The sequence below is a fragment of the Xenopus laevis genome, chromosome 2L (genome assembly GCF_017654675.1).
Source record: "Xenopus laevis strain J_2021 chromosome 2L, Xenopus_laevis_v10.1, whole genome shotgun sequence".
Lineage (NCBI taxonomy): Eukaryota > Metazoa > Chordata > Amphibia > Anura > Pipidae > Xenopus > Xenopus laevis.
Window position 1 is genome coordinate 97,529,199 of NC_054373.1, and position 114,456 is coordinate 97,643,654.

General features: G+C 38.1%; 4 protein-coding genes and 1 non-coding gene across 6 annotated transcripts; 2 read left to right on the plus strand and 3 right to left on the minus strand.

Moving 5' to 3' along the window:
• Nucleotides 1-7,103: 7,103 nt before the first annotated feature.
• On the minus strand, nucleotides 7,104-23,525 carry gas2l2.L (growth arrest specific 2 like 2 L homeolog). Its single transcript, XM_018246857.2, has 7 exons — nucleotides 23,305-23,525; nucleotides 20,389-20,878; nucleotides 16,614-16,852; nucleotides 14,095-14,202; nucleotides 12,913-13,009; nucleotides 10,397-10,670; nucleotides 7,104-9,476 (listed from the first exon to the last, which is right to left on the minus strand). Exons 2-7 carry the CDS (start codon nucleotides 20,792-20,794, stop codon nucleotides 7,658-7,660), a joined length of 2,943 nt encoding a protein of 980 aa, XP_018102346.1. The 5' UTR covers nucleotides 20,795-20,878; nucleotides 23,305-23,525; the 3' UTR covers nucleotides 7,104-7,657.
• A 6,492-nt stretch (nucleotides 23,526-30,017) lies between these two features.
• mmp28.L (matrix metallopeptidase 28 L homeolog) lies at nucleotides 30,018-67,193 on the minus strand. The gene is given in 8 exon segments (NM_001172229.2): nucleotides 30,018-30,489; nucleotides 32,281-32,448; nucleotides 33,163-33,300; nucleotides 35,315-35,557; nucleotides 36,023-36,244; nucleotides 45,788-45,951; nucleotides 52,071-52,147; nucleotides 66,718-67,193. Coding segments are annotated over 8 exon segments (1,491 nt in total). The 5' UTR covers nucleotides 66,817-67,193; the 3' UTR covers nucleotides 30,018-30,109.
• Nucleotides 67,194-70,333: 3,140 nt separating this feature from the next.
• On the minus strand, nucleotides 70,334-95,234 carry taf15.L (TATA-box binding protein associated factor 15 L homeolog; the record flags this gene model as incomplete). Its single annotated transcript, NM_001094207.1, is given in 16 exon segments — nucleotides 70,334-70,604; nucleotides 70,899-70,995; nucleotides 71,748-71,833; nucleotides 71,981-72,068; nucleotides 74,736-74,846; nucleotides 74,978-75,107; nucleotides 76,899-77,005; nucleotides 77,294-77,326; nucleotides 80,236-80,270; nucleotides 87,477-87,567; nucleotides 88,712-88,962; nucleotides 89,153-89,249; nucleotides 89,345-89,423; nucleotides 90,863-90,914; nucleotides 92,243-92,289; nucleotides 95,146-95,234. Coding segments are annotated over 16 exon segments (1,359 nt in total), but the record flags the coding sequence as incomplete, so codon positions are not given.
• Nucleotides 95,235-97,620: 2,386 nt separating this feature from the next.
• On the plus strand, nucleotides 97,621-106,313 carry rhbdd2.L (rhomboid domain containing 2 L homeolog). Of its 2 annotated transcripts, none has more exons than XM_018246862.2 (4): nucleotides 97,621-97,798; nucleotides 103,120-103,521; nucleotides 103,878-104,028; nucleotides 105,095-106,313. In XM_018246862.2, exons 1-4 carry the CDS (start codon nucleotides 97,636-97,638, stop codon nucleotides 105,381-105,383), a joined length of 1,005 nt encoding a protein of 334 aa, XP_018102351.1. In that variant the 5' UTR covers nucleotides 97,621-97,635; the 3' UTR covers nucleotides 105,384-106,313. The 2 variants fall into 2 exon arrangements, with proteins under 2 accessions (XP_018102351.1, XP_018102350.1); XM_018246861.2 differs by having other exon boundaries at nucleotides 97,704-98,187.
• On the plus strand, nucleotides 100,174-100,265 carry LOC121400244. Its single transcript, XR_005965652.1, has one exon. It is a non-coding gene; the product is annotated as a Z30 small nucleolar RNA (small nucleolar RNA).
• Nucleotides 106,314-114,456: the final 8,143 nt, after the last annotated feature.

Below are 114,456 nucleotides of genomic sequence, written 5' to 3' on the forward strand. Positions count from 1 at the left end.
GGAATGAAAAATCTACTTCTGCATATCGTGATCCCTGCACGGTTATACCATACTTATATCATACACCTTTATGTTTCATTTGATATTACTGAATTGATTACTTAAATTATTACAACAATATAACAGATTGCTTTTTTTTTTTTAAATATTTAACTGCAGTTTGCAGTTATGGTTTCATGTTGAATTGATGGCAAAATAAGAAGTGTAATCTGACTAAGGTTTATGCTGATATATAAGAGCTATTTTAAATGGAGATCTGTTGAACCAGAGAGCTGTCAGTTAGTTGCACGCTGTCCTGTCATAACATTATGCTTTCATTTTACTGAAGACAAACACACCAAGTACATGAAAATGTGGATTCTGTAAAGTCCTGGAAGCCAGCTGCTCTGCACATATTTCTGAACCCTAAATCATATTCAAACACCTCCCTCTAGCGATGCAATAAAATACTGCATTCATAGACCAACGGGGGAATGTAACGAAAGTCGGTAACCGTAAAAAAACTATTTGCAATGCGTAAAGTTATGTCTTTGCACAAAAAAAAATTACTTTGGCAAGTTAAATATAGCTTTTGCAAACCCGGAAATTGTTAAGCAACCACTTCCGACAGTGGAAGACCGTTTGCAAATTTTATAGTTTGCACCAATGCACAGTAAGGGGCAAATTCATCAAGGGTCGAATATCGAGGATTAATTGACCCTCGATATTCGACTGGGGAATGAAAGGATTTTGTGCAAATACTGCGATAAAACGATCAAAGGATTATCCTTCGACCAAAAAAAATTAGGCAAGCCATAGGCTAACATTGGGTTCGATAGCTTTTAGGTGGCGAACTAGGGGGTTGAAGTTTTTTCTTAAAGAGACAGTACTTCAACTATCGAATAGTTGAACGATTTTTAGTTCCTTCGATTCAAAGTCGAAGGTCGAAGTAGCCCATTCGATGGTCAAAGTAGTCAAAAAAACACTTCGATATTCGAAGTTTTTTTTCTTCTATTCCTTCACTCGAAGTTAATGGATTGGCCCCTAAATGTAATAAAACTTCTTACTGAAAAAGTTTTTATGTTTGCTCCAAAAGATTACGACACCTTTAAGCACTTAAAAATTTCAATGCGCAATTAAAATTCGCAATGCAATAACGGTTTAAGGAACAATATTACATTATGAGATGTGGATTTTTATTCTTATTAGTGCAAATTGTTTTGCTTTTTGCGACTTTTATTACATTCCCCCTCAAGACTCTGAAAGGGAAAAAACATACACTTGCGTATAAAACTCAGCATTGACTTTCAGTTACTGGACTGTATCAACGAACATACACAATGCTTTATACATTTTTTATTTTATTTTTGAAACTGAAAATTATATTGTTGCTGTTGCTAGAAATAGTTTGCATACTGCAGGGAATACTAACCTATTCTCCTTTAGTCTTTGTTGAATTACAACCATCCTTCCTGAAGACTGTACGGTATGCTGGGAGTTGTGAGTATGCGTGTAATACATCGCTTTGATAGTACCTTATAAGTACTCTGTTGCCTACAACATGTGCAGTCCCCTCTCACAGCACAGAAACCAGTGCAACTAGCATCAGAATTTAATAATCAGTCCTGTAGAATCATCTTATATTACAGACAAACTGTGGTGTTTATACAAATGGCCTGTAGATGTCACTGTGCGCATACTTCCTGACAGCTTAAAAGTGAAAGCTACTGTTGTGTAATGCCTGCAGGAGTCTCTGCTAATAAAGCACTGTTATACTCTACTAATCCTCGGCTACCCAAAACATAGCAAATTGACGACGAGATGGCTCTTCTACCTCTGCAGCAGCCTGCACCTTTTCTTCTAAACCCTGGTGAGCCTACCATACCTTTTACTGCTTGGATCCGTATGCTTGAAAATTACATTATTGCTGCTGACCAAGGGGAGATTTTAGCTGCTAGAAATCATGCTTTACTTATTCACTGCCTGGGAGCAGAGGGACAGCGTATATTCTATACATTACCATTAGCTGATGAGACTTATGAAACTGCTCTTACTGCTATAAAGAACTTTTTCATCCCAAGAGTAAATGTGGTTGCTGAAAGATATGAATGTCTGCCAAAGTGGACAATGTAATGGTGAATCCACAGAACAATTTGTAGCAGCTTTGAGAGAGCTGGTTGTTACCTGTGAGTTTGGGAATCTAACAGATGAAATGCTAAGAGACCAAATAGTGGAAAAAACAAACTCACCTCGCATTAGAGAGAAACTGCTCCTAGAGCAGGATTTAACCCTTGCAAAGGCTGTTACAGTTGCTAGCCAAATTGAAACAGCAGTGGCAGAGGCTAAAACTCTCAGTCAGGGAACTGCTGGGAATGTACAGATTGTGAATTCAGCACTGTGGCCTAATAATGCACAGTCACAGGCAAAATACAGGGCTAAGGAAAGGGATTCATCTACACTGCAAAACCGTGCAGCAAATACAAATAGAAAATACTTCTTTCGCTGTGGTACAACACAACACACTGCAAATCATGTTACATCTCCTGCAAAAGCTAAACCTTGCTGCAAATGCACAAAAGTAGGACATTTTGCTAAGATCTGCCGTACGTTTGCTACAGATGTTCATGAAGTCACTACTACAAATGTCACAGTATTAAGTGTGGATAAAGCTGGTACATTTAACACTAACCTCATATTCTTCTTGATAATTTGTGACAACACCTAAGCTTAGCTTCTCAACAGCTGCTCAGAGCCCACTAAGCATGTGAGTGTCAGAGACACTTTCCAAGATGGTGACCCCCTGTGACAAGTCCTGGATCTGCTATTGACAAGCTGAAACTTTAGGCTGGTGCAATAAGTTCAGTATATAAAATATGGCGTGTTTAATCATATTCATTTTTAGGGTTTAGTTCTCCTTTAAAGCTATTCTCTTTTCAAAACTTTTTGTGAATTAAAGGGCTATATTTAAAGTGGGAACAACAAAATGGCTTGCAAACAGATCCGAGGGGAAAGGGGCAGAGGGGTGACGAGTGGTCCCGGCCTAGAGGGCTGTAGGGGACACTACAAGAAGAGCTGGGTCTTTTTTCAGGCTGCTCTAATTCCAAAAATGCAGCGTGCGTGAGTGCCACTTGTGAGGTCATGTACAGATCTAGAAGAGGCAAAATAGTGCATTAGTCATTTTTATATTGCTATGGAGTTAGTGGGAGTGTGCAGTACGTTAGTTCAGGGCTGTCAAACTGGATGCCCATGGGTTACCTGTCCATGTTAAATATTGACTTCTTTGTATTATATAATATATGTATTATATAATAATTTTATTATACCCTGACTACAGAGTCGAACCAAGAGGTACTAGTGCCCAGGTACCCATGTCCACCTGTCTGCTCACCCCCAGACCACTGTAAGATTGCCACATCAGACCACCTTCAACTTCTGCCCCAGCCCACTGCTTGCTCACCTACAGCCAACCATTGCTCACTCTTTTAGTAATGAAAAGTAAACAGAGGCAGAGAATGGAGTGTAAAAGATAATGGCAAAACTCGCACACCCAGGCCTTAAAAGCTCCGCCAGGTGCTCAGTTGCTTGGAAGGATCGGCACCCTCCTCAATCAACAAAAGAAGAAAGCAATGGCACTCACAGCATATTCAAGCAGGATAAACCTTGCGTATGTTTATTTGCACACGATGCAACGTTTCGGGGTGGTCCCCTCAAGCCAGGCTTGACAAAGGGGACCACCCCGAAACGTTGCATCGTGTGCAAATAAACATACGCAAGGTTTATCCTGCTTGAATATGCTGTGAGTGCCATTGCTTTCTTCTTTTTTTAGAGAATGGAGTGTATCATGCAGTGAATTGTTTGTGGGGTGATTGCTCCCCCATACCTAGTTGGACTCTAGGAAGCTGCCTTTTTTGTGTACACCTAGTACCGTACCTGCCTCCCTAATATATTGCATGGTGAATAATTGTTCCACTGTATAAGAAATATGAAAATGTGCTGCTTTAGTGTAGTGTAAGGTACCTCAGAGTAGCTGACCAGCTCTAAGAGCAGAAATAATTTGCAGGATACTGGGAGAGCCAGCCAAAATGTTTTGTTTATACACCTTTTAGCACTAAACCACCATCATTATAACTTCTCAGTGTGTTTTAGATTTGATTAATGTATCTCAGAATTAGTTGTTGATAAATCCTTGGGGCTTACTTTATCATATGTGCCAAAAGGGTTGCAAAGCCATATGCCTCTCTTTGCCAGGCCACTGCAAATGATAATACACATTAGTCACAGGGTTCAGTTATTATGCTGACACTATGCAACTCCAACACTATGGCTGATATTGTGAATTCTATATCCTCTTATTTTACCATTTAGAATGAATTCTTTACTCCTTTCTTCCATGTTTAATGAATTAAAAGGAGAGTTATAAATCAGCCTCAAGAGATAAATTAGTAACAGCTGTGTACATTTCATTGATTAAACATTAACCTTTTATACTTCTTCCCTATGCCATTTTGACTGTAAATCTTCCTGGGAGAAAGCTTTAGTATCAGTCAACCGCAGAAATCCATTGCACATTTCAAAGGAACAATTATTTTTCCTTCTTTTATTATTTTTATATTATTTGAATCAATAAAATGTGAAAGACATGATAAATGTGACTATCCCTGTGTCTCTTTAGAAATCCCAAAATTGTCATGTGAATATACTTTATCATAGCATCTCTTTTTAAATAAAGAGCTCTTTATTGTATAATCTCTCGGTAACAGTATATTTTGTATAATGTCGATTTTATTTCTCAAAGTAAAAAAAAAATATTTACAAGACAAGCAAATCTGTTAGATGAGTGAAATACCAATTCATAAATATAGGTACAGTGTATGTACAATGCATAACTTGCACACAATTACACACAAATCACATTACTGTGTACAGTATATCATTGATGGCTTTGGCAGATCAACACATGCAACCACAACAATGTACACAATTTGTGAACCTTATTATTAGTGTATATTTAGATACATTAAAATGATAATAAAGACACACGTGTTGTTTGAATTCTAGACCCATAACAGAGTAGCCATAAGGAAATATATTATTTGCTTTTGTTAGAGTGGTTGCCAGAATCTCATAATCGGGATTGTTTGTTTCCTGTTATTTTCCTGGTTAAATGGTGGTATAGACTGGAAAGTTATAATATTAACAGAGCACACCACTGGATTGGCATGTGTCACTAAACTATGGTGTAACTGGGGAGCTGCTGAAGGGGAATTGCATAAGCCCCAAAATAATATATGCCCCCAATACATTATATAGTCTATATTTAGAGTCAGCCATCTGTGCTTGTTTGATATAAGCAAAGGCAGGGAATTGGTTTTGTATAAACAACATATTTCTAGTTTTATCTAGTGAGGAGAGAAGAACAGCAACTAGCAACCTCATATATACGCAAAACTGAAGGAATACTGGGAAAGAAGTCAATACAAAGGAGATGGATCAGTAATTATTATTGATATTTTCCAGATTCTCAACTGCTATGCTGATAAGTCCCTACATGAGTCTGTAGCTGTAGATAGGTCAGTACCTGCCTTCCTTGTGCTTTAAACGGTCCCCTTACATTTTAACAGAGAAAAATGACTTAGTGATTTGTCTATATTATTATATTTGATCACATGGTTTGTTTGCAAACAAACGTGTTCTTCCTGATCTCTTTGAAATCTCTTTATAAGGAGACTGAAAAGGTTGGTAACATAGGCAGCATACATGGCTGAGAAGAGGGAGTTTAAATGATATCTTAATAAATTTATGCTCTGGAACTTGCACATATCCATTAAATAGGTGGTTCACCTTTGAGTTAACTTTTAGTAGGATGTAGAGAGTGATATTCTGAGACATTTGCAGTCCATTTTTATTATGTGTAGTTTTTGAGTTATTTTGTTTTTTTTTCCAGCAGTTCTCTAGTTTGCAATTTCAGCAATCTGGTTGCTAGGTTCTAAATTACCATAGCAACCATGCACAGATTTTTAATAAGAGACTGGAAAATGAATGGGAGAGGGACTGAACAGAAAGATGAGTAATAAAAAGTAGCAATAACAATACATTTGTAGCCTTACAGAGCAATTGTTTTTAGATGGAGTCAGTGATTCCCATTTGAAAACTGGAAAGGGTCAGGAGAAGAAGGCAAATAATTAAAAAAATATAAAAAAAATAAATACCAATTGTAAAGTTGCTTAGAATTAGCCATTCTATAACATACCAAAAGTTAACTTCAAAGTGCACAACTCCTTTAAGCTATATCTTTTTTTTAAAATTAAAATAACCTGGAACCCATTTAGTCCTGTTTACTGGGCTCAAGCTAAACATACAGCAGCAAACTATAATACTTGCTCTTGGTTTTGTGACATCTAGCAATAGAAACCCATATTAATTTCATACAATGTTCCAGATGCTTTGCTTTCCCTAATGACCTTAAAAGAATGAGCAGGGAAGGTGGCCTAGTAGTAAAGATGTCCACAATGGAATACTTTAGGAATAGCATTAACAACACCCTAAGGTTGCTCAAAGCCGGTGCAGGGATGTCTTAGAAGTATAGATAATTTTGGCATAAAAATGCAAAGGTATGAACAACAGAGAAGGTATGCATCAAATAAACAAAAAAAGACCTTTTTTTAAATAATAGTCTTGTGTTATTTTTTGCCAAACATTACAACATTAAAACACTGCCCCCCCCCCGATATTTGCAAAAGTTAATATATGAAAACAAGGTGCTGTATTAGCCTTACAACAGGAAACAGGCAGCACTTTATTTTAAAAAGAGAACAAGAGTTTACAGAAACTCACTTCCAAAGTAATATTCCTTAACTGCAGGAAACAGCAAACACAATTTCAAGTTGGCCAAGATTTAAACACTTGTGATAGGCTATACTATATAATCCCTTCAACCTTATCGCGAGTTATATATAAATATCCACAGCCATCATTTTATATATGTATCCATATCATTAGATCATGTTTTAGGCTGAATACAGGTGAGAAAATTAATTTAAAAATATCAGCAATGAGAGTTCTAAAGCTTATCATGTGATCCAACACTCAAACATTATATATAATGGCAAATGTAAGAAAAAGTTCCACCTGGACTAGTAATTCAAAGCAACCAATCATGATGTTTGTTTTCAATGGTCAAATTTTTTAGCATATTTTTTAACTTACCCTCAAAGTGAAAATATCAAGGGCATACTTGCTGTTACCAGAAAACTGTGGGTGTTTTTTTACATTGCCCACTAACTGTTAGACTGGTAAATTTCAGTCTCTGTATGTAACATCCACTTTTTTTTAAGATCAATGTTAACAACATAACATCAAGTTGAAATATTATGTATGTTCTGTATTTCAACATAATAGAATCATAAGCACATTTAACTTATTTAATTTCAAGGAAAACACTTGATAGTTTCAAGGTTTCCCCAAGGACCTGGGAATGAAAGTGGCAAATTAGTATCATTATAGAAAAGAACTTTCTTCTCAACCATGAATATCTTCATCAGAACTGTTATTGCCAACTGTAACCCATGATAGAGGTAAAAGTAGAGTCCTATCTTGTGTCCCTGTAACTTTGTTTAAAAATAGCTGAAAGTAAATCCTTGACTGAGCCTAAATTCAGAGCTGAATGGATTACAGTAATCTAGACCCATGACTCTTCCTCCTCCTCAGTTTTACTTTGGTCATTTCCAATAGTGACTGGTGTTTCCACAGCCTGTGAAGGTGCAGAGTGCTCAAGGGTTTTATCATCAGAATCCAGGTCTTCTAAGATCACTGTTGAGCTCTGTGATTCATTCAATGTCTGTGGTGCTGATGTTTTATTCGCTTGATAGCTTTGTGTCCTCTTTACAGCTTTGCCATTGTTTCTACTTGGCATTTGTCTGTAGGAAACTGGTGTTGGAATCCTGGATGGCTTTTTTTCTGGCCTGTTGTCCCTACGTGGACGTATTTTTGGCCGAAGCTTGAGCTTATAAATGGAAGGCACCCTTTCGGGTTTCTTTAGGGTTCTTTTAGGCTTTAACCCTTGTGACAACTTAATTTTCTCCTGTACGGTTTCTCCACTGTCTCCACTGAATGTTGAAGCCTGGTTTTCAGATACATTGTCCACTGTTTTCTTTTTATTCTCCAGTGCCAGTTGCCTAGCTCTTTGAGAGGGCAACTGCTTTGGTTTGCTTCCTTTAATTTCAGTGGATGGTGTTTTTTTTCTAACAATTGTTCTTTGTGACACTGCACCTGTATGGCCATTTTCCCGTACCTGGTTTCTCTGAGATGTATGTGCTTCTTCTGCTTCTTTTACCATACCTTTTGAAGGTATTTTGGAAATCCAGTTTTCTACATCAACTCTGTTGAGCTTAACATGGCCTTTGGTGAGTTCTGTGATTACATCATCATAGCAAGCTCCTGACTGCCACGTTGTGTTTATGTAAACCCCACTTCTTGGTACACTTCCTTGTCCGCTAGGATTCTTTAAAGTGCTTGCATTCAAAGGTAGAGTTGATTTTTCAAGCATATTAAAGCCATGGGAATCATTCTCTGGGTGATTTTCCTCTGAGTCTCCCTCTAGGACCTTAATATTTGTTAAGATTTCATCCTCTAAGCTCCGGTATATCTGCTTCTCTTGTTCTGGATCAATAGGTAAAGGAGTGTACATACAATCTCGTTCTATGCTATGTGATAGCTCTAAAGCATCTGGTTTAGGTTGCATTCTCGGAGGTAAATTAGAAACCTCTCTGTATGTTATTCCATTTTTGTTAAGATGAATTGTTGGTGTTGATCTGCCTGTTCTAATGGTTCTTTCTTCACTAGAAACACTTGGTTTTGATTTGATATGATCTTGGGAAGGGATTATTTCAGTAGCTGCAGACTTGTCACCATCCTTGTATTGTGAACTAATTCTGCTTGGTGTAGCTGGTCTTTTGGTAAACTCTTGCTTATATGTTAGACTTGTCTGCTTTACTGGAGAAGGGGATCTTGTGCAACTATTAATCTGGGTCTTGGGGTTCTGTTCCACTCCTTTGTTTTGTTGATTGTGGAAAAAATGGATCTGCTTAGAGGGACTGGGTGGCCGGATAAAACGTGAGGGTGTCTTTGGTCTTGAATCCTGGGAATTGATAGATTGGTTGACAATTCTTGAACCTTGCTGTATATTGTTTTGCTCTGTTGCTGACATCACTTTTCTATGTGCACTTTGTGTGTGGCTAAGAAAAGCCTCCTTCATTGCCGGTTCTTTTAAACTCATAACAGTGGTCCTTCCCATTTGTCTCCTGCTTTGAGATTCAGAAAAAACTTCTGAAAGACAAGAGTTTTCTTCTTCACTTCCAGTTAACTGGGATGCCAAAGAAGATGTAGAATGGTGGTGTCTAAAATTGACAGACTGGGGGTTACCAAGCTGCTGGGGTTCTGGATTGTCTTCTGTGAATAGCTTCCTAGAGGGTGTTGCTGAACGTTCATGTGCCCTATAACTTAGAAAAGATAATGTCACAATGTTTTACTTGTTTGTAATGCTAGTTTTACAAATATCAAAATAATATACACACTTCAAGCACCTGCCTATATCAAAATAATTTACAACACTATAAGTACCTGCCTATATTATAGGCACTTGCTGTTAGAACTGCAAAGTTAGTGGAGTAAAATCAAGTTCTTTTTATAGGAGGCCACAATGAAGGTCAGCATTATTCAGTGTAAGGGCTATCTATCAGTGCTTCTACTGTCTTTTGAAATAACTGAAGAGGTTCTGCAGTTGCTGCTGCTGACATTCAGCTTTTGGTCATTAGCTTTAATATGGCAGCACCAAGACAGAATATGCATATGTACCACTTAAAACATGCTGGGCACTATAGTCTATAAACATCATAGCTGGAGTCTTAAGGAAACTGTAAACTTTTTCCTGTGTCTTCAGCGACTACCAGCTCAATAGTACCTATAGTACTAGCAACCCAATTAACAGGATTGCCCAGTAAGAAGGTTGTTGTACTTTATTTTATTGGAACTTCTGTGCATACCAATGATTATAGTACACTTACTACATCTGCCCATATGATATAGTCCTTGAAAAAATTATTATAATTGAAGCATCATTTTACTTCTGTAATAAAAGATATTTGGGGTTGATCTTAGCTTATGAAACAAACAATTTCTTCATTTTCTAGTTTTGCGTCCTTGACTTAATTAATCATAATGTAACAGTAAAGTACTGTCTATTTCTACTGCTATTTATTTAAAGTCTGCACTGTTGTAATTGAATGAAAATACTAGGTATCAGATAGTAACTACATTTTCATTTTCAGGCAAATATGAAGTTTCTTTTCTTCTGGATAAACAACCAAATGTGGACTTTCATCAAGAGTTAAACGCAAAAACAACTTATAATATATTCTACCTGGTTGACATGCTCCTCCTGTCACTAGGTGACATCTTAAAAGTTGGACTATTTTCATTATTATCCAGTGAGTTAGAAGATGACGTGGTCCTGGTTCTGCCAGATGAATATGATCTCCATTCCACTGGGGGTAGAGGACTCTGGGACCTGCTCACAATCAGGGTTGTTTCCACTTTGCTGGGGTTGTCTAACCTTGGTGTTAATCGAGTCTTGACCTCGTGCACAGCACTAACTTGCTTCTGTAGACTTCCCAGTTTTATAGCTGGCTTGTGGGCTGAAATTGAAATGAAAGTTGTATATACATGAATGCAGTATTACTCTATTAGCTACCCACAACTCCCAACATCCTTGTTAGCCCAGATATGAGACTGCTGTTATGAAGACAACAAGAAGTATGGATTTAAGCTTTGTACCAATTCTACATATTTCCTACGGTGACTTTTTAAACTCTATAATAAAACACCTTAGGGAACCTCATTTTTGCTAACTTATGAATGCAAAACAACGGGAAATAAAATGCAGCTTTATAGCCAACCATTTATTGAAATAATTCCATTTGCAAATAAATAGCCAGGAACATACTGTAATTCCTTGTATACGAGGAGCCAATTTCATTTTCAAAAATTATTATGAAGCACTATGAAAATGTGCAGTTCAGTTAAACTACTTTAACTACATTTACATTTTCCTGTAGAATCTTTTATGAGCGCTGAGCAAAAAAAAGCAAGTACCTGTAATTAAGCAAACTATGCACGTTTGTTAATTTATTATACATTTGTGATAGGGACAGATGATGTTACAGTTATCTGCAAATTCACCGCATTTAACAATGAACTCAATCATTTGAGTGCATGCCCTGCAGTCAGATAACTAACATTGTAGGAGTGTAGGCAGTGTGACCTTTAACAATGTTTTTGCATGTGACCCTGTACTTTTTATTCCTTCGTTTGTTAAGTGCTTGGCATATTAGCAGTAAGATAGACTGCACAAAAATAAAGATCTTGGGTGTAGAGGCAGTAAATGTCCCACAGCTCTTATGGAGACGTAAATAGAATGTTGCAGAAACCAGAGATATGTCTCAGGTAACTGGTACAAGGGATAAAACAATAAGGAGCTAATGGACCGTGCTGAGACAGATTGTTTCTCTTTCCTTACCCAGCATATTGGCATGGGCAGCTTGCTGGCTACGCTCCAGGTAAAGGCAAAGTTGCATATTGATGAAGCAGTGGAAATAAAAGAAAGCAATTTTAGCTGATCTGTTCCTAGTAGTTATTTTGGCTGCCTCCCTTCAAGACTGTATGGTAATTAAAGTTGACAAATTAAAAGATTAGGATTAGCTAAACGACAAGACCCTCTTACAAGAAAGTTCTGCCACTGTGCAACTTAGACAGTCAATGCCAAGGTAAGGAAAGTCTTGAGTTTGATGCTATGAGGATTCATCAGAAATAAATATTAACTTCTGATGAATATATTCTGTGAAGTGCGAGTGTAGCCTCGGATCTTTGCAACATTTACAAGTTTAAAGAGAGCAATGTTCAGATAAAAAGTCAAGATCAAATGACAAAAAGTCCCACTAGCTGCACCTCCCTAAATTCAGAAAAGGGCATCTTGTAGTTAGAAAATTCAATATACAGGAATGTATTAAGGAACTACAGGCCTACTATACCCATAGTAGACTGCTTTTTGCAGGTACAATGGTCCAGGTACTGGTATAGGTACTGGTATAGGGGCTAAGTTCCTCAGCACATTATACATATGAAAGTTGGTGCCGTAGAGTGCAGTAAAGGTCATTACTGACATTGTGCATGCACGGGCAGAATTGTTTGCCTCCTAAATCATTTTAATAAAGATTTTCACTTTTACTATATTACACTATACTATAAGATATCAATGCAAATGCACAACAGCATTTGCAATCACTATACCTTCCACTCATCACTATTATTCAGAAACCCATTATCTAGAAAACTCCGAATTATGGGAAGGCAGACTCCATTTTAATCAAATAATTCAAATACCTTGTACTTGATCCAAACTAAGATATAATTAATCCATATTAGAGGCAAAACAGTTCTATTGGGTTTACTTATTGTTTAAATTACTATTATGAGACTTATGGCCCCCATACATGGGCCGATAAAAGCTGCCAACAGACCGAGTCGGCAGCTTATTGGCCTGTGTGTGGGGCCATCCGACAGGCTTCCCAGATCGATATCTGGCCATCTCAATCAGGCAGGTTAAAAATCCTGTCGGATCGCGGCCGCATCTATGCGTGTATGCAGTCCCGCAATCTGACCGCCTGTATAGGATCAGCCCGATATCGCCCACTTCAATGCGGGATCTCTACGTCTATGGCCACCTTTAAAGTATGGAAAGCCAAATCATGGAAAGATCCCTTATTTGAAAAACCCCAGGTCCTGGCTATTCTGGATAACAAGTCCCATACCTGTACTGAGTATTGCCAATTCAATCTAATATAAAATTGCATGTGTCAGTGTGGCTTTTGTTTTACATACAAAGAGATGTGCAGCGACAAGGATCATGCTTGTCCAGATAATGTTCTAGTGTGTCCCATCCTCCACCGACTCTTACCATCACATGCTTACGGAGAATCTGTAGTATGAAATAAAATGTTCGCAAAAAAAAAGCACAGAAAAGTTACTCCAGCTGATATTGTCTAGTAAAATACTATAAAGATCTTAAAATCAATGAAGAAGGTTTGAGATCTGTTTTGAGTACATCCATGGATCTTGTGAAGGGTTAACAAGAAAATGGGGTGGTAACAGTATCCTATATGGCTTATATAGTAATATGTAACATAGTGACATGGTAACATAGTACGTTAGGTTGCAAAAAGACACACGTCCATCAAATTCAACCTTTTATATAATCTGTCTACCTGCTAGTTAGTAGGATGACCATTATGATACCCTGAGAAACCTACTGTTATTTAATTCAATAGCTAAGCCAGGCATAGATAACTTCAATATTTAAATAAAAATGCATTCTTCATTATATCAGTAAACATTGTAATAGAAATGAACCATTCACTGCAATAAGCAGTGGTACTAACAGAGGTAATAACATTTCTAGATTCTGAGAGATTTTTATGCAATAAACAGGTCAGGGTAGATTGACCCCAATTCTGACCAGAGCCCTGTGATGCTCAGGGCTACAACAGCAGTTACCTCTTCTCCATACATTGCCCTATGTTCAGCCATTATTTAAGTCCAGAGTACCAAATTTTGAGTGGGGGGATAGTGAGGGAGTGTGTAGAGTGCAGGCAGGGGGGCAAACAGGGACTTGTTTTGGGCACCCTCCACTGTAGCCAGCTCTGACTATAAATGTAATCATTTAATGCCCCATGCATAAACTCATGTATATCTGAATATTAAGAGGAATATTTATCAAGGTAAGAAATGCAACACAAAACATGATGCTTTTGTATTCCTTGTGGTAAAAAATACCTACTTACCATCCCGTGTAATGCAAGTATGTGTAATAAATATGAATCATTTAATGAAATGTTGGTGAAATTATTTTTATCTTATCATAAATTTACTTTCTCTGTAGAAATATCTGTAAAATGTCCTTCAAAAAAGTAACTCAATTTTTTTTAACAAAAAGTTAATTGAAACTGCATTTCACACCTTGATGAATAGACCCCCCCCCATATGATGAAACAATGGCATATTTACCCTAACAAATATGAGTGTGCTGGATTCTCCAACTTTGTACTTTCCTTCAGAGACTTTGATCATGGAAAACTGTACAGGACAAGTACATCTGCTCACCAAATGCTGAACCTGTGGGATAAATGAAAGTCTTTAGTACTAGTAACTTATGGTACAGGGAGAAAATGATGCCCATCTGTGATATTTTAGAGAAAAAATGGGTGTTAGCAATGACATTTGCTTTCCCTTGTGCCCCTTGTAGCAATGAAGGTCACATATTTGGTGATTTGCCCTTAAAGTGCTGCATCATATTTTTTCATTTCCAACTTTGGAAAGCGGCAGACATGGGCCATGTTTTTATTAATATGGTACCTGTGCTTGCCAGGGAATGGTGAAGTTTGTTAAGGAAGCCATGCATGGGCTGATCGGGTTTACTCTCCAGTCTATCGACCATGAGCATACAAGGGACCTTACATGCTATGGCTGCTTTTCCACTGTTACAATAGTTCAGACAAACAGTGAGATTGATCAGTACAGCAAGATGAAAACGTTAACTCTGTACATGTACAGTACATGGACATCAGCATTGGTGGGCTTCCATATATGCACAAAAAATGATTTATTATCACATATAAAAGCTGTGTAAAACAAGTTTTGCCAAAGAGGTGTAAAATAAGCCAGTTGCATAGTAGGATGCATTTGTACATGTGATAAAACATGCTTACATTTATATTTATAGATACATTCAACCAATGACTATGTTATCGTACATATTTTATAAAATTATACCACTTTCAAGAGACTGGAAAATGTCCTATTCTTAACAGTGGGTGTAGCCAAAACTGACTAGTGATCTGCCCATGAAACATTAGGTCAAAAGGGCAAAGCTACACATATGTACTAATTTCTCTTTCTATTTGATGATTGTTCTGAAATGCCTTAGTACATTGTCAGCGAAGTTCCTCATGTTACATCACTAAAGTAAACTATAAAGGATCTACTGAGAAAATACATGTAATCCATGAGTTGAGCAATATTCAAAAATACTTGTGTCCTAAACTAACACACCTTAGGCTTCTGTTACATTGTATATATGTTGCCAGGATGCACAAGATGGTGTAGGTTAGCTGTTGGTAACTCGTTATCCAGAAAGTTCCAAATGAATTATTTTAAGGAAATAATTTAAATTTAAAGAAAGTATTACCCTTTTCTCTGTAATAATAAAACACTACCTTGTACTTGATCCCAACTAAGATATAATTAATCCTTATTGGAAGCAAAACAATTGGGTTTATTTCATGTTTAAATTATTTTTTTTAGCAGACTGAAGGTAGGGAGATCAAAATTAAGAAAAGATCCCTTAACTTAAAAACCCCAGATACTTCACTGTTGTATTCAGCCTTAAATGACCTGTCAACCCCGAGGGATCACACTTACGTTAGGGCATGGGAAAAGGATGTCTCGTTTTCTTATGATATGGAACACTGGGGAAAGTGTTGGGAAATCACTAAATCCAGTTCTATGACTACTGTTTTGTTGGAGGCCTCCAACAAGGTATTATTTCGATGGTATTTGACTCCTGATAGGATAGCAAAAGGTATCACTGCGGCGGATCCCAATTGCTTTAGAGGCTGTCGACTAATTGGTTCCATGTACCATATATGGTGGACGTGCCCTAGGGTGGTTAGATTTTGGATCAGGATCCATACTATCACTACTCTGTTTTCAACATCAATGTGAGAAGAGACCCAACAATAGCACTTTTGAATGGTAAATGTGAAGGTTTCTCTAAGATACAAAACAAACTTTTAACGTGTATATTTCTAGCTGCAAAACAAACCATCGCTAAGGCGTGGAAAGCTGGATCTATTCCGATACTAGTCTTTAAACGTAAAATGGATTGGATTATGGTGAATGAAAAATTAGCTAGTTTTCTCAACAATACCCATGATAAATTTCTAAGGATTTGGCAGCCCTGGTTGGAATATAGACGCAGTGATCCCAATGTTTATCAGCTCCTTTCCATTTGACTTTCCTTCTATCACTCTATTTTACTTTTGAGGTATATTGATATTCCTGTGACTTATTCTGCAATTTATCAGTCTCTCTCATGCATTCTAATAAATAGGTGGCTCTTTGATTTGATTTCACTGTTTCATAGTTGTGTAAAGATTGAAGTTTGATAACCAATGCAACATAACAGACTCACATTGTCTCATGATAATTTGTAACAATTTTATTTTGTCTATTCAATGTTGACATCTTACGTTGTACCAATGTGCACTGATATTTTACTCATGTCCGCTTTCGAATGTCTGCACTGCTTATGATAACCTGTCACAATTTTGATACGTACATATTGCATTTGTTTGTGAAACAATAAAAATATTGTTGAAAAAAAACCCCCCAGATACTGAGTGTTCTGAATAACATGTCCCATACCTGTATATACTAACACCCGTGTCCAGGAATTTTGATCAATTGCCTTTGATCAGTAAAAACATGTTTAAAACCCATAGTTTTGATCTGTGAAAATAACTTACCATTTGGTCAAGGTTTTTGAAATCACAGAGTTTTCTTTGAGGCTTAGGAACTGGGATCTCCGGTGGGGGTAGGTCCATTTCTTCCCTGATCTCTTCCTCTATCTGCTCTTCCATTTGTATTAGCATGGGAGCACTCATGCCAAAACGAGAAGCCCTTCTAGCCAGCTCTAGCAGACACAGAACAAAGTTCTTCTCATTCTTCCGAAGTACCAGATCCTCTGTCTCAAACATTAAGACATCTATCAGAGAAATAAAGATTTTATATTTACATATGTTATAATGACAATGAAGTTGTTTCTTTTGCCTTGCTATTCACTCTGCTGAGATATGATCTTGGACCACTGTAGAATGAATGCTGTCTTATAAAGATATGTTACAGTATCTCCAGAATCTCAGGACAGAATTCATTTAGTTATTTCCCCCCCCCAAACTACTGTAGTTTGTTAAAAAATACCCACTTTATAAGGCTTGGTATCCACTAGTGTTTGCCATGGGGTGCATTATGGGGCAGATTTATCAAGGTTCGTAGTGAAAATTCTTTTTTTTAGGTTTTTTTATGGCCAAAACTGTCAAATTCGACTAGGGAATTATTAAAATCTGATTCGAGTTTTTAAAAAAATTCTAATTAGATTTATCATACACTGGCGAACTAGACTATTCGCCACCTTAAACCTGCTGTTAAAATTGCTGTTTTAGCCTATGGAAGATGTCCCTGGGATCAATTTGGAGTTCTTTGCAGCCTTCCTAACATTCAAGCTTTTTTTCGGGGAAAAAACTCGAATCAAATTGATCGGAATTTTTGTGTCGATCCTATTCACCCGAGTTTGCCAATTTTTTTTTATAAATTGCATTTTTATTTATTGATTTTTTAAATAGATTGCAATTGGTTGAATTTCTAGTTAAATAACTCCCATGAACTTAAAATTCGACCCTTGATAAATCTGCCCACCACACAGCAACACAAGAACTAACTGATGTCATTATGCCTGGTGGGTCTGTATCCACTGGAGTGCACACCAATACTGAATGCAAAAAATAATGACCTTTCGGCAATTATTTCAGCATTTGTAGTCCCTCCCCCACGGATCAGACGCAATACTGCGCTGTACAACAAACACATGCAGTCTCATACAGGTATGCCAAAGAAACATGTGCAAAAAGCCCACCATCTACACTCAAGACCAAATTTCAGCGGAGGGGGCCTCTAGGCCGCACAGTCCTAGCGATCGCCGCCCCTACCACTTTACCGCTCTGCGTGTCCCCAGTGCTCCTCAGCAAGCGGCTCGGTGGCATGCCGCCCCTAACAACTCGCTGCCCTAAGTCTGGGCCTTTATGGCCTCACTGCAAATCCAGGCCTGACTACATTCAAATTTTAAAGTATTAAAGTAATTGTAAACCCTGCAAAACAAATGATTGTACTCTTCTACGCACTTTTCACAATTTAATCACGTTTTTTCTAGTGTTTAAAATACAAGCAATTTTTACACGGAATTGGAAACAATAGGCCACCTACTGGTCATTTCTGAAACTGGTCACAATCAGCAGAAAATAAAGTTGGTAATCAGCGGAAAATGTTGAAAGAATAAAAACAATAAGCATTTTGAGCAATTTTACTTTAATATGCTTTGACAGTAATGTATCTATATGTAACTATATGGGCCACGGTGCAACATTTGCACAATGACCTGCACCTGCACCAACGTCCTTACATAAAAGACTGTTCCCCGGAGGTGTAGGCTGAAGACCCAACCAACCAGATGTTATATCACTGTGTTTCAAGGGTTGACATGTCCTTTAAATAATACAAAGAATAGAGAAGACTAGAAATTGGTTTGCATTATTACTGAAAATGTGATAATCCCTGTTCCATATGTCTGCCATAAAGGCATATTACTGTACCCTCTATCTAGTCTATCTTTCTGGAGCACAAAAGGGACTTCATTCACATTGATTTAAAGGTGAGTGAGGGAAGTGGCAGAACAATAATACTGCTCCAGGATGTACATGTTGTGTACTAGCCCCAGTGCACAGCAATTAAATCTCCTGTTCTTGTCCCTGAATAGCTGCTTGTTTTCAGTTACACCCATTGATGAAGGTCAGACAGTAGGAGATTCAAACAATTCATGTGTGGTTGTATGTTTGTAGATTGTGATAAGCTGCAGGCACTCCACAGACTAGTGGAGACCAATGAGGGTCTAATGGGTATGGCTCCCCCCCAGTATACCCCGATGGGCCAGTTATACCATGAACATGTTTAAAGGAACAGTGACATAAACAAATAAAAGTGTTTTCAAGTAATAAAAATATAATGCAGTGTTGCCATGCACTGGTAAAACTGCTGTGTTTGCTTCAGAAACACAACTATAAATAAGCTGATGTGTAGCAATGGGGGCAGCCATTCAAAGGAGAAAAGGCTCAGGTAGCAGATAGCAGATAAGCTCTGTAGAACATAATGGTGTTATCTGTTATCCACTATTTAATTTGTGCCATATAGACTTTTTCAATTCCCACCATTGCTACACAGCAGCTTGTTTATATGAAATATAGTAGTGTTTCTGAAGAAAACAGATACATTTTACTAGGGCAACACTACATGATATTTTCATTCTTTAAAACACTTTAATTTTTTGGTGTAACTGTTCCTTTAAATACCCTTCAGACTAGAGAGTTCCTAATCACTGCCATATTGTTTTCAGTATATTGCCATGTTGTTTTGCCTCCCAAGACCTAAATTATTTTTAAGATGTTCTTAAAACCTCCACGGATGAAGAATGCATAACAAGTGCTCATGTGAAACCAACTAGCTGCAAATCACAAGATTATATTTTTTGGGTAAATAGCCAAAATTGTCCTTAGACCAAATATGCCCCCTGCACTGCCACCACTTCACTCTTTTAAATGGAAAATACTGACTGTGATGTATTTATGACATTCATATCTTGTAATTATCTTCCCACTGCTTTACCTCATTGACTAATGATAGACTGATAATTACTTTAAACAAAGATCTGTTTTTTCGTTTAGCTATTTATTCAGTGGTTGGCAGTATAATCAGATTAGAGAGCATAGACCTGCACAAAGCCTTTGGTTTCCATGGGGAGTGTTTCTACATCTCCATGTAGTGTACTAAGATGAAGAGAAGGAATTTGCAAGTTAAACTTTGTTAAGGAATTATATCACACTCACACCTTGTACAGAACTGTACCAACAAAATAATCTTCAAAAAATAAAACAAGAACACTGTCAACATCATCTGGATTTGTAACCCCAAACAATTACGTTATTGAATATTGCCCACTTCTTTAGTAATAAAAGTAATTGCCAGAAGAGGTTACTATCATGTTAACATTAAAGGAGTGGTTCACATTTTTTCCCTATAATTATTCCCAATTAAGAACTCTGAATTGAGAAAGCCAATCAGATGAAACGTCTTCAAGAGACAAAAATACAAGTCTAGTTGATTTTACTTATTACTATAGACACTACACCTTGCATTTGATGCTAACTAAATATACCAATGCTGCTGGCAAAACAAAGTAAATAATTTTTTTTTAGCAGACTTAAGCCATGGTGCTCCACATTATGGATAGAGTCCATACCCTGAAAACCTAATGTTCCAGGCATTCCTGGGACATGGGCATAATAGATTCTATAACTGTAAAGAGTCTAAACTTGTATAGTGTTTGCAATGATATTTGACCTGAAGTACTCACTGTTTAAAATCACCAAGAAATACTGTTCTTAGTAATAATACTGTATTGTGATAATCTCTTACCCTTAATATCCATTTCCTTTCTACACCATTGGATGAAATTGGACACATTATCTCTTGCCAGGAAGGTCCCAGGTTGAGCCATCATATTGAGCTTCACTCCTGATTTAGGCAGCTGTAGCTTCTCTGCCAGTTGAGGGTATTGTACAGAGAACTCACGGGCCACCTCTGTTACATTGTTGGCATGCTGACAGAGCACTGATCCGTTTTCAAGGATCTCGGTAAAATTATCCACAATGATTTCTAGGTGATACATGTCCTTAAGCCATTCCGCCAAGTCTTCCTTCATGGCATACAGGTATTCTTCACTGGATTTAAATGGTCTAATGCTGCGGACACTGCCACCCTGATGAGTTGACATGATGCCAGAATTAAGGGCAGCCAGAGAGTGAGAAAGAGCTATACACATACACCTTCCAGAATCTTCTGTCACATACTACTTCCAAGCTTCCAAATCCAGCTCCCTAAGATTATGTACAACCATTATCGTTATCTGCAACAAAAAATATAGGTTTGAAGGTAAATATTTGACCAAACCCTGACCATTACATCTGAGTAGTTATAGAGCATGTAAGTGAAATTCTTATCATTCAAATAAAAAGAGTTTAAACACTTCCTACAAATGCATTAAGGGGCTCTGGTGGTTTTAGGACAACGATATCCAAATTATAAGGGCTAAACTGCATTTATTAAGCCTGGACTTCCTGATATTGCACACTAATTACAAGCAAGTTCTGCAATTTTTAAAACATAATTTTACTAGGTAGTAATAGCAAAATCAGATCTGATAAAATTCAGGCAGATGAGTGCAGCGGTTCTTAGTGATATCTGAAACATGTACATTAATATATATGTACATAATGTTGTATTATGCATGTCACTAATGTTACTAAGATTTAACAGATTGCTGCTTGAGGCAAAATTACCAAGCCAGCCCCTGTACCAATCCTTACATTTCTGCAGGACATATAATGGTTCATTTACAGCTTTTAGGTGGTTATTTATCAAAGTTTGATTTTATCTCAACATTTTCTGCTACAAACTCCGATCAAATTGGGTTTTTTACGCTTATTTATTATGACAAATTTGCTTTGCAGGAAAATAAATTAATATTTTTCCGGATTTTTCACCCGAAAACTCAAATTTCTAATGCTTTTTTGCCCGAAAACTCTGAAAACTTCAGGGTATTGCACGAAACCCAGCGCACATCAAAAAATCATTGGGACTTCTCCCATCAGGGCAGCCATCAGGGGGGACAGGGGGGAGAGTTGTAGGGGCCCGAGGGTAAGGGGGGCCCGGCCACACCACACTTACTTGATTAGCTGGGCCCCCATCTTTCTGAGAGCTGCTTACTTCGGGAAGGCATGGACATTTAAGGGGCCCTGGCCACTAATTTTCTTATAATGTGGGGGGGGCCCTGGCCACCAATTTTTTTTTTGTTTTTTTACTGTGTGGTGGGGAGGGCGAACCTGTAGGTGGGGCTTGCGGTGTGCGCAGCCCAGGGGGCCCAGGAAATTTTGTCGTATGGGGCCCTGCGATTTGTGATGGCGGTCCTGTCTCCCATTGACTTAAATGCAACCTCGACAGGTCTGAGATGCCGGATTTTCTAATTCTGACTTTTCCATCCTCTGGGTTTAATAAATTCCAAACAATTTGTGATTTTTTTAAAGTCTGGTTTTATAAAAAAAAAATTTGGGGGGATTTTTGCATTCAGAGTTTAGTAAATAACCACCTTAGTGTAGTGTATTAAGTACAATTTCTAGATGCAAATAATTCCAATGTAACTGCAGCCACACTCTGGCAAAATTGTGCCCAGTGTGTCAATATGGATGTAAATGAATTGCACCAGGGGCCCACCCAAAAACCTTTGACCAGGGGCCCACCAATTAATCTTAGACCAGGGGCTCACTCTCAGTACTATTATTCTTCCTCTACTCACTCAATTTCTATTTTGCTAGTCTCTTTTATTTACATACTATAATCTATTATTCCATCTATTTAGTCTCTTTGTTCTCATAGAAATAGGGAATAGCAATGAAATAGACCAAAAGTTTAGCAGCATGAGGTCCCACTGACACCTGAGCCCACTGGGAGTTTTCCTGGTATCCCGGTGGGCCAGTCCGTCATTGTCCCTCAATATTTTCAGCTCCATTGGAATGTGCTACATAGTTGCAGACATACCAGTGGATATTGCTCTAGGGAATTGCACAGCACTTTCAAAGCAACAAGGTAATTACGGTTGCTTGGCAAACAAAAGAAGCTGCTAATTACAATTTTACGCTCTTTTATTTCTCCCTCATATAAGTAGAAACAACAAGTTCAGAGGGTTTCAGCGGTGAATATTTTCAAGTAGAAACTGCTCCCACTTCCCACACAGTTCTAAAAAGGGGGACAAGTTACACAGGAAGTGACATCAGCCATTTCACACAATATTTACTCCAGACAGCACCCAGCTTACCCACAGTTTTCTTATGTATATTTCTTTTTGATGAGATTCAATTTAAAATCACAGTAGGAAAACAAAACAGCTTGACAAGAGTGAGAGATTTAGTGGTTTATAAAAACCTGCTTAACAGTTAGTGTAATATGGTATCACTTGGAAATTACAGGTTACAACGTGCAATAATATGTTGCTACCTTAGAAACAGAATCCATATCATGTACTATAGGACTATATGAATTGGTGTTAATTTAGATAACATTATTAAGTCATTCTTCTGTGCACTGCCTTTGTGCATTTACAATCAGTTTACAATGCAGAATATTCTATGCATAAAACAAAATAACAGCAAGAAAAACCAATACACACACACACATCAAATTCCAGCACATATGTTACATTATTATAAGTCTGTTTCTCCATTATACAGCCCTCCCAGAACAGAGCCAGACTTACATCCCCTCCCCTAGCAGTACAACCTGTTGCCCGTCGGACAGAAATTGTCGTCCCTCTGCAGTTTTCTGTCATCCTTTGTGCCATATCATGGAAAGTCTTTTCCTTCATTCAGCCCTGAAACTCTTGACAGCTCATTGCTCTGCTCTGTCTATATGACAGTGGGTAGAAATGCCTATTCACAAAGTTCTCCTAAGTGTTTTGTTTCCTTACCAATAGCTTACACACTTCTCCTTGGTGACAAAAAGCTTGCTACAAACACTCCCTATTAACTCTATAAGGTCTCTGGGCCCTGTGGTCCAGTCAGCTGTGTGTCTCACCCAAACAAATGAAAGCTTGCAAAAGGAAACCCTTTCTTTACTAAAGTCTTTGACCTACAGGTTGCCTTCGTTGAGCTTGGCTGGGTTGCAGTAATATGCAGACAGGGATATTTTAGTGAAAATCCTGGAAGCTAAAGCAGAGGAAGTTAAATCAGGGTGCCCTGTGCTAACAAAGAATTCTGGGCATAGAAAATCAATGGTCAGTACTCTGTACAAAGTATCTCACTCTTCACCTTTTAAATACAAGAAAAAATGTCAGAATCATTGAACATTTAGGGAGATACCATTAACTGATCTTTTATAAGAGATTAAAAAGTGCCGCAGCCTTGGTGCAGCTAAAGGTGCAAACAAAAACACAGATTTGCCCCATACCTGCAGTGGATTATGCTGACAGCTATACAAATTAGATAACATTTACCAACTGAGTAACTCCACACAAATATAAAATAATTATAAATACAGAGAAAGAAAGAAAGAAAGAAAGAAAGAAAGAAAGAAAGAAAGAAAGAAAGAAAGAAAGAAAGAAAGAAAGAAAGAAAGAAAGAAAGAAAGAAAGAAAGGCACAATTCCCTGCCCATGAGACCTGGTGTTTCCACTCATATGCATGGCCCTGTGGACTTCCAGCTCTACAGGTTCCATACCACCAAAGTGCTTTCTCAGGTGCTGACAGGGAGACCATGTGGATTTCCAGAATGAAAAATATCAGACTGTCTGACCTATGGGCTATATCAACTCATTGTGTGTATAGACACCTTTAGACTTAGGTAGCTGATTTCTTTTTTTTATTATTACCTGCATCCCTATTTTCTAATAGCAATATCAAATGGTGCTTTTGCTGCAAGGAATCAATAATTTATTTGGGGTTACAGTTTTTGCGTTTCATCTACTAATGGCTAAACAACTGGACTTTACATCTCCTTTCACTTTGTTCTGGAGGTCACTGCGTTGTTGATTTTATGTCCTTTTACTATGTAGGTAATTACATGAAGACTGGAGAACAAAGTTGGGCTAAATAAACAATACTTAAATGAGCTTGTAAGGAGATGAAATTTTGATTTATTTCCTGTAAATACAGACATCAATATTTAGTTCAGTTAGCAGGTGGCCCCAACCCTTAAAGGAGAAGGAAAGTGTAAATCACTGGGAGGGAGGGGTGCCAAATGTTAGCCCCCAGTGATTGTAATATCTCATCTTATACCCTTAAACCAGTACAGACTTGTAACATTAAAAATTCCTAGTTTGTCTGTTAAGACACTAACGGCACCCTATGATAGGCCAAATAGGAGGAGAAATTACAGAGCCCAAGCCCGCCTGTTTCAGCTAGCATATGTTAACTGGTGGTTTGCATAAGATTTAGGCAATCCAAACATAGTAGTACAAGCACACTTGGTGGGTTCACTAGAGGCTCTAAGAAATTGCTCCCTCTTGAAATTAAGAGACTACCCTGTCTACCCCCATGTATGCTGATGTCCTACCAAGCCTTGCAATCCATCTTAAAATTGGATAATGTCAACCTCCTTTATAAACTTCTCACCCTCCTTTATGGATAAACTGTTTTTTACAGTAGTTTCACAAATCAGAAGCTCTATGGTTACCTAAAACCTAAATACGTTGGGGATGTGATGCATAATTATTTATTTATAGACAAAACAACCCTGGAAACTTATCTAGATGTTCTGACTCTGCCAATGTTCAGACAGATGTTTCACACACCGTTTAGAACCTAAGCAGTGGTAATGTTGGAATTATCAATGATCTCGTTCTTGATCTCAACAGCTATTTGACTGTACCACCCTCCCAGTCCCCTCTACTGCCGATTGCTAGCAATGTGTTTCAGGTACGGGAGGTAGGTTGGGGAAGATTTTAAAGATACATACAGTAAGTAGGAGGCAAAGTTGGAGGTGGCAGTGGGCGAGCAGGTGCTCTGGCCTAGGGGCACCTGTACATTGACCCTCTATGTCCACAGTTCCATTGCCCTTCCACGGTATGTGGCAACACTTATTTAGTGATGACTAATGGGAAGAAGCAACTGACTGACTATATACCTTCCACCAGGTAGAAATCCAACATATATTTAAACTCTGGACATATTTAACTTCTAACAAGTCTATAAATGGGCAAACTGACCGAACCCACTTGTCTGAAATGTGGAGTGCAGGAAGGTTCATTTTGGCATTTGTTATCGACTCTTTACCCTTTGATTGCAAAATACTAGGCAGTCATTTGAGCATACATAGATGAGATCCTTGATTTACCGTGTTTGAGCTCTCCCAAAATTTGCCTACTAGAGATACTGGATAACATCTTACACACAAATCACATTAGAACCATTGTAAAGTCACTCAGAATCGCTGTACCCCTCCTCCTCTTTTATTCTCTATCCCCCCTCCCTGTTTTGAAAAGTAATAAAAATTAGACCTGTTAAAAAAAAATACTGACTTCAGAGTCAGACCAGGTGGGAGACTGTACCTTGTTAGGACCAAGTTAGGAGATTGGTGCCAGCTCACCTCAGAGGTGATAGACAGCCAAGCTAGTCAACAAGGTCTGTGGCCCCAACGAAGAGTTGGGTTGGGCTGTGGTCCATCCCCCAGTTACGGTTTGGAGAGTTCAGGTGTAGGTTAGTAGAGAACCTATAGGTACTGCAGGGAAGCTTGTGCACTGTATGATGTACATGACAGAGGAGTAGGAGAGAGGGCCCCCTCAATGGGTAATTTACACACTACATTGGCACTGGAGGCTTCAGGAGAGGGGACACAAGTGTGGAGTATTTGAAAAATAAGGATAAGTATTTGAAAAATAAGGATAAGTGTTTATTATTGCATCTTATATATATATTAAAAACTGGGCTTCCAGTACTATACTTTCAGTGAGAAGGAGGAGAGCACTCAAACGCAGATTAACTGCTTGTGGTTAATATTCATTCAAACTGCTGTACACGACATGTTTTGTGTTGTTAATGCCCTTTCTCAAGTGCCAGTACTTCCAGTACTATAATAAGGTCTGTGCCTCAGTTCATTGCACTGCCATTTAAAATGTCTACTTTTTACAGTACAGGCCTGTTCAACCGTCTTACCAGTAGCCTACCAACCATGGATGGCCCCATTATAAGCTGCAGAAGAAAGGTACACAGTCTCAGCTCATAGAGCAACTTCAGTTTGTATTACATTCAAGCAGGCTTGCAATTAGTTATGCCTACATGCATACATATAACAATTTTCCCAAATAAAGGAATGCAATCCTCTAAAGTAAATGTATGTCCCCTTGTCTGCATATATATATATATATATATATATATATATATATATATATATATATATATATATATATATATATATATATATATATATATATATATATATATATATATATATATACAGTATATATATATATATATATATATATATATATATATATATATATATATTTATATATATATATTCATTCATTTAAAAAAAAAAACTGTTGCCTTTTGAAAATGCATATATTTAGCATATGAACTTAATACTTAATGCCGATAATAAGGTATGCCCCATAAAAAAGAAAATAGAAGAGATACTACTTAAATGTTGGATAGGTTTTTATTTTTACCTTTTTAAAGATAAGAACAGAATTCCAGGTATTTATACATTGTGCATTCCAGTTTGCTAATAATATAAAAATCAACACAACAGATTATAGCAAACACTGGAGCTATTGTGCTCTCAAGATGATTTGTTGTACAGTTCTGCTATTAAGCCAGTAGAAGCCATGACAATGTAGAGTATATGGCAACAAGACTGATAGTGCACACCTGTACCATTAAGAGCATAACCACTTGTGCAATATGTTATTTACTTTGTATTCAATTTACACTGTAAGTGTCTTAAGTCTTTTAAACAATGCATGACGGATGCAGGTGCTCCCAATACCAACACAATAGAGGAAATGGCTCTGGGATTTCAATTAAAATTGAGAAACAGACATGTTTAGAACTGGTCACATAGTTTCTAGATTTGATGAATGGTGTAAGACAGATGGTAGTGCCAAGTAAATGATGATGAGTGTTATACTACAACCCAGTACTTTCCTCTGATGTTATAATATCAGCTCTAGACTAGCACAATAGGTACTGTACAGGAGTACCACTTTGTGATTTTTGGAGGCTGCAGAGCACAAAAAATGCCCTGTGGCAGCTCAGTAAACGCTATATTCTTCTTTGGGTAATTGTTACTCTTTCTTGCCTAAGGTGGTCATACACGCAGGGGCGATTCTTGCTATAATGCCGCCTGAGGCGGCCTTCTTTCGCCGCCCCCTTCCCTCCTCCCGGCACTAAACTTCATAGCGCCGGAGAGGGCAGGGGCGCTCCGCGACGATTCGTGCAGAGAGCGCAATAGCGCTCTCTGCGCTAGAAGAGCCGAATTTTCCGGTTTGAAAACCGGAAATTCGGCTCTTAGTTACCAGGAGCGGCATTTTTGCCGCCCCTGGCAACCAGGGGGGTGCTGCCGCCTGAGGCGAGTGTCTCAACTCGCCTCATTGGTGGAGCGCCCCTGCATACACGGGCCGATAAAAGCTGCCAACAGACCGAGTCAGCAGCTTATTGGCCCGTATGTGGCAGAGTGTCGGCCAGATGTCGGTCTGGCAGGGATAAATATCCAGTCGGATCGCGGACCGCATCTGTTCGTTGATCTGACCGCTAGTATTCCATACATTATAATCTGATCGTTGGGGCCTAGGGCCCATGATCGGATCAGCCCGATATCACCCACCTCAAGGTGGGCATATTGGGTAAAATCTGCTCATTTGGCAAAATTGCCAAACGAGCGGATCTCTCCACCTTTGCACACTGACTTTCTTATGTGCACGTATAGCTGCCTATATTTATGTCTACCATTTACTGGCAGTTTTGTTTTTAGTGTCTTTAATTAACAACACAAATCAAGAGACATTGCAAGAGGATAGATGGTTTGTGACTGGCTGTTCCATGCTGACATTTCTTTAAGCATATTGTGGTTGTGTGAGCTACTTTGTATGCAGCTAACAACAAGTGGCAAGGCATTTATCTTAAGAAAAGCAGCAGACACATGGATACGTGGACCTAGAAAAAATGTTTCAATGCAGAAGGTAAGGTTTCTAGATCTTGCAGTTAAACATTAACCAAGTTCAACCTTTGATCTTTGCCACAACAAAAACGTTGGCTCAGTGACGGAAATGCCTGTACTCGGCACCAAAAGAATATTCAAGACTCTGTGTACCTGTCAACTAACAATATGTCCTTAGCTAAAAAAATTGATGTCACATTGGTCTTAATATATGTTGTAGAGGTTTCATCTGAGTTACTGTATGAAAACCATGTCATGTGTAGAAGTATGATAGAAGCTCCTTTCCAAGAACTTGATACGCAGAAATCTCCAAATTTCCATGGCCATCTCCAGTACAGTCTATTTCCTCTTTCTCTGTAATAATAAGTACCTTGCACTATATCCTAACTGATCTGTGTCAATTCATATTGGTTGTAGAACAATCCTATTGGGTTTATTTAATTTTTTTAAAAAAAAAAGCCCAAGGTCCCAAGCATTCCAGATGAAAGATCCCATACCTGTACTAAGCCATGTTCTCAACTAAGACTATTTGTTTTATAATGACTTACAGTATGCATTAACCCAATGCTTTTAACTAGAAATGTCATGCTCCTTATATCTTCATAGTAGGGGATGTGGCCTTGCCAGCCAAGAGCCATTAACATCTTTCCAAATACAAACCAGCAGAACAGACAACTGGACAAATGTTCTTACAGAGAATCCCTTAAACTATTCATCTAAAACTATCATTTGAATTTTTAATAAGTGATTGCAGTGCTATACTTATTCCCAGCTGAGGTGATATGAAATCAGTCATCTATATTATCCAGTGAGTAGTACTATATTGTATTATATTGTATATGACCTTAAACTGGGGTGATTTTACCAGCTACTCTAAAAAACCTTTATGTCTTGTATCCTAATCCACTATTTTTTACAGCAGTGTTTATTAAAGTGAAAGAAATGTTTAAAAATCTAAACATGAATGAGTGAATACCATAGCATTCCAGTTGTTGCTTATTACAACTCTTTCGCTGTCGAAGCACAATGTAAAGATGTGTATAACAGTATAAGAGCAAGGCATATAGGTTGCCCATGGGATGCCTAAGTGAGTAAGTGACTAAGCTTTTGTCTGTCCATGTAAACCTGATTCCAACAATAGTAATTAGTCAGATGTGGAAGGCTAAGTTGTGTATTTATCAAATACCCAAGCTGAAGACAGGTTTTACATAAAAAAACAATGTGTTACAAGGCAAATAGATCATTCATATTCAAGTTTAAGAAAACCAGAGACTATATTAAAAAGAAGACTAGAAAAAAGATGTAACAAAGCTAGAACACAACATGACAAGTTCTCCAGGATCCTTTGAAGTTGTCCTACGTTTTATTCCTTGGTAGGTCTTATATACAAGATTATGTAGTACAAGTGAAGTGATTTTAACACTGAAGAAAAATCAAGTCACATCATTTTTACAACCAATCCAAGACAAATCTTCAGCCCACTTCCCAGAAGTAGTTACTTTCAGCTTCTTTTGGTCAAATATCCAGTATTGGTGACCTTTGAAAAAGTAGATGGCTCCATCAGGATGGGTCAGAACACTTTGACTGTTGGCAGGCACACCTTTCCAGTCATGCAAGCTGCGTGGGTAGTAAGGTTCCACTGTTAGAGACTCTTCATTCACCACATAATATTTAGAGCCCTTGAAGATGACCAAGTGACCAAGAGGCTGAAAGTACAGTGCAGTGTCAGGACGACGAGGCAAACCATTCATGCTACATTTTTGAGGAAAGCCTTCTTCTAATATGGAATCTTTGTACCTCCAACACCTTCCACCTGCCAAGTATTGTAAACAGATAATAAATAGCCTGCACAAAATAGTCAGGAAGTATTTTTATGAGAAAGTTCTTAAACAATACACAGTGTAAGAAATAAAGCATTATATGGTTAAGATATTTAATTACTGAAGATAAACTGAGCATAATTATATATGCTTTGTATTTGAGTGCATTCTTGAACACATCAGAATCAGCAAACACAAAACAGTACTAACAAGAACATTATTTAAATAGCTCATACTTGAACATGGTATGTTACAGGTCAGATACTGCTGAGGGTCTACAATAACTGTATTGCCATGGAAAAGGGCACAGAATGCTTCTATTAAATCTAAGGGGGTGAACCCCAAACTGTGGCTCGTGAGCAACCCCTTGGATGTTGCTCCCAGTGGCCTCAAAAGCAGGTGCTTGTTTTTGAATTTCTGGCTTGGAGGCAAGTTTTGGTTGCATAAAAATCAGATATACTGCCAAACAGTGCCTTCTGTAAGTTGCCAGTCCACATACCAAATAGGCAGTCACAGCCCTTATGTGGCATCCCCATGGACTTTTTCATGCTTATGTTGCTCCCTAACTCTTTTAATATTTGAATGTGACTCATGGGTAAAAAAGGTTGGGGACCCCTGAGGGTATTCAATGCTGTAGGGAATTCTGATGTACCAGTTCTAAGCTCACATGATCCATCATTCTAGCAACTGCTGGTGCCAATCCCTCCTTCCTCATAAACTGCAAAAGTTCCTAAAGAAAGGGCAAGTTTACAAATGCTATCGTTCGGAAGAGCCCTAGACTAACCACTCAAATCTATTAACCATACTCTTGTTTTACTTTACAGTTGTGCATATGTCTTTGCATAACCATGGAGCCAATTTGGTCAATTCTCAATCCAGACATGATCTTACAATGTGTTGGCTTAACTCACCAAACCCTCATGAGATACTGTATAAGGCACAGAAAACAGACTTACACAGACTCGTTAAATTGTTTTAATAAAATTAAGATCAACTAAATACCATGGCAGATAATCTGATTCTTGCTTAGCTATAGCCAAATGATGTGGGAGCACGCCTCTGAACAGCTGAGTGATTTTATGCAGGATTCAGAATTATTAATTCCTGGGGAGAATAATAAAGCCTTCATTTTCTGAGAGCAGCAAATGTTACCAGTCAGGATTTGTTCCCATATTTCTATCTTCGGTATAAGAAAATGGCATAAAGTTATATTTGAAAACAATGTATGTGTGGTCAATCTATAGCATTCCTAAGTTTGTGTTTTTGGGTCTATGTATAATTATCTCATATGTAGAGCTCACAACACAATGTGAAAGAAGCAATTCATTCTTTCCTGGTATTTCAGTTTATATAAGGGCTCTCCAAAGGGAGGCCTGCAGTCCAAAGGTGGCCCTCCAAAGTATTTTACAGCATCTCATTTGTTCATTATTACAGTAATGCACCTTTTCAAGGCATGAGTTACCTTTGCAGAGAGACCATGAAGCATTCCATTGCTTATAGCCGAGGTTAAACATGTCAAGGGAATGAACAGTCAGGAAAGAATGATTTATATCACACTTTTGTGGACCAGCATTTGGTCAGGACCCCCATATCCCATAACTAGGTAACAGATGATAACTGAGGTATATCAGCAAGTCAACCAAGACTATCCTAAAAATGGGAAGAGCTCCAATTGCTTCTTCCACGAGTCCAATGTATAATAAGTTCCATATAAAGTAAAAATATTTTTACTGCTCTCCAGTCAGGCCCTTGGGAAATTACCATGGTATTAAACTAAATCTCACCTTTAAAGAAGTAGAATTTTCCATCTAAACCTGATACCACTGCAGCTTCAATGTAAGAAGGGAGTTTCTTCCAGCGCTTCTGAAGAGTTTGGGGTGGTGAGATTTTACCATCCAATGAGACCATCCAAAAGTGACGGCCTTTAAAGATGTATAATGTTTTTTTCAAATCTACGTGTAAGAAAAAATGTCAAGAGTTCACTGTAGACAGATATGCAAAGAGACGTAGCTTATAAAGGCCCTACAACAGTACCTGGATAAATATTGCTCTATCAATGCTGAAATAATCACTGCCAGTTTTCAAATCTATTGCTAAGCAATGTCAGCTGCACACGGAAATCAGACAAACAAGCGAGGAGGGTGACAACAGCACAAATGTGCAGGTCTCTAAAAAATATCACATAAAACATCACATATGTAAATCACTGTTTCATTTAAATTTAGCCTAATCATTAAAACTATACTTTTTTTTTAATAGTGAGTGCTACTGGATAATGCCAAAATGAAACAATGTCATTTTAAAGGGGTGGTTCACCTTTAAGTTTTTTTTCATTATTTGCCTTCCTATTCTACATCTTTCCAGCTTTCAATTAGGGGTCACTGATCCCAGCAGCAAAACTTTTCAGTCTCTTATTCAACCCATTTCTTGGTTGCTATTCATGACCCTGCTATTTCTATAGTTCTATGCATCCAGCTGTTTGCTGTGTTAGGGATGCCTAGATTTCATGGCTATAAAACAAGCACATCAGGCTCACAAAGCCACAGCTGTTGTGAGCGAACAACAACCAGCACTAATAGCCAGATTACAGATACTCTTGGGAAGGTCAGTTTAAAAAAAATAAAGGGCCCCACATAAGTTTAATATGACAAGACGAGAGCTATTACCCCACGTGATGGCATCGAAGATAGAGTGGCAGTAGGAAGGTTTCATTCCAGAATCTTCATGTGGTTCTGGACTCCAATCCTGAAAAAAGGCAAATTGTTTTCCAGGGAGTTGCACCAGATTTCCACTAGGGGGAGCTCCTGAAATACAAACAAATGCCTGGTTTAGAAATATGTGCCTCTATAACATAGCAGTACATTACATGCTGTATTTGTATCCAAAAAAAACATATGCTTTCAACGATGAGGACATTCCTAGAGCAAAAACTGGTCTACTTCTATTGCATTTTGGTGACATTTATATATGGCAAACACGTACTTGCATCAAAATGGAACAGTGGATTTCAATAATGAATTGCCCATCTTTACATAAACTGTAACTCTGCAAATAGTATTTTCCATGGTATGAGCTAAGCCACATTTTATAGATATTACCTACACCCAAGAACAGCATGTACATGTTCATAGGTAGACTTACAAATATAGCAGGCCACTATATAATAGTCAATAGTACATGGTCTGTCTAAACACATACTACTGGTATATCTGCATATTACAGGTTTTAGATTCCTTATCCGGAAAGCTGTTATCTAGAAAGCTCCGATAGGCCATTTTCCATAGAGTCCAGTTTAAGCAAACAATAACAACTTTTAAAAAATAGTTCCTTTTTCTTTGTAATAATAAAATAGAACTTTGTACTTGATCCTGAAAAAGCATTGATACAGCAGTAATTTTCGACACCCATATAATCAGTGTGTTCCTAAATTAACTGTCAGAATAGAGCTGACTATCCTGCCCCAACAAAAGCTTCCAGCTGTCACTATCTTAGCAGTACAGTTTTGAATTTCAGACATAATAATCGGCTTGAAACATGGAATTTGACAGACTGCAGCAAATTGGTCAGGGAAGATGATGAAAGGATTAAAAAGACCTGATTTTTAAAGTTTGAATATGTTTGATGGCATGCATTCCGTTTCTGTCTCAGGAAGTGATATTCCAGATCATGGTGCCCATTAAGATTATCTCTATGTAACAATACGGACATTGAGTTGTTAGGGGTAACAGGGAATGACTCAAACCACTGTTTTCTGTGGCTATATAATGACATGTATACATGAGGTCTCTGTAGAGAACCACGAAAAATAAGTGGAGGCCACTCAGATGCATGTGGACTTATTTGCTAAAGAAGAATGCTTCTAGAGGATATTCAGGCAACATATAAAATATTTGCATGGTTGGTTAAATAAAATAATCTTACAAGCTATCTTTAACAATTAAAACAATCTGTGTACTATAAGAATATAAGAATATCACTTTGTACAGTATGGCAAATACTTAGAAACCTCTTGTTGTTTCTAGTGTTTGCCAAGAGTATGATTTCAGTATGGCATACGTGTGGAATTTAGAAACTGTACATTTTACGCGATTCATTCTTCAAACACAGGTTCATTCATATACAAATAATCTATGCTAACACATTCTAAAATAGGTTCTTTGCTAGTTTAACAGTTTTATATTGGTCTGCCAGCAGGGCCACTTTAATAAATAGGCAAAAGAGAATTTTATTCATGGCACCCCAGGACAGAGGGGCCCATCACCTTTCATCCATAACATTTGAAATTAAGCCTGTCCCAGAAATTCCAGGCTGCTCAGTTTAATCAGTTTAATGAGCTCTACCTTGTTCATAAAAATTCTATACTAGTATAGGTATAGGACCTGTTATCCAGAATGCAGAAGGGTTTTCCTGATAATAGATCTTTCCATAATTTTGATTTTTAAACCTTAAGTCTACTACAAAATCATTAAATAAATCCAATAGGATTTATTTCTTAGTTTGGATCCAGTACAACGTACTGTTTTATTATTACAGAAAAAAAGGAAATCATTTTTAAAAATTTTAATTATTTGGATAAAAATGGAATCTGTGGCAGATGGCCTTGCCATAATTTGTAGTTTTCTGGATACCGGATCCCATACCTGTACTTTCAAAAGCAACATATAGGGCATGCACTGAAAAGCTGTCAAGTCTACAAGGCCTTTCAAATTGGGAAGTTGGCACTTTGGGCGTAAACTTTGTGCTAAACAACACAAATGTAATTTATAAATTCAGCAATTAAAAGAAAGATGCAGTTATGACATTGTTCAAATACCATACCGTACAAATTTTGGATGGCCAGGACATCATCGAAGTTCAGTACATAGTCTTTATTCAGTTTCTTGTAGTAAGGGGACATCAGAGCATTTTTGAAGGAGGAGTGCGGAAGCCCCAAAGTATGTCCGATCTCATGTGCCAGTACAACAAACAGGTTTCTGCCCTTACCATTCAATGACCAGTGCTCGGCACTGTCAAAATGAGCCTCTCCCCTTCTGGGGAAAAAAGCATGTGCCAGGGCACCACCTGCAAAATATATCATTATAGAACTTAATATGCTATTTAGCATGGAGACCCTTAAGAGCATATAAGGTATAGAAGATAAAAAAAACTACCTTGACAGACAGACAACCAGACAGACAGTGTTGAACACTGATTTTGGACTAAGGCGTGCTGCACATGTCCTAACTGAAACATCTACACTGTGAACTAGTCTGGTCTTGTGATTTAATCAGCAAATAGTTTGAGTTATGCATGCCAGGGAGACAATGTGGAACTAAGCTTACAACATTTTGGCTGATTCCAAAGCAGAATTGTGCCAATTTGAGTCAAGCCCCCCTCCCTTAGAAACTCAACTTTTATATCTGCATAGCTATTGTTTACATTCTAGAATCAGTGCACAAATGAAAGCAAATTCACTCTTTCCTAAATATTTTTGTGCCCACATGGAAATACCTAAACAAAGGCTTACAAGAATCAATAGTTCAGTACCTGGTCCATCAAAAGCATTTCCAGCCCCATCATTGTGATCCCCATCAAAGAATGCTAAACGGATGTCTGCAGGGTCTCTCAGAGCCTCCGAGAATGTCAGAGAGGAAACGTTGCTCCACAACTGGAACGCTGCTTTAACCGCCTGCCTGACCTGATGCTGGGATAGGTACCAGGGCCAGTTGACAATCTGATAAGTTAAATGTTGTTTGTACCATTTCTTACCTGTAAAATAAAGGAGACTAGTTTCATATAGTCAGAGTTCTGTGACATGAGGCTTCATGCTTGAATAAGTCTGGTCTCCTGGGCCCCCTGGGTAGTTAGGCCTGTCAAAAAGTAAAATGGGGCCCAATAAAAAGAAATGGCTTTTCCTTGATCCAACTAAACCACACCATTCCCTGAAATTCCTGCCCTTTCTCAGAATAACTAAAAGAAATACACCCACCATGTAACGAGTTTAATTAAAATTTTTTAGACTGTTCAAATTCACCAAATACTAGATAGCAGTTTAATCATTGCCATTGCCAGTGTTGGAACTACTGGGGTGGGCTGACCGTGTTACTGCACCACCACTCACTCCCATGGGGGCCGCCATGATACCATGACATGCTGCAATTGCTAGGCCTATCATGAATATTGTTTCAAGTGTTTTGTCAACATGTGTGATAGCTATACTAATAAACATACATAAGCTATGCAGCTGATTGTTTTTGGTCTGAAGTATATATAGTCACTCCTTTAAGGATTTTGGATTAAATCTGCTCTTCAAAAATATGCTGCATATTTTATTGCTGGTATAATAAGATTTGCTGAAGCCTTTCCTTTATATGAACTTCTACATGTCTGTCTACATTCTTAGTTTTTTGATCAAAGAACTTTAGCTGTTTGTTTCATTCATAGATTAATAAAGAAAGAAAGCTACTCAGGATGGCATACTTGCAATCTTGGTGCACATTAATGAAAGCAACATGTCAAGGCAGCTGAAGACAAAGCAAGGAATTGTTCCTTATCTGCCCAACACAACAGACTGGCTATGCAGAAAGAAGCAGGGAGAGGCACAGTACCTATCACAGGCTGACTAATAATAAGACACAATATTGTGTTATAAAATCGCTAGTGTTTATCTTGTATAACAAATAAAAGTCTAACAAATAAAAGTCTAAAGGTTAGTGTCTGACTGATCATAACTTAAGACCCCAAAGGTTTTTTTTTTATTAAAGATATCTAGCGCATTTATGACCCCTCAATAGTCTAGGTTAGTGCAATCACTAGCAGAAACTGTGAGCAAGTACTAGTGTTTTCTGCACCGATTGCTTTGGATTTGGGCCTCCTAAAAATCTGCTAAACTCAATGTTTAATTTGGATTATTAGTAGCTCCTAGCTAATGCTAGTTACTTCAGGTTACAGTTACCAACCTGATGCCAGCATCAGAAAAGATTATACAGGCCAATGTGTAACAGATAATACATGTTCCTATTAAAACATAATATTTAAAATAACCTTTCAACTTTAAAATGAAATACTTTGTTCCAACACTTCTCTGTGTTACAAACCATAAAATGCAAAAGCTTTTTATTTATATTAATTACAATCCACTGACTAATGTAAGCTCTGTGAAGCTAATTAGTATAGGGGGGTGGTAAAGGTTTTACCAGCTTTATTTCATGTAGTCCTCAGGAAAGTTGTTGCCAACTGAGAGTTGGGCTTAATTTACAGTTGGGATGGGGAGTTGATTCCCATTTCCAGGTTAGGGTTGCCACCTTTTTGTCCCCAGTTATACTGGCCTGTGGTGCAGGGAGGCCAGTGGTGATGTCACAGAGGCCGGTGTGGGAGGATCTGGGGCAGAGTGTGGGCAGATCGGGGCAGGAGGAGAGTCACTGTTTAGGAAGAGCTGAAGAGAGTACAACAAAGTGAACAGGACAGGGAGAAATCTTAAAAGGGAACAATTGTGAAAATGAAAATTTAATATAAGCATCATCATACTGAAATAAGAAACTAAATTAAATATTCTGCATTGTTTCTGAAATAATCAAGTTTATGTTCAGTATCCTCTCTCAGCATCTGTTTCTCTTCATTCTGTCCATGCAGCAGTTGGGTGTCAGATGAATGATCCAATATATTTTATAGGGGGAGGGGCTTCCTTTCCTAGCAGATGAATTAGAGCTCACTCAAATAACTGATTACAGTGCAAACAAAATCTAACAAAATAACTGTCTTTTGCACAAATTCTGCATGTAGACAGGATTTCTGGTGATTTGAATAGAGTGAGCTCTAATACATCTTCTAGGCAAAAGAAGCCCCCCTATATGATATATTGGATCATTCATCTGACACCCAACTCCTGAATGAAGACAGAATGAACAGAAACAGATGCTGAGAGAGGAATAGTGAAGATAAACTTGATTATTTCAGAAACAGTACAGAATTTTTAATTGATTGTATTTAGAAAGTTTCTTATTTCAGTATGCTGAAGCCAATATTAAATTTGCATTTTCATGATAGTTCCCCTTTAAGAAAGAGGGGGAATTAAGAATTTACTGGCAATTACATTGCTGGTTAATTTGTAATACCGGCACCTGCCGTAGCTGGTGATTTACAGGCTAGACCAATGAATTGCTGGCCGTGTGACAACCCTATTCCCGGTTAAAGTATTTCCCTGGTAGTTTAGTAACTAGCCAGGGGTGTCAGGTTCCCTATTTTATAAAAAGGAAAGCCACTACATCATCTGTCTCTTTGGTTCCCATGATGCGATGTGCTGATGAGCCTGGGGCAGAGGTAGGTCCCAGTAAGTGAAATAAGTGTTATAAAGTTTTGCAATTGTTCACTCTAGGAGTGAGAGGCAGAATTTTTGTAAAGCCAGGGGTTCCAATGATGAGGCCAGTAAGGGTTAGTACCTTGCTGCGTCAATGCTGTCAGTATAAGAACTGTAGTAGTTAGGCTGAGGAATAGAAGATTCCTGGGGTAAGTGACCACTGTGAGCTTTGCCTAATGCTGGAGAATGTTTCACCAAACCATTGAGTGCTACCTCTAGGGTGTTGTGAAAACCTCAGTTGAAATAGTAAGAGTAACATCTGAAGGATGAAAGTATTTAAAGTACCACTGGCACCCAAGTTATTTGAAAGATCAAGTTCTCATACCTCTCAAATGTTCTGTTTTTTAGAGGGACAGTCCCTCTTTTGACAGCTTAACCTGCAGTCCCTCATTTGTACTGGAAAGTCCAGTTTTTCTCTGCACTGAACAGCCAGAAAAAGAAGCAAAGTTTCTAACTTAATTGGCTTTTGGCAGAGAGCCCAGAACAGCCAGAGCAGTAGATAAGATACTTTTGTAACAATTACGAGATAAGGAAATAAGTAATTGTAACAATATAAGATAACAGGTCCCTTGGGAGAAGTTAGGCTCACAGCTTAAAGGGCAATTCACCTTCATTAGCAAAACTGTAATAACCGGAAAAAAACACAGAAATATGTTCAAACTTTCATAACCTGCCAAATTTTGTAAACTAAACATGGTAATTAGGGGGTGTGGCCACAACAATGGGCATGGTCAAAAAATGTTGCCACGCTACGAGCGGCAACTTTTTTGTCCCGCTTTTTATTTTCAAAATGTTGGGCGGTATGAGTTCTTTGTGAGATTTCAGTGGGGTTATCACAAGGGCCCACCTAAGAGGAACAAGTTGCATGTAACCCCTCTTCTACCAGGAGTTATAGGGAGTGGCAACTGGAAGAAGCAATTCTGGGTAACCTGTTTTTTTTTTTTAAAAAGTTGTAACATTAGTAATTATAAATAACTGTGGCAGAAATGCCAGGATATACAAAATATGAAAACATCACAACAAGGTTAATATCAGGACCATTACCAGCTGCACTGCCTTAGCTGTATCAAGTCAATGACTTTAAGTTTCTATAACACATTTTTTTATTTTGCCATGTAACACCTACAGTGATTTTCATTACACCTGAATCATCAAACTTACAATATAAATTGTTAGAAACCGCAGGGAGGGGAACACATTTAAGCCCCAAGCACACCAGTCGAAACATGAGACACTTTCTATATAAGAAACCTCTCAGCTAGTGCATGAAATATGACAAATTTCATACTGGAAGAATGATCTCATCACTAACACTCAAGTCAAAGCAAGCTCAGATACAGAGGTTTCACGCCCACCAACTGGTAATCAGCCAGATTTCCAGGGAAGAAGAGGCAGAACATTTTATAAAGAAGCAGTTACTGAGCAGCATTTGCCTCTCTGACTGCTTAGTTATTCCCACTAGCTGGGCCTAGAAGATGTGTTGGAAAGAGGGAACTTTTATCAAAGTCAATCATTGGTCACTGGTCAGTCAAGTATGGCCATAAAATATAAAAAAAACAATCTGTATACTTGCTTCCGTATTATTTAGTAGTGGTGGGAAGAGAATGCACTACACAACTACTAATAATTCAAGTACATAACATACAAATCAACTGTTATTCTCATCGTGCCTACTAAAGTCACTGTGAAATTGATTGGATATACCTATGTTTTACCTGTAACATCTTAGTTTATGATTATGGTTCAATAACACCTGGAATCTGCTGAAAGGCTTTAAATAAGATTCTTTGCATTTTTTGTGTGTTTGTAAGCCCTGGGCTGTGACTCTCCTAGTTTAAACAATGGCTATAAAGGATTTGAAATGTAGATTTGCATGTAAAGCAAACAGTTGAAGGAAAGCTAATACCAAGCCTGCTGACCTTCGGCCTTAGAATACTTTAAAGTGTTTGCTAAAATGCCAGAACTCAAAAGAACAGAATAATACTGCTTATGGGTATTAGCATAATCTTTTATGATTGATTATTTAAGCTGTCTGCACATAAACAACAGTAAAGTTTTTATCAAAAGTGATTTTTGTCTCTTTGGAGTGTCATTTGTATTGAATGATAAGAATTGAAATATAAAGTGGCATACTCCCAGTATTCTACAGCAGACGGTATCTAGTCTAACATTGGATATTAAGTGCTGCAGGTCACAGTGGTTTTCACTGACCCTTTCACTGAACACCAGGACTGAGTCATAAGCAGATGCTTATTTTTGAATTCCTGTGGCAAGTTTTGGTTGCATAAAACCAGGTATGATACCAGACAGAGCCTCCTGTAGGCTGCCAATCTACATGCTACCAATAGCCAATCACAGCACTTAATTGACCCCAATTCTTTTTACATTTGAATGTGGCTCATGGGTAAAAAAGGTTGGGGACCCCTGGTCTATAGTATGGGGAGAGACAGAGAACCTGAAACACTGCTGTATGGAATCCTAGTGGGATCCCTGACCTGAATATACCAATAAACTGCTTTACTAGGAAACACACCCTCACATTCTCATTTGTAATGAGAATAACTTTATCTAAGAAATAAAGTCCACGTGTTGCTCTCAAAATCTGGGTCATATCTAGAGATGTCGCGAACTGTTCGCCGGCGAACTTGTTCGCGCGAACATCGGGTGTTCGCGCTCGCCGGAAGTTCGCGAACGTCGCGCGACGTTCGCCATTTTGGGTTCGCCATTGTTGGCGCTTTTTTTTTGCCCTCTCACCCCAGACCAGCAGGTACATGGCAGCCAATCAGGAAGCTCTCCCCTGGACCACTCCCCTTCCCTATAAAAACCGAAGCCCTGCAGCGTTTTTTCACTCTGCCTGTGTGTGCTGAAGAGATAGTGTAGGGAGAGAGCTGCTGCCTGTTAGTGATTTCAGGGACAGTTGAAAGTTTGCTGGCTAGTAATCGTTTTGATACTGCTCTGTTATTGGAGGGACAGAAGTCTGCAGGGGTTTGAGGGACATTTTAGCTTAGGTAGCTTTGCTGGCTAGTAATCTACCTTCTACTGCAGTGCTCTGTATGTAGCTGCAGTGGGCAGCTGTCCTGCTTCTGATCTCATCTGCTGACTGCTGCAATAACAGTAGTCCTTGTAAGGACTGCTTTTATTTATTTTTTTGTTGTTTTACTACTACTACTACTACTACTATAAGAGCCCAGTGCTATTAGTCTAGCAGTGTTGGGGAGTGGGACTGGTGTGCTAATCTGCTGCTCCTAGTAGTTCAGCAGCACCAACTTTAATTTTTTTTTTTTAATATTCATTTTTTTTTTATTTTACTTTTTTTTATTTTACTACCGCTGTAGTAGTGTATAAGTTGACCTTTTAGGCATTATTTGCCCTGTAGGCATTATTTGCACAGTGTTTTCTTCAACCCGCCATCTAGCTGTGTGACCTTGTTCACATTCTGTCTAAATATCCATAATATTACCGTCTCCAGAAAAAACACCGGAGTGACTTTTTTCAAGCAGCCATAATATATTTTACGTAATCCGTATCCACCGCTGTAGTAGTGTATACGTTGACCTTGTAGGCATTATTTGCACAGTGTTTTCTTCAACCCGCCATCTAGCTGTGTGACCTTGTTCACATTCTGTCTAAATATCCATAATATTACCGTCTCCAGAAAAAACACCGGAGTGACTTTTTTCAAGCAGCCATAATATATTTTACGTAATCCGTATCCACCGCTGTAGTAGTGTATACGTTGACCTTGTAGGCATTGTTTGCCCAGTTTTTTTGGCCGCAGCCACTGAAGCACAGAGGCCAGAAAAAATATGCCATATAAATGCTGAAAATAGTCATTTTTTGCCATATACGTTGAGTCAACGTATGGCAAAAAATGACTATTTTCAGCATTTATATGGCATATTTTTTCTGGCCTCTGTGCTTCAGTGGCTGCGGCCAAAAAAACTGGGCAAACAATGCCTACAAGGTCAACGACGTTGACCTTGTAGGCATTGTTTGCCCAGTTTTTTTGGCCGCAGCCACTGAAGCACAGAGGCCAGAAAAAATATGCCATATAAATGCTGAAAATAGTCATTTTTTGCCATACGTTGACTCAACATATATGGCAAAAAATGACTATTTTCAGCATTTATATGGCATATTTTTTCTGGCAACTGTGCTTCAGTGGCTGCGACCAAAAAAACTGGGCAAACAATGCCTACAAGGTCAACGTATGGCAAAAAATTACTATTTTCAGCATTTATATGGCATATTTTTTCTGGCAACTGTGCTTCAGTGGCTGCAACCAAAAAAACTGGGCAAACAATGTCTACAAGGTCAACGTATGGCGAAAAATGACTATTTTCAGCATTTATATGGCATATTTTTTCTGGCAACTGTGCTTCAGTGGCTGCGTCCAAAAAAACTGGGCAAACAATGCCTACAAGGTCAACGTATGGCAGTTGTTTAAAGAGAACAGTAGATTACTAGCCAGCAAAGCTACCTAAGCTAAAATGTCCCTCAAATCCCTGCAGACTTCTGTCCCTCCAATACAGAGCAGTATCAAGCAGATTACTAGCCAGCAAACTTACTATCATCTGTCCCTGAAATCACTAACAGCTCTCCCCCTACACTATCTCTTCCAAGCACACACAGGCAGATTTTTCAGATACATTTTTGCCCTTGATCCCCCTCTGGCATGCCACTGTCCAGGTCGTTGCACCCTTTAAACAACTTTAAAATCATTTTTCTGGCCAGAAATTTTTTTTTTAGATGTTAAAGTTCGCCTTCCCATTGAAGTCTATGGGGTTCGCGAACCGTTCGCGAACCGCTCGCGTTTTTGCGCAAGTTCGCGAATATGTTCGCGAACTTTTTTTCCGACGTTCGCTACATCCCTAGTCATATCCCACTATAGTAACATAAAGGCAAAGTGGTTATTTTTTCTGTAGGATGCCAAAATGCCTCAACAGTGTTTGATGAGGAATATACAGAACAAATCTTCAAAGTCTGATCTTTTGAGGGACAACAGACACTGCTGCAGCTTGAACATAGTAGCTGTTCAGCAATCGCTTGTTGGAGCACTGTTAACAGAACTGAAGTTTAGCTTTCAGTTGTTAAGGTTCTTACATTTTATACCAGTTACAAGCCTAATGGCAGTGGTGTAACTAGATGTTACTGGGCCCCACAGCAAAATGTCTAGACATTGATCTGTTTTACCATTATTGAAATTGTATGTGAATTAGGGCCTCATGGGGCCCCTATACCTCCTGGGCCCCTCTGTAGCTGCAGGGTCTGCTTACTCTGTAGTTACACCCCTGCCTAATGGGAGCCTTGGGCAAACATCCCACCTAAACTGATCATAGGGGCAAATGTGGGTGGATTCCCACTACCTCTTTACATTTACACCCTCTTGAATGGGCAAGAACTCTTGTCTCACTGTACAATCCCTGTCTTTCCTAACTCTCCCGTCTGTCCAGGGCTCTTGCTTTACCATAAACACTTAATAAATATGACAGGCGACACAATTAGGTTGAAAACGAATCGCAGTGATTGAAGTTTTTCTGTTTTCTTTTCTCTTTTTGATTAATAGACAAGATATGTGCATGTTTTACATTCTTTCCAGTGTATCCTAAATGGCAGATTGAAAGCTTGTCTCAAGAGGAATCCCCCAGGCTAACCACCCTTTAACAGCCAGGCTGGGGTTTCAAGCATTGCAGATCTCAGATCACTGAATTGAATTGCTAAGATAATTTGTCGAATGTGAATTATTGTGGAAAATTGCAAACAAAAACAAATTTCCTTCTACTGTACATAACTAGAGCATAATAATAAACATTATAAAGTATATCGTGGGGTGGAACTGCAATTTCTGCTGCTGTTCATCAGTAAAAGTGGATGAGGCCATTCCTTTAGGCACAAAAGGGGTCAAATATACTTTCCCCTTTATGCACATGAAATATTTTCAAGTTGTCATACTCTGGAGAACCCTATAGCAGGAAACATCTTTGGAACTCTGTTTCCTTAAGAAATCAATTTCTGTTTTCAGCACTCAGTAAACATTGCATCGCATCAGTCTAAACTGATTATTCTTCTAGGAATAACCAGTAAAAAAAATGTTAGAATCATTTATCAGGGTAAATGGCAATAAGGAATGTACAAAAAAATGGTGCAATCTACCCCCACACACACATACTAAGCAGCTCCTTTCCCAGTTTCCAGCATCATTGCACCATTTGCAAATCACCACCAAATACTTTGCACCTGTTGCTAGTCACAAGTGATGTTATAATAATACATTATAATGCATTATGGGCATTATGCATATAAGGCATGGGTGTTCTTCCTTGCACAGTGCAAATGGGAACCCTGAGCTTGTCAGTGCCTTGCTCCTACATCAAAAGTGAAAAACACTACACTGAAATAAAGGCTATCGCTATCTCTATGGTGTTCCTTACAAATCTATCTGTACCAGAATGAATATTTTCTGTATATTTATAAGGGCAGATGGCCTATGTATGCATCCTGAGCTGAATCACTTATATATAACTTAAACCAGTGTAGCATGGTTAACCCAACACACTGATAAATTTTAAATCTCAAGCTCTGATCCTCATTGAATTTCAAATGCAGACCACAGATATGCAGTGGATGAAAAAGGAACTTAGCATACATAAAGCAAAAACCCTGGCACCTGAAACTCCAGAGAACACAGGCTACAAGCAAGGTTGGTGATAAGCCTCCTTTCATATGGTATTCTATTCACATTAGGCCTGTAACCCACAGCAACCAACCTTTATGAGGCCAAAAAAATACAAGGGTTAATTGGTTACTTTTAGGACATTCCGTGTGCTTATGTTGCTCGCTGATTATTGCTAAAAAAACTTGAAACTGAACACCAATGTACATTATTCTTTAGCTACCAGTCAGTATTTAAGATTAATGACAATTTCTTTACTTACTGATCAGTGGGATTCACTTACTTTTGGATATATAACGTTTCTTGCGTTGTCGACCGCGATGGTGACTTTTTACCAGTTTTAGTGATTCAATATCCTTCACGCCACATCGAGGCTGGATCATCTGTTGTACTGTAGAGGTGTCCAGCTCTCCACTGACTGACAGGTGGGACAGCCATTGAAACTCTCTGTAATACAACATTCTGATGGCATCAGGACAACCGGCCAACTTAACAAAACAATAAAAAAAAACACCCTAAGGGCTCTTACTCATGAGCGTTCTGACCTGCGCTCCCCTGCGTTCCGTTTTTTGGCATTCAGCCGCAGGGGAGCGCAGGAATAGACGCAAGTCATTATTTGAAATGGGGCTGTACTCACTCAGGCGCGTGTAGGCGCCGAACGCAGGAAAAATGCAGCATGTTGCGTCTGAACCTGCGTTCGGCGCCTACACGCGCCTGAGTGAGTACAGCCCCATTTCAAATAATGACTTGCGTCTATTCCTGGGCTCCCCTGCGGCTGAACGCCAAAAAACGGAACGCAGGGGAGCGCAGGTCAGAACGCTCATGTGTAAGAGCCCTAAAACAGATGTATGGAAACTTACTTTTGTATCCTACATTCAAGGTTTTGTGTGTTAAATTAAAATGAACTGAAGAGTTTACAGTTTGCCTATTCCTATTTGTACATAGGACATTTAGGGGCCCATTCATTAAGTTCGAGTGAAGGAATAGAAGAAAAAAAACTTTGAATTTCGAAGTTTTTTTTGGCTACTTCGACCATCAAATGGGCTACTTCGACCTTCGACTACGACTTTGAATCTAACGATTCGACCTGAAAATCGTTCGACTATTTGACCATTCGATAGTCGAAGTACTGTCTTTTTAAGAAAAAACTTCGACCCCCTAGTTTGTCACCTAAAAGGTACCGAACTCAATGTTAGCCTATGGGGAAGGTCCCCATAGGCTTGGCTAACTTTTTTTGGTCGAAGGATAATCCTTTCGATTGTTGGATTAAAATCGTTCGAGCGAAGTATTTGCACAAAATCCTTCGACTTCGATATTCGAAGTCGAAGGATTTTCATTCCCTAGTCGAATATCGAGGGTTAATTAACCCTCGATATTCGACCCTTGATGCATTTGCCCCTTAGTGTGGTAACCATATATTCCTGCCATAGAACAAAAAGGCCTAGCTACAGACACCATATATTCTATGTTTCTGCATTCATTGTGGGGAATGAGAAAAACTCTCAGTGCCGGCCATATTTACCAGGGGTGCAAAAAGTTGACCCAAACAATTTCCATTGTGCCAAGTTATATTTTTCTTGATGTTTTTCATGTATCTTATAGGTCACTTCCCCATTTTCTATTAATATGTTACTGCCTCACTTGATGGATTCTGCTTCAACAAGTACTCCTTTTTTCCCAGAATCATGTCTGTATTTTAATCCTATTGATTAAAATAACAAGTGAGTTGTCATTGGAGCATGAACTGAGATCACTGAACAGCTTGCTGGCCAACCAGAAAGTATAGGTTTGGGTTCTGGAATCCTTGCCTTAATGTGAATTATCCTGTCCACAATCCATAAATTATAATGGTGTTTAGACACTTAAGAGCAGCTAAACACATATTAAAAAGAAAAACGAAGAAAAAAGTGTGAAACTAAATAGCAGGAAAATACTTTAATCGAGAAAGCAATTAAAGTAATTTTTCAGGACCTAATGCATAGATTGCCAAGCTGTGAGTCTGACCCCAGAGCTATGCGTAGACAGAAGCTTAGTCACATGACTCTGCTGCTTATTTGGCCCTTTTAGTATTGAGCATCCAGCGTTTCATTGGTTGGCATATTTTGGAGGTGGGTGGGTCAGGTACAAAGGTGGGGGGGTTAGGTGCAGAGGATTGTTGTTGGTGAGCAGGTTAGTTGGACAGGATGGGGGGTGTTGGTGAGGGGGGCTGGCGTTGGCGGCGCAGGCTGGTGAACAGGCACCCTTGCCTTGGACGAATGTACCTTTTGTCCTGGCTCTGCCTGAACCTCCCTGGGGGCCCAAAGCAATGTATGGGGCTTTATGCTGCAGACAAAATAGTGAGATTGGGGTAAACTCTTATTCTCTGGTATAGTAATATAGAGCATGAAACCCAAAAGCCTAAAACAGCGAATTCTCTGCTTCCATCTGTGTTGCTTAGCCAGCATTTTACAGAACTGTAACAGTAGTCTGGTGTATGCCCTCCACATGTGAAACCATTGTAGTCTTGGGGTGCAGACTTTAAAAGATCCCATACATGTGATTTCAGTGGCAGTGCTAGACACAATTACACCAGCTTGGTGGTTTGTATGATTACTACATGGGTCTGTTTCTGGGTAGTGTGTGGGTTTCAGTGCAATGGTCCAAATATTTACAAGGACCTAGAATTAATATGTGGAAACATATTAAATATGAAAGCAAATAAGTAAATGACACCCCACCCCCATTGGCATCATTTCCCTCCTTGTCTTCAGATGCATTTCACCAGCTGTTGGTTTTCGTCAGACGATAAGATTCATGTATTAAGTGCAAAGTCACTTTGTTTTGTCTCTAGAAGATTTTATGTAATATATGCTTACAAGGTGCACACTGAATTCTGGAGGCGATTCTCAACATGTAAGCACATTTATGTATTGTCTCTATATCTATCTATCTATCCATCCATCCATCCATCCATCCATCCATCCATCCATCCATCCATCCATCCATCTATCTATCTATCTATCTATCTATCTATCTATCTATCTATCTATCTATCTATCTATTATTCGTATGTATCTGTTTTATGTATCAAATGCCATATTTCCTTTATGTTTAACATAACACAGCTATTAAATATGTTCTATCTGTCTCACAAACATTTTCAAAACCCAGGCATTAAAAAAAGATGTCTAGTCCATTTAAAGGAACAGTAACGTCAAAAAATAAAATGAAAACATAATGCAGTGTTGCCCTGCACTGGTAAAAATGCTGCGTTTGCCTAAGAAACACTACTATTGTTTATATAAATAAGCTGCTGTGTAGCAATGGGGGCAGCCATTCAAAGGAGAAAAGGCTCAGGTTACACATCAGATAGCAAATAAGCTCTGTCTGTCTAATGGTGTTATCTTTTATCCATTAATTATCCTGTCCCATATAGCCGTTTTTCAATTTCCGCCATTGCTCCCCAGCAGCTTGTTTATATGAACTATAGTAGTGTTTCTGAAGCAAACAGATCAGTTTTACAAAGTGCAGGGCAACAGTACATGATATTTTTATTACTTTAAAACACTTACGTTTTTTTACGAGGGCAGTTTCCCATAGCAACTAATCAGCAATTAATTATGCCCACTAAGCATGGCAAAATGAAAGTAAAGATGTGATTGGTTGCCAATGACAGTTGTATTTTGTATCTAAATAAATAAAGCACTGGTGTCTTTAAATTGTGGATGCATTTATAACCATCTGTTTCCAATAATGAGTAGTCCTTTGTAGCCTATTGTTAATAAAACAGTAGTCTTCTAGATCTGCCAGACTGCAGAGGCTGTCCTTCAGGAGGAGTTTTTTGTTTTAGAAAATGAGTTATTTTGTTTCAGGAGAACACAGTGCTACAGTAGATGTGGTTTGTCTGACCTTCACTGGGATCTGATTTGGTGTTTTTATGGTCACGCTGGCTGGGGTATATGTACATGCTTTGTGGTAGGAGTAAGGACGAAATTATCAATGAAGGTGTCTTGCTCACCAAACTAGAAGCCTTATTTGTGTGAGCCTATTCTTAAAAACTATGCCTTGAGGGAGAATGATTCATCACTAAAGAGGTTCACTTGTAGTCATTAGGACATCACTAGTAGGAGTTAAATGTATAAGTTGTTTTTTTAATGTAAACTGTATGTTTGTTGTATACACTTATTTATTGTCGCAGAATATGTTGGTACTTTGTAAATATGTGTTAATAACAATAGTTATAATAATGGTGTTTAATTAGAATTGTACAGTTTTATGCCAATTCCCAATGCTTTATCACTGCTGCTTTTCTAGAGGTTACTGTTCCTTTAAGTATAAGATGAACAAATGGGCTGTGTGCATAATTAAAGTAGACATTTAGCAAAGATCAGACAATGCAGGAATCTTAAAGAAGCATGGATTCTCTACATTATCTCCAGCTGCCAGCTGTAGAAAATGAAAAGAACCAGGGAAGGTGAAACTGAGGCCTAAAGCATGAAATTGATTTCAACAAGCAGCAAATGAGAAGACTCATGGGAACGTTTCTTAAGTATTTTTTATGATCTTAGTTACCAAACTCTACACAGTTTTATAAAACCAGCCAACAATACATTCTCTTCTTAGACCTAAAGCTCTGTGAGTAAACTATACTGTATGGATCATTATTTGTATGTATTCTTATTGCTTAATACACACGCCCCACTAATATACAGTACTAATAAATATCTTGGCTCTTTATAAATACTAATATGTCACTACACTTTATGGCTCTTGGCAGCTTATTAAAATTTTTAGAGAATGAGGATATAGAAGGATAGTAAGGATAAAGAAACTCAGCTATAAAAAAGGAGATCAGGCAAAATAGCAGCATTTTTCACTGTGCTCCATTTTAAACTTATGTGAAATAACACTGAAATAAGGCACCGAAAGGCACACAGGGCTGAAATACCCTGGTAAAGAAAATGATCTGCCTCCATTCCCTTCCATTGACTTAAATAAGGACATTGCAATCTATGTGGCCTTTTCAAAAATGTGGCTTATGTATAGTGTAATAACGGCCTTAACAGACAACTAAACATATCTGTTTTGATTAAATGATCAACTACATTAAATCTTTTAGTTTATTTGACCATGTTTGAACGTCAGAATGATAAACTGATTGAATGATATCGGCTTGGGATTGCCTAGATATCTATAGGGTGGGATGAAAAATAATATTGGAAAAAGTCCACATTTGCTCATTTATGTGTTCCTGTGCAGAGGGGATTAAATAGGTCCTTAATATGAAAGGTGGGTGGCCGAAATGCATCCACTACTTTCTCACACAGTGAGCAAATCTTTTCGTTTGTGGCCAGCAGAATATTCTTTCTGCTATGTACAGTAATTCTTATCTCTGCCCAATATGCTGGTTCTGCAGGATATGTCCATTTGAAAAAAGAAAGGTCATGACAGCCGAACAACAGTGGGAAAAGGCGTGTATTTTCTCAATGTTTCATAGTAATTACAACTGTTACTAAGTAAAATCTAATTGAAATGGGAGGACTCACAGCACGGATCGCTAGAAAGAATTGCTTAGTGTTTTTGAAAATAGAGACAGAGAGGCCTGGCTTTAATTGCTATGTTGACTGCTTGTGGCCTTAGGCAAACCATAATCTCCCTGTACCTCAGACCCTCCTTTAATGGAAAAAGGGCAAAGATCAATAACACCAAAAAAGTAATTTAATAATTCGAATCAGCAAGCTAGTTTTTCATGCAGCTACATCTACCTATCTGCTCCCAAATGTCAGACAAACCCCTACCCAACTGCCAGTATTTTAAGCCCTACAATATAAATATAAAGGTATTGTTAGATAAACATATTGTACAGTATATCCTAGAAATGATGTTATATTTTACAGATAATAAGCAACATATTTAATATGATTAAAGCAAAGTGTTGGCTACTTTGTTTTATAGCAATGAATTTATTAGTATGGACCAGATGGTTCCAATTTCATATTCTTTCAGCTGTTGCTAATTCCACCTTGCAGCAACCTGGACGTGGCTGGTGTGGGGTTGCACAGGCTGCAGGGTTGCACACCTAGGGGCACATTTACTATTGGTCGAATATCGAGGGTTAATTAACTATTGAAGTTAAATCCTTCGACTTCAAATATCAAGTCAAGGATTTAGCGCTATTCATTCATTCGAACGATCATTCGATCAAACGATTAAATCCTTCGAATCAAACGATTCGAAGGATTTTAATCCATCGATAGAACGAAATTCCTTCAATCAGAAATTTGCTAGAAAGCCTATGGGGACCTTCCCCATAGGCTAACATTGATGCTCGGTAAGTTTTAGGTGAAGTAGGAGGTTGAAGTTTTTTTTAAAGAGACAGTACTTTGACTATCGAATGGTCGAATAGTCGAACGATTTTTAGTTCGAATCGTTCGAAGTCGAAGTTGTAGTCAAAGGTCGAAGTAGCCAATTCGATGGCCGAAGTATTTTTTATTCTATTCCTTCACTTGAGCTAAGTAAATGTGCCCCTAATATCAGGTTTTGTGTTGCAGCAGTTAGTCGTGTTGTACAATAGCATGATCACATACCTGACTGCTGATGCAAGCTGTTTTCCACTATGTTGTTTTGTTGTTTCTTCAAGGTAGCCATATTTTTCCAAAAACACCTGTAGAAACGAATAAAAAATGTACAATTTTGAAATAACGACTTAAATTACTAATACATGTATATAAGTCTATAAAGTCTATAAATTCTAGTTAAGAAAGTAAATAACACAATAAGTGGGTAGTATGAGTTGATAAGAAAGCCTGACAGGTTAAAACTGCAAACCGAGTCAGTAACAAATTAGAAGGGGAACATCTATATTAATAACATTCTGATAGATATTTACAAAAGTAAAACAAAAATGATTCCATCAAGTAGATGCCATAAGCAAAACAAACTATGAGATAAACCAAAGCCACTGAAATAATATGAAAATGGATATCATATGTAGAGAAAACCTGAGGCCATTATACTATTATAGGCTGACATTTATGAGAAATATTGTAATGAAAGTATTCTTTTAAATGACAGTATTCGTTTATATATTTTACAGCTCCATTGTTTAAATGTCTGTGTATACTGTCAAACCAATGTCTGCATACACAACTACACTTGCCAAAGATAACTCGTTTTCTTTATCAGATTGAGATAATAAACACAGGAACTTTGCAGTTGCTTTATTATTCTAGTGCCATATACAATACTAACATCAGGGTCTAGTCAGACATTTCCGTTATGTTGGTAGGGGGGAAACTGGAACTTTCCTGTTAGTCAATGAGGAAATAGGAATACGTTGCCAAAAAGAGACAATATGATTTTGGAATAGTGTTAAAACAAGAAGTACAACAAACAACAGCTTTCCTAAGTAATTACAATTCCACAAACCTTTTACAATATTAGCAGATTATCACATCAGGTAGACATATGTGCTTCCACTACACAGGAACCTACTTTTCTTCTTTCTTTTTTTTTTAAATAGTTTTTTTATAAATTTTCTAAGCATGTTATACATTTTTTGGACAACACATGTCCAATTAGTGATACATGATAATTACTGTTGTTAAAGAAACATGCATTCAATATAGGATGTGAGAAATTAGAGAAAGGAGAAAAATTAAATACAAACAAAATTAACATAACATTTCCTTTGTTTTGCATTGTTATATATCAAATTTTCGAGATCAGTTTCAAATCTAGAATCTTGAATAAACAGGTTAGGGGAACCTACTTTTCTAATAACCCATTCTTTAACAAATCTAAAATGAGCATAATTAGTGAACAGTTTTATTGTAAAAGGTTGTGTAGGTAACATGATCTTTTGCTGCTCTATGTGCTTTCACAAAGAGCCAGTGCTGCACTATGGAACTGCTTTCTGACAGGCTATTGTTTCTCCTACTCTCCTATATAACTGAAGGAGTCTCAGTGGGACATGGATGACTGAAGTTTATCACAGTTCTGGGCTAGGGCAACCCGGCAGACTACGTGGCCCCCCAACTGCTCGCGCATGTGCAGATGAGCGCAAGTGATGAGGCAGCGCTAGTGCGCATGTGCAGGGGAAGCGCACACACGAGCTTGGAGAAGAAACAGCTGCCGCAGCTTCTTGGCCCCAGCAGTCCGAATTAGGGGAAGGCGTCTGAAGAGGTACGTGCCTGGCGCCCCTCACAAGTCACATGCCTGGGGGCTCCTGGGAAGCTGACAAAATGTCTAGCCCCGTGTCAGATTTCAAAATTAAATATTAAAAAAATCTGTTTGCTCTTTTGATTTCAGTGCAGAATTCTGCTGGAGCAGCACTATTAACTGATGCGTTCTGAAAAAAACATGTTTTCCCATGACAGCATCCCTTTAATGATCAGGAGGTGGGGATTGAAAGTACTGTTTCTATTTTGGCTGATAATTCTTAATTGTGCAAAACTATAAGTTCCATTGGAAATTGGAAAACTGGGCAGCAAACTGGCAAATGAGGTTCAGTGCTGATAAATGCAAGGGATTGTTGGTTTGGATCTTTTTAACTGCTAATCTGAAACGCTGTTGTACAAAACACTTTTACAATTATATATTAAATTATTCTTCATTAAAGGAGAACTAAAGCTTAACTAAAGAAGTAGGCCAGAAATGCTGTACATAATTGTTTGGGTTTCTGTACCAGTCCAATAGAACCACAGCCTGTTAGCAAGTACAACAATCGGTGATTCAGTCTATTAAATTTTAAATGCTTAGCCAGAACATATGAATTAATTTCCTGCTGACCTTACCTACAACAGGGTGAGTAACAGCCTGATAAGTACTGTAGCTTATCAGTGAGGCACATTACTACACTGGAAGTCTGAGTTATGTTTACATTGGTTTTGGGAGTTGGGGCAGCATATTTCTCAAGAATGCTGATAAGGTAAGCATGTGCATCATGTCTGTCTTTTGCTTATGGAGTTCTGTCCCATTACAAAATATAAATTTGACCATAAATCAGGAAGGAGTTACACGTTAAAAATAAATTAAAATATAAAATAGTCCCCCCCCTACTGTCCTTGTGTCTGTATAGCGAAAAGTAAATTACTTTAGAGCTTATATCACCTTGTTACTTGTTAGGTAGAGAATCAAATGAAGTCCTCCTGCATGCAATGAAAAAGGTGCCTCTAATGAATGCCTGCATGTTAGCAAGAACAGAAGTCATATATGCCTAGCAAGGGGGTTATAAGCTTACATATGGACACTGTTGTAAGTAGGAATCAGTGTATCCATTTTTTAGGTTAGAACATAACTTTGCTATGTATCTTACTGCACTTTTTTGGTTTTGTAGTCAGACATGTTAAAGACATATTTGGACATATTTTTCCTTCCATTTGGCTTCTGTTCAGTCTAGTTTTAGTGGTCTCTGACAATAACAAAGTGAGAGCAGATTCAATTTCAGTATTTCTTTTATTCTACTTACTTTTATTTGTTTTCCTTATATTCTGGACCTTTGCTACTCATCATCTTGTCATTCACATAACTGTCACTGTTGATTCTCAATATTTTTTCATAAGGCTTACATTATATAAGTCATCTTCCAGGCCTTACTCACCAGAAAGAACCTGCGGCTATTATGCCATCATATACATGTACTGTATATATATGATATCTAAATCCCTTGTATAGGTTAGGATAATCCTTGGCATGTCTCTATCATGTTTTCTTAATTTTAAGGTTAACTTACCTAAATACAGAAATTTGATTCATATTGATAATAATGAACTGAAAATAAGCTCATAAGAACTCTTAGACATATCTATATGCAAACTGCCCCAACTCTGATTCGGAATCAAACTCAATAAATGTATCACTGTGTATTAATGAAAGCATGCTATTACTTTGGTAGAAAACACTGCAGAAAAACAACCAAGCTGATTGAGTATAGATCTAGTTCCAGACATGTGGCACCCCCAAAGCAGCCTCGTCATAACATCAGATGTAATGCTTTTTTTCCTTATTGGTTAAAGCCAATAATATATTATTATTATTATATAATATTATAGATATTACACTCATGTTCAGGAGCGCAGAGGCACTGCCGTCACTCTGCTACTTTATTCTGTTAACATAACTTTGACAGCTATAATATTCAAATGCCTTCCAAATCCCATTGAAGATCATTAATCTTACCCAGAGAATAGTTTATCATGCTCTATAATATACCATGTCTAAAAGTGTTTTACCACTTAATAAGACACTTCTTTTAGTTTACTATTTAAATAAAGGAATCAAATGCATTTTGCCGATTATAGTAGTTTTCTGGCTATGTAATTCTATACAGGGAATAAACAAAACCATCTTGTAAGCACTACCAATTATTACTTTGCAAAACACCTAATTTCTTCAGCAGATAATGTATATTCTGTTTTGCACATCACTGAAATACTGTTCATCTATCTAACATATGAGGTGTCAGACCTTTGGGTAGCCAAACAGTAGTAATTCAATTCAGCTAAATGACATAGCACAGACTTTCTTCACCAGTCTCCAAAAGAGCCTTTATTTCAGCTGTAAGAAAAGCATTCTGATATTCATATCATAATGAACTGGAAAGAATATGCCCATTTAACAAGTGGGTGGCAGACTGTGACTGTGACCTTAGACCCAAGAGGGGCTTCAACTGATGAATGTAACCTGCTGACCCTGGGATGATTAATAGCAAGTATGGCCTTAGATAAGATTGTTGTTCCTCTGAGGGATAATAACATCTTTTTCTTTTTAATTCATTAATGTTTAATGTTACACAGGCTTAAAATGATGCTATGTAATTTATTTCTTGTTACATAAGGTTGATACTTTGATATTGATAATATCATGTCACTACTGATATTTGGACAAGATGTAGGTATGTATAACATAGGAAAGACAGAATTATAATAAATGAAAAAACAAGTATAAATATACAGAGATTAAGGGGGTTATTTATCAAAGATTGATTTGTTAGAGTTTTTTATACCTGAATGAAACACAAATCAAATGGTAAACTCGAATGGAAAAAACTTTATTCTGCGAGTTTGAGTTGCGAAACCCGAAAACTCAAGTTAATCGAGTTTTCTGATGTAAAAAACTCGAATCGCTCTAATTATTTGAGTTTTTGGCCAAAACCCTCTGAAAAAACTCAAACAGGCTATTAACATCTTCAAATGGTTCAAGCGACCTCTGCCATTGATTTCTACATGACCTTGACAGGTTTTAGATGGTGTATTTTTGGTTTTAGATGGTGTAGATCTAAAACCGGGATTAGATGGTGTTTTATCCCCAACCCCCAGGGTCGGGGTATAATAAATCTCCAAAAATTCGATTTTTTTTTTCTTAAACTTTTTTTCTTAAAATTTTAAACCTGGAAAACTCTAATTTTCATGGAAAACACAACTCAAACCTTAATAAACCCGCTAAGTGCCGTGTGATAGTAGGCATAGTAGGTAGAAAGTCCCTGCCCCTTACAGCTTACGTCCTAAGTAAGAGGACAACATAAAGGTGCAGAAATCTGGCCATATGAGACTCTTCCCAGGCTCAGGCTTTGTTGGAAAAGAAATCTGCAATCTTTCCTAAATCTAGACTCAGATGCTGTTTTCTTTTTAATGTAGACAACATAAACTTCATATACAATACTTATCTGTATTGTAGAGTAAGTTTAACATTAGCCTGCTAGTATGGTCTTATTACAGATAGTTAATAAGAAAAACAGAAAGTACCTACAGTAAGTACTTATAAGACACTAGGTTTTACACTTAAACAAAATGGCAATGTCTTTTACTGAGGTGGATCCAGTTCTCTTCCCAATATATTTTTGATTGCTGTCATAGCTGATTGTGGTCACAACTGCACCACTGGGACTGTAAATAAATCCTGCACAACATATACTACTGCCTAATAAATCCTGTCTAACTGAAAAGATCAGTAAGGCCTGGAGCTGTGTGTGATTTTTGGGGGATGGGGCCAACATAGTGATGCCCGCCGTGTGCTATTCTTTTCATTTTCATCTCTAGAATGTCGTCTTCTTTCTATATTAAACCAAAAGTATATGTATTACATTTCAAGTAAGAATAGCACAGTTAAACAAATGGAAAAATATTTCAACTAACAGAATGCTGGATCCAGAAAGTCCCATTTTATACAAAAGAAAATTTACTCAAATTCTATTCCCGGTCCAATAGATTGGCCTTATTTATACAGATTGGCCTTACGTATATACAGGAATGGAACCTGTTATGCAGAATGCTTGGGACGAGGGGCTTTCTGGAAAATAAGTATTTCCGAAATTTGATTCTTCATACCTTAAAGGAATTGTTCAGTATAAAAATAAAAACTGGGTAAATAGACAGGCTGTGCAAAATAAAAAATGTATCTTATATAGTTAGTTAGCCAAAAATGTAATGTAATACGAAGGGGCCGATTCACAAAGGGTCGAATATCAAGGGTTAATTAACCCTCGATATTCGACTGGGAATTAAAATCCTTCGACTTCGAATATCGAAGTCGAAGGATTTTAGCGCAAATAGTGCGAACGAACGATCGAAGGATTATTCCTTCGATCGAACGATAAAATCCTTCAAATCGAACGATTCAAAGGATTTTAATCCAATGATCGAAGGAATATCCTTCGATCAAAAAAACTTAGGAAAGCCTATGGGGACCTTCCCCATAGGCTAACATTGAGTTCAGTAGCTTTTAGATGGCGAACTAGGGGGTCGAAGTTTTTTCTTAAAGAGACAGTACTTCGACTATCGAATGGTCGAATAGTCGAACAATTTTTAGTTCGAATAGTCCGATTCGAAGTTGTAGTCGAAGGTCGTAGTAGCCCATTCGATGGTCGAAGTAGCCCAAAAAACACTTTGAAATTCGAAGTTTTTTTACTTCGAATCTTTCACTCGAAGTTAGTGAATCGGCCCCTTACTGTATTAGAAAGATTTTTATTTTGCACAGTGTATCTATTTACCCAGTTTTTATTTTTATACTGAACTGTTCCTTTAATTCTATTAGAAAATCATTAAAACATTAAATACACCCAATAGGCTGCCTTTGCCTCCAGTAAGGATTAATTATATCTTTACAAGTACAAGGTACTGTTTAATTATTACTGAGAAAAAAATATTTTTCTTTTAACATTTGGACTATGTGGATAAAACGAGTCTATGGGAGATAGCCTGTAATTCTGAGCTTTCTGGATAATGAGTTTCTGGATAACAGATCCCATACCTGTAATAGAAATGAAACTTCCTGCTAACCATAGCCACAAAGGCTTACCACAGAAATATAGTTCATGCTTCCGTGAATTTAGTGTATTACCTTTTCCTATGTTTGGCAACTTCATACATATCATGTATTTTGTTAGTGCACAAAAAATAATTTGATTTATTAAACAGAGCTTGACACAAAGAATAATAATCTGAAGTGGAGAGGGCCAATAGCTTTTACCAAGAGCAAAACAAACATGTGACTATGATGCCGAGCAGATTATGGCCAGTTTACTTATTAAGGTAGACATTTTGCAAAACTACCCCACCTGCCCTCTCTCTACATTAGACAGACTGGCCTCACAACAGAACTGATCACGGGGAGTGCCCAGAGTGCACACAACAGCAGTCTAGAAGTAAAAATGAAGATCCCATCTGGCAGTCCATTAGGCTGAATTCATGCCCAGTTGCTGAGAACATGAAAGACTTCCTGCAGTGCCTTGTACACAATGAAAGGATACAGCCGCACTCAGAGAGGCACTGTATTAAGCACAGCATGGTAGTCAGTTTAACAAAAGTGCCCATAGAAAGTTTTAGACAAAAGCAGAGAAGGCTAATTTCACACTATTATACGCCTTGTACTGTTTGGGAAAAAAATAACTCACAAATGTGTCTGTTTCTCCCACATGAACACTGTCAAATGACTTGCTAATTGGATTTTCAGACAATCATTTTAATGTCTCCTTTATAATGAAACAGGATTTATGTTTTTAAAAATGTCTGATTTGAACCTAGGCCATGCCAAAATAGAAGGGAAAGAATTCAACATATGCACTGAGGAGTACTAACAGCAAACACATGCACACATATACATAAATGCTATCTATAGCAGGATATTTCTTTTAAATGCCAATAAGCTCCTTGTGGTCTCCTATAAAAAGGCTATGGTAAAACCCAGAAAGGTATATCTGAGTATCTCTGAGTGATAATCCCAATTGCCAGTGCAATAACTGTTCATGTTTGTGAAGTTCTACAAAAGTGATGAAAACTATCAATGGAGACCTGTCTTTTATATGATAGTCTGTCCTAATGGTGCACAAATTGCTTCCCATCAGATGGATTGAACTTTGGGCCCCGCATGTCATTATGTACCAGTCAGACAGGCATCAAATTTAATAGAGCTCTATATCCTCTTTTTCGACATTAGTTAAATGAATAGAGCTTGTGCTGAACATCATTTTTGCTATTGTTTTAATTTTGAAAAAATCTATGGTTGGATATTTTTTGCACTAAAGGCAAACATTTAAAAATTAAAGCAAGACTCTACTTCCTGTTCTTCAGTGCACAATCACAAGTCCATTCATAAGGCCTCTGTCTAATGAGCTGCTCCTCAGTTCAAAGCTGAACAGGCTGTGACTAGGGGATGGTAGGAGTTTGTTATACAGAAGGCTTCTCAGCAGGCAGCTCATTTGTTTTGATTGTGTTTGTATGAACAAGAAGTAGAATGTGACTTTACTTGAATTTCAGAGTTTGCCCTGTTTAGGGTTGGGGCAGATGGGCAGATTCGGGGAGATTCTGCATGGCGACAATCTCCCCGAACTGCCTTCCGTCTGCTTGAATGAAGAATCGCCTGAGCTAATGCACTTGCGGCGCTTCAATTTCTGAAGTCGCCCAAAGTTGCCTCACGAGGAAACTTTGGCTGACTTCGGAAATTGAAGCGCCTCGAGTGCATTATCGCAGGCGATTCTTCATTCAAGCAGACGGAAGAGATTCGGGGAGATTGTCACCACACCAAAGAGGCGATTAGTCTCCAGACGACTAAATCTCCCTGAATCTGCCCGTCTGCCCCAACCCTTGATGCCAGAAATAGAAAAATAAATAAAAATTTAATTATTAAAGTTATAAGCAAAAAGTATATTCAGCAAAAGCACTGGAACTAATTCTGAAAAAGTTTGAATACTGTCCCTTTAAAACTATATGTGTTCATAGCAAGGACTCGCTTCCACCTGGAAATCTAAAATTTTCTCACGACTGACATCCTAAAAAGCTTCATATGAACAGATGTTCAACTAATATAATGCAAAATTCTTCAGATTTCATAAGGACTGGAGTGCTGGGATAGCATTTGTCCAAAACAGAGAGCGGAACAATAATCCAGGTATATAGTTTTATATTACTTTTATACCTAATTAAGACTGTATCAGTCAGTATCCTACTAATTACCAGTGACTTTTTTAGGGTCCTTTATTGATACCATGCACATTATCTTTCTTCTCTTTTTCTATATTTCTTTATTTCCTTCCTGGCAACCTATCAGACTTTTCATTATTAAGAATAAAATGTATGGAACTGCAGCTTCTGTTATTATTCTGTGAAAAATAAAATAAAAATTATTGACCATAAAACATTTTATGTGGACAAAGTCCAAAGCCTGTAGTTCTAGTCTTCATTTGAAATGATTCAGCTGTTACTGACACTTTTGAATCATTGAAAGGAACTTGAACATATTTATCAGACGGTTATGAGCAATCGCAATCCTCAAAAAAAAAATTCTTGTTGTAAGTTAGCTGCTTTTAGTTTGCAGACTAACGACTGTTACTCAATAACAAGAGTGCCCATACTTTACTAAAGTGAGGTCTACTTTAAGTGATGCTGTCCCATTATGAGCTACATACAAAAAAGCACTGTTAGCATTCTGTTCCATGAAAAATATTACTTAAATATTGATTTAGGAGAACATGTATGTTGTTGTATTTAACAAACAACTATTTCTTATGTAACTTTAAAATAAATATCTGAATGAAAAGCATGAAATAGGAGCGTGATTTAGAGGAGCTGTTTGTTGATTTACTGATCACCAGCTAAAGGTCTACTTGATCCCAATCTACCTTTTGGGCACCCCTGCTCTATATTATATTAAAGATATATTATACTCTATAATATATTAAAGATATAATAAAATACATAGAACGTCTCAACTGAGCCTTAGAAACTGTTCATAATTCATCGAATATTTACAGGTTGGCTTTAGTGGAAGTGATTTTGAGGTCAAATCTTGCACCACCAAAACCACAAGATGACACCTGAAGTATGAGAGCTATAAGACTATAAAAGCAGAGGGAAGGCACACACAGGCAACTTTAGCATTTAGCATTAATTGACTGACCTATGGATGGCCAACTAGCATACAGGACATGAGCTTAATAGGAACAGTAACATCAAAAAATGTTTTAAAGTAATACAAATATAATGCAGTGTTGCCCTGCACTAGTAAAACGTGTGTGTTTGCTGCAGAAACACTACTATTGTTTATATAAATAAGCTGCTGTGTAGTCACGGGGCAGCCATTCAAAGTAGAAAAGGCTCAAGTTACACAGCAGATAAGCTCTGTAGAACATAATGGAGTCATAATCTGTTATCGATTATTTAACCTGTGCCAAATAGCCTTTTTTCAATTTCTGCAATTGCTACACAGTAGCTTGTTTATTTGAACTATAGTACAGATCAGTTTTACCAGTGCAGGGCAACACTGCATTATATTTTAATTATTTTAAAACACTTTAATTTTTTGGTGTTACTGTTCCTTTAATGAGAGAGCTATATTTCCCCCCTTGTGGATCTGCCAGCCCTGCTACATGCCTGAAATGTTCTGCCTGTCTGTGGTCCATTATCTGCCACAACTCTATTGTAACCATACATGCACAGATAACTGGGCAGTAGGCTTGTAAATGACTAAGCTATTTTGCTGCCAGAAAACACTGTGCATCAATATTGATGGGGCCCCCTTTGTCCACAATGTATATAAAAAAAATCATTCTTTTTCATTCTATGAAATATTGGCAAAGCACTAATTTGCCAGGCACCCAATTTCCTTTCACTGACTGGAGTTGTAGGGGCCGATTCACTAACTTCGAGTGAAGGATTCGAAGTAAAAAAACTTTGAATTTCGAAGTGTTTTTTGGGCTACTTCGACCATCGAATGGGCTACTTCGACTACGACTTTGAATCAAAGGATTCAAACTAAAAATTGTTCGACTATTCGATAATCGAAGTACTGTCTCTTTAAGAAAAAACTTCGACCCCCTAGTTCGCCATCTAAAAGCTACCAAAGTCAATGTTAGCCTATGGGGAAAGTCCCCATAGGCTTTCCTAAATTTATCCTAAATTTAATCCTTCGATCGTTGGATTAAAATCCTTTGAATCGTTCGATTAGAAGGATTTAATCGTTTGATCGAACGATTATTCCTTCGATCGTTCAATCGAACTATTTGCGCTAAAATCCTTCAACTTGGATATTCGAAGGATTTTAATTCCCAGTCGAATATCGAGGGTTAATTAACCCTCGATATTCGACCCTTGGTGAATCGGCCCCTTAGATTGTATGATCCCAGCTAGCTCTTTTTCAAAATGTACTTTTCCACCATTATCTTTAATGTTTCCCATTCTGTTGAATGTAAGGTAGCCTGTCTGTGTTCCCTGGCCAAGTTCTGCGACTCATGTTACAGTGTGCACTTGTACTGACAGCAGCAGGTGGCAGTTTCGGAACACCAAATCAGGGATTTGGTTGGGGGGATTGTTTTAGTCTTTAATACTGAACTCCTTGCAAAACTGGAAGCATGGTCATTTTATATTGGGGGATTCCCAGGGTCTGCACAGTCAGAAATAACCAGAAGTTCTGTTTACATAGAAGCAGGCCTGTTTTTATTTTCCAAAAATCAATTTGATTTTACAGCCAAATACAACAGATGGGTAGCTATAGGCTAATGTTTTTTTCCACCCTTTTATTTTAAGGTGTTGCTTTATGCAAACAAAAGCCAGGTGTTCACAGCTGAGATACTCAAAGTAGCCTTTAATTATCAAGTAATTAACTAATTGAAACTTACACCTGAATTATCAGTATCATCTCTGGCATGTCCTGGTCTAAACAATAGACAACACTCTAGCCTATAAACCATACCCCCAGGGGCCTTGGCTAAACTGCTAATCTTCTAAAGTACTGTCCAAACAGCATGGTATCTGAATGATCAGCCCTCGGGCTCAATGGACAGATACTGTGTGATATAACCATTCAGGAGTATAACTGGAAGTGAAGAAGAGTTGTGAATCATCGCACTTCCTTATCAGATGGCACACAATGTGCACACCATTAGGACAGATTAGATTTTCAGAATGAACAGACATAATGTGATTTGATAGAATTTGTGATAATACAAAGCAAGGGCAACTTCAGGCCCTAGATCATTTTTTTGTATTTTTTTTTTTTTATTATAATTTTTAGTTTTTCAAGACAAGATTATTTTCATGGCCAAAAATTATTTTACACAATAACTAATTTATTATACTTAACACATAAGTAAATAAAATAAGAAAATAGAGCAAGATTCTTACCCCCATATGTAATAAATGGCACAAAGTTTTCCCAGGAACAGTAACCCATAGCAACCAATAAGATGTTTGCTTTTAAACACGTGACCAGGGAATTCTACCTGCTGAATGGTTACTATAGGTTACTGCCCCTGGGCAAAAGTATTTCCTTTGATTACATAAACCCCTATATGTTTTCATGTATTCTTTCTGAATATGACTTTTTCCAATACTTTTTTTTGTATTTCTATTTAGTGGCAATAGCTACTATGTTACCAGACCAGTTCAAATATTTAAAGGTTTCAACACATCCACACCACCTTTATAGTATTTTTTTTTTTTACATAAAAATGGTCTAGCCAGGCTATCTGTGCTTAGAAGTCCCCCAGCTGCCTCTGTATTTTTTGTCTCTAGTGTTACACTCCTGTCTATAGTAGCTAATGAAGCAGTTGAAACACCTTTTAAATACAGTCTCAGTCTCCCAATACTTCCACCATTATGGTCTGCCTGTTTACTTGGAGCAAAGCATTGGTGCAGAGCACTGCCCATGTCTGCAGAGCTTTGTTGTGTACCACACTAAATCAGGCAAGTGCAGACATCACTACAAGAGGGGACCAGGCTTGCTGGCACCAGGTAGGAAAGCATGGGTACAGAGTGGAGACATGTTGCTTTGGGCTGCTCCACATGAAAACCAAAGCAGAATGTGCTGAGAAGGCAGAAGTGGGTCAAAAGTGGCAAAGAATACATAAATCATCCCCCAACAAGAAAGCACAGTGGGAGAGAGCTATTGTGAAAATCAGGGCTCTACGCACACTGATTCATTTAAATAAAAAAAAACACTATAATATCTATCTAACAACATATCTAGAAGTTATTAAATGGTTTGTTTCCTCTATTGTTACCCCCTTACTTTTTTATTAAGTAAAATCACTAAACAATAAACAACATATTGTCAGCTAGATACAGGGTTGTCCTTATCGTATAAGTCCGTATTCTCGTGCTTCTCAACAGGCTGCCCCTGATGAAGGCTGATTAGCTGAAACAAGTAGTGCACAATTTTCTGCAATAAAGACATGACAATATAAAGAATCTTGAGGTGGTAGATAGTGATAGAATAGCATCACTAAAACTAGAACCAGCACTGGTAACATATGGCCACCCCTGCTCTTAGGATTCATGCCTGCACCTATCATAGCAAACAAAGCTAATGTTGATTTACACTAATACCTACTGTTGCTGTAGGCACATTTTTAAGAAGCCATGATCACTGGTTACAAGCTCTGTCTAAAGAAACTATTTCACACATCTGCAAAATATCCCTAATGGAATTTCACTAGCAGGTTCTCACATACCTAATAACTTTATGTTCGATTAGGCTCAACAATGTTTCATTTATTAACTATCCATGCCCCAAAGATTTCAAGCAGCACTTTTCAGATATAGTTGTAGATTAGGGCTGCAACATAATCACTTAAGTAATTAACAGTTAGTTAAAAACAGTGTCACCTGTTTGGTAAATTTCTATATGCAACCTTTTGATTCTAAATTTACCTTTTGCTTAAAACATATTCTTTATGCATACAAAGGCCTTGTATGAAAAAAGGGGTGAAGAGAATTTTCTGGGGGGATCCAAGCAGGAGAAACTGCCTTTTAGCCCCAAAAGTACTGTAAATAGGGTAAGTGTGAAAAACTCATTAGGGCATAATATCTGATATTGACAACACCTTTACAGAGTAAGCTTAATACAACTCCCAAACTAACAATGGATGGAGATTGGAGAAGTATATGAGAATGGTTATTATAAGATGCCACATTTACACTTTACATAAGTAAGTCTGAAACTGTGGTCCACTTGCAGTACCCACCAACATAGGATAGACAGCCCTACCTTTTATAAATAGAGTCCGCTCAGCATTTGTTTTGTCAGGGTTCAACACCACCCTGGGATATGGAGGAATGGGCAGCTACAGAAGAATTCGGCAGTAGGTAGTTACCCATACTAACCCCGACATCGGTTTAAGAGTAAGGACACACACTAAGATTCGGAGAGATTTAAAGGCAAATTGCCTCTTCTTCAGGCGACTAATCTCCCCGAAAAGCCTTCCCTCACGAGGAAACTTCTGGCAACTTCAGATAAAGCCCTCAAAGTGCCATCCCACTGACAGCGGGATGGCACTAGGAACGCTTCATTTTCTGAAGTCGCCGGAAGTTTCCTCGTGAGGGAAGGCTTTTTGGGTGACTAAATCTCCCCGAATCTTAGAGCAGACCCTTAGCCTAAAGGTGGTTCAACTTTTAGTTAACTTTCAGCATGTTACAGAATGGCTAATTCTATGCGACTTTACAATCAGTCTTCATTATTTATTTTTTATAGTTTTTAAATTATTTGCCTTTTTACTTCAGACGCTTTCTAGCGTCGACATCATAGTAAAAGTTCATTTAAAGGTGAACAACCCCTATAAGAAACAATTTTCATCATGTTTAAAGGAGGATGATGGGAGTTGTAGTTCTAAAAAAAAACAGTCGCAGAGCGAAGGAAAGTTGTAATATGGAACTAACTCAGTATGGGATTTCAATCAGCTTTGCAGAGTATGTTGACATGCTATAGAACAAAGATATAAAAAGAAAGTATGCCTCTGATATTTACCTGTGCAGTTTGTAAGGTTTCTTCAGATATGTAGCCATTGCACAAGCACAGACCAGTTATCACAAGCAGAAGGAACAGGGATGGAATATCAGCTTCCATTTCCAAGGGAATTTTGCAGGCACTAGAGAAGTTACTAATCCATTAAACAATGCAGTGATGCTTACATGCTGATCAGCTACAGAGTCTGAAGCAAAGTCATTTTCATATGGTCAGAATAAAGCTCTTGTTGAATTTGATGGTTTATAAAAATCTTGCTCCATGCCGTACTTGTATCGTACTTATCTCCAGTCCATCTTCTACAAGTGAATTGAATTCTTTAGAGTGCTGTTCTGCACTGTTTCTGGACAAGCAGTTGTCATATTACTTCCCAAGTGTAGAGTTTGGCAGAGTTATCAGAGACTTCTGCTGTTCTTCTCAGCCAGGCATGGTATAGTCCTTGGATTGAGACCTGTAGCTGCTCACCACTTGCAAGTGTGTTTATCAGCACTTCCCCAGCTTGGAGTATCGCAATCTCTCATCCTGCACTGATTACTCTGTCTATCTGGCACCTCCCTGGGCAGGAGGAGTCTAGGAGCGAGCAGCAGTCTGGAAACTGTCATCGGAAATTCACTCTTTCATACATTGCTCATATGGTGAATCATGCATTCACTTACGTTGTGCTGTCATTTTTAACTACTTTCATGCCAAAGAGAGAAAAAGAAAAATACACTTGCTGTACATTCCCATTTTACAATTCCCTTTATTGTTTTTAAGGTCCCAAAAAGTAAAAAAAAAAAAAAGCCATTATTTGAATTTGCATTATCCTGCTATGTATGACAATTTCCCAGCCTCTAGGAAATTTAAAATCAAAGTTCTGCTGCAAGGACAGGCTCAGAAATCCCTTCAATATAACTCATTTTTGCAGCAGGAAGACTCTCACAACCCAATGCCTCGGGCAGTAAAATCAGATTGCCATCTGGGACAAGAAATAACAGAAGCTTCTCTATCAGACTGTAGCAGCTGCACAAAAGTCACTTTACTCTAACCTCTGCACTTTTGCCAGTGAAGGACCAGCCAGAGAGAGATCACCGGTGGTCTAGAGCAGGGATCCCCAACCTTTCGAACCCTTGAGCAACATTCAGAAGTAAAATTAGTTGGGGAGCAACACAAGCATGAAAATGTTCTCGGGTGCCAAATAAGGGCTGTGATTGGCCATTTGGTAGCCCCTTTGTGAATTGTCAACCAACATTGAGGCTCTGTTTGGCAATACAACCAAAACTTGCCTCCAAGCCACTGGGAGCAACATCCAAGGGTTTGGAGAGCAACATGTTGCTCATGAGCTACTGGTTGGGGATCACTGGTCTAGAGGAATGCAGTGTAAAGCTGACAAAATATTGCAGCACAAATATGTGAGTGGAACCACCTACCCACAATACCTTCTGCCACCCCCTCTCTTTTCACAGAGGTATATAGTATGACCATAATGAAAATACTGCAAATATTTTAAACTTGGTTAAACGTCACCAATGTCCTAAACAAATATGACAGCAAAACAATTTGTAAGTTAACCTTTTTCAGTCTTCTAGTGCCACAGCCTTACAGGTTTTAAACTTCATCAGTGGCCGTCATATTCAAGTGGTTGCAAATACTGTAGCATGGACATCTCCTGCGAAACATTAAAAACGGTTTGTGCAAAATGAAGAGAGTAGAACACATTAAAAGGTGCAAACACCAGTATTTGAAGACAATTTGAACTTGAGTCTTTATTTTGCATTTTTGTGGTTTTGGACATTTTTCATTTTATGTCTACACTTCTAGCTTGGAATTTAAATTGCTAGCTTGTTGAAAGGGGCTTAATTGCCCCAGCAACCACGAAGCGGCTCAGAAGTCAGAATAAAAGAACAATAGGAAATGAAAATGAAATTTAGCTGTTAAAAAAAAAAAAAGATTGTAATAAAACCTCACAATAGACCTGTTTATGACGTCGGATAGCATTTTCAGCTGCAGAATGTAAACAGGGAGAATAGGAATGCTAATAATGAAAGAAAACCTAAAAATACATAAGGCATCTCGTTTAATGCATTGTGTTATAACACTGGATTTACCCATAATTCACATGCTCTATGTCAACTTAGGTAGGTAGCTTTAGAAGTTCCAGAATATTTAGCTAGAATGCTTTATGTAGGAAGTACAGGTATGGGATCTGTTATCCAGAAACCGGTTATCCTGAAAGCTCTGAATTACAGGAAAGGCAATCACTCAATTTTAATGTAGTTAGAAATTATGTAAAGGATTACCCCTTTCTCTGTAGTAATATAACCGTATCTTGCACTTGATCCTAACTATGACAAAACTAATCCTTAGTCGAGACAGACCATTCCTATTGGGTTTAGTTGATAGGTTTAAGATATGGAGATTCAAATGACAAGAGACCCTTTATTTAGAAAACCCCAGGTCCCAAGCATTCTGGATGACAGGTCTCATTCCCCTATATGCCATTTCTGTAGGAAAGGACATTACCTTCTGCACCATTAAGCATAACCATGCATTTCACAATTGCTAATGGCATAAAACCATCAGTACCAGATATGAAACTGGACTTAAATTAGAAGTAGCAATAGAGAGCTGATTTGTCATAGCCTAAATAGTCATTGTGCAAATCTGAATCACTTACACATCTGCCAAGTCCCACCTGAATGCTAAGAATGGGCATCAGGGATTAAATTTTCATGATTCAACTGGGACATAACACAGTGTTAAGTGGGAGATACGTGTGTAAATGTCAAAAAGATGGGTAAACAAATCTGTACATGTTATGTTTGTAGGCAACACAATCTTATTTTCATCTTTAACAGTGCTATGAAAAAAAAATGGCAAAAATCATAAAGAACCCAAAGTATGATTATATGGTGTGGCTAATTCTTAGCATGTTCATGATATTGCAGGTTCATTTGCAGTTCAAGTACACAGAGGCATGATATTCTCTACATGAACATCTTACTCAATATATTTTTTCCTATAGTTCTCTGATGGCCTCTTCAGTTAAAATGATCACATTAATCCTGTATTTTCTACTGAGGTGGTCAGATGTTAATTGAAAATAGTAATTTGCCTAGCCAGGAAAAGCAACTCTGGAAAAGAATTAAATACTTGTAGCCTATGAAGTTCTAAAGTTGTACCTCCACTAGTATAGTTAATTTAAAATATAGTTGGCTAGCATTTTTCTCAAGGCCAGACATAATCGCAGTCACCAGACATAAGGCAGGAATCACCATAGACACAGGCTAAAAATTGCAGAGCTCGAAAGCAATTTGGTTGGCTTTCTTCCAGAGACCCTAGTCCTGCACTGGCTGTACATAGTAACTTAGTTGGAATATTAGCCGGTCATAAATGTGTTGTCTCATTCGGTCGTCAGCTACTTTGTAAATAGGTTACATCCTATAGACATCTTCTAGTTTGACATTTTTTTACATAGAACGTATACAATTTAGCTGTATTGCTTTGCTAAGGTCACGGCTATGAGCCAAGGAGAGGAAGAATGTTTATACGGTAAATAAGTATTCAACCCAAATATAATACCAATTTAACGCTGGGCTTCAAGGAATATCACTTCCAAAAATATGACAAGAAACATCCATAAATAAAAACAATTCTTATTTATTGTATTACAAAACATCTATTGGCAGGTTTCGCATTGATCAAATCCATGTATTTAGGGGCAGACATCTGTAAATCTGTTACATTTTAGGACACGCAAAAGAAAAAAAATGTTCTCACATTTTAGGGGAAGTCAAAAACAAAACAAAGTATGAGGCATATGACATAATTCTAAATATATGGAGGTCACTTTTAAAGCAAAAGACAAGCTTCAATAAGGTCTGTTACGCTGGTCACTTCTGTAGTCATTCCTGAAAATATAATTTGAGAAGAAAAATGTTTAGAGCAGGTGTGACTGCCAACAATACAGTAAGAGTCTTTATATCTATTTATAACTCCAAGCATTAGTTCTAAGCAGCCAACCCATAAATGCTCAAAAATAGCCAATAAATCTAGATACAACCATTTTAATTTTAAACTAGCAATTAATTTCTGGCCAGAAACAGGTCAAGACAGTTACAAATCTCATCCATTTTCATATGTTGTTTTAAACCTAACACAAAAACAGGATTCCAGTGATTAAAATTTTACAGTAGAATGCTTACCGGCCTCCCATTTTACCCCCATATCCACCACCTCTGTCACCTCCCCTTCCACGTCCTCTATACCCTCTATCTCCTCCATAGCCACCTCGTCCTCGATCTGTAACAGGAAAAAAGAAAAAAAAGTCACTCTTCTTAAAAAAACTTGCACAAATGTTTTAATCATAAAAACTCCAATAAGTTTGATTTGTCCTAAAATAAAAATTCCTTCATACGTCAGATATAAATACATTGTAGGTAAAGACAGAATGCTGTTCTTTCTATAGACAAATTGTATTTGTGCATTGGTCATGACATTGGGTCCTAAGTAAGGTATGTACCTTTATTAAAAAAAAAAAAAAAAAAAAAAAAAAAAAATAGTGACGTGTCATTATGATTAAACATATTAGAAGTTAGGATGGACTTAATTTAGGGTAAGATCAGCAGTTTGAACTGTAACATCAGTACTGGACTCTGCCACTCATGTTTTCTGTGTGCTTTCCCATAGGTATTCTGGCCCAGGTCAGTCCAAAATAATGGTGGAAAGTTACTCTTGAATTATATTAGTAAGCCTTGTGTGCATTTCAGTAGCTAGAAAACTCTAAGCACTATAGGGTAGCAAATGGTGTGAATAATAAACATTTTGTAAATTGCTATAGGAATGGATATTGCACAAGATGAATTAACTTCTCAGACATCACTGGTGCTACAATGTGTGTGTGAATGCAGCAGTCTTGTATGCGAGGACGACAGTAATCAAATGCCTGTCACTTACACAAAAGGCTTGTATTAGCTCTGGTCTCCCTTTAAAGCGCCTTCAGATACTGTGCAGAATAAGTGTCTGATGAGCATTTTCTATTAAAAGTTACTAACCTCCACCATGTCTTGAATCTTCTGGTCTGGGCTCACTGCACTTGTTACAAGAATCTCTTCTTGCAAAGTTGACATTACCACAGGAGCTAGAATTAGAAGAGGGGCATATATTTCAAATGTATATATACACACACACACACACACACACATATACATACATACATACATACATACATACATACATACATACATACATACACAAGTATAATATTATTTTAGGGAAGAGAACTTACGGATTTGGGCAAACCCAGTCACCATTCTGAGGACCACCGCTGCCACCTCTGAAAGAACCACGGCCTCCAAAGCCACCACCTCTGTGACCTGTGAAAATAGAAGAGGCTTTGTAAAGTAACAGTGCACAGGGGGCATCATCCTAATACTTCAGGTTAAACTGGTGGTTCATTTTAAAATAAACTTTCAGGATTACAACAGCAATATTTTAGGTTAGCCTTCATATTTTGTGATTTCTAAACTACTGACTTTTTTGATCTGCAACTTTTAAATATTAATAAAAACCATAATAAAACCATAACCCTCAGTTTTTGTTTGGTTTTTTAACTGGGATCAGTGCCCCAAACCCAAATAGTTTAGTTCCAGACTAGAAGAACAGGAATGCTAATAATTCAAAAATAATTTTCATGGGAAAGGTTCATTATCTTTAAAAATAAAATAGTTAATACAAAGGTGAACATCTGCTTTAAGAGCTATTTTAAAAGATTCTTTATGTTTACCAGACAAACAAAAAAGAGGTGTGATGACAAACCATATGCTTTGTGGTCATTAGGGAAACTCTTGCAAGCGTCAGAGTGCCCGAAAATACCCTAAACTCTGAATAAATGGAAAATCTCTGCATATAACACACATTACATGCAGCACTCCTGTGTAAATGTCTGAAAATGCTTTTTTCCTCATTTCCGTTCATCTGAAGGCAAAGCTATTTTCTGGCAGTTTGTCGACTGTAGAGAGAAGGCAACAAAGCACCCTGTCTGCCATAACCCTAGAAGATACTCTGCTAGTAATTTACACCACATCACCAATTCTCCATGCCTGCATGCTCCAGAACTTGGTCCACATACATCCAGTTTAAAGGGATTCTGTCATGATTTTTATGATGTTTTTATTTCGAAATTACACTAATTTACACTGCAAAGAATTCACTCTACAATATAAAATGTAATTCCTGAACCAGCAAGTGTATTTTTTTAGTTATTGGTGTGTAGGCAGCCACACCAGGTAATTTTGCCTGGTCATGTGCTTTCAGAAAGAGCCAGTGCTGCACTATGGAACTGCTTTCTGACAGGCTATTGTTTCTCCTACTCGGTAACTGAAGGTGTAGCAGAGGGAAATGGATATTACTATTGAGTGCTGTTCTTAGATCTACCAGGCAGCTGTTATCTTGTGTTAGGGAGCTGTTATCTGGTTACCTTCCCATCGTTCTGTTTTTAGGCTGCTAGGGGGGAAAGGGAGGGGCTGATATCACTCCAATTTGCAGTACAGCAGTAAAGAGTGACTGAAGTTTATCAGAGCACAAGTCACATGACTGGGGGCAGCTGGGAAACTGACATTATGTCTAGTACCGCATCCGATTTTAAAATTTAATATAAAAAATTCTGTTTGCTCTTTTGAGAAATGGATTTCAGTGCAGAATTCTAGAGCAGCTCTATTTAATGATGCGTTTTGAAAAAAATATATATTTTCAATGATAGTATCCCTTCTCACATCCAAGAATGGGTAAACATTAGGATATATAGGGTCATAATACATGAAAATGAAGTGCAGTGTATTTGATTAAACATCTTTTGTAAAGATGAGGGGATCATGTTTTTTCCATTAGAGTTTTTTTCCCCAGCAACCATGGAGGCAGCAAACTCATCTACATACAAGATCACATGTTCCTTATGCTAAAATAGACTGCATAGTATGTCTGTGCCTTAGTAAGAATAGATGTGCTGGAATGTACTAATCAGATAGTTTATTATGCATTATATTAATGTATAAAACAGGTTCTGCATACAAGAATTTCCCTGTTACAAGTATTTGTTACTTTGTTCCGAGACGATATTTATTCACAATGTATGTCAGAATTGTCAGTGCTGTTCACTACTAATAGCCCTTCATAATCATATACAAAAATATATACTGCAGCACTTCCAGATGAAAAATAACATTTTATTGGCTCATACAAAGTCATATAAATAGGGCTGACAAGGAAACCCTTTGTGAATGGAAAATAGGTACTGTTCCCCAATAAAGCTAATAAAATGCATAAAACATCTGTAAAGAGTGACACACACAGTGCTCTTTGCACAGCAGCTAGGAACTATGGGTATTCTCAGGACTTTAAAGGATGGTTCACCTTTAAGTTAACTTTTAGTATGTTTTAGAATGACCAATTCCAAGCAACTTTTCAACTGATCATCATTAATTATTTTTTATAGTTTTTTAATTATTTATCTTCTGATTCTCTTCAGCTTTCAAATGGGGGTCACTGATCCCATCTAAAAACAAATGCTCTGTAAAACTGCAAATTTATTATAATTTCTACTTTTTTATTACTAATTTTTCTACTCATGGTGCTCTCCTATTTATATTTCAGTCTCTTATTCAATGCAATGCATGGTTGCTATGGTAATTTGAACAGTACCAACCAGATTTCTGAAACTGCAAACTGGAGCACGCTGCAATAAAAGCTAATTAACTGAAACCCCATGACTAAAAAAAAAATGAAGACCAATTGCAAGTTGTCTCAGCATATCAATGTACATCTTACAAAAAGTTAACTAAAAGGTGAACAGCCCCTTTAAACCAACATGGTTGTCACATCCAGCTAACCTTGGAACAGCCTCACTTGGGCAACATTTTCACAAAAACTTTACAGAGAATGTGCAGACATGCCTCCATATTGAACTCCCATCTTTTTGGCTTAAAGTAACCAATGGGATGATAGACACAGTATTTAAATTTCCCATTAACTGGGAAATCACTCACCACCTCCACGTCTTCCACCTCCTCCTTCTGCTCCACCACCACCTCCTCTCATGAACTCTGGCCTCCGAGTCGCAAAGGAAACTTTAATAGCATTGCCAAGAAACGTCTTACCTAGTGTTAAAAAGGTACAGATGAAAAAAAATATTTTTATGATGTAAACACATTCTGATTAATGTTACAGTTCAAAAGAAAAGCTAGGAGCTATAGCTGGCAAATATTCATTGACGTCTCAATATTCTTACCATCAAACCACTCAATTGCTGCTTTAGCTGATGGAGGATCATCAAAGGACACTGTGGCTTCACCTTTTGATTTGCCCGTTTCTTTGTCTGCATAGAGATTTATCATTGGTTTTCCAGTCTTTTTGTTGATCTGAATGAGGGTTTAATACAAAAAAAATTAAATTGAATTGTTAAAAAAATGGCTAAATGGAACTAGCTACATGATATGGTCCTAGCTTATGCAGGCAAGGTATGCCAATGTGTAAGCCTTGGTGACATATCTGCAGAAGTTCTGTCTAATACCAGATGAAAGTTCACAGCTATAGTCTTCATCACAATGTAACTTATGCCAGCTCATGCTCCCATGCTCCCAGTAGCCTCAAAGTAGGTGAATATTTTAAATTCCTGGCTTGAAGTCAAACTTTAGTTGCATAAAAAATAGGTGTAGTGGCAAACAGAATCTCCTGCGGGGTATGCTGCCGGTCCACATAAATGCTACAAATAGCCGATTGCAGTGCAGATTTGGCACACCCAGGAACTTTTGCATGCTTGTGCTGCTCTCCAGCCTTTTTTTATATTTGAAAGTAGCTCACAGGTTAAAAAAAATAAAAAATGAATAAAAAAATGTTGAAGATCTCCGATCTACAGTGCTAACCATTCAGCAATACAGATATTGACTTTGCTAGCCTTACATCTAGCAAGAGCCAGGGGAGCGAAATGAGTTGCTGGAGACAGGCCCAAGCCTATGGGCAAAGGCAAACATAGTAATACTGGCCTAAATACACTGGCACAATTACACCACACTTTTTATGTATTTTTCAGACAGTTTTGTCTTCCCCCAGTGGAATTTTTAGAAGTTCATAGATGGGGATTCTTGGAAATGTGAACTTCTGCATTGGGGGAAGACAAAAGGCATACCCATAGTATATAGTATGATTTGCATAGTAGCAGATAGACTTGGCTGAAATACACTGCGTTTTCCAGTATGCAGAGCTATGGAGTCTGAGTCGGAAGCAATTTTAGGTATCTGGAGTCAGAGACACCTTCTATAAAGGAGGATATGGGAGAAGCTATACTATACTATAGTTTATATAAACAAGCTGCTGTGTTGCCATGGGGCAGCCATTCAAGTTGGAGAAAAGGCACAGGTTGCATAGCACATAACAGATGAGCCCTGTTCAATGCAATGGTGTTTTAACTTATGTGCTATGCAACTTGTGCATTTTCTCCAACTTGAATGGCTGCCCCCATGACAACACAGCAGCTTGTTTATATAAACTATAGTTGTATTTCTGAAGCAAAACATACTAGTTTTAACAGTGCAGAAGAACAGTACATTTTAATTACTTTGATACACTTTTAGCTTCAACTTAAATTAAAATTAAGTTTAACTACATAAAACAAAAACATTGGAAAACCTAAAACAACTTGTATATTAATTGAACCTGACACATAGAAGAACAGTACATTTTAATTACTTTGATATACTTTGAGCACTACTGTTCCTTTAAAAACAGAGGAGTTGGAGATAACAAAAAACAGAGTCAAGTCGAAGGATTTATGTAGCAACTTGCCAGTATGGCAGCAAAATCTTCACAAAGTGTTGTATTTACGACATGCTGTAATGATATAATTAAGTACGCATCTGGATGTTCTTCATAGATGGGGATTCTGAAAAACGTAAATACAACACCTTGGGAGGATTTTGCTGGCATACTAGAAAATACAGCTTATTTCAGCCAAGTGTTGTCAGCTACACTGCGGATCATACTATGGGTATGTAATTTTACTGGTGTATTGGTGCTTTAGCCAGAAAGCCGATGTCACTTGCAAGTGCAGTGGGTTTAGGGATCTCAGCAGGGGCCACAAAAACATTACAATAACAAAACCAAACGACATTACTGTAAAATTTCATAGTCATGAAATTTTTAATTTTCCATACCTTAATAATGCCAATCTGCTTGAAGAAGTCAGAAATTTGTTCTTCTGAAACATCTTCACCCAAGCCTTGGACAAATATGGTGTTATTATCAGCGTTATCCTTATCATCTATTAAAAGAAAAACACATTACATAGAGAAAACCACATTTCTTTTTGGTTGTAAACAAACCCATATGTAACGTTTTAAATATTATACACTTAGTAAGTTAAAAATGCGACATCTACATCGCAAATTTGGCCCTTCTGGTGCAGAGAGAGTTGTCTCTGTTCCACCAGTTGGAGAGTAGAGGTGGGGGGTTGTCTAAGTGAAGGGAGGTGAAGGCTGCCTCAGGCAGCATGTAGCATAGAAATGCCCCTGACAACTTTCCAAGCTTGATTGCAACGTGGACAACTTACCGTTATCTTGTTTGCTTCCAAAATCTTTGGGACCTGTAGAAAGAAAAGAAACAGACGTAGCTATAGAAAGTGATAACTGAACAGGCCACAACAAATCACTAAAAAGTTAAAATATATACAATGAAAAAAAAAACCCCTTTCCTATCTAACGAAGCCCTGATCAAAACTGAACGAGGCACAGTACAGTTTTTACCAACTAAGCGGATTCGTTGCCATTAAAAGTATAATAAAATAAATTGTGCTTTTCTTGGATTTATTTTAGCTGATCTTTTAAATACAACAAAACTAAACATATTTTTCTTCAATAGCCATGTATTTAAAAGGTAATTCAAGGAAAAATACCCACAAGAAATATACTGCAGGGCTGCTCATTGGCTTTTCTCAGATGTAGAAAACACAAGCAGAAAAAAGAGCTCACGTCGGACAGGCATGGTGTCAGCTTGTGGGAGCACAAACGGTGGGGATTTGCCACTAAAATGCACTTTCACACCAAAGTCCACTTCATGTCTGCGCTCACAGGCGGGCACCGTGCCTGTCTGTGCATTTGCAAGAAGGATCAGATGGGAGAAAAGATAATGAACAGTCCGGGGTGCTTCTTACATGAGGCAAAATGTACACCGTTTATAAGCTGGGTTCGGCAACCATTCGATAGAGACAGATGAGGACGTTGCTGAAACATGTTATGAATAAAAGCAGCACAATCATTTGATTGCAATGTGTTTGCCTTATTTTATCTGTACATAATGACTACTTAAAGGCAGTATAAATCAAAATCTGTACAGAAAAAGCTATGCCCTGAAAAATGCATATTTTACTGTACATGGACATAAAGTCCCATTTATAATTTTCCCTTTAATAGCTTTCCCTGTAAATCAATCCATCACACAAGTGTAGTACACAGTGGCAGACTAAACAAAGATATCTTCTGGACACAACTTGCCATACAGATCTATGGGAAAGGCACTGCCTAAAGCAGACATGAAGGTGAAAGAATGAGGAGTGGCAGCCCACCTATCCCCACTGTCTGTCTTAGGGAGTGCTTTTCCCATTTGGCTGAACAAAAAAATGAAAAGTTCAGTTATCCAGAGCTATAAAGTCTCAATACTGCTAAGAGCGGAATCAGATGTAGTTGACTGCATTACAGCAACAAAAGATGCACAGTTAAGTATATGGCTTTAGCTTGCATTTGAATCACTGGTAGCACAGAGGAAAGGCAAGAATGTCTCTCTTCTGAGGATACTTCTGCAGGAGCTAGATCAGGGCCCCCCAGGTGTCTTAAAGGAACAGTAACACCAAAAAAATTAAAGTGTTTTAAAGTAATGACAATATAATGTATGGTTGTCCTGCACTGGTAAAACGGATGTGTTTGCTTCGGAAACACTACTATAGTTCATATAAACAAGCTGCTGTGTAGCAATGCTGGAAATTGAAAAAAGCCTATACGGCACAGGTTAAATAGTGGATAACAGATAACACCATTATGTTCTACAGAGCTTATCTGCTGTGTAACTTAAGCCTTTTCTCCTTTGAATGGCTGCCCCCATTGCTACACAGCAGTTTATTTATATAAACACAACTGGTAAAACACAACTGTTTACCAGTGCAGGGCAACACTGCATTATATTTTTATTACTTTAAAACACTTTCATTGTTTGATGTTACTGTTCCTTTAAATTCTTCTTTCTGGTTGGCCAGGCTGTTAACCAAAAATCTGACAGCACACAAAAGAGCTATGGGTAATTTCTTGGCCCTATGTGTGATCATTTGGGGTGCACCACAAGGCTGAAAATGCAACTGCATGCCAACTGCTGACCGACTCTTTGAAACAGATTAGCATTATACTCTGCTTGAACACATCCCTTTAAGGGACACTATACCATCATATTTGCATCTAACATAACAGCATCAAACATCACCTAACACACCTTCAGGCTGAGTCCACAATTCACTCCGGACTAGTGTAAGCCCCTTATTCACAGGCTGGCTGTCCAGTACCTGACTTACCATGCAACAACCACCAAGCAGCTACCCGACTGATTGGCATGAATTTATATTATTTCTGAGATGTTAAGCTAAATGTGGTTAGTAATATTTCAGATCATTATCAATAACACTAAATTCATTCTGATTGTATAAAGAAAGGTCATACAACTACAGCAGTACTATGCCCCTTTATTATAATTGGTTTTGCTCAGTTGCAACGGTTATGGTATAGTGGCCTTTAAAGGAAGAGGTCTGTCAACTTGTTTAAATTCAGTCGATAAATAAGAGCATGCATAATCTTCTTAGCTGTGACAACAGTTCTTGTACGACATAGAATGAGCTACATGTACAAGCCGCGGTTCTTTGACTTGCAATCTAAAAATAATGCAAACAATGGCCTGACTGGGAAAAAAGTGATTGCTAACCTTGATTTGCTTGCTTTCACTGATGAATAAACACAGATGTTACAAAAAAACTTCTTCCTACAGTAAAGTACATGATTTGTCATGATTTTTTTTTTTTTTTTTTTGAAACAGAAACTAGGAATATTTTTGAGAAGTGAATGGTCAGTTTTTCCATACAGCTAAGAATGGATGTAAGTAAAACAAAGTGCAGCTACAACTGTATGGTGCAGAGATTCTAATTACCAGTATTATGAAAGCACTCCATGTAAATCTCTCAGGGAAATGTCAGAACAAAAGAATATTCAGGTGGGGGACCAACTGTGTATTGTCCTAATTAAATTGTACCAAGATATGAGCCATGAGAATATAAACTGAATAGTAATTCCTTATTCCTTGTCTTTATCACCCCAGATCGGCATTCAGATACTGTTTTGTTTTAAAGTTTAAATGTATACAGATATGTAGCAGATCATATTACTGGCCTGGAACAAGCTGAGAAGTCCTGTTCTTTGCGACAGGATTTCCATGGAAACGGTTTAGATTCTGGGCACTTACCACCAAAATTTTTGGAGCCACCTCGATCACCACCGCTGCGAAAGGAAAAAGTGGAGACATGATTTTTTTGGCCCCCCTTAAAACTTATGGCTGTTGAACTCAGATCCCCAAAAAGGAGCCAAGAGTAAGTCAGGATCCCTCGATTACCATGTTTTTGGGAAAGCAAATAGCAAAGTCCAGTCATTGATTAAAACAGTCAAAAATTCATATTTAGTTGCAAAATATATACATTTCCTTATATAGCACAAAAGCTAAAACTAGGTGCATTTTATACAATATACACACGCAAAAAAAAAAAAAAGTATATTGGTCAGTGACAGTGGCCCCTTGTTTTCTCAGTAACTCATTCTGTGGAAGTGTATAGATTTTCAAAAACGGAGTTAATGAAACATGGGTCAGTGAATGTATTGTCAATAGCTTTTTTGTATGTAGGCCAATTGCACTTCTACCAAACTTTACTTTTATAAGAATTTGGCTTGGTGTGCTCCCAAAACCCTTAATCTGATAGTGGAAAAGCTTTCATGGGACTCAATATGTAAACAGGACAGTAGCTCCTATATTTTCGTTGCCTCTTTAGTTGCATAATGCATTAGGGAACAATGATTCTTAAGGCTCAGGTATACTGACATTGCACATGTGATTTAAGAAGTAATGGCTCACAACTGTACCCTGTACTTGCTACTTGGGATGGGATTTAGTTTTGACTGCATAAGATTTTTGTCTTATATTGTGGAACTAAATCTGCAGCCAACTGCAAAACTGGGAGAACATGTGGATTATACACTCTGAGATGGAACAAATGGGGAAAAAGGTTATTGCAACATGCTGCTCCTACAGAAGTAAACCGGGGGTCTCAGGTAAATTATTATAATCGCTGGAGGGTGCCTAACATTTGGCACCCCCAGTGATTTAACCTTTCCTTCTCATTTAACTGTTACTGTATTGGTCTTCTTCTTTATTAAGGTCCTGCTAAGGACAGAGGAATGATTATTTCCTTTAATAAATACATATACGAGAGGCTTAAAATGCTAGATGAATCATTTCCAACTGCACAGAAAGCTTTTGAATTGTAGACCACAGTAACATCAAGAATGTTTACACTCTACTTATTCTGGCTTGGTTTCAGTTTGAAAATTTTGGATCCTCACACACCAAATATAAAAGAGAAGCTCGTAGAGAAGAAAGCACTCATGATTAACTACACAGCAGGGCACTCAACAAGATGGGTAAGGTGATTCTGCTAAATAAAGCCTTAAATCTTTTCTAACTTGATCTGTAATGCTAGCATCTTTACACAGTCTGGTGTAGATGGAGCTGCCACTATAAAGTTGGCTTGTATTGTTACACAGCTTAACGGTTTTCTTGTTAACCAGAATGGCTGTAAAAATGGCCACACAGCAGCTTATTTAAATAAATTGTAGTGGTTTTACGAAAAACAAGGTTTACAAGAGCAGGGCAACAATTAAATGCACAAAAAACTTCTTTAATTTTGGGTGTTACTGGACCTTTCATATAAAAATTATTCAAATATTTCAGAGAATGAAGAGCCCAATAGCACGAAATGTGCAGACAGGGAAGGGGCACTGCCTAGTGGTGTGATATGGGGAAATGTTTTCATGTTAATTTCTCAATGATTTAGGGCAGATTTATTAAGGGTCAAATACTAAAATCTAATTTGAAATTTTGTTGTTGTTTTTGGTCAAAACTCTCAAATTCGAATTGTGAATTATCCAAACTAGATTGGAATTTCAATTTGAATTTTGAGATTTATCAAACCTATACCCACCTAAAACTTGCCGAGTTCATGTATAAGAGAGGACCAGTGACCCATTTGAAGATGTCAATAGCCTTCCTGACATTCAAGTTTTTTTTCTGAGAAAAAACTCGATTTGTTGAATTCGATTTGAGTTTCGAGTAGGTAATATTCAAGTTTTCAGTATTAGATTTTTTTTAATCTCCCAATCGAATTTTGAGTATATTCAAATTCATTAAGAGTTAAAAAAAAACTCACAAATTTGACCTTTGATAAATGGACCTCCTAATGTTATCCTGTATTATATTGGTGTTTTTGCACAAATAAATGTTTTTGAGAGATACTGTGCATGTCTTAATTTTAAACATGTGTAATGTGGTATTAAACCCGTGCACAGTGCTCACTGGTAGTTGGCATATACCGTAATGGTTAATAGGTTTCAAAAATTATTCAAATATACCGTTCTTTACACGGTCCTTTCCATATTAAACAAATGAACGTGCATTACATTAAGGTCTGTGTAAAGAAATCACAGACATACCGAGAAGCTGCTTTTGCAGAAATAAATAAAATTAAATAAATATCAACTTTTTGTGGAAGGTAATTCAAAGAGCAAGTGGTGTGTATACTCTAAATTCCCTAAGGAACTATAGTAGACACTCCAGGGAAGATTATCAACATGACACAAGAAAGGTACATGTGACCCAGGCCCAGTAATACTGTCATTAAGACAAAATGAAGAAATCCTAAGGATTTACATTTGTAATAGTCATTGAAAATGTTGCATATGCAGCAAATCAAAGATGAAATATGTGTTTTCAGCAAGCAGCCATCTTTGGGTTTCCCAAGCATGCAAGGACTTCAGAAGCATATCATTTAATGATTAAAGCCAACTCCCATATTTTGATAGACTAACAAAAGATGCAGTTTTTAATTATTGCCAACAGAGCCAGACATGACAGCAAGACATAAAAGAAAAATAAGGATTGCACACTTTTAAATTAAAAAAGAAAAATAATTTATTGCATGCTAGTTAAAACATATGGCAACAGCATGTCGCCCTACGCGTTTCAACCCAAACAGGTCTTCATCAGGGGCTCAGAAATAATAAAAAAAGCAGAGAAATAATAATGAAGACCTGTTTGGGTCGAAACGCGTAGAGCGACATGCTGTTGCCATATGTTGTAACTAGCATGCAATAAATAATTTTCCTTTTTCGATTTAAAAGAGTGTGCAATCCTTATTTTTCTTTTATGCATGATTCATGTGGAGACTTCTGGTGGGCAGCCTCCTTTAAAATTAGCACCTCGCATGCATTTGGATTTTTCATATTTTTTGCTTAACAACTTTGGAGTGTGCGCCTCTTTATATTTGGTATGAAAGCAAGACATGACTCGTGGCAATTCCTCCACCATCAACGCTACCGTTAAAGTTAGGTATGCGGATTCCCCAAACACCAACCATTAATTTTTCTGTTCAAAGTGATTCCACTTCCGTAAACCACACCTATTGAACCAGCCACCAGACTGCAGTGTTTACCACAGCAACTTTACTATAGCGGAGGTGCTGCTGCAGTCAATCAGCTTTGCCATGTTCAGTCATCTTATCTGTTGCCTTAAAATGCCCCATGCAGCTTAGGGCATTTTGATTGTGGTGTTAGTGCAGATAGGCGAGACAAGAACAACTTACCTTCGGCTTTCCAGCGTAGTATATTTATCACCCACAATGAGGCATGCTCACCACCATTCTCCACAAAACACATTTACATTGTGGTTATCACTATACCAGAGATGGCCTGGTCATTGGGTTTCTGGTTAGCTGTATATAAGGTACAGCAGCTTGCACACCCATGAAAGTGGATGTGCATGTTAAGTAGGTGGAGTGTTGTACCCGAGCCATATTTAAAAGTACAGCAGAGTACGGTCAACCACTGTACTACCCTTCCTACCTGCACATAAAATGTGTGATATAAATATTTGCTCCAAGAGATATAAATATTTGCTGCAACTATCATCCAGTTCACAAATGTCTGGGTTGGCTAAAAAGCTGTAATGGGGGCACTACAAACTACTAATGTACAGTGGTGCGTGAACATTTGTTTTCCTTCGTTCTTTTCATGGCACTTTCACAAGTCTGTGTTAACATCAGACTTGGATAGCAAGACCCAGATTTCTGGTCCTTAAATAAAACAGGGCCTCCGACACTTACATGATCATGTGACTAAACTCCCCTTCAAATGAATGGTGAATCTCAGAAGTTAACATACTTTTGGCACACACATATGTAACTTTGAATCATTTTTCTTATTAAATAAATTAGTGTCATATCCAATCCATAGGTACCACACTAGATGAAGGCGAATTGGAGACTTCAAATGGGTTTTTTGCCTTCCTCTGGATCAACTAGCACTTAGGCAGGTTTTATATAGACTTAAAAGTTCGAACTTGACAAACTTTTTTTTTTTTGTTTTGTTTTTCATCCTAACTTACTATATAAACGAGCAAGAATTTTGTTGACTAATTTGGTTAACTAGGTTCTCATAAGATTACATTTTAGGTCATATTTCTCCAGAAATGTTGAAAAATCAAAAAAGGTTCACAAACATCCGTGAATAACTATACAGAATAACAAAATGGTATGGTCAGGGAACTGCCAAGAAGACCCCTTTATATAACATACTTGTGTTTCAATGGATGAAGGCTTGCTGGTGGAGCTATTTATGTTTGAATGGCATAGCTCAAATTAACTCCACAGATCATCATTTCCATGACAGATACAAGACTTGTATATAAAAAAAAAAAGTTTCCAAAAATTTAACATAATGCTTTTCAAAAAAAGATAAAGACGTAAAGGGGACATAAACCCAAAAAGTGTGTGAAAGAGAACAAATGGCAAAATGCTACAAACAAATTTTAAATGAAAAGTAATTTAAAGAAATGAAAGCAGTTTAAAGTATTTAAGCTATAATGTAATGTTGCTTTGCACTGATACACCCCGTGTGTTTGTGTTTGTTTCAGAAACTGCAAGGGATGCACCGAATCCACTATTTTGGATTCGGCTGAACCCCCGAATCCTTCTCGAAAGATTAGACCGAATACCGAACCCTAATTTGCATATGCAAATTAGGGGTGGGAAGGGGAAAACATTTTTACTTCCTTGTTTTAGGACAAAAAGTCACAAGATTTCCTTCCCCGTCCATAATTTGCATATGCAAATTGGGATTTGCATCGGCTGGGCAGAAGGATTCGGCTGAATCCTGCTGAAAAAGGCCGAATCCTGGATTCGTTGCATCCATAGAAACTGCTATAATTTATATAATCAAGCTGCTGTGTAGCCATGGAGGCAGCTATTCAAATGCCGAAAAAGGAGAAAAGGCTCAGGCTACACAGAAGATAACAGATAAGCTCTGTAGTATACAATGGGATTCTTCATAACTTATCTGTTATCTACTATATCTCCTGTGTTTGAATAGCTGCCCCCATGGCTACACAGCAGCTTGTTTATATAAACTATAGTAGCAATTCGGAAGCAAACCAGTGCAGGGCAACAGTACATCTTAAGGTGGCCATACACGGGCAGATAAAGCTGCCGATATCGGTCGTTTGGACCAATTTGACAGCTTATCTGCCTGTGTATGGGGGCTTCCGACGGGTCTTCCCGATCAATGTCTGGCCACAATATAGATCGGGAAGGTTTGATTTTTTAACCAACCGACCCGTTGGAGCCCCTTGGCGTATCGTAATTCGATCGTTTGGCCATACGGCCGAATGTTCGAATTACCCCCGATATAGCCATGCCGTTAGTGGCATAACGGGGGATCTTTGAGTCTATGACTAGCTTTATTACCATTACTTTTATCCAATTTTATTTTGAGTTTACTGTTGCTTTAAGCACCATGGCATCAAACCACCTGAAATCGCTACATGCACAGATGGTCTTGGCCTTAGTCACTTACTTGCATTTAAAAGGATTTTTCAAGATTTGGTGAGCTCAAACAAAACTTGTGGGAGATGATTACTGTTGAAGTGTCCTTGCGGATTGGTGTATATTGGACAAACTTCCCGCCCAGTTAAGGAAAGGATCAAAGAGCATAAGTCCAATATACGTAATTTTAAAGTAGGGACCCAAAGTGACACTTCTATTTCAAGACATTACAATACTTGCAAACATAACCAATCCCAGTTAAAATGGCAGGTATTAGAAGTGATTTATAAACCACAGAGAGGGGGTAATATGTTAAAATTATTGTTACAACAGGAAGCCAAGTGGATAAAAAAACTAAACAGTTTGTATCCAGAAGGTCTTAATGAGCATTGGAGTATCAGCAGCTTTCTTTGAAACATATACATTGTATCATTTGTGCTTCCAGAACTCTAACCTGCGTGACTTTCTTCTCCCCTAGATAAAATGGATACTTTTTGACTTTACTGTGAATGTGATATTAACTACTTAAAGGGTATGACTGTATTCTATTTTCATATCTGATATTGAGATATCTTGTGATATCCTTTGTTTAAATATAACTAGCTCATGGTAGGCTTTTTATGAGCAATACCTAGGTAATTGATTTTAATAGTTTTTAATTGATGTTATTTTACAGATTAATCGTCACGAAATGGAATACCTTGGAACTTTAAAAGATTGTGTTCACGTCACTTTGCACATGAAATTATTTCTATTTAAATATTCTATATAAATATTCTATTTAAAATGGTATTTTACCTAGATAAGGTTAGGCTGAATAATTACCTGTCAGCAATGACCTGATTGGGGTTAACACTAACGAGGGGTGGAGTTTAAGGTATATTAAGATGTATGTGGTTCCTATGCAATTACACTTGATAAAGAGCTAGTCTTGAAACATGTAGTGTGAAATAAAGCACAACCAATTTTGCAGCAAACTACTGCGTTTGAAGTTCATCACAACCCTCATTTTTGGATTACAAGATGTTATGGGTGTATAGTTCCCAATAGACCAAAAAGTATTTTCCTTTGTAAAAACATTTTATCTAAACCAAGTTGCCACTTATATTTCTATTATTGAGAGGTTTTGTCTTAAACACATTGAGAAGAGAATGCAATCAAAAGTATAACAAATTCAGCTTTTAATATTAAACATAAGTGATATATACAAGAATCAAAAAAGGTTGAGAAAGTCCCTTATGAGAAACAAAAAATATGGAGTTTCTTTCTAACAAATATGCCGTGACTAATTAGCCTGTTTGCAATCATTGACTTTTGGCTGCCAGGATAAGAGACTAATAACCAATTGAGTTTTGAGCTGCAGGCTGGAAAGAAACTAAAGCTAAATTCAAAAGCCACACAAACTTAAATATGAAGATAAACTGAGAAGGTATGTTGTAATAGTAAACTTCAAGTTTTATACCCAAGTTGATCATCTAAAATAAAATGTGGTAAAACTACATTTAGGCAACCGTTAATGTAGTAAGAACAATGTAAAATTCTTTATGACTGGACAAAAGCTCACCTCATGCCACCTGGGTAGCCCCTTCGCTGCGAGTCGAAACCACCACGCCCTCGACCACCACCATACCTGCCTGAGTCCCCACGATCATCTTCTAACAAGTAATGCAAAACAAGAAAAAACATGTAATGCAGTGTCTTCAATAAGCATTGTGCAATGATGCATGTGTATTGATGGTAACCCAAAACACTGCTAACTGCTTTGGATCTCTTTCCATTCACTTGAAAGAGTTTAGCATGTTCTAGCAGTAATCACAGGTGTCATTTGACTTGTGGTTCATCCCTTTTAAAGGACTTGGATTGATCCAGGGATGATAGCTGCATAGTAGGACTACCATAATTTCTGATGTTTGAAGCAGCCCATGTGCCATGGCCCTTAACTGCTGAAAAAGTCAACGAAAAATAGGCAGTCAGATCATGATAACAAGATTTTAAAACCTGTCTGATCGATATCTGCCCAATTTTCACCAGATATCTGTCAAAGAAGCCCACTCCCCATAAACTGGTCAATAAGCTACCAACTTAGTATGTTGCCAGCTTTTATCGACCCATGAACGGCCACCTTTATATGAAATTAAAGCATTCACATAAAATTGGACTTAACAGGTTTTATTTACTCATGCAAGAAAGTAATTTCACTTGAGCTCCGCTGTACTTACTCTGCACTGTTTTAGGGACATTTTCAGGGCTACTGAAGAATGCAAGGGGGGGGGAAGCAGGGGGTCAGCATTCAAAGGAAGACAACCCCTTTACAATGGCAGCTTCGCCAGTGACTATCACCACCATGCAATGGTCAAGTTAGCAAAGTGCGAGGCAAGCAGTGAGTCAACTGGTTATGACACTAGTCTTGCCAGCATATGCATGGCCTATATTTGTACTTTGTAAGAAATATTAAAACTGGAGGGTAAATCAGAGTTGACAAATGTTGTGCCGGTCCAATTTAAAACAATGAAAACCGAGACAAAAGGTAAAACGGAGCCAGAGAAGCTTGTGCAGAAAAGCAAAAAGACATACTTCACCTTAATATTTCCATAAGATATGAGGAAAATAATGTTGGTATAGCATCCAATTCAAATAGGTCAGACACATTCACGTACATACATCAGGTGTTATTTCTAATTAATTCAAACATTTTAAGAGCATATTTGACAGAAAAATGGAAATCGTAGCTCAATTAACACTACATAAGAGAGGCTTCGAAGGATAACAATTATGAATCAAATATACCAGTAGAGTTACCTTGAGAGGAATGGCCATAGCCTTCTTTCCGTGATTGGTAAGATTGCTGCTGTTCATAGCCCCCAGTCTTGTCATTGCGTCCTTGCTGTGATTGCTCCCCATACGCTGATCGTGGTTTCTGACCATATCCTGGCTGATCATAGGATCCTTGCTGTGGTGTCTCTCCATAGCCCAATTGCTGCTTCTGACCATATGAGTCTTGTTGCGGATATTTTTGCTCACTTGATGAAGTGTCAAGTCTTCCACCATACCTGAATTTGTTTAAATTAGCAATCACCATTACAACTATAAAATCAAAATCAAATTATCATCTGGTAAGGATTTACATCCATTGGATGTGAAAAAAGTATTGGTACTTCAAGTTAAATGGCTGTATCAACTTTCACAGATGTTGCACCTAAAGTCTGTAAAATGTTATGCCAGGTTTATTATTATCCTTACCCTCCTTTTGAATCTGCACCCTGTTGCCCATAATTTCCATAAGATTGTTGGTTATCATGGCCAGAGCTGCTCTGACCTTGTAATGGCTGCCCAAAACCTAGACAAAACATATAAAAAGGTATATGCATAGATCTCCAATTTTGACAGTTTATACTGCAAAAAAAAAAAAAATCAAAACACACACACACACACCTGAATGACTTTGTCCATAGCCTGAACTGTAACCTCCATAGGATGACTGTTCTGCTGTCTGCCCATAGCCAGAATAAGCCTGAAAGGACAAAGTAGAACAACTCTTTTTATACAAGAAGCTTTGTATTTCATACTGTGGTGCTCTATCTGGAAACATTGCTGAATAGATTGGTCCAAATAAGAGAGAGCACTTGAGAAAAGAGGTTGTACCTCACTAAAGATTTAGCACAATTGCTGAAGTGTGTGCCATCTGATTTTCTTTATCAACTGTTTTTATATACAAGCATTACAAGTGACTGAATAAACGTGCAGGGGTTCTCCCCGCTACACCAGCTTTTGTGTTTGACATCCTTTCTAAAGGTGGCCATACATGGAGAGATCCCCTCGTTTGGCGATGTCGACAAATGAGCGAATCTCTCCCCTATATGCCCACCTTGAGGTGGGCAATAGTGGGCTGATCCGATCGTGGGCCCTAGGGTCGGATCGAAGGACCGCGGGAACGAACAGATGCGGCTGCGATCCGACGGGTTTTTTAGTCCCGTCCGATCGACATCTGGTCGACTTTCGGCCAGATATCGATCGGGAAAGCCTGTCGGAGGGCCCCATACACCGGCCAATAAGCTGCTGACTTGGTCTGTCGGCAGCTTTTATCAGCCTGTGTATGGCCACTTTAAGTATCCATCAGTTGCCATTCTGCTGAGGTAACTACAGTAAAGAAAAAGCAAACATTTCACTGCTTGTGGATGTCACTCATGGAGCTTTTCATTGAGCAGCTTTAGCTGATGTGACGACAGCTCTTCTCTACCCAAGGGCAGCGGTTTTCAGTATGTATGTGTATGCGAACTAAGGTCTGACTAATCTGGCATAAAAGGCTGCAACATACACTTCTATTTGTAAATACAGCCTCCCAAGTCAAGTAGCATGCACAATTATCTACATTTTGTGTTTATTGCAGATACTAAAAACTGAATACATAATCACTTTGCCGGACTAGTGACAGTCTTGCCTTTATGTCCAACAGGAGAGTTCAAAAATATTTTAGACACCATGGCAGAAAGTATAAATGAGAAACTGCCTCTGTGCTATTTCCCTAAGCTGCGACAGCATTTATTTTCAGATAAGTGTCTCTGGTGTGCAATAACCTAAAAAAAAAAAAAAAAGTCAGCAGGAGTCAATCGAGTGGTCAGGTGGGTGTAATTATTATAGGAGCAATGAAGCTCCTCAAAATATTAGGGCAATAAAAATTCCAAAGGCATCCAGTTTAAGAACACACAGTTACACTATCATGTAAGCAAGTGGTAGCACTGAAAATCGACAACTTGGAGATGTAATGTCTGATATAAAGATAAATGACAGCAAGGCATCTGCTCAATCAAATAATAAAGAGTTAGCTGAATTCAAATCTTTGAATTGAACCCATGATTTGGCCAACTCAGAAAATGAACAAAAGATGCAGGACATAACTATTGAAAAAGGATTTTTTTTTTTTATGAATGACAAACATAGAAATACACCTACTTGTGCTGGCTGTCCAGAATTTTGGTTGCCTTGATTTCCATATCCAGGATAGCTGCAAAACACATAAAATACTTTAAACATGTTGAACCTTTAATACATACAAGTACTAAGTACGTCAGGGTTAACTTGATAAGAGGAATTTACACACCGCACTATAGATAACCGATTGGTTCACAACACAGAATGGGTAGCACTGCTGTCTAGCAAAACTGATGTTTAATTCCAGCCAGATTGTGTGCAAGCCGTATGTATGTTTGACCCATGCTTGATAGGTTTCCTCCCACATTCCAAAAAACAGAGGCTGCTTAATTAGCACCTGATGTAACGGACAATTGTGTGCATGAATGTGATATAGGACTTTAGATTGTAATCGCCACTGGGTCAAAGACTGAAATCTTGGTGGTAAATAATAGGGATGCACCGAATCCAAGATTCGGTTCGGAATTCTGCCTTTTTCAGCAGGATTCGGCTGAATCCGAATTTGCATATGCAAATTAGGAACGGGGAGGGAAATTGCGTGACTTTGTGTCACAAAACAAGGAAGTAAAAATGTTTTCCCCTTCCAATCCCTAATTTGCATATGCAAATTAGGATTCGGTTTGGCATTAGGCCGAATCTTTCACAAAGGATTCGGGGGTCTGGCCAAATCCAAAATAGTGGATTCGGTGCATCCCTAGTAAATAAAGAAGGTAAAAATGGAAATACATGTATGGGACCTGTTATACAGAATGTTCTGGTCCTTGGGCTTTCTGGATAAGCAGTCTTTCCGTTATTTGGATCTTCATTAAGGCGACTAAAATTCAAACATTAATTAAAGCCAAAAATCTTGTTTTAAGAATGAAATCCATCTTAGTTAGGGTCAAGTATATGGTAGAGTTTTACTGTTACAGAGAAAAAGGCAATAATTTAAAAAAAAAAATCTGATTTGATTACAATGGAGTCTAAGGGAGATTAATTTTCCTGTAATTCTGGGCTTTCTGGAAAATTGTTTTTTAAATAACAGATCCCATACCTATTGCACTATTTTAGCTTGCTTCACCAGATTTACACCCTCCAGAACTAGTAAATTTGTGATTGGTTCAGTGACCTACAATCTTGAAGGGGGACTGACCCATGAAAAGAACCAAAGATTTGGCAAGTGTAATTTTATTTAATTTCACAAATATTTAAACAGTACTTATGGCGATATTAGTGCCTCTAAAAAGCTCAAGACTGGGACTACAACTGTCAGTCCAGAAAGGAGATAGCAACTGTTTTTATGTTTGCCATTAGGTGACTCTTAACTTAACAAATGTGTCTTGCTTAAATACTTTATACAGTGCAATGAAGATAAAAAAAAAATAAACACCCCCCAATACATTCATACAATGCAAAACCTACCTTTGTGGCTGTTGTCCTCCTCCATGACCACCATAACTACTAGGATCTAAAACAGAAAACTCTTAACATAAATGCCATAATACCACTTTTTTTTATTAATAAAAAAGGAATCAACTCCTTGCAAAAAAATATATATACCCATACTCTAAAGTCACTCAAGGAGTATCACTAAAGTTTTAATAAAAAATAAGAGAGAAAAGAAACGTTGTCTGTGACTGTATATACTTCTCCTTACTTTCTATGCCTTTTATAGGATTTTCCAAGTATCTTTTTCACACAGTTATACTTGCCACTTAGTTCATTGGTCTAAAAGGCATCCATTTAGAACATAACCTTATCCACTGTGTGCGCTAAATTGAGACAGTTGTTAATCTCAAGAACGTAGGGGAATACTTGATTGTAACAATGTATAATAAATACACAGTTGCTTAATGTTTTAATAAATATAGATGAAACAAAGGAACCAGCGTTTTAAGTATAAATATAAAGTGCTACGTGCAAAAATCACCAGGTTTGTGTTAAAATCAACTGATAGCTGACTTAATTATTCATTAAAAATGATTTATTCTAAAATGAAATTAATTTGCCACCTTAATCAATTATTCACTTAAAACACCTCAATGAATTCATTAATCGCCACCTTATTATATTGATTCTATGTACCGGTACTTAAAAACAATTAAATCAATTAGGTAGTTAATAATTAGTAATCATGGATATTTCAATTTAATCCATTAATTCAATTCATAGATTTTAAAGTGACTTGTACAATTAACCAAATTTAAATTAATTCTGCTTATGATCACACAATTTCCAAAGTGACTTGTGCGATTAATTACTTCTAATAAATTATAAAATTATTTAGGTGCTGTATCCGTGAAACAAGTAACCCAAAGTTTCTCCGTCTGTAAGGTATTGAGGGTGGAGTTGCTCCCAAGATTCTAACAATTGTTTTTCTAGTCCCTAGGAGCACCACAAAGCTGAAGAAGACAGATGCTGCGGGGCTGCGGTTTTTACCTTTCCTATTTCTTATGGACGAGGCTATTATAACCTATAAAAACCGCAAAGCCCAAAGCTCTTAGAAAATAAAATAGATTAAGTGAGAGTCTGGAAGAGTTTTTTTTAAAAAAAAATAAAATAAATAAATTCAATAGAGCCAATCTTTGCCCTGACGCACATTTCGCAATCTGCTTTTTCAAAAGGCAATTACACATTCGCATTCTACCGCCGTTGTCCCTGTCCCTGTCCCTGTCCCTGTCCCTGTCCCTGTCCCTGTCCCTTTCCCAATCTAAAAAAGTAATGCTTTGTAAAGCTACACATATATTTTTATTGCTCTTTCTGTTAAGCCTATTCATATTCCCGTCTCTTATTGAAATCAGTGCATGGTTGTTAGGGTAATATGGACCCTAGCAACTTGATTGCTAAAATCGCAAACAGGAGCGCTACTGAATAAAAAGCTAACTCAAAAACAAAAAATAATAATAAATTAAAACCAATTGCAAATTGTCTCAAATATCACTCTACATCAAACTAAGTTTATTTAAAGGCCTTTAAAGGTAAACATCTGACTAGTGTTTAGCACTAGTACTACCAAGACAGGCTGACTTATTTTTCATTGGTTTTTTAACCTTGATTGCATCTACTTGTAATAATTGAAATGTGGATGTGGTATTAAAGATTTAATAAAAAATAAGAGAGAAAAAAACCTTGTCTGTGACTGTATATACTTCTCCCTACTTTCTATGCTTTATATAGGATTTCCCAATTATGTATTTCACACAGTTATAGTTGCCACTTAGTTCATTGGTCTAAAATGCATCCATTTAGAACATAACATTATCCACTGTGTGCACTAAATTGAGACTGTTGTTAATCTCAAGAACGTAGGGGATACTTGATTGTAACAATGTATAATGAATACACAGTTGCTCAATGTTTTAATAAATATAGATGAAGCCAAGGAACCAGCATTTTATGTATAAATATAAAGTACTACGTGCAAAAATCACCAGGTTTGTGTTAAAATCAACTGATAGCTGACTTCTTAATTAATTCATTAAAAATTATTTATTCTACAATGAAATTAATTTGCCACCTTAATCAATTATTCACTTAAAACCCCCCCCCCCCCCCACACACACACACACACACATTTAAAAGCTGGAAAGAGTCAGGAGGCAAATGATTAAAAAACTACAAAAATTAAAAAATGAAGACCAATTGAAAAGTTGCTTAGACTAGGCCATTCTAGAACATACTAAATAAGTTAAAGAAACACCAGAAAATGATTAGCATGTGGTTAACATGCACCAGTAAAAGCTGTGTGTGTTTGCTTCAGAAAGACTACTGTAGTTTATATAAACAAGCTGCTGTGTAGCCATGGGAGCAGCCATTCAAGCTGGAAAAAAGGCGTAAAGGCACAGGTTACATAGCACATAACAAATAAGCCCTGTTCAGTACAATGGCGTTTGGTGCTACGTAACCTGTGTCTTTTTTCAGCTTCAATGGCTGCCCTCGTGACTTCACAGCAGCTTGCCAGTGCATAGAAACAGTACATTGTATTTTAATCACTTTCATTTTTTGCAGTTACTGTTCCTTTAAAGGCTAACCATCCCTTTAACCAATGAATATCTCATCAGAGATTTTCAGATATTGATCAAAGCAGTTTCACAGGCAGTCGCATTATCCCTTGAACAACAGTACAGCATTACTTTACACACTGCAGGAAACTCCCTGTTAAGAATTAGAAAACCTAGTCATCCTCAGAGGCCTAATGCTCATGCGTCACCACCCCCATTCATGTCGGCTCTCTAGGCCGCGAAATGTTGCCAGGTTAGAAACTCGTCACCAAACCTCCTACTTAAGGACCTGTCTCTATGTTTGATCCCACCACTTAGATCTATTTTACCTGAAGACATGATGGCGACTGGAGAAAGTCGAAAACCTACAGGTTAAACCCAACACCGCGCGCAAAGACTACAGCGCGCAAGTCAGAACCGCGCACAAGGAGGACGGAAAGGAGGACGGAATGGATGACGCAGGGAATCACGTACGTGCGAGTGCACGCGCGAAGGAGAAGGGCTAAATTGAGTTTCCGGTTGCTGAGGTGTCTCGCGCTTACTCTGAGAGTTTAGTTCAGTCACGTGCTAATCATGCAGGTGAAATCGTAAATTGCACTTTCTATACCTGTAGAAGATGGAATGGCTGCAAAATAATTGTAGATCAATGATTTCCAAGACTGCAACCTGAGCCCCACCGACTTTCAGTATTCAGCCCGCGCAACACCAATGCTGAGTGTTGTGGACTAACACAGTTGACCAATACGGACAGTAAAACACTTACATAACTGAATACATTGTTAGCTGTACATTCACCAATGACATTTTGTAGCCAATGGGGGTCACTGATGCCTGATACCAAGTTCCTTATCTTCCCTATTCTTCTAGATCTATGGTGAAAAATATTGTTTATGACAATGGTATAAAACCCTTAGCCACGCTGTTCATTCTGCTCTGCATCTGCTCCTAAAAATGAGACAAGCAGTTACACTGCTATACATATATTACTGTGATATTCTGGACAGACAGAATGAACAATCAGAACAGCAGAAAGTCAAGAAGAGTTGATGTCAGGATTGGTGGGCTGCCATACATGCACCAAAAATCACCATTGCGAAAATGGTTGTCAATAAATTCAGCACTGCAAAAAATTTAGCCAGCTTAAATTTTTAAAAATATTCTTAGGTCGATGGCAGAGAGGGTGGTTGGTGTAAGACATTTTTGTGTACTTAAAAGGGTTGTTCACCTTTGAGTTAACTTTTAGTATGATGTAGAGAGTGATATTCTGAGACAATCTGCAATTGGTTTTAATTTTTTATCATTTGTGGTTTTTGAGTTATTTAGCTTTTTATTCAGCAGCTCTCCAGTTTGCAATTTCAGCAATCTGGTTGCTAGGGTCCAAATTAACCTAGCAACCATGCATTGATTTAAATAAGAGACTGGAATATGAATAGAAGAGGGCCTATATAGAAAGATGAGTAATAAAAAGTAGTAATAACAATACATTTGTAGCCTTACAGAGCATCTGTTTTAAGTTGGGGTCAGTGACCCCCATTTGAGCTGAAAAGAATCAGAAGAAAACTGCAAATAATTAAAAAACTAAAAAAAAAAAATAATGAAGACCAATTGTAAAGTTACTTAGAACTGGCCATTCTATAACATACTAAAAGTTAACTTAAAGGTGAATAACCCCTTTAATTGGGCTCACGGCATTTAAAACACTACATGTGGGGAACCTACATATCCACTGGCAATAGGAGCCACAGCACCATCCAAAAGAGTAATGTAAAAAGCCTTTACTGGTAACATAGCTTGAATCTCAAACAACTAACATTTCAGGCCCAAATTGGATGGTGCTGTGACTCCTATTGCCAGTATATAAGTATATAAGCCAGTTGAAGTGGACAATGCTTCATGTGCACCTGGTGATTGTTTCCTCTTGTGAAGAGTTTGGCGAGTGCTGACCAATTGCAATTTTAAACCTACATAACCACACAAACACTATTTTCATTCATATAGATGGAAATGTATTTTGGGCATTTCATCTGCCATCAGCTATGCAGCTATTTGCTTAGGGTGTCCTTAAAAGAACAGTTCAGTGTAAAAATAAAAACTGGGTAAATAGATAGGCTGGGCAAAATAAAAAAATGTTACTTATATAGTTAGTTAGGCATAAATGTAATGTATAAAGGCTGGAGTGACTGGATGTGTAACATAATAGCCAGAACACTACTTCCTGCTTTTCAGCTCTATAACTCTGAATTAGTCAGTGACTATAAGGGTTAGTCCACACGAGAAGATTCTGGGGACTAATCGTCACTTCTTCTGGGTGTCAATCTCCCCGAACTGCCTTCGGGAAGACACGCAAAGGCAGTTCGGGGACGCCCAGAAGAGGCGATTAGTCGCCATGTGATTAAATCTCCCCAAATTTCCTTGTGTGGACTAACCCTAAGTGGGTCCCACATAAGACATATCTGTTCAGAGAGTTTGCAATTAATCCTCAGCATTCCCCCCTCAAGTCACTGATTGGTTATTGCCTGGTAACCAGGGTAACTAGTCAGTGGAAGCCAAGAGAGCTAAGTAGTGTTCTGGCTATTATGTTAGAAATCCAGTCACTCCAGCCTTTATACATTATATTTTTGGCTAACTAACTATATGAGAAACATTTTTTATTTTGCACAGCCTATCTATTTACCCAGTTTTTATTTTCACACTGAACAATTCCCTTAATAGATTGATATTGGTGAGTGCAGAGAATCTCATTTGTTTTTGAATGTATGAATTTGAATTGAATGCGATCACGCCCTTATTGCACCCTAACTGTGGAATTTGAATATGTTTAGCGTGATCACGCCCTTTGCAATTAGATTATACAAGAGCAGCAGTGGCCAATTCCTTGTAGCTCCCATCATTCACAGCTTTCTTTCAGGTGATCCCAAGGTGCCAATAAAAAGGTCCACTGTTGCGAGAGTTTTAATCTTTGAAAAACAAGTTGGAGGTAAGACTTTGTTCCTAACAGTTAAACCAGTGCCACCCATCATGGGGTGGGGATTGACGACAAATAACCCGGAAACGTCAAGGCAAAACACGACGGCGAATTAGAACGCACGTGGAACGCGGAAGTAAGGTAAACGCGGCAGTAAGGTAAACGCGGCACATTGTTGCGGACTCAAGTTCTTGCGACAATGGAGGAGGATTGCAAAGCGAGGGATGGTTGGCGGAAGAGTTTATTGTCTTGGCTGCCGCACATACAACTTACTCCTGGGGTTGTTCTGACCGTGTTGATTTCTCTAGTAGTTTCGGCTCCAGCACTAATCAAAGGGGATAAGAGCGATGATGTGGGACCACGGTTCGATTTAGAGCCTGGCTTGCCGGGATCCTCAACAGGTATTTGCTTTGGCTTAAGTAGTTCTATGCGTTGCTACAAAATGTTGTGCGTTACAATACACGCGGTGTGTGCAGTCATAACTGATTCCCAGGAGGAGTGCCGTGACACGAGGCCTTATTTCGGCTACACTCGTGTTCTATTCTTTTAAAGTGGGATTTCCTGCCTAACATCATTTTGTGTTTCTCTTCATAAGGAAGAAACTCGTATGTTAGGGCTTCAGAAACAGATAAACAAATGTTACTTTCAGAATACAGGTATTCCTTTAAAAGCACCAATGCAGCTTTTAGAAACCTTCCAGTCTTTCATTATGCAAAAAGCAACTTTTGGATGGAGGCCCCTTTAAGAGTTAACACAAGAACTAAATAAGATAGCTGATTTTTTATTTTTAGGGGTTCAACATGTTGGTCCTCCTTGGTTCCTAACTTTTTAGTTCTGAAACTACTAAACCCATCACAGTGCAGTGAATTAGTTTTTGCCTGAAGTCTCTTCCTGATTTGCCTTCATGTTCCCCTCTCTCCGTCCATTGTTTTAGAGCACTTTGTGGGCCTGACCCACAATTCAGAAATGAGAACCTGGAGAGCCCCGCCAGAGCTTCAGATTTATGTTAAGTTGTTCTTTCCCTTAATTTAGGGGATTCCTAAATGGCACTCTCAAGTTTCTAAAAGTGGTGCAATGTTAATTCAACACCAAAGTGTACATTGAAAAGTACTTTTTTTACTCTTACTGTTTTGCCATAGCTTTTGTGAAAAAGCTATAGTAGGGTCATGTGCATAGAGGCAACTGCCTATAGCACTATTACATTTATGTATTATGAGCCTACATTAGCATCTATTCACTGGGTAGCATTTACTTTTATTCTCATTTAAGAAACCGCACACACATTATTTATATGCAGTATGTTCAAATACACCACTGTATCAACGTTTCGGGGGTTAAATCCCCCTGAAATGTTGCTACAGTGGTGTATTTGAAATAAATTTGAACACACTGCATGTAAATAGTGTGTGTATCCTTAAACGAGATTGCTGTTGCTGAGGGACCTTGCCGGGTCAACAGATGACCAGCACCACCATTGCAGTGAGGTAAATGGCGGAAGTGCGGTGGCTCAATCAAGACTTAGCATTTACTTGTGCAAAAGCAAACATTATTTTTTTTTGCTGAACCTGGGCAATTGGGGTACCAATTATTACGTATGTGTCGTATACCTCTTGGTACCTATAGGAAAGAATAGGTGAAAGTTAGAACTTTAGTGATCAAACAAGATTGTTTTGCTATGTAGGTTTGTACAGGGCGAGTATGCCCCCTCTTTCAGTATTAGTGCAGGGAACAGTTCTTGTGCTGAATACTCTATGCCTGTTTAAATTATGAAATATTTATAGCTTGTTGTTTTTTTGCATTAAACAGAAAAAAAATTAAACTAAAAATATGCACCATTCCAGCTTCCAGGTTCATACAAGTGACCAGTCCACTGAGATGCCTTCTACATACTATATATATAACCCTCTACCTTCTCACAGACTGTTAGGCTGTGAGATAAGGAGCAACATATGATAGTTGCTTCTAAGTGGATTGGTAATTTATTTTAACCAGACTCTTAAGAACCAATTGGTTTATTATGATCCGGACCGTTTCAGTATTTGTCTTCTTTAGTCCAAGAAATAACAAGCATGTTAAAAAAAAAAAAAAAAGTAGTTGGTTTATTTAGCACAAGCCCTATTCATGTTTTAAATATTTATTTGTGTAGTCTCCAACAGAAATATAAAACCAAAATACATCACAAGCCCTATTCATTAAATGTTTTGTTTGGAAAGGGTGAGGCCTGAATCTCCACAGGTAGTCCAATGTTCAGTGTATGACTCCGTCTGAAGCATGCCTTCTGCAAGTTTGTTGCAAAGTAAAACTAACTTTGTTGCTAAGTTGCATAGAGTATCTAAACTGAATGACATTCAGACTTAAAGAAGTGTTGTATAATTGCAAATGCTTTCAGCAGTGATGAGTAAGATTAGTCTGACCTGGTATTGCTAGATTTGCATCAGCTTTGACCAGGAAGTGATCACTTAATCTTCTCTCTGAGCTGACCATGTCATTTGAGCTTGTGTCCTACAACACAATAGTTGCATTATATCATGCATTGTGCTGGCAGATATGAAAAAAGCTATGAATGCATTTAGATTTGTACTTAGCAAAACATTATTTGAGTGTGATGATGCTTTCTGGGAAAACCATGGTGGCCCATCTGCTAGCTGCTTTCCATTCTGAAATATAGGGAAACTTCCTGCATGGCATTTCTTGCCTAAAAGGCGGAGGTTTATTTTGAGTCCTTTTTAGGCTACTAAATGCATTACACAGTGCATGTTTCATTAACCTGTGCCTGTTATTTAACACACTCCTGATCTGTGCCCCATTGTGCTTATTCTGAACCCAAGGCAGACACCTAACTTTCCTAACCCCCTGCTCAACACACAATGTACATACAGCTTTGAACTGAACAATTTAAAAAATGATTGTATTTCTGTAAGCAGCGATCTGTATTTATTTTTTAAACCCATCAGCCACATTCAGATGTAAAGTGGTAGCCCCTATGCGGACTGTCAGCCTAGAGAAGGCTTTATTTGCTAGTACATTGGGTTTTTATGCATCCAAAACTTGCCTCCAAGTCAGAAATCCAAAAATAAGCACCTGCTTTGAGGCCACTGGCAGCAACATCCAATGGGTTGGTGAGCATGTTGCTCTAAAGCCGGCATTTTGTAGCCCATGTCACAACTCTGGACACTCTGAATTGCACCCTATTAATTACACTGATGCATGTATGGGTTATACAGTTTTTTCCAAACACTTGTCTGCAAGAGTTGTCTGTCAACAATTGCCTGACATGCCACTTCACCTGCTGGTCCTGGCAATTAATATTGAGATCATTAGAAGGTGGTTCAGAGCGTTTTGCTCCCACCTACAGCAATATTTATTACCACAACATCAAGCTGCCTATAATCCTGCTGTTCATAGCCATAGCATCAAGTGGGGTTTGCAGCCCTTTTAGATACCAATCCTTGTCTAATCAAAGCCTTAACTCACCTATTTAATCTTTTGCTCTCAACTGGACTGTTTCCTTCTCAACTAAAACATACTCTTGTCACCCCCATTCTGAAAAAACCCTCTCTTGATCCCTCCAATCTTGACAACCTCCGACCTATCTCTCTGCTACCTTTCATCTCTAAACTACTTGAGCGCCTAGTCTACAACCAACTTACCTCATTCCTCTCTGACAATAACCTGCTGGACCCCTTACAATCTGGTTTTAAGCCACAACACTCCACGGAAACTGCCCTGACTCGACTAACTAATGACCTCTTAACTGCTAAAGCCAACAATCATTTCTCACTACTAATACTGCTTGATCTCTCAGCCGCATTTGACACTGTAGATCACCCTCTCCTCCTCCAGTCCCTCCAGTCGCTTGGCCTTCGTGACACAGCCCTGTCCTGGTTCTCTTCTTACATCACCAATCGTTCCTTCAGTGTCTCCCACAATGGAGTATCATCTTCTCCCCTACCTCTTTCTGTTGGAGTTCCTCAAGGCTCTGTCCTGGGACCATTGCTATTCTCCCTCTATACTTCCTCCCTTGGCAAATTAATAAATTCGTATGGTTTCACTACCACCTCTATGCTGACGATACTCAGATCTATCTCTCATCTCCCGATCTCAACCCAGAACTCCTAACTCGCGTCTCCTCCTGCCTGTCCGCTATCTCTACCTGGATGTCGCAACGCTACCTTAAATTAAACCTCTCTAAAACTGAAATGGTTCTCTTTCCTCCAACTAACACCAGTAGCATCCCCGAAGTATCCATCATAGTTAACAATTCCACTATCACCCCCTCTCCCCAGGCCCGGTGCCTTGGGGTTATCCTAGATTCTGCCCTGTCATTCACTCCTCATATCCAGTCACTTATTAAATCATGTCACTTCCACCTAAGGAACATATCCAAAATACGATCATTTATCACCCAAGACGCTGCCAAAATTCTTATTCACTCTCTCATCATATCGCGTCTAGACTACTATAACTCTCTTTTAATTGGCCTCCCCCTCCAGAGACTGTCACCTCTCCAGTCCATAATGAACACTGCTGCGAGGCTCATACACCTCAGCAACCGCTCCTCCTCTGCCTCGCCATTCTGTCAATCCCTGCACTGGCTTCCGTTACCTTTCAGAATCAAATTCAAATTAATGACACTGACTTTCAAAGCACTTCACAACTCTGCTCCACCCTACATCTCTGAACTCATCTCTATATACTCACCCACTCGCTTACTACGCTCCTCTACTGACCTGCTACTCAACTATTCTCTCAACTCTTCTCTCATTACCTCCTCACATGCTCGCATTCAAGACTTTGCAAGGGCTGCACCCCTCCTCTGGAATGCTCTTCCACGGTCTGTCCGACTTTCTCCCAACCTTTCTGCTTTCAAAAAATCTCTGAAAACGCACTTTTTTTCGAGAAGCCTACCCTCACTCTGCTTAACTACCAAATGCAACACCACATACAATACCACATTTCTCACCCACTTAATTCGATCTTGCCCACACCTTGTGTATTACTCTCTTCCCTTTAGACTGTATGCCTATGCATAGGGCCTTCCTCACCTTTTTGTACCTGTATTGATTGTGATGTTTGTTACTCCATATATTCTATATATGTTTACTTTACAGTGCTACGCAATATGTTGGCGCTATATAAATACATGTTAATAATAATAATAATAATAATAATAATAATAATAATAGCTTTTGGTGGCCAAGGGTCCTTTAGTCTGTGATGAATGCAGCTGGGTTGATCGCCTCCATCCCAAATCATGGTATATGCAATGAGGGGTCATTTTTATTTTTCCAATGATGGAATCACTTGGGTTTTAACTTAAACTGTATTTGCAGTGTACAGATTGTTCATCTACATCTATTTCCATGAGGACTTTTCATCTTTGGTGTGCAGCTTCCTGATGATTTGGTTCTTTGGAGGAGGCTTTGAGGAAAATGTCGGCACAGCAAAGTTTTGCCTTCTCACACCTGTCTTCGCAGTCTCTTCAGGACTTCTCTACTTGGCAATCCTGGCCACAGGTCTCAGTTGGCAAGCAAAGGTGACAGTCCAAGGCTTCACAAGTGTGTCATTTGCCATGTTAAGTGTATTCACCACTCGCTCCTGCTTCAGACGCATGCTGTTCTTTGGATTCATGGTACCAACTAAAGTGCTGCCTCTGTTATTTCTGGTCCTGGCGTTATTTCTTCCTCATGCTCCGTTTCTCAGCAATGTTTGTGGAATTCTAGTTGGCATTGCTTGTATCCTTTTAATCACCACCCTTCTACCTCAGAGCACCATTGCGGTCAAAAAGCCTAAACTACCGTTGGATATTGCTTTTAATAGTAGTTACAAACACTTACAAATAACTACATTTACAAATAACTTAAAACCACTGACATTTTTAATTACTTCATATTGAAAACAGCTTAGCTTGACATGCTTTTTTAGTTCTTGGGTGCTAGACTCGTTTAATATTTGATCAGTCAACTGCAGATAAAATATAGCAAGACACCTGTTAATTGCAATGGGTTACTGCCTTGGGTAGATTTTCCCAGTTTGTTGGAGCCCAGGAGTCTTTTATGACAATTCAGTTTGAGCTTTGACTTGAACTCAGATGGAATGAGTGGCTGCTTATGTCTTGGTCTGCCAGAATCGATAATGTCCCGTATAGATCAGACGTTTCTATTCAGGTTACTTAGACGCATTCCAGTTTGGACTTATGTGCCTGGGTCTTCTGCTGAGAGGAATGCTGCCCAAACAAGGAAGTAAGTACTTTCGCTATTAATGGGCTGTGTTTCCAGTAGGATTCAGTCTTTAAAAAGGCGTTTAATATTTGCATAAAAAAAAAACACGCCACAAAATAGTTTCTGTGCATGTGGAGTTTACACGCACAATTCCATACCATCTTGAACTTTTTTCCCTCTCTGGATTTAATCCTTAATGCCAAAGCTCTTACCCTGAGCAGAGTTAATATTTCATCGCCACAGCACTCCGTCTTCTTTCAGCAGTATTATCACTGTTCCTCTGTAAAAGAGCAGCTGCTATGTGTCAGACTAATGCAGCAAGACCTTTACCTCAAAGTACAAGATCTGGTAAAATACCTTCTGAATTTCAACTTCCTCTAACCACTACCTCATTGGCTAATAACTGAGGTTTGTAAACTGTGGGTCTGGGTCCAAAAGTAAGCCCTCATGCTGGTATTAGTGATGTGACCCCCTTATCCGTTTTTTGAATACCTTTAACAGAAATCAGCTTGTTGGCAGCAGTGGATGATCCCAAATGTGTTTTGTAGAGCTATAGGACCCTCCTAGAATAGCCAGTAACAAATGAGCTTTTTTTTTTTTTTTTTTTTTTTTTTTTTTTTAAGTGTGATAAAGTGGGGTCAAATGTAATTTGTCAATCTAAACACCTATGATTAATGGAACACCAGGCATTTTCTATTACAGAAAAGATACCCCTGTCATCACTCAATGCAGACTGCCATTAAACTAGCGTAAAAGTACAGTGCACAGTCACTGTGCATATAACTGAATTCACATTTTTGGGCCTGTATGAGTGAGATCAGGTTGCCATTGGCATTTGCGGGTACATGCATATTGTAGTGTGCCATTTGCCTTTAAGATGAAACCTGTCTTATGCAAGTTTGTTTGTTAGTTTTATGTTGCTTGAACATCACAAAAAACAACTATTTTCTCTTGTTTTGCTTTACGTTTAGAAAACAAAGCAAATGGTCTTGTGCCATGGGGTTTAATAATTTTTATTAGACCGATATAACCATCTGTATTGTGGTATTTAATATTCTTCACAGTATTTATTTGCCTTTCCCTATAGGATAAATCCACCACCAGGATCCTACCCCACACAGCAGTATTACACTCCTCCTCAAGGACTCCATGATGCCTATTCACCATATCACAATCAGAAACCTACTGGAATTTGGCCCCCATCTAAGACACCTGCAGGCACCTCGGCATATTCTACAGCCTGCCCTCCAGGGGCAGGTTATCAAAAGCATATGTGCTCAGGAGGACATTCTCATTTAGACATTTCCACATCTATGACTGTAGGTGGTGTCAACATTCCATCTGGGAATGATTTACAGCAAGTACATACACAGTAGAATAAAGAGTCCATTACCTGCTGACAACAGATTGGATTTTCAGAAGTCAACAGTCCAGCACTATTCCATGTAATAGTATAGAAACATTATGTATCATTGAGTCATAAATTACTTTTGCCTCTTGCTTGTGGTACCTGATCACACATACTCGTGTGCCTATCTGCTGCTACAAACCAGTTCAAGCCTTAATATTGCATGCTGTTAAATTTCATAGGAGTAATTCAAAGGTTATCATTGGATCACAATACTCATTTGCACTCTGCGTAAATATGTTGGCTAGCAGACCGTTTATTTTGCACTGAGCCAAGCTCAAAATATGCTCCCCTTATTTGAAGGGGCATTTTATATATTCCATGTATCAGCAAAAAAAGTGCGTGTGTGATATACGCATACATACACTTTTTTTTTTTATTATGGGGCAGATTTATTAAGGGTCGAATTGAAATTCAAATTTTTTTATGGTTAAAACTGTCATTTGAATTGAATAATCTGAACTCGAGAACTGAATTTCGAGATTTATCAAACCTTGCCTGCTGCGAAAAGGTCAATCAATGAAATATGACCTTGGAGCTTATAGTTGCTCAGATTTGTGAATGCACCAGAGACCATTCGATCATATGCCCTGACAATTTATAATAAAGGGATTCTGTCACAATAAAATGTTTGTTTCCAAAACGCATCAGTTAATAGTACTGCTCGAGCCGGATTCTGCACTGAAATATATTTTCCTAAAATCAGAAATGCGGCTCGACATGTTCATTTCCCATGTGCCGTCAGTCATGTGACTTGTGTTCTGATAAACTTCAGTCATTCTTTACTGCGGCACTGCAAGTTGTAGTGCTATTTCCCACCTCCCTTTCCCCTAGCAGATGAACACTGTGAAGGTAACCGCTCCCTGGTAGATATGAGAATAGCATTAAAGAGGTGGTTCACCTTCAAACAACTAGTTGTTTTCAGATAGATCACCAGAAATAACGACTTTTTCCAATAACTTTCTATTTTCTACGTGTGACCGCTTTTCTAATATCAAACTGTCATTTTTCACCTTCTAAAGCAGCTCTGGAGGGGGGTCGCCAACCTTGTAAACTGTTCTAAATTGATACATTTAGTTGATACTTTATCTTTCTGAGCAGACTCTCTGGGTTTCATTACAGGCAGCTGTTAGCATTGATTAAATTGATAAAATAGTTGCTAATACTCCAGAGATGCTGCTGAGAAATGTAACAACTAAATGTTGCAAAAGTGTAGCAGTTTAGATTCTGCACCTGAACTGACTGAGCTGTCAGACTTAAACACCAGAGACACGAACATTCAACTGTAAACTTAGATTTTGGAAAAACAGTAAAAAATATTGTAAAAGTAATTGAAAGAATCTATGGGTAACAATCTAAAAACAACTGGATTGAAAAAAGCGTTTGGAAGGTGAACAAATGGGAAAAAAAAAAGTCCCACTGCACCTACTTCGGTTATCTTGAATTGGAGAAACAATAGCTTATCTGAAAGCAGTTCAACCATGTATTGGCTCTTTCTGAAAGCACATGACCAGGCAAAATTACCTGTGATGGCTGCCTACACACTAATATAACCAAAAAAAAAGATATATATATCCTTTATAATAAAGTTGAAGTGTCTCTGCATCCAGTCCCTGTGTCCGTGGGATTGCGCTACTGCGCATGTGCCCCACGGACCGCCTCAGCACCCGTTAATTTAACTGTGTGTGTGTGTATTTATATGTGTATATATATATATATATATATGTATATATATTTATATGTATATATATATTTATATTTATCATGACTAAATCCCTTTAATTTTCCTTTATGCTACGGTTTGCTGTGTAAATAATTAGAAAAAATGTTAATGGGCATTGGGTTCTTGTAGATGAGTGTTTCTTCATGTGTTCCCCCTGCAGTAGCTTTTATATACAACTTGTGGTCCGCCTGCATTTGGTGGTTCTGTGTGGCTTCTATTGTATTGCTATTGAAAATAGGTTGCATGAAGTGTTAACTCTGTAAAAGCCGTAAACTTAAAACCAGATGAATTGTCCTTTCGATTGTAATCTGTTGTGTGTGTTTTTAATTAAATGTATGGCTATATACTGTTGTATGCATAAATTCAGGCACAACTTGCCAAATTACGTATGTAGTGTGTATCAAAAACATGTAAGTGTGTGTTCAATGGTAAACACTGAAAGCTGTCTAGCCCTAATTACATAAAAGTTGTATAAAAGCATAGCATACCAAACGTATAAAATTGGTAGCAAGGCACTCAAAATAAGTTATGGGATCTGTTATCCAGAAAACCCCAGGTCCTGAGCATTCTGGATAACTGTTTTTTCCGTAATTTGAATCTTCATACCTTAAAGGGGAAGGAAACCTAGTCGGCGCAAACCCCCCACCCCCCCTCCCATTTGTTACCCTCCCTCCTCCCCCCTGGCCTACCCGTCCCGCTGGGCAAATGCCCCTAACTTGTTACTTACCCTTCTGCGCAGGTCCAGTCCAGGGAGTTTACAGACAACATCTTCTTCCACGTGATCTTCTTCCTGCTGTGAACGGCGTTTTGGCGCATGCGCAGTAGGATCATTTCGCCGGTACGGATCTACTGCGCATGCGCCAAAAGTCACGGGCATGCGCAGTAGATCGTACCGGCGAAATGATCTACTGCGCATGCGCCGTTCAAAGCAGGAAGAAGATCGCGTGGAAGAAGATGTCGTCGGTGAACTCCCTGGACTGGACCTGCGCAGAAGGGTAAGTAACAAGTTAGGGGCATTTGCCCAGCGGGACGGGTAGGCCAGGGGGAGGAGGGAAGGTGGGCAACAAACGGGAGGAGGGGTGGGGGGTTTGCGCCGACTAGGTTTCCTTCCCCTTTAAGTCTATTAGAAAATCATTTTAAACATTAATTAAATAAACGAATAGGCTGATTTTGCCTCCAGCAATAATTAATTATATCTTGAGTTTGGATCAAGTACATGGCACTGTTTTATTATTAGAGAAAAAGGAAATAATTAAAAAAATATAAAATGTAGTCTATTGGAAACAGCCCTCCCGTAATTTGAAGCTTTCTGCATAACTAGTTTCCAGATAACTGATCCTGTAACGGTATTGAAAAATTATTGCATTTTTTTAAAAAAAAAATAAAAATTTGAAAAAATTGGCATTTCCCAGTGTTTTTATTCATATATATCCGTTGTCACCAAGGTTTTACAAAAAAACCAAAATGGGATATAATGTTATTGAGCGAGGTGAATTAAATAGTCTACAGCCCACTCATTGCTGGCAGTTCAGTTGCTGTCAAATTCTGAGTGTCCTGACATGGGCATGCTAATTACTGAGCGTAGGCTAGAGGAGAGAGTTTGTGTTATGATTAGGTAGGCAGAAATTCAATGCAATAAAGTCAATAACAATGCCATGAAATGTCGCTTTACTAGTGGCACGAATAAATATTTGGATTCACTTGTCGGGAGAGCTGCTGGATTTATTATTGTATCATGATTTGGTACGCATTACGCCCTTACCATTGGTACAGTAGGACAGAGCACTGAAAACTCTGCTGTCCCTTCACCTCCTGTGTCCTTTTACATCATATCTGTGTGCAAAGCAGCATACCAGAATCTGTTAACGGGTTGTCCATGTGCCATGTTGAAAAACATAATGGGTTGCCATAGCAGCAAAGTATACAATGTATTCATGCAATTTATTTAATAAACTTTGTTTTGTTATTTTAAGTGTCCCCTATTTTTACTTTATTGTACCTGACCATTCTTAACTCATTAGGCCTCTAAGCCATTAAAAGTTGTCACTGGTTAAAAATTGCAAAGCTAAATACAATCTCTGACATCCCAAATTTAATAAGCATGGAGTGTGGATCAAAAATGAAGCAAGTTGATTTCTACAAAGATGTTGTCGTTGACCATTTTTTTTTTTTTTTTAAATTTGAGACAGCCCTTGAAAAGGTTGGTTGCATTTCATGTCCCATTAGGGGGTTTTGCAGATACTGGATTATATTTTTCGTAGATGTGACAATGGCCTTTAAAGGTTTTGTTCTTTAAGCTGACCGCTGTATAATGCAAAGCCATAAACTTTGATTTGCAGGATCATTTATATACAATATCCAGAAAGCTCTGAATGAAGGAAAGACCATCTCCCATAGAGGCCATTTTAAGCAAATCATTTTTTATAGTAACTAAGCTGCAAAACAATCCTCTTGGGGTTATATAGTCGTGGTTTACCTTTAAGTTAACTTTTAGTTTACTAACTTAGCGAATTCTAAGCAACTTTTCAATTGCTTCCATTGTTTATAGTGTTTGAATTATTTGCCTTCTTTTGACTCTTTCCAGCTTTCAAAGGGGTCACTGACCCAGTCTAAAAAACAAATGCTCTGTAAGGCTACACATGTATTGCCGTTGCTCCTTTTTATTACTCCTCTTTCTTTTAGGCTCTTCAAAATATTCCAGTCTTTCTATTCAAATCAAGCATGGTTACAAGGGTTGGTTGCCCCCTTTTTTGGGCCACCACTAAACAGCAGATAACTGATAAGCACTTCAGGATACAAAAAGAATTTATCTGTTATCTATTGTGTATCATGTGCTTGAATGGCTGCCCCCATGGCTACACAGCAGCTTGCTTATATAAACTATAGTTTTTGAAATGCATACACCTGTTTAACCAGTGCAACACTACAATATATTGGCATTCCATTAAAACACCATTTTTTGGTTTTCCTGTTCCTTTAAGAATGAAGGAGACCGTATTGTGAAATATTTTCAAATTTGCTGTGTTTGCCATCTCACCCCCTTTATAACTGGACAGATATAAAACTCATATGCAGCTTGGTTATTAGTAATACAGTAAGATGTGAAAGCAAGCAATTAAGGAAATAAAGTCCATTAGAAGGGATCTAAAACATAATTGTTGTACACTTACTATACGTGTGCTGCTCTGAGCAAACTTCTGCAGATTACATCCACTGTATATTTTACCACATTCTAAGTTAGTTTTAGACTTCTAATACCAGGTTTTTGGCAAAACTGAGAGTCTGGGTCTTGATGGTTAATAGAATACAAACTGTGCTTTAACAGTAGGGTCATTGAAACTCTGGGACTTCAAAATGAGCTGTTAAAAATATGGTATTGGCATCTAAAACTGCTTATACCTCAGAAACCACAAAAAAAATGTAAATCGCAAAGAATAATTAATATTCAGTCATACATTGTCATTCACGTTGGCTGTAGAACTACATCAACAAGCACAACTGGAGCAGACTGGACTTCCCTGGTTGAAACATTGACACCTTTTTCCCCCAAAATGCATTTATTGCAAATTGTCACTAGATGGCCTCTTTGGCATTAACAAGAAATAGGATAATTTTACAAATCCAAGTTTTCAAGTCAGTTAGGTGTTGCAGGACTATAGAGACTAATACAACTCTCAGTGGGTATAGGTGAAGTGTAGGGGCCCCATTTTTTATGGGCCCTGAAATCATGTGAAATATTCTACAATATTCATAAGTGGCCCAAGAGTGTGATATTTCTGCAGGCCACTGGTTGGACAGCACTGCTATGGATAATAAAGATGGTGCAAACAATCTGCTCCTTTACTTCTACTGCATAACCTGGTGCTCATAACGAGAACTTCCATTAGGAATCCTTTCTCAGCACAGCAAGTGGGCATTGTTTGTAATCCCAAGTGCTTTTGTTTTCAAATTAGCGGTAATAGCAACCGATATGATTTCACCCCGTGAAATGCAAAGAGAGGCACTTTCCCATGATTAATCTGGATCTTCATGAATAATAGGTTATGCTATCTTAAAGGGGTTGTTCCCGTTTGAGTTAACTTTTAGTATGACTTAGAGTGATATTCTGAAATATTTTGCAGTTGGCTTTCATTTTTTATTCAGCAGCTCTCCAGTTTGCAATTCCAGCAGTCTGGTTGCTAGGGTCCAAATTCCCCTAGCAACCATGCATTGATTTGAATAAGAGACTGGAATATGAATAGGAGAGGGCCTGAATAGAAAGAGGAGTAATAAAAAGAAGTAACTATACATTTGTAGCCTTACAGAACATTTGTTTTTTTAGATGGGGGTCAGTGACCCACATTTGAAAGCTGGACGGAGTCAGAATCAAACAAATTGCTTAGAAATACTCTATCATACTAATAGTTAACTTAAAGGTGACCAATGCCTTTAATGTTCTACTATTGAAAGTCTTTTTTTTGGATGATTTGCCACCTATGGTAACAGCCATCAGCCTTAGGGGGTTATGTAATAAAAGGCACTAAGTTTGCCCAGTAGCAGTAACACATAGCAACCAACAGCAGATAGTATTTACTGGTCCCCAGTTTAAAAGCAAGCATCTTATTGGTTGTTATGGGTTATTTCTACTGATCAGTGTCTTTTATTACATAAGGGGGTTAGAGTGCTAAACCCTCCACTTAACACTATTCAAAGAATCAAGTTAAACAAAGAGAAACTAAACATAGTGGAAACCTTTCAGTTTGTATCTACATATTAGTGCTGATGCCCTGTATCAAGTGTTTAGGATCCCACAGATACAAAAGCAGGCTATTCCTTGGTCTGATAGTTTTTACCTTTTCTGGAAAAAATCTGGCCTTCTTCTAGGTTCCCGATGGAAATTCCTACCCTATTAATAGGTATAATGTTTATTGAATAAGCCTATGAAAGATCAGCCAGGCGGCAACTCTTCTCCAAAAGATATTAGATGGTGGATGAGGGCCAACGACAACAAACCACTGCCAACCTCTGCAGTCATAAATGTACTGAATATCTCAAATACAAAATTTATCAGCATAGCAAGGGTGCTTAACTTCGTTTTAGGCATTCTTCTGGTCATTCTCATCTCATACTGTATCAGTCTGCTGAAAGAAATCAGATTTAATTCCAGTATGCACAGTTAGATAGGCTGGTGTAGTAGGGATGGTTTATACTGTAGATAAGGAGCTTGATGGTGAATATGATAATTAATAAACTGTGATTTCATATATTAAGATATACAGTGGTGTGAAAAACTATTTGCCCCCTTCCTGATTTCCTATTCTTTTGCATGTTTGTCACACAAAATGTTTCTGATCATCAAACACATTTAACTATTAGTCAAAGATAACACAAGTAAACACAAAATGCAGTTTTTAAATGAGGGTTTTTATTATTTAGGGAGAAAAGAAATCCAAACCTGTGTGAAAAAGTAATTGCCCCCTGAACCTAATAACTGGTTGGGCCACCCTTAGCAGCAATAACTGCAATCAAGCGTTTGCGATAACTTGCAACGAGCCTTTTACAGCGCTCTGGAGGAATTTTGGCCCACTCATCTTTGCAGAATTGTTGTAATTCAGCTTTATTTGAGGGTTTTCTAGCATGAACTGCCTTTTTAAGGTCATGCCACAACATCTCAATAGGATTCAGGTCAGGACTTTGACTAGGCCACTCCAAAGTCTTCATTTTGTTTTTCTTCAGCCATTCAGAGGTGGATTTGCTGGTGTGTTTTGGGTCATTGTCCTGCTGCAGCACCCAAGATCGCTTCAGCTTGAGTTGACTAACAGATGGCCGGACATTCTCCTTCAGGATTTTTTGGTAGACAGTAGAATTCATGGTTCCATCTATCACAGCAAGTCTTCCAGGTCCTGAAGCGGCAAAACAACCCCAGACCATCACACTACCACCACCATATTTTACTGTTGGTATGATGTTCTTTTTCTGAAATGCTGTGTTACTTTTACGCCAGATGTAACGGGGCGTGCACCTTCCAAAAAGTTCAACTTTTGTCTCGTCGGTCCACAAGGTATTTTCCCAAAAGTCTTGGCAATCATTGAGATGTTTTTTTAGCAAAATTGAGACGAGCCTTAATGTTCTTTTTGCTTAAAAGTGGTTTGCGCCTTGGAAATCTGCCATGCAGGCCGTTTTTGCCCAGTCTCTTTCTTATGGTGGAGTCGTGAACACTGACCTTAATTGAGGCAAGTGAGGCCTGCAATTCTTTAGATGTTGTCCTGGGGTCTTTTGTGGCCTCTCGGATGAGTTGTCTCTGCGCTCTTGGGGTAATTTTGGTCGGCCGGCCACTCCTGGGAAGGTTCACCACTGTTCCACATTTAAGTGTGACAAACATGCAAAAGAATAAGAAATCAGGAAGGGGGCAAATAGTTTTTCACACCACTGTAATGAAAGCCCAGCCTGAAGGTCACAGAGAGTGAGATTCGGGGTCAATGTCAGATATTCTTGGAACGGTGACAGAGTGCTTAAAATACATGTATTTGTGGCTTAGAATTATACAAAAATGTGTGGAGTTATGACACATGACCTGGTGACAAGCTAATGGTTAATTTTCTCCTGGCCAGGTAATAGCGGTAGAGCTGGGTGCAGACACAAACCTGGTTACTCTGCCCTGGATGTGATAGTGAGAGACACTCTACCTGAAGGCTGCCAGAGAGTGAAGTGGAGATCAGTCTAGCTCTGGCTTATTCAGGAGGGCCTAAGGGCTAGTCCACACGGGGAGATAGCGACGTGTTTGCGGTCGCGGCGACAAAGCGCCGCGACCGGCGCAGGCGACAGTTTTGTATGGGCGCCTATGTAAAAACGCCTGTGCTAACCACACGAGGCGATGCGCTTTTCAACAGTCGCCTGAAAAAGCCTGGCGAGGCATTTTCAGGCGACTGTTGAAAAGCACATCGCCTCGTGTGGTTAGCACAGGCGTTTTTACATAGGCGCCCATACAAAACTGTCGCCTGCGCCGGTCGCGGCGCTTTGTCGCCGCGACCGCAAACGCGTCGCTATCTCCCCGTGTGGAATAGCCCTAAGAGTACATGGATATCCCTGGCTATACCTTCAGAGGAGAACTGTAAGTAGCAGGATGCAAGGCAAGCTGTTTTGTGAGGACTGGATAAAAGGCTCACCTCACTGATCAAGAGAGTTACAGCCAGACAGACATAGGCTGTTTATGTATTCTTTTTGTAAAATTTGCAACCTAAAGTGTGGAAATCAGCTAAATGCGAATAATCCAAAGGCACAGGCCAGTTTAGACATGTGACCTGATGTCCCTGTCTCTAAAAAAGGTTCTACTGTTTCT

Bases quoted from the DNA above. Each gene is read 5' to 3' on its own strand.
- gas2l2.L (XM_018246857.2), bottom strand. From the start codon at position 20,794: ATGTGTATAGCTCTTTCTCACTCTCTGGCTGCCCTTAATTCTGGCATC. The intron at 14,203-16,613 runs GTAAGTTATTTT...TTTATCCCACAG, and splicing joins TCAAAAACCTTGACCAAATG to GTTCAGCATTTGGTGAGCAG. The intron at 9,477-10,396 runs GTAGAATATATT...ATCTTTTCTAAG, and splicing joins AGGAGGAGCATGTCAACCAG to TTATAGGGCACATGAACGTT.
- rhbdd2.L (XM_018246861.2), top strand. From the start codon at position 97,986: ATGGAGGAGGATTGCAAAGCGAGGGATGGTTGGCGGAAGAGTTTATTG. The intron at 98,188-103,119 runs GTATTTGCTTTG...CTGTATTTGCAG, and splicing joins CTTGCCGGGATCCTCAACAG to TGTACAGATTGTTCATCTAC. The intron at 103,522-103,877 runs GTATCCTTTTAA...ACTTGAACTCAG, and splicing joins AATTCTAGTTGGCATTGCTT to ATGGAATGAGTGGCTGCTTA.